This window comes from Odocoileus virginianus, chromosome 20, assembly GCF_023699985.2.
Source record: "Odocoileus virginianus isolate 20LAN1187 ecotype Illinois chromosome 20, Ovbor_1.2, whole genome shotgun sequence".
Classification (NCBI taxonomy): Eukaryota; Metazoa; Chordata; class Mammalia; order Artiodactyla; family Cervidae; genus Odocoileus; species Odocoileus virginianus.
This window is the reverse complement of record NC_069693.1, coordinates 34516125-34645041: the sequence shown is the minus strand read 5'-3', so window position 1 is coordinate 34645041 and position 128917 is coordinate 34516125. Positions and strand designations below refer to the sequence as shown.

General features: G+C 50.4%; 4 protein-coding genes and 1 long non-coding RNA gene across 19 annotated transcripts in view; 2 read left to right on the top strand and 3 right to left on the bottom strand.

The window, feature by feature from the left end:
- The window catches only part of LOC110122617 (uncharacterized), a 9477-nt gene extending 8663 nt beyond the window's left edge, over positions 1-814 (bottom strand). The window contains exon 1 of the long non-coding RNA XR_011482366.1: positions 684-814. This is a non-coding gene — a long non-coding RNA (uncharacterized lncRNA). The remainder of the gene's footprint in view (positions 1-683) is intronic.
- An 11660-nt stretch (positions 815-12474) lies between these two features.
- CNGB1 (cyclic nucleotide gated channel subunit beta 1) lies at positions 12475-84446 on the bottom strand. The gene is made up of 33 exons (XM_070451240.1): positions 84346-84446; positions 81856-82013; positions 80764-80821; positions 80385-80457; positions 79455-79575; positions 79308-79353; positions 78861-78897; positions 77257-77332; positions 76945-76984; positions 76431-76590; positions 75124-75199; positions 73905-73941; positions 67827-67995; positions 66644-66934; positions 60283-60457; positions 59590-59626; positions 50969-51131; positions 47266-47373; positions 45037-45194; positions 43797-43952; positions 42255-42463; positions 41181-41231; positions 40835-40921; positions 40360-40424; positions 39385-39507; positions 33859-34000; positions 32931-33090; positions 30444-30541; positions 30266-30349; positions 27191-27309; positions 26491-26637; positions 19165-19381; positions 12475-16035 (listed from the first exon to the last, which is right to left on the bottom strand). The coding sequence occupies exons 2-33, from the start codon at positions 82003-82005 to the stop codon at positions 15694-15696; spliced, it is 3975 nt and encodes a 1324-aa protein (XP_070307341.1). The 5' UTR covers positions 82006-82013; positions 84346-84446; the 3' UTR covers positions 12475-15693.
- A 6469-nt stretch (positions 84447-90915) lies between these two features.
- On the top strand, positions 90916-101810 carry SPMIP8 (sperm microtubule inner protein 8). 5 transcript variants are annotated; one of them, XR_011482199.1, is made up of 9 exons: positions 90923-91047; positions 91793-92051; positions 95087-95148; positions 95371-95545; positions 95957-96018; positions 96241-96305; positions 96642-96674; positions 97951-98048; positions 100129-101810. XR_011482199.1 is itself a non-coding variant. In XM_070451237.1 (8 exons), the coding sequence occupies exons 2-8, from the start codon at positions 91829-91831 to the stop codon at positions 97979-97981; spliced, it is 651 nt and encodes a 216-aa protein (XP_070307338.1). In that variant the 5' UTR covers positions 90924-91047; positions 91793-91828; the 3' UTR covers positions 97982-98102. The 5 variants fall into 5 exon arrangements, 2 of the variants coding, with proteins under 2 accessions (XP_070307338.1, XP_070307340.1); XR_011482200.1 differs by lacking the exon at positions 100129-101810 and having other exon boundaries at positions 90922-91047; positions 96511-96674; positions 97951-98102; XM_070451237.1 differs by lacking the exon at positions 100129-101810 and having other exon boundaries at positions 90924-91047; positions 97951-98102.
- Positions 101811-103502: 1692 nt separating this feature from the next.
- ZNF319 (zinc finger protein 319) lies at positions 103503-109738 on the bottom strand. 4 transcript variants are annotated; one of them, XM_070451227.1, is made up of 2 exons: positions 109318-109738; positions 103503-108572 (listed from the first exon to the last, which is right to left on the bottom strand). In XM_070451227.1, the coding sequence occupies exon 2, from the start codon at positions 107075-107077 to the stop codon at positions 105317-105319; it is 1761 nt and encodes a 586-aa protein (XP_070307328.1). In that variant the 5' UTR covers positions 107078-108572; positions 109318-109738; the 3' UTR covers positions 103503-105316. The 4 variants fall into 4 exon arrangements, with proteins under 4 accessions (XP_070307328.1, XP_070307327.1, XP_070307329.1 ...); XM_070451226.1 differs by having other exon boundaries at positions 103503-107305; XM_070451228.1 differs by lacking the exon at positions 109318-109738 and having other exon boundaries at positions 103503-105123; positions 105338-109143.
- A 49-nt stretch (positions 109739-109787) lies between these two features.
- On the top strand, positions 109788-125447 carry USB1 (U6 snRNA biogenesis phosphodiesterase 1). 8 transcript variants are annotated; one of them, XM_070451233.1, is made up of 8 exons: positions 109788-110240; positions 111737-111903; positions 114578-114761; positions 119394-119447; positions 121879-121984; positions 122745-122786; positions 123213-123296; positions 124353-125447. In XM_070451233.1, exons 2-8 carry the CDS (start codon positions 111792-111794, stop codon positions 124455-124457), a joined length of 687 nt encoding a protein of 228 aa, XP_070307334.1. In that variant the 5' UTR covers positions 109788-110240; positions 111737-111791; the 3' UTR covers positions 124458-125447. The 8 variants fall into 8 exon arrangements, with proteins under 8 accessions (XP_070307334.1, XP_070307333.1, XP_070307332.1 ...); XM_070451232.1 differs by lacking the exons at positions 109788-110240; positions 124353-125447 and adding exons at positions 110316-110514; positions 123543-123936; XM_070451231.1 differs by lacking the exons at positions 109788-110240; positions 124353-125447 and adding exons at positions 110316-110514; positions 123470-123936.
- The last annotated feature ends 3470 nt before the right edge of the window (positions 125448-128917 follow it).

Genomic DNA, 128917 nt, shown 5'->3' with positions numbered 1-128917 from the left:
TCCAGCAGCCTCTCCTGCTTCACCCATGCTTTCCTCTCTCTGGAAGCCCTTCCTTCCATTTCTCAGCCTCCATGACCTTATATATCCTCTGGCCTCTAACACTATCTCACTGAAACCTTCCCTTTACATTCCTCATGCAGCTGATGATGAATTCCTCCAAGTGATCAGACTGTATTGCTATCACCGCCATTAAAGCATATCTGATTTAGGGTGTGAGTTTTTTTTTCCCGTTTCTGTATTCCCTAGGAGAATGTGAGTTCCTAAAATCCTTATCTGATTTGTTGGTTTTTAATTATTCCCAGTGCCAGGCACTGTGCAAAGCAAAAAGTAAGCATTCAACAGCTGTTTCTTGGATGAACAAAATGAATGAATGAATGAATGGTAGCTGGTCAGTGGTACACTGCAGTTGCCAGAGTGCTTCTTCTGGAAAGCAGATCGATCATCACTCCCTGAGCTATATCCCTTCCGGGGCTCCTGCTCAGGTGATGAGGTTATAGAGGGAGCTAGTAATAAACAGGAGGAGCAGACGAGGGGGCAAGGGAGGAAGAGAGGAAAGCGGAGAGGAAAGTGGAGAGGGAGGGGAGGAGGAGAATAGGAAGAATGTGACTCTGGCAAATTACTCATTTTCACTGAGTTTCGGTTTCCTCATTTGTATAATAAAACGGAAGTGCTGGCCAGATTACCTTTGAAGGGATCTTCCAGTTATCAAGTTCCAGCCCTCTGGACTCCCGACTAGTCCAGAGTCTCTGGCAGCTATAACCCAAGTTTTCGCGCCATCTAGTGGTGAACATTGACAAAGCAGCAGTGAGGAGAAAGGCGGAGGGGCTCTTCAGGTCCGACTCTTTGTGACGCCCTAGTCGACTGTAGCCCACCAGGTTCCTTTTCCATGGAATTTTCCAGGCAAGAATACTGGAGTGGGTTGTCATTTCCTACTCCAGGAGATCTTCTCTACCCAGGGATTGAAGCCACGGCTCATGCATTGGCAGGTGGATTCTTTACCACAGAAACACCTCAAACTTAATTATTTTATGAGGCAGCAAGAAATGAGATCAAGTGAAAGTCTCTCAGTCACGTCCGGTTCTTTGTGATCCCATGGACTAGTCCATGGACTTCTCCAGGCCAGAATACTGGAGTGGGTAGCCATTCCCTTCTCCAGGGGATCTTCCCAACCCAGGGATCAAACCCAGGTCTCCCACATTGCTGGAGGGTTCTTTACCAGCTGAGCCACCAGGGAAATTCAAGAATACTGGAGTGAGTAGCCTATCCCTTCGCCAGCAGATCTTTCCGACCCAGGAATCGAACTAGGGTTTCCTGCATTGCAGGCGGGTTCTTTACCAGCTGAGCTATCAGGGAAGGGTATTAACCAGGGAATTCCATTAACCTGGTAATGGAATAATTAATTAACCTCAGAAAATATAGGAAGCAGCCAATTAGGAGGTCTGAAATGAAGACAGCAACAAAACAATTCCTGTATACTCCTGTATTCTTTTTTAAAATCAGTTTATGGCTTGCTATCCTGATTAAATCTTTACCTTGGGAGGGAACATACTTTTGAAGCACCTGTGGTGTGGAACTCTAATACCTCAATTAACCACATGCTAAATATTTAATTTAAGCTGTACTTGTTTCAAATTTCTTTTTTTACCTTCATTGGAGTGTGATAAGAAATGTTAAAAATCTAAATATTGCCAATTAACACTGTAGAAAATATTAGGGACAATTCTGAGCAAGGTAGCAGAATAGCAAACTCCAGGGTCTAAATAATGCTCATGTGTAAGTTCCAATAAAATATACTGACCTAAAATTTTTATCAACCTGGTATTTGATTTCTAAATTACTTTCTAGTTGCCACAAATAAGAATCAACCAACCAACTTGAACTAATACATAAATTTTTTTAATTGAACATATATTGAAGAATGACACTGAATTTTTGCTATAATCTGTCCCCAGAGTCATAGTCCTGAAATGACTTTCTGGGCAAAGCAAACATTTAAAAGGTATTTTATAGACACTTAAGTATAAAGGGCCGTGAGTGGGAAGGAGACAAATTGGTCCTACATTTAAACCATCTCTAAAAGGGAGATCCCACTGTAGTGTGTAATTATACTTGCAAGTAATAATAACCTATATCTGCAGAGCACATTACTTTATAAACCTGTTCTTATTCATCCTACCTTATTGTGGTCTGATAGAATCTTGCTAACTATTGATGAATACAATACATATACAGGAATTATTTTTGTGTAACCCCAGAAATGCATATAGTGTGACACTAAAACTGAACCATTGCACTGTATTGACTATATTTTCCAAACCAAAAATCAGGCTGCTTGTATTTTTTTTAACTTTTTATTTTATATTGGAGTATAGCAGGTTAACAATGCTGTGATAGATTGAGGAGGACCACAAAAGGACTCAGCCATACATACAAATGTATCCATCCTCCCCCAAGCTCCCCTCCCATCCAGGCTGCCACATAACATTGAGCAGACTTCCCTGTGCTGTACTAAGGCCGCTTGTACTGACAAGAATATATGTGCCCATGAAGATGGAGGTAAAACTGGAATTCCCAGTACGTATCACCTGCAGACTATTGCTTCCTTGAAAAATTTATAATCTAGAAGTGTTCAAAACAACAGAAGCTACAGAAGCAAAGTCGGTCAGTCTCTTTATGACTAGAATCAGAATCCAATCTTAAGTCTCAGAGACAGCTTTGAAGGAAGGTATTAATAACAACATGAAAGAATGTAGCGAGTTATGGATGATGGACTTACGAGGCAGGTCTGTGCCTGACTTCTATATTTTATCTGCCATTACATATACGCCTTAACCTGTAAGCTTAAAGATGTACCTCGCTTGTGCCTGACATAGTTACATAAAGGAGGATATGTTTTGTTTGGATAGGTTCCATTTATTTGGCAAATTCCAAGAGAGTTTTAAACATATACAGTTAAAAAACAAACTTGCCAGAAACAAAATGCTAATAATTAGCATTTTTAAATGCTAATAATGCTTAAATGCTTCCCAGGTGGCTCAGTGGTAAAGAATCCCCCTGCCAATGCAGGAGATAGGGGGTGGGGGGGTTCAATCCCTGGGGTGGGAAGAGCCCCAGGAGAAGGAAATGACAATCCACTCCAGTATTCTTGCCTGGAGAATCCCATGGACAGAGGAGCCTGGCGGGCTACAGTCCATGGAGTGGCTAAGGGTTGAACTCAACTGAGCAACTGAGCGTGCGTGCACACACAACGCTTAAATAGGTAGCCAAAACACTCGGGGAGAAGGCCCGTTAGCCCAGTGCAAAGTCATCAGCTCCATAGTCAAAGCCAGACAAGGAAAACACCTGCGATTAATTTCATGGTGATTTAAAGTATATTAGGTGATTGCAAACAATTCCCTTCCTGAATAGGGCTTCCCTGGTGACTCAGTTGGTAAAGAATCCACCTGCAATCCGGGAGACCTGGAGTCACTCCCTGGGTTGGGAAGATCCCCTGGAAGAGGGCATGGCAATCCACTCCAGTAACCTTGCCTGGAAAATCCCCATGCACAGAGGAGCCTGGCGGGCTACAGTCCATGGGGTCACAAAGAGTCGGACATTACTGAATGACTAAACACACACACACACACCCCTTCTGAATTGGCATCCACTGAAATGTAAATATTTCTCATTCTCCCCCCTCCCCATTATTTTCCATCCTGAAATTCCATTTGGAAATTGTATATCCATAGACATCACAGTCATTACCTCTTCTTCGTTGATAAGGATGCTCTGCTTAGAGGTTTTTATGTTATTTTTCCTGTAATGAATCCTCAGCAATTCAAGCCTGTCTTTTCAGCTTGCTGCATGTAAGTGTCCCTTGATTAATGGACCTGTCACCTCCGCGAGCTGATATCCAACAACAAAGCCTCAGCTGAAAAACATCATTTTCTTATCCTGGTTGCCCAAGCACTTCTGGTTTCTAAGCTTTGTGCATATAACATATGTCCCCAGTATTTCATTCTGGGTTCTGTTAATAATAAGGAAAGTTACATTCACACAGATAATTGAATTGTTTAATTCAATAGAAATAATTTCTTTTCTTCAAATTATGTTCTTCATATGATGGAGGTTTATTTGCCCCTTTCTGTTTTTTCACTATCATCAACTGAACTGCGACCTAGCCATTTAAATCAGGCAATATAAATAGGGCAATATAAACATTTTGTTTTTTGCTTGATTCCCTCTGGAGATAAAAACTTGCAAGAATAGAATTGTTTGGGCGGGGGGGAAGTAAGTCTGTAAATAAAAATATTTTGCTTTAGTAACAAAGGCATCAGTTCAGTTTAGTCAGTCATGTCCGACTCTGCGATCCCATGGACTGCAACGCACCAGGCTTTCCTGTCCTTCACCAACTCCCGGAGCTTGCTCAAACTCACCTGCATCGAGTTGGTGATGCCATCCAACCGTCTCATCCTCTGTCGTCCCCTTCTCCTACTGCCTTCAATCTTTCCCAGCATCAGGGTCTTTTCCAAGGAGTCAGTTCTTCGCATCAGGTGGCCAAAGTATTGAAGCTTCAACTTCAGCATCAGTCCTTCCAGTGAATATTTAGGACTGATTTCCTTTAGGATTGATTTGTTGGTTTGATCTCCTTGCTGTCCAAGGGACTCTCAAGAGTCTCCTCCAGCACCACAGTTGAAAAGCATCAGTTCTTCAGTGCTCAGCTTTCTTTATAGTCCAACTCTCACATCCATACTGACTACTGGAAAAACCATAGCCTTGACTAGATGGACCTTTGTCGGTAAAGTAAAACAAAGTCACAGACTCAGAAGTGAAGGCTGCATGCTTAGCCCATTTTGCTTGTGCTTTTATGTTGTCCGATTCCATTTCAGTGGAGGAATCAGAACTCTCAAAACAAGCAGAATTATGGGCTACATCAAGCTTCTAGATAGATGACATTCCTGAAAAATTACATAATTTGGGGGGTAGAATAGCTATCAAGGGGATTACCAAGACAGGTGGTCCCAAAGTTATAAACAAATGGACTACCTCAAAAAATGTATTTCATGATGTGAATGAAAAAAGGAAAGGACAAAATGCCATGCTGAAGCTCAACTGCAAGTAGGAAAATGAAAAACTTCTTTCAATGCCTGGGGCTGGAGGGAATCTATATAAAATGCAGGCCTCAAAGGAAATAAGGACCAGAGTATAGATTCATGCACATATCATTTCTGTAGCCATAAAATCCTAAAACGTTTTCTAATAATAAGAAAGGAGGACTTCCCTGGTTGTCTAGTGGTTAAGAATCTGCCTTGTAATGTAGGGGATGCAGGTTTGATCCCTGGTCAGGAAACTAAGATCCCACATGCCAGGGGGCAACTAAGCCCACAATCTACAACTAGAATCCTCCCATCTCAACAAAAGATGTGGCATTACGCAACACATTCCTCCCATGTGCTGCAACTGAGCCCAGACACAGCCAAATCAATTGATTAACTTTAAAAAAAAAAAAAAGAAAAGGAATGTAAACCTGGATCCCAGATGCTGGACACAACATCCAGTGGAAAGGAAGTAGAGGGTGGCATTCCCAGGGCTGGGAGGCACGCGAGGATAAGAAAGCTGAGATGAAGCAGGGACACCCAGGAACACACACATACCAAATCTAAGCAACAGTGAGACTAAAGGTCAAACACCCAATAAAGAACCAGTGACAACGCTGGGGGCGCAAGCATTTGAATGGCGCTGAGGTCAGCAGTTGTGTGCTAAGTATGAGTAATAAGACAACTGAATACAGTGTAAGAAAGCCCATTGACGATCCCGGAAATATGCAGCTTACTAATACACGGGATAAAAAGAGAATTAAGGAAGCTTTCAGCCGAAACCAAAGTTTGGGATGAAACAAAACATGAAAGAGACACATACATTTTCTATAACTGACCACTTCCTTATTTTGTTCTCTTTTTCCAAAAGAGTAAATTGCCTCTTCTGTTTGATGTTCTTCAGTAGTAACAAGAAATCCCTGAGTAGAACAATTCCAAATCCCCAAGTAATACATTGCTTCAGGTGGTTTGTTAGTTGTGTCATTCAACATCATATCATTTTAGCTGACAAATTAAGAGAAATACCCCCCCCCTTTTTTTTTCATATTGGCAATCTCATGCAGATATTGTTAGGGTTCTGCCATTAAAGGTGTGTGTGTGGGGGGGGTGCCCTTAGACTTCCTTCTAACCAAATCTGAGAAATGCTGATTCAACAAGCATTATTTGTTTCGGTTTCTTGTTTTCAGTGCTATTACTCATATCTGGAAGAACTACCCAAGATTGAAATGAATAATTCAAATCTGAATCATGCAAAGTTTCTAATCTCCTTTTTTAGTCTTCAAAAATTTCTTTTCCACAGTCATCATGTAGTGATCCAAAGGAGTAATATTAAAAAGGATCTACCTACATCCTCAGGTCTATCTTTTTAAGTAAATTTAGATTCTGATAGAATACAAAGTACTACTTTTAGTACAAACCTTTGTGGCTCTTACTCCTTCCTGGTCACTTTCTTTCCTGGTGAGTGCTGTTTCGTTTTTGTTTTGTTTTCAAATTTGCCCCCTCATTTAACATAGTATTGAATTGTCGTGCTGGAGAAGACTCTTGAGAGTCCCTTGGACTGTAAGGAGATCAAACCAGTCCATCCTAAAGGAAATCAACCCTGAATATTCATTGGAAGGACTGATGCTGAAGCTGAAGCTCCAATACTTCAGCCACATGATGCAAAGAGCTCACTCACTGGTTTTCTTTTCTTTCTTTCTTTCTTTCTTTTTTTTTTTTTTGAGCTCACTCATTGGAAAAGACCCTGATGCTGGGAAAAACTGAAGGCAGAAGGAGAAGGGGGTGGCAGAGGATGAGATGGTTGGATGGCATCACTGACTCAATGGACATAATTCTGAGCAAATTCCAGGAGATGGTGAAGGACAGGGGAGCCTGGTGTGCTGCAGTCCATGGGGTTGCAAAGAGTTAAACATGACTTAGCACTGAACAAAACAACATCCTCAGTCTGTTCTTTTAAGTAAATTTAGATTCTGATGGAATGCCAAGTGTTACTTTTTGGTACAAACTTTTGTGGCTCTTACTCCTTCCTGGCAACTTTCTTTCCTAATGGGGTTGTTTCCTAGTTGTTTGTTTTACAAATTTGCCTCCAAATCATTTAATATAGTATCCTCCATGGAATTCAGGTCAATCTGATTTTAAAACCTTTCACATACTTGAGGCTGATAACATGGAAGCTTTCAGTATGATAAGAATTATTCATTTGGACTGTCTGGGAACCCTTCAAGTTCTTTTTTCCCTTTCTTAAAGGAGCAAAACACTTTTGAGTTTCAGGAATCTGGAGGTGTGAAAGGTGGGCTTGACTGCCCCAGTCTACATGCACGTTTTTATAGAGACTATGGGGGATTCCCTGATGGCTCAGTGGTAAAGAACTTGCCTGCCGCTGTAGGAGATAAAAGAGATTTGGGTTCGATCTCTGGGTCAGGAAGATCCCCTGGAGGAGGGCCTGGCAGCCCACTGCAGTACTCTTGCCTGGAGAATCTCAGGGACAGAGGAGCCTGGCAGACTATAGTCCATGGGGTCATGAAGAGTCGGACACAACTGAAGTGACCTAGCACACACACACACGCGTAGGGAAATAAGTGAAGTAAAGTGAAGTCGCTCAGTAGTGTCTGACTGTTCGCGACCCTGTGGACTGTAGCCCACTAAGCTCCTCCGTCCATGGGATTCTCCAGGCAAGAATACTGGAGTGGGTTGCCATGTCCTTCTGCAGGGGATCTTCCCGACCCAGGGATCGAACCTAGGTCTCCCGTGTTGCAAGCAGACGATTTAACCTCTGAGCCACCAGAGAAGCCCAAGGGAAATAAAGCTACTCTGAATTTCTCAGGGCTCCAGGAAAAGCCCTGACTCCTGAGACTCTTCACACACCAGGCTAATTCGATCTTTAGCCATTTGTCTAGTTAATTGCCCTCCTCTGAAAGGATGATCAAGTTCTTCTTATCTCAGGGAGAGGCCAAAGAGCTCTATTTGGGCCCAGACACCAAAGTTCAGCCCCTAGGTGTCAGAAGACACCAGGGCCTTCTCCTCAGGTATTTACTTCAAAATAGAGAAGTTCCAGAACTTGGAGACTGTATTAGATGGTAAAAGCAGACACTAAGGGCTATCTAGCTCTAGGAAAGACTTTTTATATACAAAATGGTTGGAGTTAGGTTTCAAGCCCACTTAAGTTTTCCAAGGAGAGTTTCAGGAAGGGAGGGGGATAACGACCTCCTTCTTTTCTTTTAAAGCACAGAAAAATGCCTTACCTGTGGCATGTCCAACTACAAGTGTAGGACTGCCGATCCCCAGCCAGAGGGGAGGCCTGGAGTAAGTGGGAGCCAAGTACTTATTATTATTTGTTGTTGTTTTAGTCATTAAGTCATATCCAACTTTTTGTGACCCCATGGACTGTAGCTCGCCAGGCTCTTCTGTATGGGATGTTCCAGGCAAGAATATAGGAGTGGGTTGTCATTTCCTTCTCCAGGGGATCTTCCCGACCCAGGGATTGAACCGTCTTCTGCTTGGCAAGCAGATTCTTTACCACTGAGTTACCTATTTGTGCATGCATGCTAAGTCGCTTCAGTCATGTTCAACTCTGTGTGACCCTATGGACTGTAGCCCGCTAGGCTCTTCTATCCATGGGATTCTCCAGGCAAGCATACTGGAGTGGGTTGCCATTTCCTCCTCCAGGGGATCTTCCCAACCCAGAGGTCGAAGCTGCAACTCTTGTCTCCTGCAGGCGGATTCCTTATCACTAGCACCACTGGGAAGTTCCTAAACCAAAGATAAATGTATTCAAAATACGCAAGGTAGCTCTTGTCACTTGGGGAAAGCTGAAGACCACGCCAGGGAGTAACAAGAACCTGAGCAATCTTAAGTATCCATCAATGGATGAAGGGATTAAAATTTGTGCTATATACAAATTGAGGTTTTGTGGTGACCCTTCACCAAGCAAATCTATCAGCACCGTTTTCCAGCTACATTTGCTCACTTTATGTCTCTGTTACATTCTGGTAATTCTTGCAATATTTCAAACTTTTATTATTATATTTATTATGGTAATTTGTGATCAATGACTTTTGATGGTTTGCAATTGTTTTGACTTTTTAGCAATAAAGTATCTTTTAATTTAAAAAATCGTGTAATAAATATGATATATATATTCCATATAATGATGTGGAATATTATTCAACCATAAAAAAAAGGAAATCCGACCACAACACGGGTGGCCTCTGAAGGCATTATGCGAAATGAAATGTCAGACAGAAAAAGACAAATACTGTAAGATCTCACTTACACGTGAAATCTCAAAAAACAGATAAGAAAACAAACCTTGAAAGAAAGAGATCAGATTTGTAGTTACCAGAGGCAGAATTGGGTGGGGAGGGGTGTGAAATTGGAGGTAAGTGGTCAAAAAAGTACAAACATCTAGTTATAAAATAAATAGGTACTAGGGACGTAATGTACAATGCAATGACTAGGACTAACACTATTGTATGATACATAGGAAAGTTAAGACAGTAAATCTGAATTTCCTTTCCTCTTTTTTAAATTGTATCTATATGAGAAAATGCATGTTAGCTGAACTTATTGTGGTAATCATTTAAAAATATATGTAGATCTAATTATCATTCCTTACATTTATACAGTCATGTTGTCAATTATTTCTCAATAAAACTAGTTGGGGTGGGGGAAGGAATCTCAGCAATGGGAGCAAATGATTGGTGAGGTCATAGTATTGAAGTTGTGATACATCCGCTCCTGTCTTCTCTCTTTCTCCCTCCATTCCATTGCTCTTCTATCAGGATGCTTTCAACTTCTGGTAACAGAGATCACAACTTATATAACAAAGGTATGTCATGATCTCATATAACAAGTATTCTGGAGATAAGTGATTTCAGAGTTGATCTGGCAACACCAGCATGTCACAGTTAGAAACTCTGATTCTTCTTATTCTTGGACTCTTCAGCCACAAAATGTTGCATCTCCAAATAGACTCTCCCCATCAGCATTGCAAGGAAGAAAGAGGGACCGAAGCATGGGGTTCAGTTCAGTTCAGTAGTCGCTCAGTCGTGTCCGACTCTTTGGGACCCCATGGACTGCAGCACGCCAGGCTTCCCATCACCATCACCAACTCCCGGAGTTTACTCAAACTCATGTCCATCGAGTCCGTGATGCCATCCAACCATCTCATCCTCTGTCCTCCCCTTCTCCTCCTTCCTTCAATCTTTCCAAGCATCAGGGTCTTTTCAAATGAGTCAGCTCTTCTCATCAGGTGCCCAAAGTATTGGGAGTTTCAGCTTCAACATCAGTCCTTCCAATGAACATTCAGGACTGATTTCCTTTAGAATGGATCTCCTTGCAGTCCAAGGGACTCTCAAGAGTCTTCAATACCACAGTTCAAAAGGATCAATTCTTCAGCACTCAGTTTTCTTTATAGTCCAACTCCCACATCCATACATGACTACTGGAAAAACCATAGCCTTGACTAGACAGATCTTTGTTGGCAAAGTAATGTCTCTGCTTTTTAATATGTTGTCTAGGTTGGTCATAACTTTTCTTCCAAGGAGTAAGAGTCTTTTTATTTCATGGCTGCAGTCACCATCTGCATGATTTTGGAGCCCAGAAAATTAAGTCTGCCACTGTTTCCACTGTTTCTCTATCTATTTGCCATGAATTTATGGGACTGGAAGACATGATATTTGTTTTCTGGATATTGAGCTTTAAGCCAACTTTTTCACTCTCCTTTCACTTTCATCAAGAGGCTCTTTAGTTCTTCACTTTCTGCCATAAGGGCAGTGTCATCTGCATATCTGAAGTTACTGATATTTCTCCCAGCAATCTTGATTCCAGCTTGTGCCCCATCAGTCCAGCATTTCTCAAGATGTACTCTGCATATAAGTTAAATAAGCATGGTGACAATATACAGCCTTGATGTACTCCTTTTCCTATTTGGAACCAGTCTGTTGTTCCATGCCCAGTTCTAACTGTTGCTTCCTGATCTGCCTACAGATTTCTCAAGAGGTAGGTAAGGTGGTCTGCTTTTCCCATCTCTTTCAGAATTTTCTGAACTGAACTGATTGGCATTGCAAGCAAGAAAGAGGGACCAAAGCACAGGGTGGGTTTCCTTTATTAGGGCACCAACCCATCATCCTTCCCGGTATACTCATTGGTTAGGTTTGGGTCCAATGAGCACCTCCAGCCGCAGGGAGGGCTGGGAGAGTGAGTGTCTGGCATAAAGGGTCTGAAGAGCAATGATTGGCTTACACTGTGGGCTTCATCCCCTGGGGCTGGGCATGTTGCTGCCCAAAACTAAATCAGGATTCTGCTAGCAAGGAGGATGGGGCAATAGCCCCCAAGATTCAGATTCCCAGGTAAGAGTCAATGGGTCTAGTCTGGGTCATCCTGCTTGAGTCAGGAAACATGATTGAAAGGTAAGCTTTTGAAAGGGAAGCAGGAAGAAGAAGCAGGAAGCTGAGTAGAGAAGACACACAGCTCTACCTTCCTCTTCACTGGTCTTTTCAGATAGCAGGACAGCCTACATAATTTGGGGAGCCCAGTACAAATAAAAATGTGAGCCCGCTTGTTTACAAACTATTAAGGATTTAAATATGGTGACAAGCGCAGGTCCACGTGTGACTGCATGGGTCAGGTACCCATGAGGCCTGCCTTGGTGCAGCCCAGAAAGAGTGACCATCCCAAGAGAATCGGCCTTGGTTGGGCCTGTTTTCGTAAGAGATTGGGTTAAGGATATTCAGGGATGGTGGGGGAAGCTGTGGTTGGTATTGTTATAATTCACATATATCCAGGCTGTTGTACAAACTATTAGTTAAAGAGCAAAGAAAGAGGTGATCACGCCTCTTCTGCACGTGTAATAATCACAGGCAGTGGCAGAATTCAGAGAATACAGAGTTCTGAGTGGGCTTCTAATCTATTCCAACTGTGGCTGGGCAAGGGGGGGGTGGCACTTTGGCTTTATTTCTTGTGCCCATGCAGACTTGACCATGCTAGTTTATTATTTGATCGTCTCAGTGGCCCTGTGCGGTGCAATGTATTATCTCCATGAGGTTACCGGGGCTACACGGTCAAGCTGGGATTGGAAGCTAGGCAGTGTAAATCCAGAATTCATGCGTGTCAGCTCTCTGAAGTGTCAGCATTAGAACACATCTAATGAGGCTGGGGAAATTGTAAGGAGTGGGCTGTGTAAGACTGGATATAAAAGGGCTGTTTTTGAGGGACTCTAACTCCTGGGGCGGTTTCATAAGGGATATCAGTGCAGCAACAGAAATACAGGACGGATTATAGCCCCAAGGATGGCCACAGGAGATCAACTAGGGAGACTGAGCTGGAAAATAAACTTCATTTTTCTCATAAAAGTGTCTGTCATACTTGGTCAGTTTCTGAAATGAATCCACAAGCCAGGAACATTTGTCTAAATACTTTTAATTAAAATGCATTATAATAGGATAAAAGCCAGAGTGCAAACACAGTATTCATGTTTACTAAGAAAATGAATGAAAATATTCCAGGGAGCCGAATACATTTGGATAATGAAACTGCAAACAGCTTCTCGGTTTTCATTTTATTTAAAATGTTTACGTGGTTAAAAAAAATAACTTGATGTTCATTTTCTACCAAAATGCAGGAAATGTTGAAACATTTTAAATTAGTAGAGACAACACATATAAGTAAAAGTCCTGTTTCAGCTGCAGAATAATAGTATTCCTGATCTGTATCATCTATATCTTGGCAATCAGCCCATCTCATTCTATTTGGAGAATAAGGTCAGCCTCAAACTCAATTTATCTAATATCCAAAGTTTGTGAAAGTATCAAGTTTTATGAGATTTCTCAGTGAAATTAAGACACTGCTGATCTCATTTCAAAATCAATTTTCTTTCCAGGACAATTCTTGGAAACCTCAAAAATCTCTCGCTTTATATAATAAGCAGTATACACTCAAGGGATGATATCTAAAAGAATAAGTACATTTATATAACAAAGATTCCTTAGTAAGTAGAAGATCACAGTGAAGGCGTCTTTGAAACTTTTTGCCATCTACTGAAAGGCAATAAGCTGATTGATATATCTGAAATACGTGCTAAGATGGATGCATTCTCTATGCTTTGGTCATAGAATATATAGTCCAAATATGATAAAGAGGAATGGGGATGGTAAAGAAAAATTTAGCCCAAGCCTCCAGAATTCTCCAATTTAAAAAGTATTTGCCAGTGAAATGATATCTGTACAGTATTGTTAACTGCAGCATTATTTTTAATAGCATATGACTGGAAACAATGCAAACGGCCATTAATGGGAGAGAGGTTAAGTGTTACAGTGAGTGTACCTCTTCAGTCATGTCCAACTCTTTGCACGCCAGGCTCTTCAGTCCATGGAATTCTCCAGGCAAGAATACTGGAGTGGGTTGCCATGCCCTCCTCCAGGGGCATTTCCCAATGCAGGGATCAAACCTGTGTCTCCTTCTCACCTGCATTTCAGGCGGATTCTTGACTGCTGAGTCACAGAGGAAGCCCCTAAGTGTTACGGTACATCCATACAATGAGCTAGATTGCAGTCCAGAAAAAATAAGCAAGCCCTTTATGTTCTGATAGGAAACAATCTCCAAAATAAATCAAGTGAAAAATAACAGCAGATTAGTCTGTTACCCTTTGGAAGGGGGTAGGGTGGGAAGGAAGGAAATCAGAGTGAATTTACAAATTTCCTTGTGCAAGCTTAAAAATATCTCTGAAAGAATAAACAAGAAACTGATAATCATGGTTGCTTCCAGGAAGGGGACCAAGGCCGTTGGGAATCTAGGGTAGGAGGGAGAATTTTTAATAACTGTCCTTGGTACACATGTAAATATGTTATTGGCTTCCCAGGTAGCTCTAGTGGTAAAGAACCTGCCTGCCAATGCAGGAGACATAATGAGACATGGGTTCGATCCCTGGGTTGGGAAAATTCCCTGGGGGAAGGCATGGCAATCTACTCCAGTATTCTTGCCTGGGAAATCCCATGGACAGAGGAGCCTGGTGGGCTACAGTCCATGGGGTCACAGGGAGCTGGACACGACTGAAGTGACTTAGCAAATAGGTTATTACCTTTAAAAATAAAAGCTTTTTGAAAGGTCAGTTAATAACACTGCTCATCACTATATTCAACAGAATGATTACTAAGATCACATGATACAACAGGGACTAGGTGAATCTGTTTGTTACCCTGGGATTTAGCAATACTTAGGCCAGTCTGGGAATTCCCATATTGTTTACTCTTCACAGGGGAAATGAATGCTCTGCTTTCATTTGAATAGATTAAGAACACAACTTTGCCAGCCTTCAAAGGCCCCTTCTGTAGTTCACCAGGTTTCTGTAATTTTATATGAAATGGGCAGGACCTATTGGAATGCCAGGTCTTCCGTATTCATTGTTGCTGATGGGAACAAATGGCCCGATACTAGTTTTGTTTTTAATCACCCACACCCCCCAAAGAGCCATGTGGTATGCAAATATAATCCTCTCAATAAATATTCATTTGACTGAATGACTCTTTTTCTTTTTTTAATTATAAAAGCAACATGACTTGTTCTGGAGAAAGCTCAGAAATTTCAGTGGTGTTAGTCACAAGACCCTACCTTCTAGGCTTAGTGGAAATTGCTACCATTATCTCCGAGGGGTTCCCAGGTGGCGCTAGTGGTAAAGAACCTATGTGCCAATGCAGGAGACATAAGCGACTTGGGTTTGATCCCTGGGTCGGAAAGATGATCCCTGGGAGGATGGTATGATAACCCACTCCAGTATTCTTGCCTGGAGAATCCCACAGACAGAGAAACCTGGCAGGCTGTGGTCCACGGGGTCGCAAAGAGTCAGACACAACTGAAGTGACTTAGCACACATCATCATCTCTACAGCAAGGGTGTCAAAAACAAGTAACGGATTAATCCCTGATGAAGAGGATTAGCTAACTGGCCGAGTGGATGCTCAGAAACACTCAGAGCTTCTTGCCAGTAAACCATTTCCACTATATCCATTCTAAGAAAACAGCATCACTGGGCACAGTGGGATATAGTCTGAGGAAGATAAGTACTAAGTGTCCTAAGGAGCACGGTGTTCCTAATGTGACTGCCCAGCGGAGAGACAGCACCAGACCACGGTCAGATGTGCATGCAATCTCCATTCATCAAAGGAACAGCATAGCTGTCTCCCAGTTCTGCCAGAAATGTTTTCTGTTCTTGAAATGAGGGGGAAGACAAATTCCTAAGAGGAAAATCCAAACATTCAACAACACTTTTTTCTCCAACAAGGCTTCCCATGTACTGAAGCCCTACAGAAAAGTGTTTTGTTCTTAAATATAATTACAGGTGCAGAGGAGGCAGGGTTCCCTAGTGACGGTGGGAACTCACCGGGCACAGACACTATGAAGTTTGTTAATTTCAAGACCAGCGGTAGGTGCAGAAACTGATGTCAGATCAGGACCACCGGCCGAGCACTTGAGGCCACTACCGCGGACCAGCGTCTTGGCCTTTGGGAGCGGAGGGTGCGGGGTGCAGGGGGGACGAGGGGGGCGGGGCCGCGAGGTGGGGTGCCGGGTGGTGGGGAGCGCGCACCTGCGGGGGCTGGGGGCGTGGGTAGCGCACTAACTGCCGCTCACTCCTCCTTCTTCTCCTTCCTCGCCTCCTCCCCGTCTTCCTTTTCTTCTGTCTCCTCCTCCTTTTGCTCCTTCTCCTCCTGCTCCTCAGGGATCTCCACCGACGGGATCTGTTCGCTGGGATCCGGGCCCGGGCTCACCTGGATCCGCACGGAGTGCTCCTCTGGTCGCGCCGCGGCCTCCTCGTGTCCACCTGGCCTCTCCTGGGAGGCAGGTGGTGGAGAGCGCGGGGCCAGGGCCTCTGGGGCCAGGGGCTCTGGGGCCGGCGGCTCTGGAGCCGGGGGCTGTTCGGGGGCAGCTGATCCCGCCTGTCCCAGGGTGGCATCTTCCGAGCTCTTGGCCTGGAATCCAGAAAGAATGACTAGTAAGGCAGAGGGGTCTTGGAGGGGTCTCGGACACTTTCCTCATCCTCGGACCCCTGAGAGGATGATGGCACTATGCAGGTGAAATCTAACAGTTGTAACATTGGACGGCGCTGTCAGGGTTATTTGGTAGAAACATATATTGTGGGGAAGTTTAAGGATTCAGTCTGGGTAGGGTTTGGTGAAGGTCTTTGGGATATTTTAGGTGTCTGTGGAGCTGTAGGGCTGGAAGCTGGAGACAGAATGAGGGTTCAGTGGCAGGGCCCCGCACTGAACCGAGGGAGGAGAGAGAGGCTGTGACCAGGAGGGACCGCCGCCAAGGCCTCTGCAGAGCTGAGCCGGCCTGCCCTGCCCGGCTAGCCTGGATGTGTGTTTGCTGGAGTATGAGAAAAACTCTAAGCAAATAAGGTAAAGGCTGAGAAATCCCCGGTGGTCCAATGGTCAGGACTCTGCACTTCCCTTGCCAGGGCTGAGTTCAATTCCTGGTCGGGGAACTAAGATCCCACACACCAGAGGGTGCAGTCAAAAAAAAAAAAAAAAAGAGAGAGAGAGAGCCAGAGATAAATAAATATAAGGTAAAGGCTGCTGAGAGCAGGAGCAGTTGTGGCCTGCCCATTTCTCGGAGGGTCTCTCAGGTTGAGACCCCCAGGGAAGAATGGGCTGGGCGCCACTGGCATTGAGCTGAACTGAGCCCCTGCGTTTGTGGACTTGGTGGGTACGTCCAGTCTCCAGCCTGCGGGGTTCTAGGGACCCAGGTTCCTATGGGTATAATTAGGGAAGTGGGTGAAAATCCAAGCCTTTGTGGATACCCACGGCCCCTCCTGCTGTCTGACGCCATCTGGGAGTGGGATGAAGCTGGGGGGGGGGAACAGCCCTCAGAGGAGAAGGCCCGGTGGTTCTTAGGGAGTTTCACATGAGAGCAGTCAGTGTGCTTATTATGGAGACTAGTGAGCCCCTGAAGTGTATTCAAGTCAGAGGGTGCTGAAGGAAGGGAACTGGGTAAAGGTGGGTTACCCAAGAAGTTCCTGGATAGCAAAGCAGTTCTGGGACCTGCAGCTCCCCGTCTTGCTGCTTCTGCATGTTTTGGAATGTCTGTTTCACCTCACCACCCCCAAACTCTGACAACACACTTCCAGGGCAGGATGCCTCGTGGGGCCCCTCGTGGGATCTTCTTGAAGCATCCTGCTGTGAACGGAGCCAGAAGGATCATGGGAAGGTTGATCAAATGTTTCACCTTGTTGAACATGCTTTTATACAAGTATCCAAGATATCCTGCTTCATCTCTGCCACCCCGTGGGACAGCCAGGAGTAATCTGGGTCCCAGGATGTCCTGGAAGAGCTTCCTCAGGACAGAGGGTGACAGAGCCAGGGTTTGGACCTGTGTCTTTAGGCTGCTGTTTAAGAGTTCCTTGCACTCCGCCCTTCTGCCCGGGTTGTTCTAAAACTGCCTTTTATGAGCACCTGCATGCAAATTTAATGCACATCTTCAAGCTGCCTGGGTGAAGAGCTAACACTTAGAAGCAACAAATTGCTAATCCATTTCAGATAAAACCTTTCACTGTGCTGAGAACACCGTCAGAGCTCCCGCTTACTCAGCTCCACACACCAGCCAGCACCTAAGAGCCCAAGTTTTAAAACCAGCTCGACCTTGCCCTTAACAGTTAGTCACATCTCTCCTCAGTCTGAGAATTTGTCTATTTCTTCCAAGTTGTCCATTTTATTGGCATAGAGCTGCTGGTAGTAGTCTCTTACGATCCTTTGTATTTCAGAGTTGTCTGTTGTGATCTCTCCATTTTCATTTCTAATTTTGTTGATTTGGTTCTTTTCCCTTTGTTTCTTGATGAGTCTGGCTAACGGTTTGTCAATTTTATTTACCTTTTCAAAAAACCAACTTTTAGCTTTGTTGATTTTTGCTATGGTCTCTTTTGTTTCTTTTGCATTTATTTCTGCCCTAATTTTTAAGATTTCTTTCCTTCTACTAACCCTGGGGTTCTTCATTTCTTCCTTCTCTAGTTGCTTTAGGTGTAGAGTTTGGTGGATGTATCTGGAGAATGTCTTGGAACCCTAGGTGACTTGGGTGTCATTCCCTGACTCCTGCTGTCAAATGACCTCTGAACAGGTCTCCTGGACTCTGACACCAGCCTGGATTTAGACGAGTTCACCAGGCTCCTTTGAATTCTGTCATGTAGACTGCCGTCCGCTCCCCATCCCCACCACTGAGCTTCTGCTTAACCTCATCCCCCTCCCCTTTCCCAGCAGCCTTCCTAAAGGACAGTTATGAACAACCATAATTAGTGCAATCATTCTAATTGGCATTCTTGGCATTAGTCACAGAAAAAAGTCCCAGAACTAATTTTAAAATTCCCTTTAGACTTAGGGGGTGGGGACCATTGGCACCAAGCCTATCGCCTTGGTTTTTCCTTTCAAACCTTTTAACTTGTCATAGACACAAAATTAGATATGAGACCATCACTGTTGTCTGGGGAGGGACATTCCCTGCCCACACCCACTGCTCCCACCTCTGCAGCAGCACCCAAACTTCCATCTGGGGGAACACTCCTCACCCCAGCCCCTCCCCACTCTGAGTCCATGGGTGGGCACATGAGCCAGTCCTCACCAGAGAGCACCACATTGTGCTCCATACCTCGGGAATTGACATGTGACTCAATTCTGTCCAATGACTATGAACCCTGGGACTTCTTGTTGGGACTACTGGGAAAGAGGTACTTTCTCTGGCAGTTGCTCAGCCAGGAGGATGTAACCTTAGGGGCTGTCACGTTAAACCCCTGGGGCCCTGCCTGGGAATGCAGCCACCGGCCAGGGAAGCAGAGGTGACAGAATGGCAGATCTCATCCTATTGGCATCATTTGAACTTGTAGATCCAGGCTTGCCTGAACCTTTCAATGACCTGCTCCAGTAAATTCCCTGTTTTCTCAAGCTAATTTGAGCTTGCACTGTCAGTTGCATTTCTGTCACTTGCAACCAAATGAATCCAGACTGATAGAAAGAAGGAAAAATAGTCCCTACAATGGAACGCCTGGGTCCTGAGGCCTTTTCCCTGGCACGTGGTTAAAATGGCCCAGGTGTCTGGGTCTCCAACTGCATTACCTGTTCCAGCAACTGCTGCTGTCTGGCGGCCGCCTCCAGCGCGGCCAGCTCCTTGAGTCGAGCCCTGAGGAGGGCAAGCTTGCCGCCTTTTCCTCCCTTGGCACCCAACTTTCCTGCTGCGGCCAGGGCGGCATTGAAGAGCTTGGGGGTGCCCGCCCGCGGAGGGAGAATAAGCACACTCTTCTCCTTGGGCTTGTTGTTATTTCTCAGCATTCGCCTGAAAGAAAGCAGCATCCGCTAACATCACCGGCAAGCTCTGGGAGAGAACGAAGCCTCACTCATTTGGGCAGAGCCCTTTAGCTGAGCTGTGTGATGCAGGCTGGTTTGGCTGACAGTTTGAGGTCCTTTTCTGAGCCCAGCGCAGTGCTGCTTGGGACATCACATCTCACTGAATGATCAGAACAGTCATAATGATTGGGGTCTTACTGAGGCTCAGAGGGGTTGAGTGACTTTTCTGCGGTTACACAGGAAATGATGCAGGATACTTTAATATATGGAATCGGAAATAGGATGCCCAGAGGAAAAAGAGCCTGAGCTTCTGGCTACTCCTTCTTTGGCTTTATTGTCATTTTACCATCATCACCACAACCATCATCCACACGGAGGGTCTGTATGTGTCAGGCTGTATGCTCAGACCTTTACAGGCAGGAATTCTTTGGTGATCCCCGTGATCCCCTTTCCTGGTGTTCACACCTCTGTGTGACCCCCTTCCTTTGAGTGTGGTGGGACATGTGACTTGCTTTCAACCAATGGAATACAACCAGGGAGCTCAAATGTCATTTTTGTGAATGTAGGCCGCATAGGATTGTGGCCTCTGTCCTGCAAGAAGACTCCTTCCCCTGCTGGCTTTGATGAAGTAAGCAGTCATGCTGGGGGAGACCGAAACCTGAGGGTGGCCACTGGCCAGTGACTGAAGCTGCCCCCAGCCCCACGGCCACGAGGAACTGAATTCAATCAACAACTGTGGGACCTTGGAAGAAGATCCTTCCCCAGTCGAGACTTGAGATAAGACCCAACTCGGGCCCACATCTTGATGACTGTCTTGTATTGGATGCACCTAAGCTGTCCCCAGACTTCTGACCCCTAGAAACTCTGAGATAATAAATATGCGTGATTTTAAGCCACTCCATCTGTGGTAACATTACTATGCCGCAATAGATAACTGATCTGCTCTCTGTTCTTTATCAGAGTAACCCTTGCACTAATCCTCGCAGGAAGGTCCTATTATTCTCCCTCATTTCAAATGAGAATATGGAAGCCCAGAAAGGGTGAGTAATTTTCCCAAGGCCACACAGCTGGGAAGTAACAGAGTTGGAATTCAAACTCATGCCTTTGACCCCAGGACCGCAATGTCTTAATGATTACAAAGGAATGTCACGTTTATTATTTTCTTGGATGCTTACAATACTCTGTGACAATACTCTGTGGGTTAGGTGTGGGTTTGGGGACCCCACAGAGGCCTTGCTCCTGGCTGTGCCTGCAGTGTGCTGGCCAGAAGGATTATTGTACCTAAAAGAGCTGGCAAAACTGAGGCTCAGTATGAAATGAGTGACATGCCCAAGGTTGCAAGAGGTGGCAGAGACAGAACTACAACCCAGATCTCAATGCAATATACCACTCTGCTTCTCTAAATAAGGAGAGAATGTTCCATCAAAGAGAGCCCTGGCCTTTTCTAAGGAATTGTTCACGCTACTGATATGTAGTGAGTGGTTTGGCTCAAGAACAAATGAGTTTTGCCTGCAATCTAGCCGGCCTCGGCAACTAATTGGCAAATTCTTTCATCAGGGTCCCAGCAAAACTTGTTTAAAAATGAGGCCATTACTAGCTGCTTATCTAATCAGACGCAATGGATTTAAATTGTGCATATTGATATTAATTGCCCAAGACTTGCATTGTCTAGCTGGGGCTCCCCCGGGGGGACCACAAACACAATAATCATGAGGGGCCTCTTCCAGGCCTGGCGCTGTCACCTGTGTTATCTGAGTCCATAACTCACAGCACGGCGGTCCGTGGGAAGGCTCAGCGTGGTACTCAAATGACATGGAGGCAGCAGCTATGGGACCTTTGCTGACTGATAATGGCTGTCTCTGTTTTGAAACACTGAGCTGACTTCTGGGACATTTCCAGATTAAGGAAATTTATCCTCATTTTCAGCTGACATGCGTTTCACTATAATTACTGTATAATTCACCCCTGGAGAGAGCGGCATGGATGAGACCTTTTTGCCTTGTTTCTTGGAGTGGCCGAGTCAGAGAATGGAGCATCTCACATCTTTGGGGCCTTGGGTCCCCCATCTGTAAAGTGGGCAACTTGGACAGAATCCCAGGTGGGGCTCTCACCAACTCAGACATCCCCAGGCCCTGTGGTTCTCAGCCCCATCTCTCCTTGGGTGGGCAGAGCTCATCTGTGACCCCCTGCCTCTCTCCTGAAGCTTGCCTGTCCAGAGAAGCAGCCTCTGAAGATCCGTGTCACTGCCCCCTCTGGAGGGCCCACCAGCCCCTCCTCCTTCCTCTGGTTGCCTCTGGCCAGCACACTGCAGGCCCAGCCAGGAGCGAGGCCTCTGTGGGAGCCCCAAACCCACACCTAAGCCAGGTGGAGGGATGGGGTAACAGCTCTAAGTATGGCTTTTCTGAGCCATGCTCCTCTTGCAAGGGGCAGGAAGGGAAGGGGAGGGGGACCTGGGGCCCATTCTTAGACTTAAAGTCAGTTCTCATTATCCACGGTGGTTAAGCTCTGTCAAGCGTCTGCAGACACGGAATTAGTGACTACTGAGCAATGGCTTTTTGCGAAAATACAGAATTTGGTTACTGTGAGCCTCTCAACACAACATTTTCATCAACTGACCATTCTCTAACCTTGTCTTGTATGTGTGTGTGGTGTCTGTTTTAAAGACGTCTTATTTAATATTGTTGATTCATTTACAATGAACATGTGGCTCTGTGACTCAGGCCTGTACGTGAAAACACAAGGCCTCACTTTAGCACTGCACCTGGGGGCATTTTAATAGTGAACCATGAACAAAATTCACAAAAATGTGAAAAACGTGGTACGAAGTGAACCACAGAGAGACACTTATTTCCAATCTGAGCTGAAATAAGAAAGCAGAGTGTCACCTTCTTCAATTTAGCTGGAAAGTGCACTTCTAGTGGACTCAAATTTTTGCCACTGGGCACGCATCTGCGAATGTCCCTATAAGCCTTTGAGTATTGATTTGGAGGTTATGAATAAATTTTAGTAAGTAGGTGAATTGAAAATACGGAATCCATGAATAATGAGGGTTGACTCTCCCTCAGGAGAGTAGGGTGAAGCAGGCAGACTTGGCAAAATTTGAATATGCTACTTATATGTTAATTGACTTTATTTTTATTTCCTGTTTCTTTGGCGGAAGCTCAGGTAACCAGTCATCGGAAGGGCCCAGTGGCTGCTCTGTGAGCAGCCAGGTAAGATGAGTTATGGGACAGCTTCCTTCCCCAGGAGACCCCAGCGCCTTGTCTGTATTATGCTCTAAGGTTGACACTGCTTCCACTCATCTGGGAGCTGCCAAAGGGATTTTATTAAAAACTTAAGTCACCGCAAGTTACTCTGCAGTGTAAAACCCTGCATAACTCTCGTCTCCCTCAGACTAAAAACTAAAGCTATATGTGAGACTTCCCTTATAAGGCCCTACCCAATCTCACCCCTCCCACTCCTCCCATCCCATAACAACCTATGCTCATTTTGTTGCTGGTCTCTGTGAAAAACCAAGTCTGTGCCTCCTCTGAACCTTCGCACACGCTGTTCCCTCTGCTTGGCATGCTTTTCCCTGCAGGCAGCTCACTCCTTCACTCTGGGCTGGTCTCCGCTGAGGTGCCATGTCCTTAGAATGACTCTTCCTGACCAACTTATCACACATAGCTCCCTCCATCACCTCTGTCTCCTCAGGAGGCTTTATATTTCCTTATGGCCTTTACCTCCAGCTAACATATCCCACAGCCACTCATTTCTCCACTGTTGGTCTCCCCGGCTAGAACGTAAGCTTTGTTTGGTCTCTGCTGTGTCCCCAGGGCCTCAACATATCAGCTCAATAAATTATTGTGCTGTATGAATGGATACTGGTGAGTTTTTTCCCTCGATCATGATCATTCTCGGTGTAGTTTATTCATGGTGACTGAAATGGAAAATATGAATATATGTTAAAAGGTATGGGAAGAAATGCCAGATAGGTGGATTAAAAAGATATTATCCCACGGAAAATTACAGAGAGAATTTAATGGATAAAGGGGAACCATCATTATTATTAACAGATATTGAGCTCCCTTGTGTGCTGGGCCCCCTGCTGGAGACATTCACACACACTGTTTTTATTTAATTGGCTCCACAACAAAGGGATCACCCTTGTTTTCCAGTGGAGAAACTGGAGATCAGAAAGAAAAGTAGCTTTTCCGAGGTCACGCACCCAGTACTGCAGACAGACAGCATCTGAATCCCATCACTCTCCCAAGTCTGTTTTCTACCACATCAAGCTGCATCTATTGCTCAATTTAAAACCTGATCTTATGGGTTTGAAAGCAAAACAACTGCTTTTCTTACCTATTCCAGGGGATTCCCTAGCAGTCCTGTGGTTAGGATTCCAGGCTTTCACTGCCGGGGGCAGGGTTCAGTCCCTGGCTGGGAAACTAAGATCCCACAAGCTGCACAGCACAGCCAAAAAAAAAAAAAAACCTACCAATCCCCCAACAATAAAAAGTACAGATGCATGAGCTTATTCATTGTAGTACTATCTATAATTGCAAAATACTGGAACTAGCCTACATGCCCATTCATAGGAATGTTTTGCAGTTGTCAAAAGGAACAAGGAAGCTGTCTGTAGACTCCCAGAGAATGTTTTCCGTGATTTATTGTCACATGAAAAAAGTCAAGTGCAAAAGAGAATCTACCGTATGCTACCCTTTGTGTAAGACAGAAAGGGAAGTAACAAAATGGTCATGATCTTCCTATTTTTGCAAAAGAAACACAGGAATTAAAAAGCAGAAACTAATGAGATTAGGCTCCTATAGAGGGTGGGTGGCAACAAGTGGGGGTATTTGGGACTCTGAGTGCACTGTTTTGTAGACTTCTGCCATGTTAATGTTCTACATGTTCCAAACACATAAAATCAACAAAAAGTGGGGAAACACTAAAATGGAATGAAAAATGAAACATGTGAACCTAGCTGTACTTCAAATGAACAGAACAACCACAGTAAAGGCAAGAAAACAGAGAACCAAACCAAACAACTGAATACAACATGTATATCACAGGTACTCAGGCTAAAGACAAAAAGAACTACTCTCTACTTAAGGCTTTCTTCTTTCCAATAGTGCGGGATAGGAATTCTGGTACTACATTATACTGTAGGACAGAACAAATGAATAAATGTAATGAGGATAAAAGGACTCAAATTTCTCAGTGTTGAAAAAGAAATTTACAAATCTGGAAAAGGAGATTAGAATGAATTCTGTGATACTGGATCCAAACTGTTAGATGGAAATAGAGATATAGATAGACAGACAAAAAAATAGATGTTGATGTTTATGTATATGATGCGCATATATGTATATATTTGCATTTATACACACAAATGTACATGTGGGTACCTTTTCCAGCTGTAAATGTGGGTATATTTCCCAGCTCTATCCACTGTGAAGGCCTAGTAGCAACCCAGTAGCAATGAGTAAGTGAGTGAGTGAAAGTCACTCAGTCATGTCTGACTCTTTGTGACCCCATGGACTATACAGTCCATGGAATTCTCCAGGCCAGAATACTGGAGTGGGTAGTTGTTCCCTTCTCCAGGGGATCTTCCCAACCCAGGGATCATACCCAGGTCTCCTGCATTGCAGGCAGATTCTATACCAGCTGGGCCACAAGGGAAGCCCAAGAATACTGGAGTGGGTAGCCTATCCCTTCTCCAGGGGATCTTCTCAACCCAGGAATTGAACTGGGGTCTCCTGCATTGCAGGCAGACTCTTTACCAGCTGAACTACCAGGGAGTATTCAGACCTTAGTTTCTGAAAACCATTCCCTTCTAAAAGGAATCAAGCCTCCTTGGAGAAGTGACCATTTCCAGGGATGCAGCAGGGAAAGTATAAGATGAATCTAAGGCAACTTATTATGCCTGTAAGCAAAAAAGTGCTAAAATATAACAGGGACATAACAGAAGTTCACTACACCCAGCCTGCAGAGGTGTCCAGTGGCCAGTCTGGAACTGGAGCATCAAAACCATGATTGCAACAGGGTATTCATGGAATAAAGCAAATCTGTATTTTTACAAACAGATAAATGAATAAACAAATGGGAAAGAAAAGAAAGTTATTCCATATAGTAGGACACTAGTTAATAAATGTAGCAGGCATGATGGAGAAAGAAAATCACCATTTGCAACCATCATGGCAATCATTGCAAGGAACCTTCATTGGAGGCTGAAAGTAGTGAGTGAAAGCAAGATGAGGAACAGGAAATCTAAATCATCTTGACTTCTTACTCATTACTTACTAATTATTTAACCAGTGATCAGAGTAAAAATCATCAGTATAGTGAGAAAGCAGCACCGTGTGCCTCTCGATATGCTGTACTGAGAAGGACACAACATCACTTCTCAGTAATTTCTGCCTCAAACGCAGAACCTGAAGATAATGATGAGAAAATATTAACATCACGTAAACTTAAATGGAGGGGACTTCCCTGGTGGCTCAGTGGTAAAGAGTCTGCCTGCCAATGCAGGGGATATGGGTTCAATCCCTGGTCCACATGCCATTGAGCAACTAAGCCTGTGTGCCACAACTACTGAGCCAGCACTCTAGCTCACGTTCTACAACAAGAGAAGCCACTGCAATGAGAAGCCTGAGCACTGCAACTAGGGAGAAGCCCCTGCTGGCCACAACTAGAGAAAGCATGTGTGCAGCAATGAAGACCCAGCACAGCCAGACATAAATAAATATATCTTTTCAAAAAAACTTAATGGAGGGGTATTCTGCAAAATAACTGGCCTGTCCTCTTCAGAGATGTTAAGATCAATAAAGATCTTGAAGATCAATAAAGATCTGGGACGAGAGTCAAAGGAGACTAACATGGCAATGTCATGCAAAGGGGATCCAGGAATAGAAAAGAAGAAAAGAAAAGCTATAAAAGACCCTCTTGGAACAATGAACAAAATTAGACTATGGATTAGAGGTGAGATAACAGTATTGTTTCAATCTCCAATTTCCTAGTTTTTAGAAAGGTACTATGGTTATGTAAAAGAAAGTCTGAGTCCTTAAGAAAAATGCACATTAAAGTCTATATGGATTTTTTTAATTAAAAAAAATGTACCTGGCCTTCTTGCGGAGCAACTTCTGAGACTCAGGATAATGCACAAGAATTTCATTCAGGTCCTTCTTATCCAGAATGAAGAGGTTGGTAAACCCATGGGCCACCACGTTAGCTGTGCGGCGGTTCCCGCCCCCAACAGCTAGCAAGCTGGGGCAGAGACGAAAGGGAGGTCAGGACCTTCAAGGCTGTGGTTTTGATCACATCAGCATCTTCATTTTCACCCCTGCCTGGAGCACCATGATGGCCTCAGGTGGGTGAGAGCTGGGCCTGAGACAGGCTGGGACCTGGGGCTGCAATGCTTGCACCTGGACAAACGTCTCCTCCTTGACACCCTAGCCACCCCTCTGGCCCAACCCCTGAACACACCCCTACCTTGAGCCCATATAAGAAACCAGCGCACCCCCCCACCCCACCTTAGGGAGCGAGTGAGCAAGGGAAACTTTTGCTTGTTCTTTCTCCCTCTTCTGTGACCAGGGCCCCAACAAAGCCTTGCCTGAATTTCTTCTCTCACCTCCCATCAATTTCCACACCCTGGTCGGTATCAGTCCCACCTCTCTCACATGTCAGCAAGTGCCAGTACAGCCCGCACCGTGGTTTCCTCAAACCCACCAGAGGGCCCTTGAGGATGTAGTCCCCGGCCACGGGTCACACCCCCTTCCCCAGCCTTTGCCCGGGTCCCCTCGTCTCACCCCGCTCTGACCTTATTTCTCCAAACACAGATCCAGCCTTCAGCGTCACCAGCACAGATTTCCCATCCGGGCCACCCAAGACCTGCACCTGTCCCGCCTGGATGATGTACATTTCCCGGCCTATCTCCCCCTGAAACAGAGAAGGGGCGGTCCCCCTGTCATCACCAAAGGCGACCACAGAAGCAGCGGGGCTGGGACCGGATGCTGGTGGCACAACATGGGGGACCAGCCCTTCCTCTGGCTTGGCATGTGGTTCCCCTCGGGGGCCTCAGTCTCTCCATCTATGGACTGGGGAGAGTGACCACCCCCACCCTGCCAGCCTGCCTAACTGGCAGGATTATGGTAGGGACTTCATGGTATGATGGAAAGTGCTAGATAAGGAGGCCCAGGCGTAGGAGTATTTGGCAGATCCCCAACTGTGCATACCATGAGGGCCCCGAGGCATGGAAAAGCCCACACTGTTCACACAATCGGCTGATACCTGTGACTCCCCCACATCGTTTCAGATGCTTGGGAGGCATTTGCTAACCGACATGGGAATGACAGCATGAATGAGAATGGCCAGCACTTATCTATCACTTTTCTGTGCCAGGTGCAGCTCTAAGTGTTTTATGTGGCTGGGACCACTGAGTCCTTAACAGCCCTCTGCGGTAGGAACTCTGCCCAAGGTCACAGAGTTCAGCAAGGCAGAGCCGGGATTTGAACCCAGGCCGTCTGGTTCCAGAGCTCATGGTTGTTATGAGTTGAACTAAGTGCCCCTGCAAATTCATATGTTGCAGTCCTAGCACCCAGCTCCTCAGAATGTGACCTTATCTGGAAAAAGGATCATCAGAGATGTAAAGAATTAAGTGAAGATGAGGTCATGCTGGAGTTGGGGGACCCCTAACCCAACAGGACGATGTCCTTATAAAGGGGCCTTTGGGTACAAAGTCAGGCAAACAGGGAAGGTGGTGTGAAGAGACAGAGGGAGGAGACAGTCAAGCACAGGCCAAGGAGAGAAGCCTGGAGCAGATCCCTCACTCACTGTTCTCAGAGGCACCTACCCCACTGACACTTGGACCTTGGACTTCTGGCCTCCAGAATTGTGAGTCAATGCGTTTCTGTCGTTTAAGCCATTGTGTTTGTGGTACTTTGTTATGGCAGCCCTAGCAGACTGATACAATTTGGTCTTACTCCCAAATTAAACCAAAAGAATGAATGAATGACTTGCTTCAGACTACAGTCAGAAATAGCCAGTCTGCCAAGCACCTTCTAATCCCCATGCCCTCACAGGCCGGCACCCTGGCCAGCTACCTGTTGGTCATACCTGGCATGTTTAAGGATAGGCAGAGACCAAGGACAGGTAAGTGCTTCTGTTTTTGATTCATTTGACAAATGTTTCTTAGGCATCTCACACATGCATGGCCTTCTTAACAAAAAAGAATAAAGTCTTCCCATTTCAGAGTCCAATTTGACAAGGGGCTGAAATGTGAGGTGTCTAAAGCACTCACCCTCATCTCACTAAGCAGCCCAGGGGTGGCCTAGGGGGTGTGTCTCAGCGAAATTGTCACAGAACAAAATCTGTCAGCAGAGGGCGCCATTCACACATGTTCACCAAATGTTCAGCTTCCGCAGCAAATTCCCCAACAATCTGATTCACTCTTTCTCATCCAAAGTCAAGTCTACATTACCCACGAGGATACTAACTACAGCAATGGCACCAGCTCTGCCGGCCATGGTGCCAGACTCCATATGCTCATATGTTTTAATTCTCACAACCACCCCATGAGGGAGATACTATTAATATCCCTACTTTACCTATGAAAAGAGTCAGATTCAGAGAGGGCAAGCCACTTCCCCAAGGCTGCACAGCGAGGAAGTGGCTCCAGTGTCAGACAAATCACTATGGCTCCCAACCTCTCCTGGCCTCGAAGGCTGCAGCTTTGAATTCTCAGCCATTTACAGCATCCTTGTCCCTCTTCCTTCAGCTCTTTGCTTCCAATTGTACGCTGTTGTGCAGCATACAACTTGGAGTCGGGGCCCTTCTGGGGCTGGGGGTTTCTGAGTCCTACAGGGGGTTCTTGAGCAGTATTTCCACCCCCATTCACACACTAAGCCTTATGAACAGCTCTGAAATCTGGTTCCTGCTCCCCCACCCTGACCATTCAGTCACCAAGTGACCTCAGTCTCACCTTAAATCCCAAAAAATGGGAGCAGAAGGGGCCTTAGAGACTGTCTAGCCCTGGGATGCAAATCCATATGCTCCCCAGGATCAGGTGGGTGATGGAAAGGAGAGAAGTGAGCCGGTAGGGCAGCCGGGAGTGGTGGGGCATGGGGCGTCTCTTCAGAGCCATTCCCTTCTCCACTGCAGAGGACTCTTGCTATTTGGGAAAGTGGGGCTCAGTGCTGGCCAATTTTCTGTTTTCAGCCAGAAATCTGGATTTTTATGTGAAACCTTCCTTTTTTTTTTTTTTTTTTTTTTGGCTGTACTGCATAGCTGACAGGATCCTAGTTCCCTAACCAAGGATTGAACCTGGGTCACGTCAGTGGAAATACCACATGCTAACCGCTGGACCACCAGGGAATTCCAGAAACCTTCCCATTTTTTACAGGTGGGAGACTAATTCAAACTTCATTTTTAGATTAAACTGGGTGTGTGGGGAGGAAACGATCCATGAAACACTGTGGGCTGGCTCCTTGGCAAGGACCATCAGTTTGCAGCCTCTGACCTCTCCCTCCCCTTGTCCAGCCCCATTTTCCTGACAGGAAGACCAAGACCCTGGAAGCAGTTCCATGTACACAGTCAAGACCTGACCCTCTTTTGGCACCTCACTTTCCTCTTCTGTAAAGTGGGTTCCTCATCCTGGTCCCATGGTCCCATGAGGAGGGAGCCAGGCTGAGACACATCTGAGCTTGTGCCCGGAGCTCCTCCTGCCAGGCAAGCCGGGAGCCCTGGGGTCAGCTTGCCACCTGCCTCGCCTCCCAGCAATTCCACTCTGCCTGTACCTGCAAACCTCACCACCTTCCCAGGGGGGCCCCTCCAGCCCAGCTCTGATGAGCAGGGGCTGTGAATCCCAGACTGCCTTGCGGCCGCCCCAGCCACTCACCTTCTTGCACACGTAGTCATTGGGCAGGTAGACGACAGAGCGCAGCCTCTTCAGCATGTCAAAGATCATCTGCCGGTCACAGCCCTGGCCCCGAGAGGAGGGGAAGGAGCCATTTAGAGGAAGGCGTGGGCTCGGGGCCTTCCAGAGTCCTGAGGGTGGGGCACGGGGCAGGCTGTACCTGGAAGAGTGCCACTTTGCTAACGATGTCATAGTTCACATCAATGGCGAGGTCCAATCGCATCTTGTCCGGAAGTTGCACCATCAGCTCTGACTCATCTGCAAATGAGACCCTGCAAGGGTCAGAGGCATGGCCAGGCCCCTCTTTCACACAAACAGTGCCGGGTCCACACTGCACTGGCTGGGCCCCCGGATGTGCCATTCCTCTAGCACTCGGAATCACTCCAGATTGGGAGGGTGTGCTCTCTGCCTCCAGGCCTTTGCCCATGATGTTCCCTCTCCTGGGAACAACCCCCTTCGCTTTCCTGGCTAATCCCTACTCATGCTTCAGAACCCAGCCCTCATGTCACCTCCTCCAGGAAGCCTTCCCTTGACATCCTCCCACCCAGCTATTATGTTATCAGTCCCTATCCCATAGCACGTATCACACCCTTTACTGCAGTTGTTCGCTGACGGTATGTCTTCTCCACTTACATTATAAGAATGGCATTTGCAAGAACTAAAGTATGTGGAGGATGTACTATGTGCCAAGCACTGTTTTACAGAGTGCTTTACCAGGATGATTTCATTAACTTCTCCCAGCAGCCCAAGAGGTGCCCACTACTAAAACCCACCTCACAGACAAAGGAAGGACAACTCAGGAGGGCAGTGACTTGCCCACAGCCACGCAGCCTGGGGGATGGAATCAGGGCCCCACCCAGGCCCGGTGACTTCAGAACCTATCCTGTGAGAGCAGTGTGTCTGTCCACCAAGGCGTCCATGGTGCACAGTGGAGAGCCTGGCACAGAGTGACGGTTGTAACTGGAGACAGAGATGCACCCAGGACCCCAGTCCCACGCTCTGCCCACTGTACATTGGCTTAGGGCTCAAGTGCTGGGTCTGTGCAACCCTGGGCAGGTCAGAGCCCTCTCTGGTCCTTAACATGTGCCCCTGTGAAAAGGGCCAATGATATTGAAGTCACAAGGCTGTTACTGGGATGGAATGAGGCAGTGGAAGTGAACATGCCTTGGAAACTGGTTAAGTGCATTGTCCACAGACTTGCCAACAACCCCAGCTCAGGAGACTGTGGGCCTGAAGTGTGGCTTCTTTGAGACCAGACTGAACCCCATGGAGGTGAAGGGGAGCCCTTTCATTTTGCTGAGGGCCTTGGGGGACTCTTAAGGCACTGTGCCAGTGGTCCATAAGCTTTTGAGAGCCTTCCAAAATGACGCCTAGGCTCTGAAAACAAAAATGTGTGTATGTGCGCTCAATTGTACCTGACTCTTTGTGACCCCATGGACTGTAGCCCACCAGGCTCCTCTGTCCATGGGATTTTACAGGCAAGAATACTGTAAATTTAAGTGGAAAGCATACAGACAGATGCTTTCATACTAAGGCCACCTGGGAAGCACAAAAACAAAATTACTAACTCAGGTGGTGTTAGTGGTAAAGAAATTCCCCTGCCAATGCAGAAGACACAAAAGATGCAGGTTCTATCCCTGGATCAAGATCTCCTGGAGAAGGGCATGGCAACCCACTCCAGTATTTTTGCCTGGAGAATCCCATTGACAGAGGAGCCTGGAGGGCTGTAGTCCATAGGTTCACAAAGAGTCCAACAAGACTGAAGCAACTTAGCATAAAGATAAGAAGGAAACAGGGTGGGGGGGTCAATTAACATATAATTAGCATGTCACATTTCCTTAAGGATTCCATTCAGAATCCATAAGAACTTCACTATATTTGGATACAATTTATGGGTAAGATTCTCCCACTTTGCAAGAATTACTGAGCATACCTCATCACTAACAAGAAAGCTGAACCATAATGAATGAACATGTGTTGTTTTAGCCAATTTCAGAAGCAAAGCATGATAAAAAATTATAAAATACATTGTAATAAGCTATAATGGAAAAGGATCTGAAAAGAAATTTTTAAAAATTTATAAAATATATATTATATGTATGGATGTATATGTATACAAGGCTTCTCTGATGGCTCAATGGTAAAGAATCTACCTGCAATGCAGGAGACCTGGGTTCAAACCCTGGGTCAGGAAGATGCCATGGAGAAGGAAATGGTAACACATTCCAGTATTCTTGCCTGAAAAATCCCACAGATGGAGGAACCTGGCAGGCTACCGTCCATAGGGTCACAAAAGAGTCAGACACGACTTAGCGACTTCTTGTATATGGAGAGCAAGAAAGGTGAGAGAGATAGAGACAGTGTTCTTCCCTTCTTGGTTCCAACTGCACTTCCATCTTTGAATGAAGATGCATTTCAAGGTGGAGGAGGGCACTCAGAAGACAAGCCCCTCAGGTCTTCAGGGGGTCTCTTCATGGCCTAGCTTGGGCACCTCCCAAGGCCTCCCCAGGCATCTCACTTACATGTTGGGGCTGCAGCCCAGAGAGGCCCCCACACTCGGGGCCTCGGGGACAGAGGACAGGGGCTGGGCCCAGGGGGGCGGGGCCCTGGGGGTGGGGCTGGGTGGGGAGGAGGGGCGTGGCCTTACCCAGCATGCCTTGGGAGTGCCAGGTGTACTCGTACCAGGTCTTGACCCGGTTCTGCACAGACTTGGGGATCTTGTAGAAGTTCATGTACTTCACGGTGCTGTCCATGCAGCTGCGGTAGTAGGTCTGTCCCGCGGTGGCGGCCCCCACTACGTCTCTCATCTGGGGGGGTCGGGGGGTGGTGGTCAGGGAAGCCACTGGGTCAGAGTGGGGCGGGGCTTGGGGGACCTGGGTTGTGGGCACATTAATGTAACACAGGCCCCCGGGTGCACGCTTGCCGGGCTGGTAGGAAATCAGGAGAGAGGGAAACCCATGTCCACACTTAGAGGTTTCGCTGACCCAGGGTAGATGTGGAGGAGCGAGGCTGCTGGCCCTTCAGGTGGGCTTAGGTCCCTGGGGCCACAGAAGGAGGGAAGGTCTCGCTGGGCTGGGCCGATCCTGGTACCAACGTGACTTCTTAGAGGCCACTTTGACCACCCGCGGGAGGAAATGGGAAGCAGGTGCGCTGCTCCTTGGGGCAGAGCCCTCAAAGGTAACACTGAGGACCCCTGGTGGTCGCCTTATGCACTACAACAAGGTGAGCAGCACGCCAGGTCCCCGCACGTTAGAATCCACCAAGGGCTTCTCTCCAGGCCAACAGCCCAAATCCTCAGCCTCTGCAGGAAGCCACTGGGCCCAGCTCTCCAGATACCCCCAGCGGCTGACATTTCAAACGAGAAGAACCTTCAGAGAGGAAGCGGGACCTACACCTCCATCACCACCCCTTCACCCTGCAGGTCCCAGAGCTCCAGGCTCCTGACTCTCCGCCCAGTGCTCTTTCCTGGGCTTGGTCTGAAAGGAACGGGCACAGATGGTGACGTTTCTGGCAGCAGCGTGAGGGAGAGGGGCCCTGCAGGCAGGTGGGTCAGGACAGACTAGTGGCCCAGCTACCTGTCCAATCATCACGGAGAAAGCGAAGACGCCCGTGAAATAATTTAGACCCTGGAAGACAATTTCAAAGAGCGTCCTGGGGTCGGGCAGGCCGCCGATGGTGATGAGGGTCTTCACAGCCCAGTAGTAACAGCGAATGTAACTGCGGAGAGAAGAGGAAGGGGACCTCAGTCATCAGAGACTCAGCCTGTGGATCCTGGGCAATCTGGCTTGAATATATGTACATTGTACAAGAGAGAAAAAGCTTTATAGCTCATGAGTGCAAAAAAACAGGGGGGACCACTCCCAAAAAGGGGAGACCCACTCCCAAAAAAGGGGGGACCCTCTCCCAACCGCAGAGTCCTCTGCAGCGTTCAGCGCCTGTCTGCAGGTGCTGTGTGATTTGGTCCTGACTCTGCCCCGACCCTGTAGAGACATGCTGTCATCCCCATTTACAGATGTGGAAACTGAGGCTTCCAGAGATTGCCTGGAAGACTTGGCAGGAGAATAAACCAGGGTTTTCTGGCTCCTGGTGCCTGGGCTCCTTCAGTTTCCCTCCATATGTTTTCAAAGTCCACAGTCTCTGCTTTGCTCTCCCATCATGAGGTTCAAGAACAAGCTCAAAATTGGAAGATATCTCGAGGGTCACCTTTTCTGACCCTCCCCCTCTCCTGTCCACTAACCAGAGAGTGAAACTGTGGGCCACAAAGGAAAGGGAACACCCATGGTCACCAGCTGGCAAGTTCCAGGGCTGGGGCTGGAAAACAGGTGTCACCTTCTCTCTAAGCTGTCATCACTAACCCCTTGACACAGACGCATGAGCCATCAGGAAAGGAGGTGGCCGATGGGGTCCTGCTGTGTGGCACAAGGTATAAGAAATGCTTACACATAAGCATCACAAAGTAGCAAAAGTCCCTCCCTCACTATTTTTTGAGTTTTAAAGGTTTGCATGTTTATTAATAATTGCAAGTTTACATTATTTCAACAGAGCAGCCTCACTGTTCTAATTCCTAGCCATTAAGTCCTACAAAAATAAACCTAAGCTTTTATAGTAACTTAATCGATACAGAAGTAAAACCTTTATAGCTATTTAAACGGATTTAATTACCAAGATGCTTATGTTCAGACCTTCAGACCATGCCTTTCCAGGGGTCAGCAAGACTGAGGTCAGCAGGGCCTAAACTCAGGGCATTCTCAGCAGGCTTTCCTATACTTCCTGTTGTCCTACCAGGGCACAGGAACTGCCCAGAGCCTGCCCTGTCCCCAGTGTCCTGATATATCCATGCTGCCAGGGTCCCTGCTTCACCAGGAAATGGAGAACATCATCTGACTGGCCAATCATCTGGACCGAAATTGATCCCAAACTGGTCCTCCCCTGGGCTCTGTTCACCAGCTATTTATGCAGTATTATGGTTAGATCATGGGCTCTGGAGCTGACTGCCTGGGCTCAAACCCAGCCCTGCCACTTACTAACTGCATTAAGTAACCCATCTCGCCAAGCCACAGTGTCCTTTTTTGAAAGGGGCATGGCCGTAGACCATCCTTCACAGGGAAATCACGAGGATGACGTGAGGTGAAAAGAGCACCTGGCCCGTGGTGGGCCCTCAGGAAGCGTCAGCTGTCAGCACCTTCACTGTCACTGGTTCCAGCAGTGGAGAACAATAGACTGGCCTGTGACCTCACGAAGTTCAGTATCTAGTGGGTGTAGGCATGTCAATGTGCAGTGAGTACTGGGGGATGGGTGGAGAAGCAGAGGTTTTGGGGGAGTTGGGCAGTGGGGGTCTTGGCCTCTGAATAATTGTGAGGCCTAGGGCAGGGCTCTCGCTACGCCTCCCAGCCCCTCATTAACACCTGGTCCAAGAAAACATACCCGCGACAGGTCTGCCCTGTCAATCCCCCATCATACCAGTTCTGGCCACCAGGGGGCATGCTAAGCAGCCTTTCAGTTCAGTTCGGTTCAGTGGCTCAGTCGTGTCCAACTCTTTGTGACCCCATGGACTGCAGTATGCCAGGCTTCCCTATCCATCACCAACTCCCGGAGCTTGCTTAAACTCATGTCCATTGAGTCGGTGATGCCATCCAACCATCTCATCCTCTGTCCTCCCCTTCTCCTCCCACCTTCAATCTTTCCCAGCATCAGGGTCTCTTCAAATGAGTCAGTTCTTTGAATCAGGTGGCCAAAGTGTTGGAGCTTCAGCTTCAACATCAGTCCTTCCAATGAATATTGAGGACTGGTTTCCCTTAGGATTAACTGGTTTTATCTCCTTGCAGCCCAAGGGACTCTCAAGAGTCTTCTCCAACACCACAGTTCAAAAGCATCAATTATTTGATGCTCACCTCTCTATAGTCCAACTCTTACATCCATACATGACTACTGGAAAATCCATAGCTTTGACTAGACAGACCTTTGTTGGCAAAGTAATGTCTCTACTTTTTAATATGCTGTCTAGGTTGGTCATAGTTTTTCTTCCCAGGAGTAAGCGTCTTAATTTCATGGCTGTAGTCACCATCTGCAGTGATTTTGGAGCCCAAGAAAATAAAGTCTGTCACTATTTCCATTGTTTCCCCATTTATTTGCCATGAAGTGATGGAACCGGATGACATAACCTTAGTTTTTTGAATGTTGAGTTTTAAGTCAGCTTTTAAACTTTCCTCTTTCATTTTCATCAAGAGGCTCTTTAGTTCTTCTTCACTTTCTGACATAAGGGTGGTGTCATCTGCATATCTGAGGTTATTGATATTTCTCCCGGCAATCTTGATTCCAGTTTGTGCTCCTTCCAGCCCAGCATTTCTCATGATGTACTCTGCATATAAGTTAAATAAGCAGGGTGACAATATACAGCCTTGACGTACTCCTTTCTCAATTTGGAACCAGTCTGTTGTTACCTGTCTGGTTCTAACTATTGCTTCTTGACCTGCATACAGATTTCTCAGGAGGCAGGTAAGGTGGTCTGGTATTTCCATCTCTTGAAGAATTTTCCACAGTTTGTTGTGACCTACACAGTCAAAGGCTTTGGTGTAATCAATAAAGCAGAAGTTTTTCTGGAATTCTCTCACCTTTTCTGTGACCTAACAGATGTTGGCAATTTGATCTCTGGTTCCTCTGCCTTTTTTAAATCCAGCTTGAACATCTGGAAGTTCATGGTTCACGTACTGTTGAAGCCTGGCTTGGAGAATTTTGAGCATTACATTGCTAGTGTGTGAGATGAGTGCAATTGTGAGGTCGTTTGAACATTCTTTGGCCTTGCCCTTCTTTGAAATGAAAACTGACTTTTTCCAGTCCTGTGGCCACTGCTGAGTTTTCCAAATTTGCTGGCATATTGAGTGCAACACTTTCACAGCATCATCTTTTAGGGTTTGAAATAGCTCAGCTGGAATTCCATCCCCTCCACTAGCTTTGTTTGTAGTGATGCTTCCTAAGGCCCACTTGACTTTGCATTCCAGGATGTCTGGTTTTAGGTGAGTGATCACACTATCGTGGTTGTCTGGGTCATGAAGATCTTTTTTGTATAGTTCTGTGTATTCTTGCCACCTCTTCTTAATATCTTGTGCTTCTGTTAGGGCCATACCATTTCTATCCTTTATTGTGCCCATCTTTGCATGAAAGGTTCCCTTGGTATCTCTAATTTTCTTGAGAATTAAGAAAATCAAGTCCCCTCTAGGGGGACTGAATTGGGCACTGCCTGGGTGCTGGGTGCTGCTGGGCCACCAGCAGAATAAAGATGAGTGATCCACATAGCTCTGGCTTTCCCTGAAGCCCTTCCTGACTAGAGAAGCCAGCTACTCTCTTGAGTATTCCATGCCAGTAGACCTGTGGGGACCCCTGCATATTGCCCCAGACCTGGCCAACGCAAAGCAGGATGAAGAAACCAAATATATAGGAGCTTAGGTCCTTAGGCCCCCTGGACTATAGCAGGCATTCAAGAAATGCTCACTATTTTGAAAGTTATTATTATGAATGATATTGGATTTTTAAAGGAATTCTCCTTCATTAGTTGTGCTTTTGCATATCTTGGGTTTCCCTGTAGGATTTTATTTGGAAAGGGTAATGCTGCCAGGAAAGTGTGCCTCTCTACTGCACAAGAAGTCCCAGAGAGCCAGCCCTGTCTTCCCCACTCTGCCTGCCATTCCTTGCAGGCCTGCCTGAGATGGGTGCCAGGCCCTGCCCTGGGAAATGGCTTCTTAGCCAGGTGGCATATGAACCCCTCTGAGAATTTAAGGACAGTAAGGAAGCTTCTCCTTAGAAGTCAGCATGCTCCCAAAATTCAGTTCTGATTTCAAGGGGGGGTTGTTAGGTTAGGAACCTAGGTTAGGTTCCCAGTGTGCTGGCTTCCCCTTAAGAATGACCATACCTAGGAAGTGGGGTCACTGACTCCTATCCAGGCACGGGTTAGATGTGTTACACACACTAATTTATTTATTTCTCATGAGAAATCTGTGTGATCCCACCCCCATTTTATAGATGAGAAAACTGAGCCTCAGAAAGGGTAAGGGCCTTACCCAAAGTCACAGAGCAAGATTTAATGAATAGCTTCTGTTCTTCCCTTTGCACAGAAGGCCTTTGAGTCCTGCCTCTGCCCCCTTGTGAGGGAGTGAATGAATGAACGAGTGAGTGAATGAATGAATGAATGGTCTAGTCATGGTCTCTGGACCACGGCTGTGAGTGGGTTCAGCCAAGGGGAACAGGGGCAGGGTCAGTGGTGGTGTCAGGGTGTTGGGCCCTGATCCCACCCCCAACACACAGCACCCCACAGCGGATGTCAGGTTCCCCCTCCTGCCTGCTGGGCTGCCCTGGACCCTCAGACTCTCTCGGTGAGCTCCCCTCAGGCCACAGGCCCATCTCAGGTGACAGGTCACTGTGGCCGAGTACTGAGGCATTTGGCCTGAGAAGGGGACATTCTGGACCAACAGCCACTCTATAAAGAAGCCACCTTGGGACTTCCCTGCTGGTCCAGTGGTTAAAAATCTGCCTGCCAATGCAGGGGACCCGGGTTTGATCCCTGAGCCAGGAAAGCCCCACATGCTACAGAGTAACTAAGCCTGCATGCCTAGAGCCTGTGCTCCGAAACAAGAGAAGCCAGCACAATGAGAGGCCTGCTCACCGTGACTAGAAAGTAGCCCCTGACTCACCGAAACCAGAGAAAGCCCATGTGCAGCAATGAAGACCCAGCACTACCAAAAGGAAATAAACAAACCTTTTTTTTTTTTTTAAAGAAGCTACCTTGGATGCGAGCAATCACCTGTTCTTGCACCAGCTAGAAGCAAGTGTAAGGAGGAGGTCAAAGTGTTGACGAGTTGGATGGAGAGCGTTTTGCATCACTTGAGGGCACAGCCCAGGGTGAGGCGAGGCCTGCCTGAGGGGACTCGCAGCCCCTTGGGCCTGAACTCTTCTCTGCCTCTGTCACCACAGCTGACCAAGTGCCCACTATGGCCGGGCACTGATTCCTTGGGAACGAGGTGACCCGGCAACATGGCGGCAGCGGGACTCCTCTCTAGGGGTCTTGGTGCCATGAATTATTAAGACACAGGAGGAAGACTGCGGCTCACCTGTTTCCCACGCCATCATAAACCCAGTGAGTGGCGCCGAGGCCCTCATAGGCCGACGCCCAGTAATACAGACATGAGTTCAGATGTAAACTGTAGAGCAGGTAGGCTGTGGTCCTGATAACCCTGCAGAAGAAGGAAGGCACGAATGCAGCAGTTGAAAAGCTGGCAATGACATCTCAGCCCAGGGGTGGGGACTGCAGGGAACAGGCGAGTCCTCACCTTCCCCAGAACCCGCAGGGATCCCCGTGTCGGAGCCGCAAGGCCCTGCCCAGCTGCCTGGTGCGATGGGCACTTGGCCCATGGGAACCGGTGGCTATACTACGGGGCCTACTGGCTGCTCTACTGAGACTGTGCTGGCTAGGAATGGTGATGCTCCAACAGAACGTTGTCAAGCCTGGTGCCCAGAAGTAGCACAGAGCTACCTGTGCAGACAATTCTGGGGAAGTGGAGGAGCTGAGGGGGGAATGCATTGGGCGGGGGCGGGGGGGGGGGGCGCGCCAAGAAAGGACATGCATGCTGAGAAGCGCTGTCCCTGAGAAGTATCAAGAGGAGCCCTGTCCTCCAGCGTGGCCTGGTTTGTGCTGTGTTCCAAGCCAGGGCATCTGCAAGATGGCCCACTGTGTCCCTACAGCCCACCACCCATGTTTGAGTGTTTGGGGGGTCAGTTTCCTGAGCTGAAACCAAATCGAGGCCCCAGCTCCCTGGATATGCAGGGGAGCCACACACGTCAACCTGCATATGCCCTCCTCACAATTGCGGGAAACGGGTCATTCCTGGATCTTTAAAAAACAAACATCCCTTCAAAGAAGGATGAGGAAGAGGCCTGGCTTCCGGCGGGTGGTAGTGGCTAGGGGGCCTGGGAGCCGGGGGATGCTGAAAGGGGAAGGGATGGGATAGAGAATGTCTTGCTCTCTTCTTGCTGCAAATATCCTGGGACATGTGTGTGCACGTGTGTGCACATGTAGGGGGTCTCACCTGTAAACGTAGGCTTTGCTGAGGATGGATTCCAGGCGGTTGTTAAACTCAAAGAAGGCCATATACTGGGAGGAAGAGCAAGGCATCAGGGGTGGCCCGCTGCCCTCCCCTCCCCACCCACTCCCCACAGCTGCCAGGACTGAGGGTTCTTTCTGCAGCCCCTCAGTGGGAGGGGGAGCCAGGATGGATCTGAACGTGTGGCCTGACTCCTGCATCACCATTAGTTGTTGCTAGTACTAATAACCCTCACCTCACGGAATTGAGGAGTAAGCACTTGTAAAGCCTCCAGAACAATATCTAACACACAGCACAGTGAAGAAGCACTTACAGTCATAAGGAACTTCCCATCATCCCTTGCAGCCACCCTTTCCTGATGCCTCACCAGTACTGCTTAGACCAGGCATCAAGATGTTGGCACCAGTGCAGAGCACCAGAGGAGCTGGAGGCCTTGGATGGGGAAGCCCACTCTCCTTACCTTCAAACAGCGGGGCAAGCGCAGCAGGGGATTCACACCGAATTTCAAGTAGAGTAAGTCCAAGGGCAAGAGGCAGAGCATGTCCATCTGAAATGCCAGCAGGACACCACAGTGTATAAAACAGCATGTGATTCCCAGGGTTGTGGGATGGGGTGGGTGACGGGGGTCTCCACCTTCAATGGAAAGGCGAGGTCAGGATGCCCGCGGAGGGGCTAAAACTAGGGCAGCAGGTATCCCACCAGCAAGCCCCAGCCCATGCTGGCCCTGTGGGGGAAGCCACGTCACACTGGCCTCAAAACACCCAGGGCCCCCAGAGACACAGCCTCCTGAGACCCCTGGCACACACCTTAAAGCGCTGAGATTTCAGGTAATTGTTGCGCATCTCCTTTTTGTCCGTCTGGAATGAAATGGAATAATGACTGTGAAATGGCCTGAGAGCTTCCCCCTGACCCCACTGGAGCAGTGATGTAAATTCCTGCCCAACCTCCATCTTCCTATCCAAATAACAGCCCCATGGGTGCAGAGCCACTGAATGGACCAGCGGAGCTTGGTAAAAGTCTACAGATGGGGAGATCAAGCTCCTCAAGTTGGAGTGGGGGTGTGTCATCCAAGGTCACTCAGCTTGATTCCGGCTTCTTGGATGGAAAGTGGGGACGCTGACCTTACTCTCTCAGCATGTTAGCCTCACCTGGATCGTTTGCAACCTTATTCACTGCTCTGATCAGACCAGGAAAGAGGTTGCCCCAGGGAATTCTTCTTCCTGTGAATTATTTTAGAAGCTCAACCTCAACTTGTCTGTACACAGAGGAGACCAGCTCCACCCACATGGAATTTTGAAAAATGACCTACACAGGGAGATGGGGACTTTGCCACATCACAGTCAGGATTTTGGTTTCCTCCCCAGAAAGCACACCAGAACATGGACTCCCCAGCTGGTCTGAGGAGTGTACTTTTTGCAGGACCCTCCCCTGCTGCCCCAGGAAATGTCGATTGTCAGCAGTTACCTCTGCTGAGCACTCTGCATACATCACCTCCATGGAGCCTCAGCAATGGTAAGAGGTGAGAACAATTACTATTCCCATTTTACAGATGAGGAAACTGAGGCTCTGGCAGGTGACACAGTTAGTTCTCATACAGCCAAGATTTGAACCAGGTCTGCCTACTCTGGAGACCATTCTCTGGACTACTTCTTCATCTCTAATTCCATCAGGTGGTCCAGGAACCATTTTCCCCACAAACGAAGATGTGTGTAATTCAGATGTATCAAAGATGTGTGAAACAAATAACCATGCTGTTGAATAGGCACGAGTGGATGTCCTGAGATTTCCCAGTTCATTTAGCTTCTTGTCCATCCTAGCATCAGGGGCTCTGGCGGCAGCGTCTTCCCCCAGCCCCCCCAACCAACCCGGCTGTGACTCACAATGATGTCCCCGCCTCTGACAAACTGCAGGCGCATCTGGAACACGGTGATGTCCAAGAGGTAGATGAGGTCACACAGGTAATCCATCAACAGCCAGAGGTGGATGTTGCTCGGTGTCTGATAGGGGAAGGCCCAGCGCACGGGAATCAGCCAGCAGTTCCAGTTCCAGGCCAGCACCACGAAGAAGAGCCACAAGATGTACATCAGGTCTGCAGGGGTGGGGGAGGGAAGGTGCTGGAACCTCAGCCGGAGAAGGGCTCCTTGCCTCGCCGTAGCGATCGGGACGGGGCTTTCTTATTTCCACTTATCAGTCTGCACTTTCTTACCAGCTCTAAATGTGGCCCTTCTTGAGGGAGAGTGAAAGTGTTAGTCATTCAGTCATGTCCAGTTCTTTGCGACCCCATGGACTACTATAGGCTACCAGGCTCCTCTGTCCATGGGATTCTCCAGACAAGAATACTGGAGTAGGTTGCCATTCCCTTCTCCAGGGGATCTTCCCGACCCAGGGACTGAACCTGGGTCTCCTGCATTGCAGGTGGTTTCTTTACAGACTGAGCCACCAGGGAAGCCTGGTCGGAGGGGAGCATAAAAAACTATCTTTGATATAAAAATAAATCACAGCTAGGCCCTAACAAACTGAGTACTCTCAGTAGGGGATGTGAGGTCATTACTAGTTCATAGACAGCTAACAGAAAACACTTTTGATCTCACTCTGGTTGAACTTTTTCCAAAAATTTTCCAAAAATTTCCTGCCTTCCTAAATACACAGTAGTGAACAATGCATAGAAAATGGACAGATGGATACACGGACAGGTGCATGGAGGGATGGACACTGTAGGTCACGTGGGCATTTTTTATTTATTTACTTTTATGTTTTGGCCACATCTAGCAGTTTGTGGGATCTTAGTCCCCTGAACAGGGACTGAACCAGTGCCCCCTGCAGTGAATGTGCAGAGTCCTAACTACTGGACCCAAAGGGAAGTCCCCCCACCTGGGCATTTTAAAGGACCTGTGGACACCAGGCTCGGAGTCCTGCCCCTCAGTGACTTATGTGTGACCCTGGGAAAGTCCCTCCCTGGTCCCTGCTCTGTCCTCCTCAGGGAAGTCACTGGAGAAGTCAGATTTTTAAAAAAAGGAAGAAAAGGCAGGGAAACCCTTTGTAAAGTGCTGTGCACATATGAAGGCTTGTTATTCCCGAAGAATATAAAATGAGCTAAAAGGCAAGTGAGAGGCACTTTACTTGAGATGTTGGAAGCCTTTTTCTCCTCTGCTCAGAGCAGCAGATCCGGGAAAGGAGCCAGTAAGGGCAGAGTAGAAAAAAGACTTGGCCAAGAGGCAGGAGTCCTGAGTCTGCTGCTGACTAGTTGTGTCTTTAGGCCAGTTAACTCCTCTGTGCTTAGTTTCCTGGCCTGTTAAGACGGGTGCCGTATTCCTCCTACTCCAGGGACTTGTTTGTTTGGGCCCCTCCCCCCGCCCCGCCCCTGCCCTGCCCCACCCCCTCCATGATGTGGTGGTCACGCCCACTGCCCTCCCAGGACTCACTGGTCAGCGGGTCGATGCTCTGGGGAAACTGGTACTTCTTCCAGGGGCGGCGTTTGAACTTGCAGCAGAGCATCTCACAGTAGTGTTCCTCCTCTGCCTGCCCCGCTTCAGCTGGTTTCACTTCCGGGGCCGGCTCTGGGGCTTTCTTGGCTGGGGCTGTGGGATAACACTGGTGACCCTCTGACCGAGCCCCAGGGCTCAGGCCGAGGATGCAAAGACATGGCCCCCAACTGCAGACACTGGAGCTGGAGCTGAGGGGACCCTGGCAGTTCTCCACAACCAGCCACAAGGTCTGTGTGTTCTCCTGCAGCAAACCCCACAGATCCTCTTAAATAGCAGTCTGAGCACCTGCTCTGAAATGCCTACCTACTACCAATAGGGGACCATTGCTCAGGAGTTGCCTAAAATGAAGTGTTTCTGGGCAAGCTGGGTGTTTCAGTTGAGTGTCTGCTTGTGTGTCTGTGTTTGGACACCCTGGTTCTCCCTGGAGGTGGGGGGACATTAGTACCCAGAACTTCCACCCCCAGGAATCAGGAAAACATTGCCCTAGGTTTTTCAGCACAGGAATCTCAGCTCCTTCGTCTCTAAAACAAGACATTGAACGGGATCACAGCCTTCCTGTGCATCTATGGAGATGTTTGTTGGTGAACTAGAGACTGGCTCTTAAAGATTCAATATGGCTATGTTTCTAGCTTTAGGATTATGAAGTCAGGTTCTGCTAGGTTCATTGTCGATATTTTGAGTTCAAAGGCATAGCCCTCCTTTGGAAAAACCTAGAAAACCTCCCTGGCAAGACAGCGTGGTTCTTATTTTGTCCTGGCACTCTGAAAGGAGAAAACTTCCAAATAAATTTGTAACCAAGGCCTTTGAAAACTAAGACTGTGTGGTTCCAGAGTGGGTTATGGATACCAACTGAGTGTAAGACCATAACATGCATCCCAGGGTGGACCACTACCTGCCTGCCAGCAGGAAGGGGGCACAGGGTCAACCAGGGAACCTGCCCTCTGGGAGGCAGAGCTAAGTACAACTGGATCATCGGCCAGAACTCTGACCTTTCCTCCCCTGAACACAGAGCTAAACCTGTACATAAAGGATCTCAAATTCCAGAGAGTGGAGATCTGCACTTCTCTCAAGCACCCCCACCATTTTCTTGGGGCCACCCTCCCCATGAGTTCAAAGAGGGTTCCAGGGGCCCCACTGCACCCCGGGTCTGGTAGACCATCACCAGTTCTGGACTCACAGGGCTTGGGGCTCTCCTCATCGGAGGTGACATCAGGGTCGATGAGCTTCTCCTTCACCTTCTCTGTCCGCTCCTTGAAAAGCTTCACCAGCTCCTGGAGCCGGTCATTGATGATGGCACTGTTCTGGCTGGCTGTGGAGGTTGCACGGTCCTGATCACTGTGGAAACAGCACCCAGAGCTGAGCGGACTGTGTAGGGAGGGACCCCTGCGCCCCCAGGCAAGGGCAGAATCTGTATCCCACCTGGCCTGAGGGGGTCAATCCTGCCCCAGTCTCCCTCTTGACATCAAAACATCAAACCCACCCTAATATCTCCTGGGAGGAAATTCAGCCTGGGAATTGCACCGGGATACCCAGATTTTAGGAAATGTACCATGCAGGCTCTGATTCAGATGGGCAATTCTGAAAAACTTTGGATTCCACTTGTGATTTAGGGGGCAACTCTTGGAACTCAATTCAGGGCCGTTAGGCTCAGTTTGGGGTTCACATGAGATACAGGACCAATCAGAGAGGGGACAGGGGCTACTTTTTGAGGTTTAGGAAATAGCTGATTAAAAAAACCATGCAGGGAATTCCCTGTCGGTCCAGTGGTTAGGACTCTGAGTGCTCACTGCCAAGGTCATGGGTTTGATCCCTGATCAGGGAACTAAGATCCCACAAGCCATGCAGCATGGGCAAAATAATTAATTAGTTTAATTCAATGAAAATAAAAAAAACATTACAGATACATTACAAATCCTTTTAATTTACAGGAATTTAAAATGTATGAACTTGCATCAAGAGAGACAGACATAGACAGGATGAATGAGAGTCTGCCTGACAGTCGGCTCAGCGTGGGTCCAGAGCCCTGGGTGAGTTGAGATGGGAGGCCGTGTGAATCAGCCTAGCTCCATGTTCTCTGCGGAGTGGCCTGTGATCCTCTTGCTGAGCTGACGGTGACACTAGTCTTTACAGATCTACTGTTTCTTTCATACATTGAGGCACTGAAACTCAAGCCAGCTACTCCTCTTGTGTTCAGCTGAGCTGGAGACAGGCAGTGTGGGGTCGTAGTGAGAGATGGCGCCCGGGGTGGAGGAGACATGAACTGGTCACCCACCTTGGGGAGCAGTCACCACCCAGCCAGGGGCCCCGATGCCCAGGTGTGGCCATGTCAGCTTTCTTCCGTGCACAAGCCATGCGCAACTCCAGGCCTCCTCATGGAAGAGCAGCCTGGCACTCTCCCTTTCCAGTCTGACCAGGGAGATCTCGAAAGCCACAGAAAGATGGCAGAGCCACTGTTGGCTGGGTCCTTAAATGACCGCAGAGAGCAGAGTCGTGCACTGACCCTGAAATAGGCATCTGGTGACACCTCTGACATGAGACATCTTGTTCCTTAAGGAACTGAAACACTGAGGTCTATTTGCTATAGCATCTTAACCTACTGAGGGAATACCCAGGGCTCCATGCTGACCACCTTAAGAGCTTTTTTCCCAAGGGAATTTGTATTATTCTACATGATTTCTGCCTTATCTTCTGATATAAACCCTAACCCCACCCTGATCCTATTGCATAAGATGAGACTCCACTGTAACTAAAAGGAATCACTGGATGATAGGTGAGGTTTGGGATTTTTTTCCTGCTTCTTTGGCTTTTCTGAACTTTCCGCGATACTGCTAAGCATAAACTCCATAAAATTACAGGCAGAAAAAAAAAGACTGGAAGGAAAGGCCATGGTTTCCTGAGGTCACTCCAGGAGCGTGGCTGGGGAGGAGGTGAGATGCCCAGGCCAGAGCCCAGGGCTGGGGGATTCATTGTCACTAGCCTACGTAGGCCCTTTAGGAAAACATCTCCCACTGGCCCAGCCCTTGAGATGGTCATATGTCAGAGACACAGGCCCTGATGCCCTCACAGTGGCCTTTAAACATTGTTCCATGGACCAGCTGCATTGGAATCACCTGAGAAGCTTATAAACACCTGGCTTCCCCAGGTCCACCCTCTGTGGTTCAGGACACAGGAGGCCCAGAGCCCAGGCCCATTCTGCAGACCAGATTTTGACAACTGTTGGGCCAGCCAGAAGCAGCCAGGGCAGGGGACCCCGCCCCCCCTTACTGCTTAGAAACCACTGGCACAGTCTGCCTTCAGGCAGAGTGTTCTAAAAACATCCATGCTCTCCCCAGCTCACCTCCCTTTGCTTGCCCATCCCAACCCAGACTTCTGACTCCCTGAGACCCCAGAGGCGGCCCCCACTTACTCAGTGCCCTGTGGGCTGGTGGGGTCCGACCAGGCGACCACAGGGGATGCAGCTGGTGACAGCATCTTGAGCTCTTCAGCCTCATCATCTTGGGAAGGCAGCCTCTTCCTGCAAGAATACAGACATGGAAAGGGACTTCAGGGAGGCAGGAGCCACAAGCGGGGAGCCAACTTGGAGCCCTGCAGATCACCCAGAGCAAATCCTGGGTGGGAGGTGGGGGCAGAGGATGGTGCTGCCCAAGGGTCCTCGCTTGCCTGCAGGGAAACAAAAAGGGAGAAGAGGGGACACAGCCGACCTCCGGACCTTAGTCTCTGCATCCGTTCAGCGGCCTCCCATAAAAGTAACAGCACTGACTCAGTATCAGGCAAACCCAAGTGTGCTCCCCAGCCCTGCTTCTTCCCAGTGTGTGACCTTGGCAAGTCACTTAAACTCTCTGTGTTGCCTCAGCTTTCCCCTCTGTAAAATGGGACTGTGAGTGCTGTGCTTAGTTGCTTAGTCGTGTCTGCCTCTTTGTGACCCGATGGACTACTGTAATCCCCAGGCTCCTCTGTCCATGGGGATTCTCCAGCAAGAATACTTGAGTGGGTTGCCATGCCCTCCTCCGGGGATCTTCCCAACCCAGGGATCAAACCCAGGTCTCCCGCATTGCAGGTATATTCTTTACTAGCTGAGATACCAGGGAAGCCCAAAATGGGACCAAATCTAACCAGCTCAATGAGGTGCTTATCACTCAGTCAGGTCTCATTTTAAACATCCTTCTCCCTCCACCACCCAGTCTGACAGCACCGGCACCGAGCTCCCCAGTCCACCCCCACCTCTTTCTCCATCACACCACCCTTCCAGCCTCCAATAAGGTGTGAGGGCTCACATTCCATCCTGTTAACTCTCCCAGAAACTCAGCTTCCCTCCCTTAACAGATGTGTCCCTGATTGGAAAAACTGACATCCACAGGCCATGGAGTCTGCTCTCACACGTGGTATGACCTGGGAAAAGCCCCATCCCCTCCCGGAGCGCCCTCTTCCGTATCTGAAGGATGAAGACTAAATTATCCTGGGTCGCCACCATTCAGTCCAAGTCCACCAGTGCTGCATTTGGAACTACTGGTGTCTCGGCTGACGGTATCTAGATTTGAATACATGTGGTACTCCTACCATTCCCCACCACCGTGACTCAGGATTCCACCATTAGGGCTTCTAGAGGGATACAGTCAGAAGGATGTGCAGCATTTGCTTTATTCTGGAAGACTCTGGAACTACCCTGTTATCTTCTGCCAACTCAACTAAAATGGCAAAGCTCATGGGTTTGCCTCTTTTACACTCTAATTAAAAGGAGGCCTGCAGGGGCACTTCCCTGGTGGTCCAGTGGCTAAAACTCTGCACTCCCAATGCAGGGGACCTGGGTTCAATCCCTGGTCAGGGTGCTACATCCCACATGCCACAACTAAGACCTGGCATAGCCAAACAGTTATCAGGGAAAAGACCCTGACGCTGGGAAAACTGAAGGTGGAAGGAGAAGGGGACAACAGCAGATGAGATGGTTGGATGGCATCACCGACTCGATGGACATGAGTTTGAGGAAGCTCTGGGAGTTGGTGATGGACAGGGAAGTCTGGTGTGCTGCAGTGCATGGGGTCGCAAATAGTCGGACACGACTGAGCGACTGAACTGACTGATAGCCAAGTAAATAAATAAATACTGAAAAAAAGGATGCCTGCACACAAGAAGACTGGGGCAGAAATCTCACAACTCGGACTTAAATTCAGCCCTCCTGCCCTCAGCCCAGTGCCTTCTGAGGGCCTGGAGAGAGTCCAGAGAGTGGAAGTCAGTCAGAAGCTCTGTTCCCCCAGCACTGCCCAGGGCCTGGCCCTGTGCTAAGCACTTCACTTACAGGAGTTGGTTGAATTTTCACATTCTTAAGGTACAGGGAATGTTTCATCCCCATCTTCTCATGGAAAGAAGGGGGCTAGGAAGATTGAATGACTTGCTTTAAGCCTCACATCTGGTAAGTGGTGACCTGGGATTCACTCCAAACCACAGCTTTGCGCTGTGAGAAGGGCCTTGCCCACATGCCCCCCTCTACCCCTCTGTTTGGGTGGCTTCCCTGCTCCCATCAATTGCCCCATGTTCATTCCATCCCTAACCACAGACAGCCCCATCGGTCTCTCATGTCAGGTGTCAGAATTCCTTCTTGGGGGCAAGCTCAGGCTGAGGCTTCTCCAGTTTCTCACAGTCATGTTCTGCTTAGCAGCTCCCTGGAAGAGTCTTGTGTGATTACTTGTTCACACACTAGATTACTTGTCCACCGCACTAGAATATCAGCTCTATTAGGACAGGCTTCTCCCTGATGCATCTACAGCACCTAGAGCAGAGGCTGGCACATAAAGATGTTCAAAAAATGTCTGCAAATGAATGATAACCAGAGGAGCCTCAGAGACCCAGCTCATAAGCAAAAGGTAGGAGGTTGGATTCTAGCCCCATGTAACCTTAGTCCCCTCCCTGCTCCCCAGTATCCATCTCTAACCCAACCTGTACAGTTTCTCCACCCTAATAAAGGGACTAGAGGGAGGTAGACCAGATGTCTACAGCCACGGTAGTGCCTTATCTTCTGCCATCTATACTCTGTATTTGATTCAATGAATTAACCACGAGGACTGATGCGTCTGTGAGCTGTGTTCTGAGGCCAGGTGAGACTATGCCTCTCTTCTCCACATTAAAATCTAGGGACCTTCTGTTGACCACATCCAGCCATTTCTATCCCAGCAGGCGCCTGACTTCAGCTGAGAAATTCCTCAAAAGCTCATGGATGAGAGCAAGAATTAATGAAGAAAAAGGAACCATCTCTCAATCCAGCCAGAAAAGGAAAGGCACTGGTGGCTCTTCTTTAGCTTAAATAATCATTCACAAACGACAGTACTGCACCTCACAGCCTGCCTATAGCTCTATACAGGAAGGTCTCAGATAACCGGCTCAGGTTGTCCAAAACCACCTCTAACCATGCAGCAACTAAAAACTTATCTCAAGAAGCACAACAGTGTGTGCAACCCTAAGCGGGAATTTCACTTTCGAGAAGGAGCCCAGGGACAGAGGGCAGAAGACCAGAGAGATATCCACAGCACCATGGTGGACAGTATTCAACAGGCGAGGACTGTTAGGTCTGTTCTGACATGTGGCACTGGAAGATGTCAACACAGCATCACAGTGACAGCCTGGCAATATGGAAAAGGGCTCAATAAATAAGATGTGGTCTCAGATGAGATGTGACCCAATCATACCTTCAATTAAAACCACTCAGAAGCCTAGGCCCACAAATAAGGTATGGAAGAGAGGGCAGAAAAATAAAACCACAACCTAACCTAGGGTGGTGGGATGAGGGATGGTTATTGTATCTAGAGTTCTTTGGTATTTCCACTATCATTTTTAACAATAATATTAGCCCTGTCACAGCTATTACCCCCTTCAAACCATACAATCAAGGGTATTCTGGACAGGGCTTCCTCAGGGACCTCTTTCTAGAGCCTGAAACCAGGAATTAGGAGACCCGGAAAGGGGTGGGCCCCCTGGGCCCCCCTGGCCGCAGTGCTGACAGCATCTCACTGAGTGACCTTGGGCCAGTTTCTTTCCCTCTCTGGCCCCAGTGTCCTCTTCTACGAAGTGCATAGATGGCACAGTGCTACAAAACATCCAAGAGAAGCATAGAAGGCGACCTGAGGCTCCCTGTGGCCGATCCTGGGACTGCAAGGGTGTCAGATTTGGCAGGAGACGGGGGCAGCTGCACGGGAGAGGGTGGGTTCTCCTCTGCGATGAGGGGGCGACTGTCAGCATCAGCGTCTTCCACCTGCACTTCGGGGTGCTCTTCCGTGGCAGGTACTGGGGAGGGGAAGGAGGACATAGCGTCAGAGAGGAGCCAGGTCCCCAGAGCCTCGCTGTGTTCTCCGGGGAAGCCACAGAGAGTGTGCGTGGAGGAGCCTGTGGCAGCCTTGCCTCCAAACAGGGCCCAGAGGAGAGCTCCATGCAGGGGACACAACGATGCAGTGTCCAGGGCCCTCTGAGGGCCATGGCCCTGGTGGCCCCTGACCCAGGAGCCACGGTAGCAGCCGTGACATCACAGGAGCTCCCGGACACAGCCTGGAGCCCAGCCTGGTTTCCCTGGGCTGGAGAAGCAGCAAGGTCTTGGGGTGGGGGTTGGGGTGGCAGCACTGAGAAAGGGCTTGGGGAGCCTGCCCGGGGGCCGCTGAGTCCTAGGGTCTGGCCCGGGGCAGTCTGGCTCAGCTGCTTCCTCTCTGTGGGCCTCAGTTTCCCCATCCCAAGGTAGGAATGATGAGACTCTCCTAGGCCAGTCGGGGCAGCAGACATGGGGGTACAAGACCTCATTTTTTTAATCTTTTATTAAAGCACAGTTGATTTACAATGTTGTGCCAACCGCTGTTGTACAGCAAAGTGACTCAGTTATACACATGTATTCTTTCATGTTTTTTTCCATTATGGTTTATCACAGGATGTTGAATCGAGTTCCCTGTGCTATACAGCAGGACCTTGTTGTTGATCCACCCTATATATAATATTTTATATCCAATCCTACACTTCCAGTCCTTCCCTCTTCTATCTCCCTCCCCAGTGGCAACCAGAAATCTGTTCTCTACCTCTGTGAGTGTTTCTGTCTTGAGATAGGTTCATTTGCACCATATTTTAGATTCCACATATACTGATTGCATATGATATTTGTCTTTCTCTTTCTGACTTACTTCATTTGGTATGATAATCTCTAATTGCATCTATGCTGCTGCAAATGGCATGATTTCATTTTTTGTGGCTGAGTAGTATTCCAGTTATACATGTACCACATCTTTATTCATTCATCTGTCAACGGGAATTTAGCTGTTTTCATGTCTTGACTATTGTAAATAGTGCCGCTAGGAACATAGGGGTGCATGTGTCTTCTGAATTATAGCTTTGTCCAGGTATATGACCAGGAGTGGGATTTCTGGATCATATGGTAATTCTATTTTTAGCTTTCTGAGGAACCTCTGCACTGCTCTCCACAGTGGCTGTACCAACTTACATTCCTACCAACAGTGTAGGAGGGTTCCCTTTTCTCCACACCCTCTCCAATATTTGTTATTTGTAGACTTTTTCATGATGGTCATTCTGATCAGTGTGAGGTGGTACCTTCTAGTTTTGATTTGCATTTCTCTAATAATCAATGCTGTTGAGTTTTCATGGGCTTACTGGTCATCTGTATGTCTTCTTTGGAGAAATGCCTATTAATGTCTTTTGCCCATTTTTCAATTGGGCTGTTCTGTTGGTGGTTGTATGAACTGTTTGTATATTTTGGAGACTAAGCCCTTGTCCATCAACTCATTTGCAAATATTTTCTCCCATTCCATAGGCTGTCTTTTCTTTCTTTCTTCCTTTTTCATGATTTCCTCTGCTGTGCAAAAGCCTGTAAAAGTTTGATTAGACCCCATTTATTTATTTTTGTTTTTTATTTCTATTGCCTTGGAAGACGGAACCAAGAAAGCATTGGTATGATTTGTGTCAGAGAATGTTTTGCCTATGCTCTCTTCTAGGAGTTTTACATGTCATGTCTTAGGTTTAAGCCTTCAAGCCATTTTAAGTTTATTTTTGTATATGGTGTGACGGTATGTTCTAACTTCACTGATTTACATGCAGGTAACTTTCCCAGCACCACTTGCTGAAGAGACTGTCTTTTACCCATTTTATATTCTTGCCTCCTTTGTTGGAGATTAATTGGTCATAGGTATATGGGTTTATTTCTCGACTCTATTTTCACTGTTCCATAGATCCGCATGTCCATTTTTATACCCTTACAACACTGTTTTGATTTTACTGTAGCTTTGTAGTATTATCTGAAGTCTGGGAGAGTTACGCCTGTTGCTCCGTGGCTCCCATCCCTAGGCCGCCTCACAGGATTGCTTTGGCAATTCTGGGTCTTCAATAGTTCTTACAAAAATTTTTGGATTATTTGTTCTAGTTCTGTGAAAAACGTCTTGGGTATTTTGATAGGTATCATACTAAATTTGCACATTGCTTTGGATAAAATTGCCATTTTAACAATATTAATCCTTGCAATCCTCTTGGAAGGGAATGGGATATCTTTCCATTTCTTTGAATCCTCTTATTTACTTTACTAACATGTTAGTTTTCAGCATATTAGTCTTTCACCTCTTTGGTCAGGTTTATTCCTAGGTTGTTTTATTTTTTTAAATTATTTATTTGTTTTTGGTTGCACTGGGTCTTTGCTGCTGGGTGCAGGATTTACTCTAGCTGTGGCAAGCAGGAGCTACTCTCGAGTTGCAGTGCGTGGGCTTCTGATTGCAGTGGCTTCTCTTGTTTTAGAGCATGGGCTTCAGGAGTTGCAACATGCAGGCTCGGTAGTGGCAGCGCACAAGTTTAGTTGCTCCGGGGCATGCGGAATCCTCCCAAACCAGGGATCAAACCCATGTCTCCTACTTTGGCAGGCAGATTCTTAACCACTGCACCACCAGGTAAGTCCTTTTTTTTTTTTTTTTTTGGTGATATTTTAAAAGGGTTTTTTTTTTTTTAACATTCCTTTTCTGATGATGTTTCATTGTTATTATAAAGTGTTGCAACTGATTTTTTAATATTAATCTTGAATCCTTACTTTGCTAAATTCATTGATTAGATTTAGTAGTGTTTGCGTGGAGTCCTCAGGGTTTCCTATGTATAGTATCATGTCATCTGCATGTAGTGACAATTTTACCTCTTCAGGGCCTCACACTCTTGAAGGGCCTCAAATGGAGACATCTGGAAGCTTCCTACAATCAAGGGTGACAGATTTTTTTTTGTAATGTGTGTTACCCCTGTGACATTTGGTATTTCCTTATTTTTGCACCTGCCAAGAGCCCCCAGAAATAATCCCCTCAGCTCCTCTCCTGACCCAAGAGGCCTCGCATCCTGAGAATCAGATCCTCCCTGGGGAGCCTGGGTGTGCCCCTGTTTGGGGCTTCATTACTCTCCCCAGGGACTGTGGGGACAGGTCTGCCTCTAGGCAGAGCTCAGAGGATGCTAAAGGGCTGGTAGGGTGCCTCTACTCCCCAATACACCTGGGCCAAACCACGCAATAGTAGCCAGGTGCAGGTCTGGGTACCAGCAAGGCAGATGCACACCCCCAGAATGTGGAGAGGCGTGTTTTGAAACATTTGGATATGTGAGCTTTTTTTAATGGCCATATGGGAAAAGCCAGCATATTATGAAGGTTGGTGGAGGGAACACAGGCAGACCTCAAGACTCTGGAGCATTTGTTGTACTAACCCTAAGCCCTCAGGAAAAGAGGATGAGCAGGACTTTTGCTAGACTCACCAGAGATGCCCCAGGCTGTGCAAAGCAGAGGAGAACCATAGGGTGGCAGGGACCTCCCCCGGCTTCCCCCAGACCTCGGGAGAGGGAAGCTGGAAGTGGGCTGGGGGCAGCCAGGACTAAGGCAGCTTCTCAAAAACGCTCAGGGCCCCGGGTGCCTCCTGCGTGGCCCCCCGGCAGCAAAAAACACCATGGCCTCAGCATCCATGAGGCTGTCTTAGGGAGCCTGGGAGGGACCATGTGGTCCCCTCACCCCTACCTCAACCTGCCTAAGACCCTACAAACTCAGTCACTCTCAAAGGTAGGGGGACCTCCTAAACCCAATGTTTCATTTCCTGCCAGTTTGACAGAGTAGGAACTCAAAACAGAAATCATATTTGTTTATATTATACTGATTTATAGAATAAGAATCTATGATTAAGAATACAAAGAATAATATTGTATGCTTAAATTGGTTTAGAGAATAATAATATTTACTGTTAAGCACTTCCTATGTGCCTACTAGGCATTTGTTTCACTAAACTCTAAGTGCTTTATTTATATATATATATAAACCCTTTCATCATTCCCAGCCACTCTATGAGGTCATTGTTATCATTGTCCCCATCTTGTGGAGAAGGAAACTCAAGCAGAGAGGTTAAGAAACCTGCTGCAGAGCCCAGATTTGGACCCAGGCATCCTGGCTCCAGAGCTAAAACTCTCAGCCCACCCTGAGGTTGGTGACCAGCCTACATACAGACTTCTGTGCCGAGCAGAACCACTGAAATGGAAATAACCTTGTCACTGCATGCTGTCATTGCCTCGACCACAGCATCTAAAATCATCGGGTGTCAATCACAGTTGGTTCAGACCACCATCCCAATGTGTCACTGCGACTGTTTCTCAAAGCATGGGGCTCCCAGGGACCAGAGAAGGCACGCGATGATTTCAGATGGCACAGCCAAGACAAAGGATGACACAGAATGAGACCATTCCCCCCTTTCCTGTTCTCTCTGGATCCAGCGTGGGCAGAGAGGAAACCTCAGGTTAGTGCTGCTATGGCCTCAACGCCTCCCAGACGTGTCTGAGCTCCCCTCTGCAGACTCAGCTATGAGCCTGCAGCGGGCTCCCACCTCACTGGAAATTACCAACACGACCTAGTTCCCCATGTCTTTGTGGTTATTTCTATTTATGCCCTTCTATTTATGGCAGGCCGGGCTGGTTTTCCATTTGAATTATAATGTAAAGCTTCCTATTTAAATACACTGAATTGAATGAAAAAGTGAATAAGCAAATAAGTGCAGAGTTGGTACATGCTTGCATGCATGCGTGCTAAGTCACTGTAGTTGTGTCTGACGTTTTGTGATCCTATGGGCTGTAGCTTGCCAGGCTCCTCTGTCCACGGGATTCTCCAGGCAAGAATACTATAGTGGGTTGTCACGCCCTGTTCCAGCAGAGCTGATGCAGAATATACAAAAATCAAGAAGTGATGTAAGGGTGGGGGACATGGGGGGCCCTTTGGAGTGAGTAGATTTAGGGCTGGCCTGGAAGACTGGGCTTGGTGTGTCATCCCCAGGAGCTCATGTGGAGAACATCACTGGTCATGAGGTTGGTCTGCCCAAGAGCTCTGAGAGACAGCCTTGAGCCATCCCTGAGCCACCGCCACCCCCAACCTCAGGGGTTACGTGCTCTCTGCTAACCAACCAAGCCCCGGGGTCACCTGGCCAGGTGATCTTACTCCACCTCACCCCCATTCTGCGTCCACCTCAAGCCAGGAGGAGGGGAGAATAAGAATGGATCTCTTCTCATGAAATGTTCAGCTTCACCTGCCTGTGGACATTGCAGACAACCTTGCCCAGTGCCATCCAAAAACAAATGAATTAAAGGCAAAACGGGCAGGTCTGGTTTGAGTCAAGGCAGACTCAAAGTGACAGGGGTTCGCCGCGAGGCACCAATATGTCCCCCAGCTCTTTGTCAGCAGGCAGCAAATAGCAGGAGCCTGAAGGCCACTGTGGGCCACCTGTCACAAATAAATGGGTCCAGACAGGCTCTCTCTCTGCACTGGCCCCTGAGGATGCCTCTCCTCTGGGTCTGCCTGTCAACACCTGGGGGCTTCTCCTTTCCTGAAAGAGAATTTGCTGGGCAGACAGCCACAGTCCTCAGAAAGTCCAGCTCCCAGCAAACTCTCAAGGTCAGTAGATTCTGTCTGCAGTGGACCTTCACCTCATCTCCTGGTCTATTTCCCTCGGATTATTCTTCCCCCTGACCCACCTCCTTGATCCAAGCCTCTTCACTGGCCTGGAGATCTGAATGACTTGTTTAAACTAGGGTATGAGTGACTAACCCGTATAAAAACTGATGATCTGCAAAATGCCACGTTTAACCCCCCAAAAATGAATTGCTAATTGTGGAATTTTAGGCACAGAGAGAAGGGGGCTATTATGCCTTAAATCATCACAAAGCAAGATGAAGGCATTGGTCAGCAGAGGAAGAAGGGGTGGTTTTCCAGGAGCCCAAATAGCAGCCCCACACCATGACCACAACACCCATGCAGAAATCAGCCCAAGCCATGCAGAAACACACAACACAGACACCAGCATGCTGGGCGGGCAGTTTCACGCTACCTAGACGACGGATTGAGCTCCTGGTCTCCTTGACGAAGCTGGAGTTGGACAGGTTTGTCCTCCGGGAGATGAGGACAGGGATGCGGGTGATGGGAGGGCGGTAGCTGGGCACATTGGGGAGGTGCTCCACCAGGTTTGGGGGGGCAAGCCTGGGGGTCACTTGGCCAGGCGACTGGTCCTGGACTAGGTGATTCAGCTCCATGTCCCGGCCTGGCTTAGCCATAGTGCTGAGGCCAGGGGGTCTCAGGCAGAGGCAGGACCCTGGGGACTGCAATGAGGAGCAAAGAGTTGGGAGAGGCAGAGAAGGTGGGGCTCTTCCCCACCGGTGCCAACACAGACCCAGCCCAGTCCCACCTGCACTTTCAGCAGTGCACCCAGAGTCTGAAGCATCACTATCATCCCTGGAGGGCAATACCAGTCATGCGGCTGGTCCACCCACAGCTCTGAGAGACAGCCCTGAGCACCACCCAGTTCTGGCACTTTCTCTCCTTAACCAACCGTCATAGCATTTCCTACTTTAGAATCAAAGAACCTAGGACTCCTTAGGCTCTTAGGCTAACACTCAAACATTCTTAGTCCGGTAGGATTTTCCATCCTAAAGAAACCCTGGAGCTCAATTAATTTCACTTCCAACCAGAAACAATAACTTTTCCTAGGTCCCTGGTTCCCCAAATAGGCCGTATATTGGAATTGCCTAGGGAGGCCTGGCAATGCCTGATGCCCAGGCCCACCCCCAGAGGTTCTGATTTAATGGTCTGAGGTGAAGACTGACACCAGGATTTTTTTAACTCTCCCCCAAATTATTCCAATCGCAGTCATGAGAACCACGACTCAAGGCCATTGCCTCTCAAACACAAATGTGCAGAGAGATCTCCAGGGATCTTGTGATAGTGCAGTTTCTGCTTCAGCTGGTTGGTGTGGGGCCTGGGATTCTGCATTTTAAAGCAGCTCCCAGGTGACACCAAAGCTGCTGGTTTGAGAGCCACACTTTCAAGTGGCGGCAGACAGAAGGCCATGCCTCAGTGTTTCTCAAAGTGTGATTCCCAGGCCACCTGCTTCCAAATGACCTGGGGAAGGGTGTGGAACCAGCCCCATGGAGCCCTAGTTTGCACCCCCTGATCCTGGTCTTGTTCATCTTTGTGGGGTGCAGAATTAGTGGGCTTCCAGTAGATTTGGGTTAAAGTTAACAAAGGATTTTTTCAAAGACCAGGTAGGAAGCAGACTCAGGACACCTGGGGTTAAGAAACCTGGGTCCATCCCATCTCCAATGCTGGCTGCATGGGAACAGGCTCATGACCCCAGTTATGGTCTCCTCCTTCAGGGCCAGGGATGCATGGTCACCCCCACTCTGCCCAACAACCCAGTGAGGTAGGTATTGTTACTTCCCCCTCTTCTTGACTTGGAAGCCACAGTTAAGAGAGGTCACAGACTGGCTCCAGGCCACACAGAAAGGAAGAGGGGGAGCCAGGAGTGACATGAAGGTCTGTGTTCTTGCTGCCCACACAGAGCCTGTTTTCTCATCTATAAAATGGTCTGTCTGTCTCCCAGGGCATCTGGAGCACTACTAGTGCCTTGAGGATTGTGGAGGTTTGCAAGGCCTGGGTTCAGTGTCCAGCTGGCCTCACTCCCCTAGACTCTGGCCTGTCATCCCTGAAGTTCTCAGGATTGGGGGTCGGAGTAACAAATGACCAAACTTGTACCAAAGATCTCAGCAGTAAGGAAAAACTCAAAAGACACAGTCTAGGACACGCTTTTAGCAAGCTCTTGCCCCAGTTTTCATTCAGGTATGATACATATGAGCCAAACTCTCACTGGTCTGTAGCCTAGAGAGTTGTGGACCCAGTGAAGAGGCTGGCAGGAGGGATTAGCTGGGAGTAGGGTTTCCCTAGGCCTCCTGGGGTCCTGGGGTTTCCCAGGTGGTGCAGTGAGAACCCGCTGGTCAATGCAGGAGATGCAAGAGATGCGGGTTCGATCCCTGGGTCGGGAAGATTCCCCTGGAGTAGGAAATGGCAACCTGCTCCAGTATTCTTGGCTGGAGAGTCCCATGGACAGAAGAGCCTGGTGGGATACAGTCCACGGGGTTGCAGAGTCGCACAGGACTGAGTGGGCACGCGCACACCTGGAGTTCTGGTGGGGTAGGGGAGGGAGGAAGGTGGGGGGCAGGGCCTCAAGGCAATTCCCTTGGGGCCTTTGAAATACATCATCAGACTCTGATTATGTGGCCCTAAGATGCAGAAAATGGGTTTTGCCTGAGGATGGGATGAGTTAGGGAGGGGGAGGAGTTGAGAGGCAGAGGCGGAGGGCTTGCCCCTATGCCCCGGCTGCCCCCAGCCTGAAAGAAGCCCAGACATTCTTATGCAACCCCACCCCCACTGCACGCCTACCTCCTGAGCTGTCGGCCAAGGCCTCTTCTTGCAGCTCCTGCGAAAGATAAAGAGGAAACTGAAGTGGTGACCATCCAACCATCCCTGCCCTGGTCCAGCCCAGCCAGTGTTGGGGGATCTGCCCTCAAGCATCTTCATGGGCCCAAGTCTACTCCTTACCCTGCCCGCTGGTCATACCTGCAGCCCACCTTCTGGAGCAACCAGTGCACACAGGAGCCCCAGGCCCCAACACCTGGACCTGTCACATATCATGAGGGGAAATTATCGGACAACCCTCTGTGTGTGGAGACAAAGCAACGAAAGCAGCCCCCACGGCACTCTCCGCCTGGCACCACATTTCACAGCCCACAGCCATGTACAAAACTCTGGAGAGGGGTTTTTAGCCCCATTTTACAGAGGTGACCACTGAGGTCCAGGGTAGGGTCTTACCTAGGGTCACATGAGGACTGGAGTCCAGGACCACTGCTGCCCACTCACAGCCATGTCGCCAAGGCCCTTCTTGACTCCATCTGATCCCTGACACAAGCAGGGCCTTATAGCAACTACCATCCCACTCTTCTCTATTTGATGGGCATCTCATCAGCTGAACCCTCACCCCCCATAAACAAAGTGGACATGGCCCCATAACCTTCCACTGACTTTGGCCCAGGCCTCCAAGGTAGCCTGGGCACGAGGCCTGGCGCTGCTCCATACCTGGTGTGAGGTGCTCTGGTCCTGGGCTCCACCTACTTCGTCCTGCTCCTGGGCTCCGCCCACTTCACTCTGGTCCTGGGCTCCGCCCACTTCACTCTGCTCCTGGGTTTCACTTTCTTCACTCTGGTCCTCCTCACTCTGTGCCACCAGATAACTATCCAGCAGGACACTGTGACTGTGAGGGGCAGGAGGCAAGGTCTGGGGTTAGTAACGGATATTACATGTTTTCCGAGCTGTGCTGAGTGCCAGGCTCTGTGCTGGGAGCTGGGGCACAAAGATGTCTAAGGATTGGTCCTCGGCCTTGAAGCTCCCAGCACCAGGCAGGCGGCAGATACCACGTCCTGTTAACAATCTCACAGTCTGCATCATGTGCTGGAGCAAGCGGCTGTGAAGGGCACAGCCACAATTATGCTAGGAAGGAGGGCTTCCCAGAGGAGGTGGCCTGTGAGTTGGAAATAGGTGGGGAATGGTGTCCAGGAAACAGGAACAGCATGTGCAAAGAAAATGCTGGAGCACGGTGTTGAGGAAACATCCTCTGGAGCGGGGGAGACTAACAGGCACTGTATGGTGTTCAAAATCTATGCCCAGCATTTCCCCTCTTAGAGTCTCCAGGCAACCTTGAAGGTGGAGGCAGAGAAGGAAGTATGAGAAAAGTGAAGCCCAGAGAGGTCAACTGGCCTAACCAAAATCACACAGCATATTGTCCCACATCACACAAAATTCAGACACACAGCCTGATTTTTTTGCATGCCATGAGGTCGGAGCCACACTGCAACTGCTGAAGGTTTCAGGGGCCCTTGGCCCAGACAAAAGTATACATGAGTGATAGGGGGCCAGGGTGAGACTACAGGGAACAGAGGAGAATATGGCAAATCAGAGAACCCCTGCCCATCTGAATCAGCAACCCCATTTTGCTTGGAATGAGTGTCCCGTGGCCAGATCTGCTGATTTTCAGGAAAAGACTGAACTACACCTTTGAAAAATGGGATCTCCCCATCTTTAGAGGCTGATAATTCATCCCAACTAATATCTATATTAAACTGTATGATCTATATTGACATCTATATTAATATGTCAATATCTCAAAGAGCTAAACTGGGCCCTGAGATGCCTGTGTACAATCTCTGGATTAAAATGATGACTTGGGACCAAGGGCTAATGTGATTTTTGTGGTTAGAATTAGATCCGGTTTCCTAGCAGCCTCAACCCACACCATGGACCACTGTCACCGAGGGGCTCACAGAGGATGCTCTTTAGCATCTGCTGCCCAGAAAACCTGGATCCCCCATCCTCTACCCAAAGGGGCAAGTCTCAGCCTCTGAGGTGGGTAAGGAGATGGGGCCCAGTTGGTTTGGAGACAGCAGCCTGAGAGAAGGAATCAGCCAGCAATCATATTGTCACAGCAGTTCCCAAGGGCCGAGTGCCAGGCATGGGGCCAAGCTCTTGGCACATACAATGTCCCACCAAATCCTCACCCAAATGACCCTAAGAGCCCAGCTGCGATTGATCCCATTTGAGCTTAGTAATCAGAGGCTCAGAGAGGTCAGATGGCCTGGCCAAGGTCACACAGCCTGTACCAGGTGAATCTGGATAGAAGATGGGCATATCTGACCCCAGTGCCAAGTCCTTCAGACTCTACTGCTGCTCTCTGAGTGTCTGCACAGCCCCAGGTGATGTGGATGAGTGAGGTGAGTGTCTGGAGGATTAAAGCACCCAACTCATTTTCTTTCTCTTCATTGTTTACATATTTCCACTGTGAGGGGCCTAAGTTGTCACTCTGTCCTGCCCAGGAAGAAACAGACTTTCTTAATGTAAAGGGCATATTATGACTTTCACAGGGCTTGGCATATCAGCCTTCATGGGCCCCTTCCTTCATAAGTATGTTTTTAAAATTCTATTTTGTGGACTTCCCTGGTGGTTCAGTGGCTGAGACTCTGTGCTTCCAATGCGGGGGGCCCAGGTTCAAACCCTGGTCAGGGAACAAGATCCCATGTGCTGTAACTAAGACCTCCTACAGTCAAATAAATAAATACTTAAAATTCTATTTTGTGACTGAATTCATATGAAGATTAACATGTTAATACTATATTTAAAATATTCTCTTCCATCTTAAAAGTTCATTTGTTGGGTCTGCTTTTGTTTTTTTGTTTTTGGGGGTGGGCAGTGCTTTTTTTTTTTTCCATTTATTTTTATTAGTTGGATCTACTTTTGAAAGAAATTAAAATGCTCTTTGCATGCTAAGTCGCTTCAGTCGTGTCTGCACTTTCTGACCCTATGGACTGTAGCCCGCCAGGCTCCCCTGTCCTTGGGATTCTCCAGGCAAGAATACTGGAGTGGGTTGGTATGCCCTCCTCCAGGGGATCTTCCCGCCTCAAGGATCAAAGCTGTATCTCTTACATTTCCTGCACTGGCAGGCAGGCTCTTTACCACCAGCACCACTTGGGAATGTTCTTGGAGGGCTTCTAAGAGTATTACAGAAACCATGCCCTCAAGCCTAACAGAGAAGGCCCTGCCCGGAAGGGGGGGGATTGGCTGGTGCTGCAAGAAGCTGACTTGACTCTCCTTCCCTGAAACAGATGCAGTGGCCTCCTCATTTCTCAGAGCAAGGAGGCCCAGGAAATGAACTTCCCACAGTCCCAGTCAGAGACTTCCTGGGGTCTTGCTCATTCTAGAATCAGGTATGGAAAGTAAGTCCCTGGAAAGCCTCCATTTGCTTATCTGTCAAATGGGTAGGACTTGTTCAGCCTCTACCATACAGCCTGGCCTTTTTTTTTTTTTTTTGCCACACTGCATGGCATGTGGGCTCTTAGTTCCCTGACCAGGGATCAGACCCATAACCCTGCATTGGAAGCACAGAGTCCTAACCACTGGATTGCCAGAGAAGTCCCAGCCTGGCTTATTTGAGTGAGGTTAGAAGTGCCAGTGAGAAGCTAAGAGAAAAGTCAACCCCCCCCCCCCCCCCCCCCCCCCCGTGTCCAGTCATCTGGATTCTCCATCTCTAAACATAGGTAAGTTGAACCGTTCCTTGTCTGCAGTACCAGATGTCTGCTTAGGAGCCCAGCCTGACCTGGGACACAATCCCAGCTCTGCGCTCGCTGCCAGGGCACCCTGGACGTGTGGGTTGCTATCTCCGGGCCTCAGTTCTCTCATCTGTGAAATGGGATTAGCAGTAGGAGCCCTGGCAGGGAACACAAGTGCTCATCAAGTGACGGCTGTTATTAAGACTGTTCCTGTCGTAGTTATTATTAATCCCAGAGGAGGCGGCGACCTATGAATCACCTACGGAGATGGAAGAACATTTTACACAAACATCTCCAGCTATGGAGACACCAGAACAGGCCCTATGGTGGCCCTGTCAGCCTCACCAGGGGCTGTTTGGGGAGCCATGTGCCCAAAAATCTTATTGCTCCTGAGCGGGAGTATTCCCACTGCCTGCGAGGGCCCTCTCCTGACCTGCCCAGAAGCAGAAGGCCATGAACTTCTGGAAAGCTCCCAAATTCCTGGGATTTGCAAACAGAGGCTCAGACAGACTGGCTGAGGCGGGGAACGCAAAGGTCCCAGCTCTCTGAGTTAAAAGATGTGGGAAGTAGCAGCTACAGCCTCTGGCAAGAGTTTACCAGTCCACTGCTCCTCCCTCAAGTCACAAAGCAGGCCGTGTCCCCAGCTTAAGGACCTCACTGTAGACTCTTCGCCCAGCATCCCTCAACCCCAGAAGAATGAAGGAGGGGAGCCCTTAGGGAGAATCAGGCACCTACTTGGGTCTTGCTGTCTTTGCCAACAGGAACGCCCATGATGCAGGAGCTCAGCTGGGGGCAATGACATTCATCCCAAGCCCTGGGTCGGTGCGTGCCAGTGGAGAATTGGGGAGCCCCGGCCCAGCCCCGAGTCTGCAAGGCGAACTCCAGAGCCAGTGTGACCTGAGTGGTGGATGAGCCTCCAATCCTTTCTGCTTCTAATCAGATTGAGGGGACGTGCAGGGAACTCTGTAGAAACGCCCCCAGGGAGACCAGGTGGGGACCAAAAGGCTGTGGTTGCTAGGAAAAGCCGAGCTGTTGCCAGCAGAGATCAGGTCGCTAGGCGACCATCTGCCCGTTACCAGGGCCTGTGCGTCATCAGTAACCCCTATGTCTCCACAGAGCTGGCAAGAGCATCCTTCCCCAGCCGGTGACAGCCCAGCCACCTGTCCCACGCCTGACACCCTCTGGCATTGTGCCTGGGATCAGCCACTCTGTCATCACAAGACCCTTGTCCTTACTTGGGGCCCTAAGCCCCAAAGTTCCCTGAGTTTGAAGTTCTGGACAAATATGTGTGTGATCAGGTACGTGCCTGGCAGTGTTCACAGGTCACTGTATGCGTGTGCTTGTGTATCGTGTGGATCCATGCAGCTGAGTGCACCTGTGCCTGTGTTACTTGTGCGTGTCTGCAGGCTGTGTGGGGGCATAAGTGCCCTGACAACACATAAGTGTGCACATAACCCAGCACGTCTGTGTCTGTGTGCAGGTGTGCATGCACAGTGCAGATATGTGTGGACAGCCCATGTGTATTAGGCAGAGAACATATGTGTAGTTAGTACGTGTGCCTGGGTGCACTGGCTCCCTGGCCTTCAAGTGGTGTTTTAGTTCAAGAGCCATGGCATATAAAGGGATTTGTAGGCCTGTGTTTTGGGCATGAAGATTTGATGGCAGAACAGCTCAGAGCTCTGCACTATACCCAGAGGCAAGTGGAAAGAAGAGAGCAGATAGGGCGGTACTAGTGAAGACCCAGGCAGCACCCAAGGTCTTCACTTAGGGAGGGGCACTCACTGGATAGTGAGAGCATCCTGGCTCTGGGGGGCCTTAGAGGGCAGAATTAGGACCAGGTTACAGAAGCCAAAAGGAAGCACTCTTAGTTTTGGCAGAAGAAATAATTTCCTAAGTCAGAGGTATGTGTGGATGGAATGGATAGCCTTTGAGAGGTTGTGAGCTCCCCATTATTGGAGGCAAGCAAGTAGTTATGTGGCCTCCTGCTAAGGACAGAAAGATTATATGTGAACTGGGCAAGCGTGGACTGAAAGCAGATGAGACTAATCAGGCTTCTAGCTCCCAAATCCTATGTGGTCTCATGATTTAACTGTTTCCTGAATGAGACTAAAAGTGACCCTTAGTAGAGATGAGAAGGTTGGTGGACCTTTTTGATGGACCACATACTCCACACCTACTGCATCTGTTCTTAGCCGGCCCTCTGACCACTCAGCAGGGGCTATTATCTCCACTGCCAGACCTCCCATTTTACAGATGTAGAGGCAGAAGATCTATGCCCACCTGCTGCTCACCCAGGTCACTCTGGTGAGAGAAGCAAAGCTTGGGTCCCTAACACTCGCAGTGCTATATTGCCTTAGGCCATGGCCACAGGGACAGGGAGCCAGGGTGTGGGCCAAGGGGTACCAGAGAGGGCAAAACGACAGGGACAGGGAATAATGCCAGGGGGGCGAATCAAGGGGAAAGACGAAATCACCCGGTCTGATCAAGGGGAGAGATTAAATCACCCAGCCACCTCGATACTCCTCCTGCTTCAATCGCTGCACAATGCAGCTGCCAGCCTGTGTCACTCCCCTGCTCACAAACCTTCCATGGCTCCCTGTTGCTCCAAGGAAGTCAAGTTCAAGGCCTTCACAAGCTGGCACCTCTGAAGGATCATCTCCTCCCACTTCACGTTACACTGTCACTCTTCCTGGGCCACGCAGGCTGCTTGTGAGGTCGCAGTTCACTTCCACCTCCTTGAAACTCTTTCCAACTGGGCCTCCAGGTCCCACACTCTTCTCATCTCCCTCTCCTCCTCCTTGGTCCTTTCTGGTTCCTCCTGAACTCCAATCTGGCCTTTGGGTCTCTCCTTCATCCACACTCACTCCCCAGGCACCTCCTCTAGCCCCACTTTCAATTCCATCTACAAGACCGGACACCTGCCTTTATATCTCCGGTCCAGCCTCTTAACCTCGAACCCCACTCAGGCATACAGCCATCTGCGCATCACCTCCATGTACATCCATCTCTCCAACTGCCCTTCTGTCTGGCTTGCATGGCTCAGGATCCTCTCCCCAAAACCCCCTTCTTGTGGAGGTGCATTCTACATTTGTTTGCACGTATAGGGGTGGGTGGGGTGGGGGTGGTTGTTGAGTGTTGGGTATTGTGAATCCCAAGGTCATTATGAGCCCAGTGGAGGTCTCCCAGCAGCCCCCTAGCCTCTCTAATCAGCGCTCAGTGGTACAGAACACAGCACAGAACAAAGGGAGGCGCTCCCATGAGAGGCAGAAAGCATTCCCACCCCAAAAGCCACGGCAGCACTTCCCTGGGTCATCCCTAAGCCAGGCGCACTAGTGTCTTACTCCTGCTCCTCCTCTTCGTCTCCCTCCTCCTCTCCGCCTTCCACCTCCTCTTTCTCTCTGCCTTCTTCTTCCTCTTTCTCTCCACCTTCTTCCTCTTTCTCTCTGCCTTCCTCCTCTTTTTCTTTGTCTTCTTCCTCCTCTTTCTCTCTGCCTTCCTCTTCTTCCTCCTCTTTCTCTCTGCCTTCCTCTTCTTCCTCCTCTTTCTCTCTGCCTTCCTCTTCTTCCTCCTCTCCGTCTTCCTTCTCTTCCTCCTCCTCCTCTTCTTTTTCCTCTTGAATCCGAGGCAGCTCCCTGAGTTGAGGTCAGAGGCAAGAGGTGAGGTCACTTTTAGCTGCACCCCAAGTCCACTTCCTACCCCAGTTCTCAGTAGGATGTCCTATAACCCCAAGACTGCACCTGGGGAGCCCTGGCCTCTCTCTAGCAATGAAGGCTCCCTCCCTGCATGAGAGGCCTGTCCTGGCCCGCAACTGCCCTGGTGCTGACCTTAGGTCACCCCTCACCCTCCCTGGTCCTCAGTTTCCCCATCTTTGCAACACAGGTCATGGACCTGTGGACCTGAGGCCTCCTGACTTGAGCGGCTAAGACTCCATAGGGGCTGAATGGAAAAGCTTCTGTCCTTGCAGAGGGTGACCTGGCCATCACTACCATGGTTACACACTCCCTTCCTCGATGACCCTGCAACTCCATTCTGGAAATGTATCCTGCAGATACACACACATGCACATTCAGGGACATGTAACAAGAGTGCCTGTGGCAGAATTATTTAAAATAATAAAAATGGCCATCAATAGTGGACAAATTAAGTATGGCATATCCATACAATGAAATTCTATGCAGTTGTTGAAAAAAATGAGTATGATCTCCATATACTCAATGTGGAAAGATCTCAAGGTACAATGTTGAACGAATGTAATAAGGTCGATGGATGTGATATGTTATCTTTTGTGCAAAAAATGAAGGGAATCCATCATCACATATGCTCCAATAGGCCCTGGAAAGTTACAGAAGAACCTTGGCAGCTGTTGTGCCCATGGGGAGAAAGATGTGTATCTGGTGGGAGGGATAGGTAGGGGAAGGTATGCTTGGTCCCCGCTCTCTGCCCTTTTGTACCTTGGGGATTCTGTATCATATGCCTGTTATCTTCCCAGACAATGTTTTTTTCAGGGCCTTCTCTGGCTCCCACCTGGGCATCTGCTCCACCACCTCGCCCTTCTCTTCATCAGCTGGAGCTTCCTCTGAGATCCGCAAGCCAGTGCTGATGCTGCCTTCCTGGTGTTCATCCTCCTCCCAGTGAGGGTCAACCTCTTCTAGGATGAGATCCGACTCCTCTTGCTCTCCAGGGAGGATGCTGACTACAGGGGACACAGGGTATGGGGGAGAGTGGGCCTGTGCCTCTGAGTTCCAGGGACCACACAGGGAGCCTTGCTCATCACCAGCCATGCGCCAGTTCTCAGCCAAGCAGTGGAAACAGCATGCTATCACCGGGACTACTGACAATCAGGCCAGTGCTAAAGTGGTGGGCTGAAGCCCATGATAATTCACCCTGTCTTCTTCCATGAGCTCCCCCACTCTCTCTTTCCTTTTGAGACAAGGCTTCTCTGGAGGCTCGGATGGTAAAGAATCTGCCTGCAATGCAGGAGACCCAGGTTTGATCCTTGGGTCAGGAAGATCTCACCTGGAGAAGGGAAGGGCAACCCACTCCAGTATTCTTGCCTGGAGAATCTCATGGAATGAGGAGCCTGGCGGGCTACAGTCCATGGGGTCACAAAGAGTGGGACACAACCGAGCAACTGACACTCACTTTTCAATTACAGTTAGTTTTTGTTTCTCAGCAGGGTCTCCCGCTTGGAGGTCTGTACAGAAACGATGCTTCCAAACACAGCATCGCAGGTGATACCATGAGACCCATGCTCAAAGTCCACCTGCCGTATCCAGGTGCAATGGCCTGGAATGCCCCGAGGGTTACAGAGAGAGCTTGTTCACCACCTGTTCTCCAGATGCCACCCCCGCTGACAGCATACATCGTGCCCATAATCTCAGAACCCGCCTCTGGGAGTCTAGAAAGACTTTCTCTTGGCCTGGAGGCGCCACCTCCAAGGGAACTCGACTTTCTCATGGAAGTGGTCTCACTTTCAACATTTCTCTGTGGACTCTGGTCCCTGGCAAAGAAAGTGGGGCTGTGAGCGTGGCAGAAGTGGGTGCAGAGGAGGTTCATCGGGAACTTGAGCCCACCCCCAGACAGGAGAAAGGGGAGAAAGATTACCTGGTAGCAGGTGGTCCCCAAAAGCTCCAGGGATCTTGGTGGGCCTGAAGCCAGGTGTGAATTACTAATGGTGACTTTAAGTAGAAGCTGGCCTCAAGTCTTCTCCTTTGACTCTGGGAGTTATTGTTCACAGTGTAGAATAGTAACAATAGTACCAGCTACACTTATTGAGCATTTACTATGTGCCAGGCCCTGTACTAAGTGACTTACATGGATTAACTCAATTAACCCTCACATCAACCTTTTGAAGTGGGAATAACTATTATCCCCATTTTATTTTCCCTCTTTTATGTTTTATTCCCCATTTTACAGATGAGCAAACTGAGATGCAGGTTAAGGATTTCTTTTATAGGGTATTTCCCTCGCGCCAGGCTCAGGGGCAGTCTGCCTTCCCAGAGTTCTCCCTCCCCACGCCTGCCTCCTGTCTTCCAGGTATGGATGTTATCCTGCCTCACAGAGGAGGTGCCCACGTGCCCTCCAAGGAAGCATCCCACCACATCATGGGCTACAGTCCTATCTCCCCTATCCTTCTAAGCACCCTGGATTTTGACCAGGGAAGATCCTCCAACTGTGGCCCTGAATCCAGTGGTGGGACATACAGGTCACAGGTGCTTGCTGTTCTATGCTGTCACCCAGCCTTGGTGTGGGGTCTTCATCCAGACCACCCCTTGGGGGTGCAAGTTCCTGCTTGACACCCAGCGGCCACCCAGGGGACAGAATATCCCCTGACCTGTGAGCTCATGAGCCTTCACAGCAACCCTGCAGGGTAAGAACAGTCCTCTCCCTAGTTTATAGACCAGAGAGGCTGAGTGACTTGTCCAAGGCCACACAGGATGCCAGAGGCAGTGCCAGGTCCCCTGACTCATCTCCTAGGTGCTATCCTAGGTGACAAGCGTGCCCCAGAAGCACCTCCCCAGCACTGGCAGCCACTCCATGACAGGCGTTGGATGCCATCCTTGCTCACATCCTTGCTTTCCCTCTCGCTAACCCTTTCTTTTTAGGTACTAATTAGTGAGTAGGCATTTTATAAGCATTTCCTCCTTTCATCTCTGTGCCAGGCCTATCCCCATTTTATAGCCAAAGAAGAGGATGGTGCCTGAGATCACCAGTCAGAAAGGGCAGCCAGGGGGTACCGATCCTGGGGCGGGGCCCTCCTGTCCCTGGAGCTGTTTATGGGACCCTCTCTGCAGGCATCTGACTCTCAGCTCTTCCAGCTTTTCCAGGGTCCATCCAGGCGCCCAGGTCACAGATGCGGCCACGAGGCACTATGGATGCTCAAACTAACATGGAAACTGCTGCTCCATCCGGGGCTTAAACTTCACCCTGAGTGCCTCAGGGCACACCTCTTCCTGCACAGTATCCTCCCACCCTAGGGTAGTCTTCAGGGCAGCCAAATGGGATTCTAACTTCAGTAGCACCAGGTCCATAGCCCTATACAGGGAGGGAGCTGCTGCTTCTAGGACCAGCTGACAGGGAGCCAGGGGCACGGACTCTGGGCCAAGGCCTCCTCCCAGTCCCTGGTTTGCTGGCAAAGCCCTGGCCTGGCCTTAAAACCCCCATCCTCCCTGGCAGGCCTGGGTCACGACACCCGCTCCCTCTGTCTCTCACCGGCCCAGACCCGCATCTTCTAGCCCCTGAAGCACTAACTCCTCACTAACTGGGTATTTCTCAAAGTGTGGTCCTCTCCACTATACAATCATCAGAATCATCTGAGCAAGTGGGTGCTTCTTGAAAATGCAGATTATCAGGCTCCCACACTCTTTAAATTGGAAGGTCTGGGGGTGGGACATTCTTCATAGCCACCCCCAGATGTAACCTGAAGTTCAAGAACCCCTGCTTCAGTGGCCTTCTCTGCCCCTGACGTGTGCTTAGCCTCAGAGTCATCTCTGCAAAGTCACCGCCCTGCTCAACCACCTGCAACAGCTCCCCGTCACCCAGAGCCTAGTCCCCTAACATCAGGCCCGACTTTTCCAGTTTTACCTTCTGCATCAAGGGCTCTGGGCTCCAGATTAGCTGAAGTGCCCAGCCCTCTCCCCGTACACTCTCACCGCCAGGCATATGTTCACCCTGTTCCCCCTATCAGCTTGCCCTCCCCTCGCTGCCAGTCTAAGACCTCAGGGGTCTCAAAACTCAAAGGCCTGTGTAGCTGGGGAGATGAGAGTGGAGGGTACCACCTGCTCTCACGTGGCAGCTGCCACTCAGACGGTCCCCAACACACAGCGTGGGACCATGACAGCCCGATCTTCCCAGTTGTCAAGAGAAGCCAGGTTTCTCTGTGCCAAGTCACCTGATTTTTCAATGTTGACTACTAATGCCAATGTTTAAAATCCTCCTTGTCCCAAACAAAGACATCTTGTGGGTCAGCTGGGACCCAGGGCGACTGGCTCAGGACCCCTGGCTGACTCCTTCCGACAATCCCAATATGCGGGCCATATTAATTCACCCACGTCTCAAATCTAAGTACTCCCTTTAGCCTTACCCGGAGCAGTAACATCATGCAATCACAGGTTTGATGTACCACCATATGCTTTTTAATGTCAGTTAAAGCATGTGCTGTCATCCACTAGTGGTCCCCAAATTTTGGAGGGGGAGAACATGGCCAAGCCTAAGGAGATCCTCTTCTGGGAAAAACTGTGTCCCATGGGGGCACTGCGTGTGTCAGGCACCATCCTGAGAACTATGTGGGTGTCCTTTCAAAGCCATGCCCGTGGGCGTCCCTGCAGCCTCTGGTGGGAGGTCCTCCCGCTGTCCAGCCTAAACCCTACAGGCTGCCAGGCTGGCCTTCCCTTTGCTTTGGTGGAAAAGGGCAGTCTTAGTCTCTGAGAGGCAGTTCTGGGACTGGCTCCCCATCACCCTGCCTGGGATTAGGGTGGGGGGGAGCAGTAGGGGGTTCAAGGAGGGTGGGGAGTTCAATGGCCACCTCATTCCCCTCCCCAGCAGGTCTTCTCTTCAGGGCACCCTTCTTTCCTTCCATCCATCTGTCCATGTGTCCATCTGTGCTCTCCCAGGCTCCCTTCCCTTTTGTTTCAGAGGCTTCCAGCTGCCACCACCCCTGAAACAAAGGAGAAGACAGAAGAGTGGGTGGCGGGGTGGACAGGCAGAGGGAGTGAATGAGTGAAAAGGGTGGGGGGGAGATGGGAGGGGAGCTGGGGGACCGGGCAGGGGAGGGGTCGCCCTTATCTGAACAGTGTTCGCCCCAAGAAACTATATCCCAGTCCTAACCCCTGTTACCTGTGAGTGGGACCTTATTTGGAAATGAGTTTTTGTAGGTGTCACTAGTTAAAGATCTCAGGGTGAAGTGATGCTCGATTTAGAATGGGAGGGACCTAAACTCAATGACACCTCCTTATGGAAGACACGAGAGGGAGGTTTGGCGGACACAGAAAAGGCAGAGCTTGGAGGGCAGCTAGACGCCAAGGGGCATCAAGGATGGCCAGCAGCCACTGGAGCCAGGAGAGAGGTGCGGCACAGTGCCCACCTCCGAGCCCCAGGGCCGACCCTACCAACACTTCGATTTTAGACTTCCAGCCTCCTGAACTGAGAGAGAATCTATTTCTGCCATTTGAGGGTATCCATTTCTGGCCTTTGTTATGGCAGCCCCAGGAAACTGACACACCCTGGTTTCATTCATGACCCACATGCTCCAGGCACACAGCGAGGTCCTGCCTGCAGCTGGCTTTCAGAGGAGCAGGGAGCAGGATTGGGGTGGGGGGTCCACCCTCAGATCTCTCAGTGGCCCCTGGGGGTGGAGGCGGTAGGTCTCTGTTCCAGGGAAGGGTTTCCGGTCCTCTAACCTTGGCCAGGCTGAGCAGCTGATGCTGGGCCCAAGGGACTCTAGTCACTGCTCCATGACAACTGCTCTGTGACCCTGGGCACATCCCTGCCCTTCTGCACACCCCAATAGCCCTGGCGGCCCTGCTCTGCACCCTTTAGGGTGGACGTGAGCTCGAGAGTGAGTGAAGCCTGCTCTGAGCCTCCCCTTCACGACACAACCACGATTATACAAACCCCATCGCCTCCCGTGCCTGAGCGCCAGAGTCAGCCAGCCTGTGCCTGCCGCCCTGTGTCGGAGTGATCCTGTGTGCTAAGTCGCTTTAGTCGTGTCCAACTCTGTGTGACCCACGGACTGTAGCCCGCCAGCTCCTCTGTCCATGGGATCCTCCAGGCAAGAACACTGGAGTGGGTCATAAAGGCCACCATAGTGGGGCTGGGGCAGGCAGCTCTGGGACACCCAGGGCCCACATTCCAAGGGCCTGTGTCCAGGGTAAAAGAGGGCGACTGCCCTGGGCCTGAACTCTGCTCCACTCACCTCCAACTCTCATCACAGGCCTGGCACAGAGCAGCCCTCTGTGAACATTTATGAACGAATGAATGGACGAATGAATGGATGTGTGGGTGCCCCATATGACACATGCCTTTCCAGAGGCCATGACATGAAGGAAGAGCAGATTTTGGATCTCAGCTCTCCCCTCCTGGCCCCAGTCCTCCTACAGGGCTGAGATAAAAGCAATACATACTCCCCACAGGCAAGGGGATGCCCTCCCAGCTCAAGGTGTCCGGTACACCCAGAGAAAGCCCATCTCTCTCGTTTCACCCCATAACCAGAGACTCTGCTGAGCCAAACCCACTAGCCCAGGGGACCATGGGACACTCTCTCCAGGGCGTCGTCGCAGGAAGGGAGGCTCATCTGACTTGATCTCAGAATTATTTTTTCTGGATAGAAGCTGGCAGGCAGGCCAGGTTCCTGCCTATGTGCCCATCCCCTCGGCTCCCTGGTCCCCAGAAGGGGGTTCTCCAACCACCATCTGATTCTGGGCCAGGCTCTGGCTACCTGGCCAGGCTGACCTGAAGTGTGGCCTGCAGAGCGTGGGCTCTCCCAAATCCAGGTCTGGAGACTGGTTGCCCCAGCCATCCCCATGTCCTTGCCTGTCCCACGCACACTCAGACCAAACAAGCCCCAGAGAGATGCACACAAGGACCCACTAAGATGTCACTTACTGGTCTGCACGTCACATGTCACTGGGGCGTCAGACTCCTGTATGGGGAGAAACGGGGAAACACTTTCTGTGGGCTCCTCACCGGCCTTCCTGCTTCAGTCAGCCCTCCTGGCACACAGGGCTAAGAGGGCCTCCTCACAGCGCCCAGGACACTCCCTCCCCCTTGGAGTGGCCTGCTGCGCTAGCCATTCCCCTGCCAGGCTCACCGCTTGCCTGGTCCCACCTTAGCTCCCTTGCCCAGGTGGGCACCGGCCTTGGTTGCCCTCTCTCTGGTTCTCTATGCATGAAAACCCTCTCCCATCCTCCCCTGAGGGCTCTCTCAAGGCTCTATCTGCATGCAGGCCTCTCCCCGCCAGCCCATCCTCAGAGACCCCCACTCAGTCAGTGCATCTTCACCCACTCATCATTCCTGCTGCTGGACACCCCCTTCCCTCCTCTTGGGGCGCTCCAAAGCTGTTTCTTCCTCTGCTGCCCACAGAAGGTGTGTGAACATGGAGCCTGAGGGGTCAGCCAGCAGGGAAGCAGTCCTGAAGCTTCCTGTCCACCTTCCACTACAGGGGGACTACCACCCAGGCCTTCCATTCCAGGTGCTTCTATGAAAATGTCCAATTGTGTCCAAGGGAGAAACGCCAGGTGGCAGGTTCTTGTAGAGGGAAAGGCAGGGTGCCGTTCTCCCCTCTCCAACCCATGTGAGAGCTCTGGGTCATCAGAAATGCACATGGGGCCTGCTGGCTTCCCACGAGCCCCACGTCTTCCTAGAACATTCTGGGCCTCTCATCTCTGGGCCTTTGCGCATACTGACCTTCTGCCTAAAGGGCCCTTCCTACACCACCTCCTTCACTTTCACCCACCTTCTCCTTACTCCTCCTTCAGGTTTCAGCTTGCAGGCCACCTCTACTAGTAAGTCCTCCGTGATGCTCCTGGGAGGCTCCTCCTCTGCACCCCACATCCCCTCTGCTCTCCCCATGGAACCACCTCCCCACTGACTGTGACCACCAGGCAGGCGGTCACCGTGCTCACAGTGACCAGAGTGTGTGTGTGTGTGGAATAGACACAAGCCATGCAGACAGGCAGGCTGGGGGGGGGGCTGAGTTCCGGTTGCAGGCTCCTTTCTTCCATCTGTGCCCTCCCCCACCAGGGACCATCTCACCCTTGTCTGAGCTCCCAGGACCCTCCCACCACCACTACCCAGGATCCCTACTCCCCCAGACAGCACCCACCTGCTCCCTACCCTTCCCACGGATCACTGGCTGTGGCAGGGCCATCTCCAGCCTGTGTAAGATCCAGGCCATCAACCTGCAAGAGGGAGAAAGAGAAGGGGCCATGTCCAGGGAGGAGAACTCACAGGAAGACTGAGGCCAGAGTCAGACCCCTTCCCAAGGCAGGTAGCAACCTGCCAGAAGATGGACCAGAACCCAAGTGCCCAGCCCTGAACACCACTGCCCCATCCCTGGCCTCCCCAGGTGAGCCTTTGGTGATTGTTCAGACCCCAGCAAGTAACTCAGTCCCCCACTACCCTCCATCCCATCTCTAAGATTCATTTCCAGCCCCTCACACACTGCCAGGGTGGGAGCACTTAGCAGTACCTATCTTGATTTTATTTTTTTGGCCACATGGCATCAGGGATCTTAATTTCCCAACCAGAGATTGAACCCGTGTCCCCTGCATTGGAAGAGCGGAGTCTTAACTACTGGACCACCAGGGAAGCAGCTATCCTGATTTTAAATGTGTCTATCCTTGGAGCTAACAACTCCATTTCCTCTGATTCATTTGCACATGAACGCGATGATGCCTGTATAAGTATATTAACTGTCGCAAGAGTGGAAACCCACCTAAATGTCCACCGAATGGTTAAATAAAAGCTGGTACATGGGTATAATGAAGTAGTATGCAGCCGCTGAAAGAGTGGAACTGACCTTTATGTGTAAAAACCACCTCTAAGATACATCTTTAGGTTAAAAAAAAAAGTGAGATGAACTGCAATCTACTGCTAGAATCTAGCATATCTAGAGTTTGCTGCTGCCGGGTATGTATGTTTGAAGGAGAAATGTTCTCCGAGCTCGTCTGCATCTTGGAATTGTGCAGAAGCAGGAGAAGCTGCCTGAGAAGGCAATGGCACCCCACTCCAGTACTCTTGCCTGGAAAATCCCGTGGACGGAGGAGCCTGGTAGGCTGCAGCCCATGGGGTCGCAAAGAGTCCAACGTGACTGAGCGACTTCACTTTCACTTTTCACTTTTATGCATTGGAGAAGGAAATGGCAACCCACTACAGTGTTCTTGCCTGGAGAATCCCAGGGATGGGGTCACACAGAGTTCGGACTGAAGTGACTTAGCAATAGCAGGAGAAGCTGCTGATGTGATTGCCCAGGGAGGGGGCGCTGCAAACCCGTTGGAATTTTCTCCCAGGTGCATGTGTTACTTTTCTAATTTAAAAGACTCTTTTTGGGGGGAGGGGGGGTGAGGTACTGGGCTGGGGCCAGGCATTGAGCCTGCTGCCTGTAGGAGCAGAGGTGTTTGAGGGGCTCACCTGGCAGAGTCCTGTGGGGGCGGCACGGAGGAGGCTTGAATACTGGGCTGGGGCTCTGGGGTCGGTTCTTCCTCAGGCTCTGGGGGGCCAGGAGCAGGCAGGGAGGGGCTCTCCTGGGCCTGCGGCACGGGCTTGATCTCCAGGTCGGGTCCTGGGGGCTCTAAGTAACGGGGGGGGGGGGATAAGGAGGACATGGTGGGGCTCCATGCAACCCCTAAGGGCATGGGATCCAGATTCGAAGTGCCAGTGTGACTGAGTGGGGAGCCCTTTGGGACCACCCTAACTGGCCCCGTCCTCAGACAGACATGGAGCTGAGGTGCAGGGACTTGTCCGGGCCTTCACGAGGCTGTCCCTGGCTTCCCAGCCTGGACTGGGGAAGGGGTTTCAGGGTTCCCACAACAGCCAGTTCCCTGCAAGCTGAACCCCTTCCCGAGCATCCTTGGAGCCCCATTTGTACCCGCAGCCCAGTCTGTGACCATCCCAGGCAGCCCCTCCCCAGGTTCCTTCCCCGTACCTGGACCCAAGGCAGCATCTGTAGGCTCATCGCTCCAGCCCTGGGTCAAAACAGGAAATGACGTCACGGAGGAAGAGGCACAGTGCGCTCAGGCCCGGGCCAGCCCCGCCCACCCTTCCCCCCCACCCTTCCCCCCCACCCTTCCCCCCCACCCTTCCCCCCCACCCCTCGGCCCTCTTGCCGCCCCTCCTCTCCACTAAGGACCCTCCCGGGAGGGACCCTCCATGGGTCCCAGGGGTGAGGACCACTTGCTGGAGTAGGTAGGCCCTTCCTGGGTAGTCAGCTGCCTACTCTCCCTTTTCTTCAACTCACCTCAGAGATTTTCGGGGGCTGAGGCAGCATTTTCTCCAGATTCTGCTCGAACCACCGGAGCAGCCAGGGCCCGGGCCTGCACAGGGGCCTGTGGTCAGCTGAGCAAACTCAAGAGATGAGCCCTTCCCCGGCTCCCATTCCGCACAGTGGGGACCTGGGACTGCATACTCTTAAAGGGCTTCCAGTGGTACGGGGACTTCCGCCAACCTGAAATTCTGACCCAAGGCTGGACAAGGCTCTGGAACCACAGGCCCAGCCTTGGCCTCCTGGACAGCAGGTGACAGTTGGGGCTGCTTGCGGACCTGAATGCAGCATTGGGGTGGGGGGTGCTCCCTGAGACTGGCACAGAGAAGTCTGGCTTCAGGGTATATGAACAGTGTGGTCACACAGGGCCCCATACCTAGAAAGGCTCATGTTTGGTTTAATGCTGTATTGTCACCATCTTAATCCTGCATTTTCATTTTGCAGTGGGCCCCACCATTTACATAGCTAGCTCTGGGATAAACACTGGGTCCCCAGATCTATCTAGCTTCCAGGCAGCCCCACTGTCTTCAGGGAAGCTCCATGCTCCCAGGGGAACCTATCTCCCAGGTGTGGCCCAAAAGAAAGCTGGCAAGTCCTCTGGGTGCCTTCATCCTCAGTGGCTTTACTGGTCTCACGTCTCCAGAGTAACCCTGGGGACCCATGACCTAGGCAGCCTCCAGGGGACAAAAGAAATAGAGAGCAAGTGGGAGCAATGAATGAATAAATGAATGGTATGTGTGATTGTATATTCATTCATTCATCTCTTCTGTGCTGAGTCGCCTTTGTACGGCAGGCACTGTGCTGGTCACTAGGGGTTTGGCAGTGACCTAGACAAACACGCCCGAGTTCAAGGACCCGACAGTCTAACAAGGCACAGGCAGGCGGAGCTCAGTGAGGCCCCTCCCAGGAGAGGGACATGGGCTCCCCCATTTGCCACAGTCACCACCCAGCCTGCCACCCCCTCAGTCAGTTCTGAGAAGGCAGAGCAAGTGGAGCGAGAGTGTCAGTCGCTCAGTCGTGTCCGACTCTTGGTGACCCCATGGACTGTAGCCCACCACGCTCCTCTGTCCATGGGATTCTCCAGGCAAGAATACTGGAGTGGGCTGTCTTCTCCTTCTCCAGGGGATCTTCCTGACCCAGGGACCGAACCCAGGTCTGCATTGCAGGCAAATTCTTTACTGTCTGAGCCGCCAGGGCAGCACCCTGAGAAGTCAGAAGCTGTGGCCAGCTGTGAGGCCAGCTGGGCACCCTAGCGTCCCCCATGGTGGCCCAGACCCTGCCTCTGGACACCCACCTCCATGTGGCACCCACCTACACAAGGCCCACCCCAAGCAGCTCACCCATGCCTTCTCCCCGTCCTCAGAAAGTGGCCCCTATCCAAGGATCTCCCAGTAATGAACACAAAAAACTATGAGCAGCACAGGGCCCATTATTCCCATTTTGTGGATGAGAAAAGTGAGGTCTAGAAGAGCCAAGAGGCATGTCCAAGGTCACACATAGAGGTAGTGGTAGACCCTGGGCTCTGGGCATGCTGAGCCCACCACACACACTACAGATCGGGCTCGGGGACAAGGACTCACCCAGGGTCTTCGGCCCTGGGGGGTTCACTGTGTTCATCTGCAAAAGAAAAGAAGCCTGTGAGCAGCAAGAGGCCTGCCCAGAGCCCCTGGTCAACCCAACTCAAACCCAGGTTTGAACCAGGCCTGAGACAGATGAGCTCTGGCCCCATGGACTCTTCCCCCAGAGCTGGGCCCAACCCAGCTGCCCCTAAGTGCTCAGTTGCTCAGTCATGTCTGATTCTTTGTGATTCCATGGACTGTAGCCTGCCAGGCTCCTCAGTCCATGAAATTCTCCAGGCAAGAATACTGGAGTGGGTTACCATTTCCTTCTTCAGGGGATCTTCCCAACCCAGGGATTGAACCTGCATTTCCTGCATTGGCAGGCGGACTCCTTACCACTGAGCCACTAGGAAGTCCTAGCAGCCTCTAAACCCACCACTAAAATGCCATCCGGCCTCCTGTCCTTACCTGAGTCCCCAGTGTCGCACTGCCCAAGGATCTGTGCTCCTGCCTGCTGAGACAGACAGACAGACGTGGGCAGAGGATACAGGTGCGCTGGCCTCCCTCCCACCCTTTCCCCACCTGACCCACCTCAGCTCCCAACCCCAGTAATACCTGATCTGGACTCTCCAAGCCCGCAGCAGTGTTCTGGGCTGGCCTGCTGCTGCGGACGGGCTGCGGGACAACCTTCTCCACGCCCTTCCTGAGCCAGGTCAGCACCCAGCCTCTGGGACCGCTGAGGGACAGAGAGACCGGCCTGCCCTCAACGTCCCCAGCCCCTCCCTGGTCAGCATGGCAGTCCACAGCATCCTAAAGAACTCGGTTTGAGCCCCAAGCCTCTATCTCCCACTGTGACTCTTCAGACACATCAACTCCCTCCTAGAGCCTCGTGTCCCTCTCTGGAAAATGGGGAACGCCAATGCTTGCCGAGGTCAGGCCTGCCCCATGCCATTCGAAGCCCACCCCACTGAGACACTCAGTAAGACATCAGCCAGGTATCCTTGTGCCCAGTTAGCCTAGCTCCAGGGGGCCCCTCCTGCACTTCGCTCATGTCTTGTGTTCTGGAAGGGTTGAGGGTTTCCTGTGGAGTGTTTCCTTGTGACAGAGGCTTGTCAGCCTAAACAGAATCACAGACTCACCGTCTGAGGCCAACCCCGCCACAGACATGCTCACTGGGGCAACCACCCAGGGTCTAAAATGTGACCTTTTGGGGAGATTTCATGGGAAATTCTGGATTTCTGTCTTCATGGGGAAAATCAGAAGCTCTGGCCACACCAAACCTGCATTTCACCTGAGCACTGAGAAATCTCTGGTCCCCAGCCTCCTTTTCTCTTGGTCATACGGTCGATTTGGCCCAGGAGACCCCCCCTCCTCTGCCTGAGGCTCCCCTCAGCCAATTCCTAAGGTCACCTGGGCCTTTGCTTGGGAATGACTGCAGACCAGAGAGCAGTGGCCATCCCCGCCCCCTCAGTGGGAGGGCCCCCAAGCCCCCTCCCTAGCTTGGGTCGGGGCTGGCCCTGAGGAGAGGGGAGGGTGCTGCAGTACCTGTTAGCTTCGGGAGCCACAGAGACCTGGGCCTGGAGGGATGTGGGCGGAGTGAGAGCAGTCTCCTGGGTTCCTGGAAAGAGTCCCTCTGACTTTAGGACTGGACCCTCTCAGAGACCCGTTTCTACCCTGCTGGGGAGGTCAAGTCAGAGGCAGAGGAGAAGGGAGAACCCTGAGGGAGTTGGAAGCCTGCAGTTCCAGCTCAACTCAGCTAAAAAGTCCCCAGGAGTCTGCCCTTAGCTTCCCTCAGCCTCAGTTTCTTCATCTGTGAAATGGGTCTGCCAGCCTCATGGGCTACTGTAGGGCTCTAAGTGGAGGATACAGCCCTTCTCCCTCTCCTCCTTCCCCCCACCCACCAGCCAGGGCTTCTAGCACTCACCTTGAGAGCCCAGAGTAGCTGCAGCCACTTCCTTCTCCACACAGGGCTCCTCCGGTGGCTGGAGGGTTCAAACAGGGCCATGTGAGTCCCCAGTGATGCCAGCCCTGGTACAGGCAGAGCCAGCCCTCGACCCACCCATGACCAAGCCCCTACAAGACCAAACAGGTCTGTTCTCACAGTGGTCTCTGAAATCCTAGGGCCTCACCTCCCACCTGGGAGACAAAGTGTCTCCCAGAAAGCTGCCCCACTCAAGTATACACACACTTATATTTGCATATAGACCCAGACACAGATATCTGTTTGTACACACGTACATGTATATGCCCAGTCACATAAACACACACACACACATATATAGGTGTATACAAATATACTTGTGGTTTTGCACTGACACACAAATATGCACTCATGAACACATTATTTCAGGTCTATTAACACACAAAGACACACACAGATGTGCATACATGCACAGGTGCACAAAATATGTGTATAAATCTAGAGCTGTCCCGAGCGTGGACCAGGAACCAATGGCAGTCTGCAAACTGTTACTGGTCCACAATGTTTAAGAGGTTTGCAGCAGAGTGTATATCAACACACTGCTTCCTTTAAGGAGAAAGTCGTACTGCAAAACAATACCAGCTGAACTAAGCAGTGTGCTTAATTCATAGTAGATTTATCTCTAGCAAGCTCCTGGTCTCCTCCTGGACTGGCAACAAACAGTTCAGGGCCTGGCTACTTTGATTAGTTCTGTTTTAGACTCTAGAGGTTAGAAAACAATGGTCAGTGGGCCAAATCCAGCCTGGTGCTAGCTTTTGCAAATAAAGTTTTATTGGAACACAGACACCATGTTCATTCATTTACATGTTGTCCATGGCTGTTCTCACACTACAGTGGCAGAGTTGAGTAATTAACAGTGATAGTGTGACCTACAAAGCTTAAAATGTTTACTCTCTGGCTGTTTACAGAACCAGGAGACTCCGGACACCCACGTTTCCTTTTGGCCCCAACTTTCCCTGTTGTGGAAGCTGAGTGGGGGCAACTGACCCACGAGCCGCGAGGCCAGCGTGCCCCTCCTGGCTCTTCAGTTCTTACCAGGGACACTTCCTCTAGCTCAGCCTCCTCGGGGGCTGTTTCGGGCTTCGGCTCCAACTCTGGCCCTGGTTCTGCCCCCTCCTCCTCTCGCTTGGTCTTCTGAGGTGTCCCGGGGGGCTGAGGCAGCACCCTCTGGACCCAGCCCAACATCCTGACACCTGTAGGGGACAAAAGTCCTTAGGTAGCCCCCGAGTGCTCACGGTTGCCCCCACCTTTCATGGGCTGCTTTTGTGAGTTACCTGTTTCCCTTTTCTTTCACCATCTTTAAAAAATATTTTTGCAATTATCCGTCCAGGTATTTTCCTTATAGAAACATTCAAGCCCACAAACATATGTGTGTAAAGAGGTGGGTCATGATAGTGTTAGAGGAAAAGATGAAAAAATCCACATATCCACCCGTGTGTTGTTTATTCACTTAAGTCATATCTGACTCTTTTGTGAGCCCATGAACTGTAACCCACCAGGCTCCTCTGTCCCCAGGATTTCCCAGGAAAGAATACTGGAGTGGGTAGCCATGTCCTTCTCCAGGTCATCTTCCCAACCCAGGGATTGAACCCGTGTCTCCTGCATCTCAGGCAGATTCTTTAAAGCTGAGCCACCAGGAAAGTCTGTAGGAGACTGGTTATTGGGAAGTACCTAATTGTTCATCTGTAAGCAGAGCGCAGGCTAAATAAATATCCAATGATGGTGTATTATGGAGCCATTGATTTTAAGTAGATCTATTTGAACTAACATGGAAAGACCTACATGCACCAGACTCCAGTCATGAGCAAATTGAGTAAATGCTCTATACCTCAGTTTGCTTGTCTTGAAAATGAGGATGTTAATAGTAGCTATCTTGTGGAGATAATTGTGAGGATAAAACAAACTGATGAGAAGAGTGACTGGCACATGATGAGAGCTTAATAAATGTTGGCTGTGACTATTATTGGATGTCAAGCAAAAATGCTAATTTTAGTTTATCATGTTCAGCATAACCCCATTATAAATTTTTTTTACAAATTTTTTAAAATACATGATGAACAGCATATGAATGGAAAATAACTTTTTTGCTTAATATATTATAAAAATTAACGCGTTTTCGTGATTTAGAAGTTTTTAAGATAAAATCACAGGCTCCCCTTTTCATGGTTTACTGTGATAGCTACCTTATGTGGGTTCAGATTCTGGCTTCACGAATCTTTAGGGAATGGGCAGCCCTTACCTTATGATCATACCCCTGCAGGACGGCCTGGCGCAGCGAGTATCACACAGATCAATATATGCAAACTGCCAGCCCTTATAGGGCGTTTTTGAGGCTGTGCTGGCATGATATGTCCTCCTTCCCCTGGCCATGGGCAGCCAAGGTATTAGTAAAGTGCTTCTCTGTCCCTACACTGCCAGGGACCCGGGTCTAGGGCTGCAAAGGGCAATCACAGGCCCAGGATCCCTGCCCCACAGCCCAGCTCCACACGGCCTGCCCTTCTGCTCACAGCGCCAACTTCTGTCTCCACTCTGGCATCAGCAGCCCAACTCCTTCTAAGTGAATCTGTGATTTGGGACACAGCTCTTAGTGAGGGGGTCAGATCCCCGGCTCAGCTGCCCACAATGTGAACCTGGGGCAGACACGACATCTCTGGTCTTCCCTTTCCTTGTTGGGTGTGGGGGTGTGGACACTGATTTCCAAAGTGGGCAGAGCCTCACATGGTATGTTTAGGATGGCAGATTTCACCACCCCAATCAAGCACAGGCAGCTCCAAAAGCCACGATCACTTCATCCTTGTTCTCACCTCCGCCTCCTCCTCAGCCTCAGGAAAATAAGCATTTTTTCATCACCGCTTTATAGCTAAGGAAATGGAGGCACAGAGAAGTCAGGAGACCTGCCCCAAATAACACAGCCGGTAAGTGACCCGGCTGAGCTTACGCTTAGTCTGGCCTGACTCCAAGTGTCCTGCATCTACCTGGAAGTGCTGACATTTGCCCAGGGTTGGCTGCTTCTGCACTCCAGTCCTACGAGCCATTTCCCAGCAGGCAACAATTCTGGCTTGTGTTTCTGAACCTTTTGGAAATGACTAGGGGAGCCTTCCCCACTCCAGTTTTCCTTCTTTTCCCAGCCATTTCCTTCTTGATAGAAACACGTGCAGGTCCCTCCCGTCTTTTTGCCCTGTTGCTGCTGATTCCTCATTGATGAGGGAGGCATAGGCAGGAAGGGGGCCTGGGAGTGGTACTCAGAGCAACAATGGTACCTGGACCACCAGCCTTTCACAATCTTCCAGGGAGGCTGGGGGGAATGCAGATTCTTAGGCCCCTCTAAACACTCTGCAGGACCTGGAATCCGTATTTCACAAGCTGCCTTGGAAATTCACTAAGGTTTGAGACTCACAGGGAAAAACAGAAGCCTCAGGTTTCCAGCCTTGCCAGATTCTCCATGTCTAAACGCCTTGCTGGGAGAAGAGCATGGAAGGGGTCCCATCAGGGGTCCCACAGAGCCACCACCTCACCCTAAATTACCTGCTCGGATGCCGTCCACCAGCCAGGACTTGCCTTCTTCCTGCTTCTCTCGGCTGGCCTCTCAGACACAGCGGGGATTAATTGGCAGCAGCAGGGCCGTGTGCAAAGGATTAGGAGATGCTAGAGAGGGTGGGGAGGTGGTGGTGGAAGAGAGGCGATCGATGCCAAGGGAGCTGTCAGCAACCCCCCAGGGGCCAGCAGGGATCTGGGCCTCAGGGAAGGAGCCCCACGCAACCCTGGTTGGGGCTTTGTGATTCCCCACAGACCTCGACCAACCCATCTAGTGATGGTGGGAGAATAACTGCTTACAGCCCCCAGGGAATCCTGGGAGACTCCTCAAGGTGACAGGGGCTCATCAACTCTCAGTCAGCAGTGGCAGTAGGCACATCCCAGCTCTCCAGTTCCAAAGCAGGGACTCAAGCAGAGTCTTTCTGTGCCAGGATCTTCTGCAGCTTGGGCAGGGTCTCAGCACCCCCTGCCTTGGGATCCACTAGAATGGCTATAGTCCCAGGGCTGGGCCTTTAGGGAGGTTCCAAGGACTGATGACTGACTGAATTCAAGCTGGCCTCCTGAACTGAAGTCAGACCCTAGAGGGGAGATGGTGATCTCAGGGGAGAAGGGGAAAGGGACGGAGACCCAGTGCAAAGGGGTTCAGTGAGGTGACAGGACCTGGGTGGGGGGCAAGGCAGTGGGCTGTTTAGCAAAAGGCAGGGGACTTAAAAAGCAGAGACATCACTTTGCTGACAAAGGTCTGTAGAGTCAAAGCTATGGTTTTTCCTGTAGTCATGTATGGATGTGAGAGTTGGACCATAAAGAAGGCTGAACACTGAAAAACTGATGCTTTCAAATTGTGCTGGAGAAGACTCTTGAGAAGCCCTTGTACTGCAAGGAGGTCAAACCAGTCAATCCTAAAGAATCAACCCTGAATATTCATTGGAAGGAATGATACTGAAGCTGAAGCTCCAATACTTTGGCCACCTGATGGGAAGAGCTCACTCATTGGAAAGACCCTGATGCTGGGAAAGATTGAAGGCAAGAGGAGAAGAGGGTGAAAGAAGATGAAATGGTTGGATGGCATCACCGACTCAATGGACATGAGTTTGAGCAAGCTCCAGGAGATAATGGAAGACAGAGGAGCCTGGCGTACTGCAGTCCACAGACTCGCAGATAATCAGACATGACTTAGAGACTGAACAGCAGGGGACTTGACTTGATCATCTACAACGTTTCTCAACCTTGCCTATGTGCCAGGCAGCGTGCCAGCCTCAGCACACTGAGAAAGACAGAAATTGGACCTGCCCTCACAGAGCTTCTATGCCAATGGAGGATTCAGAAATAAAAAAGATTAACGATGAGTTTGAAAGTATTACAGATATGCTAAGCGCCATGAAAGAAACACACAGAGCAGAAACATGGATGAGGTGATAAAGATCTGGGGGTGGGCATAAGTGCCTCTATGCAGAGGCAAATATTTGAGCTGAGATGTAAGATTTAAGTGAATGATGTTCCAGGCAGAGGACACTGGAAGGGTAAATAAAGGTCTTGAGGCTGAAATGAGCTTGGATGTACCTGAGGGACAAAGTGGGACTGGGGGCTTAGTGGGGACAGGGGAGAGTGATGGGAGATGAGCTCCAGAACAGATCAGGTAGGGCTTGTAAGCCACAATCAGAAGCTTGGGTTTTAGCTGATGGCCCATGGAAGCCCATGATGGTTCAGTTTAGAACTGGGGCTACAATCAAAAACTGGGGCAAAGAACTAAACAGACATTTCTCCAAGGAAGACATACAGATGGCTAAAAAACACATGAAAAGATGCTCAACATCACTCATTATCAGAGAAATGCAAATCAAAAGCACAATGAGGTACCATTACACGCCAGTCAGGATGGCTGCTATCCAAAAGTCTACAAGCAATAAATGCTGGAGAGGGTGTGGAGAAAAGGGAACCCTCTTACACTGTTGGTGGGAATGCAAACTAGTACAGCCGCTATGGAAAACAGTGTGGAGATTTCTTTAAAAACTGGAAATAGAACTGCCATATGACCCAGCAATCCCACTTCTGGGCATACACACTGAGGAAACCAGAGCTGAAAGAGACACGTGCACCCCAATGTTCATCGCAGCACTGTTTATCATAGCCAGGACATGGAAGCAACCTAGATGCCCATCAGTAGATGAATGGATAAGGAAGCTGTGGTACATATACACCATGGAATATTACTCAGCCATTAAAAAGAATTCATTTGAATCAGTTCTAATGAGATGGATGAAACTGGAGCCCATTATACAGAGTGAAGTAAGCCAGAAAGATAAAGACCATTACAGTATACTAACATATATATGGAATTTAGAAAGATGGTATATATGGAATTTAGAAAGATGGTAACAATAACCCTATATGCAAAACAGAAAAAGAGACACAGATGTATAGAACAGACTTTTGGACTCTGTGGGAGAAGGCGAGAGTGGGATGTTTCGAGAGAACAGCATCGAAACATGTATATTATCTAGGGTGAAACAGATCACCATCCCAGGTTGGATGCATGAGACAAGTGCTCGGGCCTGGTGCACTGGGAAGACCCAGAGGGATGGGGTGGAGAGGGAGGTGGGAGGGGGGACCGGGATGGGGAATACATGTAAATCCATGGCTAATTCATGTCAATGTATGACAAAAACCACTACAATATTGTGAAGTAATTAGCCTCCAACTAATAAAAATAAATGAAAAAAAAAAATAGAACTGGGGCTGGACACAATCTTTGAGGCTGCTATCTGGTGGGCAGGTGTGGAAGCAAGAAACTAGTCGGGAGGTAGTGGAGGAGCAAGCCACTTTGTGACTGGATGACCCATGGGCTCTCCTTCTTATGCTAAAACTCGGATATGCGATTCACCCGCAAGGCAACTGGTATCAGAGAATGTTCTTTCTGTCAGCACGGTTGGACACCAATGGCAGAGCTTAAGGTGGTCCCTGTCATGCTTTGTCAATATGCCCAGCTGCTGGGGATCAGTGCTCCTCCCAGGTATTTCCAGCCAGACACCTGCTAGGAAGGGCCAGCTCTTGTGCTCTGCCTGGGGGCCCAAGTGATGACCTGTATCATCGGTGACACCTGCCCTCACCTCTGGCTCAACAGAGGCCAGGGCAGAGACAATGAGTCTTGGACTAGGGTGGCAGGGGAGAGCAAAGGGGAGGGGAAGGAAGAGGGAGGTATTGAGAGTATTCAGCTTGGGAAGAGTTTTGGGGGAAAGTCATGAGCTCTACTTGGTGACGACGTCTGAGAGACATCTGAGTGGAAATGTGCAGTGGGTAGCAAGAGGTGTGTGTGTGTTGGGGTGGTAGGGGTGGGCGGTGGGTTGGAGTTTAGGAAAGCCGGATGCCTGGAGATAGAAATTTTGGAGGCATCAGTTCACCTTATAAATGACGGTTAAAGCTGCAGGACTGATTGAATCCAATGTAAAGAAGAGAAGGACCAAAGATGATGACTGGCATGGTGTGATTTGGGGAGAAGGAAGAGGGTCTGGGAAGGAAATTGATGGAGCCACCAGGGAGGGAGGGGGAGGACCAAGAAGTGGAGTGTGCTGCAGCCAAGACAGGTGAGTGTGCTGGGAAGATGAATGGTCTCCTGGGACCACCATGTGAGCCAAGGCTGAGCTGTGCCCCCAGGCTTCGCAACCCGGAGCAGGATGCCTGGGCAGTGGGCAGAGTCAGGTGGGCCTGGCTGCAGAGTAGTGGGGCTCAGCCACACCCCCATTGGATGACTCTCCGATACTTATACACAGAAAAAAGCCAGACTCAAAAGATCCCAATGGTTTGTGTATACAAAGCTCAAAAAAGAGCATTATCAGCCTGTTTTGTCTGTATGGCTGCAAACATAGGTAGTGAAACTACAAAGAGAAGCGGAGGGGGTCTTCCCTGGTAGTCCAGTGGTTAAGACTTCACCTTCCAATGCAGGGGGTGTGGGTTCTATCCATGGTGGGGGAACTAAGAATCCACATGCCTAGGGGCCAAAAAACATAAAACAGAAGCAATATTGTAACAAATTCAATAAAGACTTTAAAAATGGCCCACATTGAAAAAATCTTAGGAATGAAAAAAAGAAAAGCAGTGGTTATACTGCTCAGCCAGCAGACTGGTTACCTCTTTTAGGAGGTGGGATTGGAAAAGGGGCTGTGGAAGCTCCTAGCAGCTGGCAGTGCTCTGAAGTGTTTTCTTTAGCTGACATCAATTTTTAATACAACATTATTGTAGTATAATTTGTATGCCATAAAATTCACCCATTTTAAGTATACAGCTCAATAACTTTTAGTAAATTAACTGGACAATGCCACATCTACTTTCAAAAACAGATCTACTTCAGAACATTTCCATCACCCCCAATAAGATACTTCATGCTCATTAGTCACTCCCCATTCCCACACCCAGGCCCAGGCAACTAGTCTTGTCTCTAAAGATGTTCGTTTTCTAAACATTAAATACAGATGGATTGTATGATATGTGGAGTGTTTTTGTATCTGGTTTCTTTCATTTAATATAATGTTTTGATGGTCATTCACATTGTGGCATGTATCCATAATTCTTATCTTTTTCATTCCCAAGAGTAGTCCATGGCTATATCTATATTCCATAGATATACCACAGTCTATTTATCTATCCATTAATCAACTTGTTTCCATATTTTGGCTATTATAATTAACACTGCTATAAATATCTGCATGCAAGCCTTTGTGTGGACATATATTTTCATTTCTCCTGGGAAAATTCTTAGGGGTAGAATTTCAGGGTCATATGGTAAATTTAAGTCTTCCCAGGTGGTGCTAATGGTAAAGAACCCGCCTGATAATACAGGAGATGCAAGAGACAAAGGGTTTGATCCCTGGGTCGGGAAGATCCCCTGGAGAAGGAAATGGCAACACACTCCAGTATTCTTGCCGGGAGAATCCCATGGGTGGAGGAAACTGGAGGGCTACAGTCCAGTGTCACAAAGAGTCAGACATGACTGAAGCGACTTAGCACACACACACACTCATGGTGAATTTATGTTTCATGTTTTAAGAGATTGCTGCACTGTATTGCCAAGTAGTACCCCTGTCTTGACCTGACTGGTGGTTACAAGGAGTCTCACTTTTTCAGCTGTGTCCGATTCTCTGTGACCCGGTGGACTGTAGCCCCCCCCAGGCTCCTCATTCCATGGGATTTCCCAGGCAAGAATACTGGAGTGGGTTGCCATTTTCTTCTCCGGGGGATCTTCCCGACCCAGGGAGCAAACCTGGGTTTCCCACGTTTCAGGCAGACGCTTTACCCTCTGAGCCACCAGGGAAGTCCAGTAATTATGAGTTATATTACATATTTAAGCACTTTTTCAATTTTGTTATTTTTTAAGATTTTTTTTGATGTGGACCAGTTTTAAAGTCTTTATTGAATTTATTAGAGTACTGTTTCTTTTTTTTTTTATGTTTTGTTTTTTGTCTGGGAGGCATGCAGTATCTTAGCTCCCCAACCAGGGACTAAAACCACACCCCTAGCATTGGAAGCACGGAGTCTTAATGACTGGACCATCAGGGAAGTCCCTGGATTTTGTTATAATTTTAACTTTAAAAGAGTGAAAATTTTTCAGTGAGGTGGTGAATGAAGTCAACCCTAGGAAATTTTTCTCTAAGGGATGGGACTTGGAGATGCTGCTTGGGGGCTGGATGGAACACTACACTAGAGGAGGAGGAGCTAAGGAGCCAAATCCTGCAGGAATCCCACAGCAGGGGTCCCATGGTCCATTAGGCTCAGCAAGTGGACAGGTGTATGCAAAGCACATGCCAAGATATGCAAATAAGCTAGTATCTCCACAGGGTTTCCTCATGAGGGTGGAAGGACTTCCCCCCTCCAGTGGTTTTGTTTTTTTTTTTTTTTTGACTGCACAGGGCCACAGCAGTGAAAGCGCTGAGTTGTAACCACTGGACTGCCAGGGATCTCCCTCAGTGGTTCTGAACACTTCAGGGTGCTTGGCTTAGGCCCTCGTGACCTTGTTTTGACAAGATGGGAGGGAAGCGGCAGGCCTACAGGGGTCTGGCCATGGAGTATCACCTGCTAATCCCTGTTGTGCTGAGGCCACCAATCTCACTGATCCCCTTATGCTGACCCTGGATCCTGGCAACCACTAATCTCCACCTCTGGAGCCTCAAGGACTGACAGACAGGGTAGTGCCCTCTTCCCTGAGGTCTGCGAGGAGAGAAACACCCTGCCAGTTCAGATACCCCTCTTGACAGGTCCCAGGACCCTTGCCTAACAGAGATGGGAACTTTGAGGCCCAGAGAGAGACAGTAACTAGTCTAAGGCCACACAGTCTGCCCTGGCCAGCCCTACCATGATTAGCCCCAGGAAACCCCAGCTCCTTGTCTGATTTTCTCAACATTCCCATCCTGTGTGAGCCCCAGAGACAGCAACCTTCAGGAAGGCCAAACAAGGGGGCCAGTGCAAGGACCCAAGGGGGCAGCAGGCTCTTCTCGGAGCCTGTGGTTGCCAGGGTTGCCAAGGAGCCGGTGCCCTCACAATGAGCCTGCAATGGGCATTGTCTCTCCAGAATGTCTCTCCTTTATTCTCCTGTCTCATAAGGCACTGGGGCCTGGCCGATCTCTCTACCTCTCTTCCCCATTGAGCGGGCAAAGGAGGAGAAAATCTCTATAAGCCTGTGCACCTGGGGCTGGTGGCCTGCAGGTGAGGTACTGCAGAGGTGGATGGGGGGCAAGGGGTCCGCCCTCCCCCTCCTCTCACTGCTCCCATTCCCTGTCCCTCCCTTCGAAAGCCCAGCGCCTGGGGCAGCTTCCCCATCCAGTCGTCATGCCCTCTCCCCACTAAAGGTCCTCTCTCCTCCTACCCACCTCCCTGTTGCCCGCCTCCATCTCTCACCACCCACTAGAGTCAGAAAGGAAGCAACTGGACTCAATAAATTCTCACTGAAGTTTAAACTACTCAAAGGCTCTGGGAATATCTGCTTTTTAAAAGGGAGCACTGGAGAACCAGCCATATTTCTTTCTAGTTCATATCCATTATGTTTCTCCCCTTATTTAAAACGTCCCCATGTCTCCCTGTAGAATGCTGAGTAAATGCCAGGTACCTGAGCTAATGCCAGAAATCCATAATTAATTACCCAGAGGCAGGCGGAGCCCACTTCTGAACCCACTTGCTGCTGTTGCTTCCTGCTCATTATTGCAGAATAGACACAAATGGCTTCTCTTTAGACAATTCCCTGAAAGCCCCAGCCCCAGTCTCCCCACACACACCCCCTCCTGTACAGACCTCTGCCAGAGCCCTTAGCACATGCTCTGTGAGTGTGTGTATATCCGTGTGTGTGTGTGTGTTCTGAGTGTCCCTGATCCCACCACAGCTCCTGGCTCACAGTAGGTGCTCAATACCTGTTGGATGACAAGTCAGCACTGGCCAAGGTTGTGTTCCCACACAGAAGGGTGTCTGCTGCGGGTGTCTCCGCCACCCAGCCATGGCCCGCATCATTGACCTGGTGCCCTGGGAGGATGGCTCCACCCACGTGTACACGTCCCCGGCCATCCTACTGCCCATGCCCCGGAGGCGCAACCAGCTGGCCGGCGTGAAGCAGCAGCTCTACCACCCAGCCCTGCCCAGTCTGCGCCGCATGGACATGGACTCTGTCAAGGCCTGCCTTTCCGACGAGCACTGCCAGTCCACCACCTACTGCCGCAAAGGTTGGGCCACCTGGTTGCTGTTGGTGGTCCCTCAGAGCCTTAGGGGAAGGCGCGGATGGTTTGGAGGAGAGAGATCTCAGAGGGAGAAGGCAGGAGTAGCCAATGAAAGGGTTAGGGGGACTAGTCCCAGCTCTGCTCCTCCTTTCCTGAGAATCCTCCGGGTCTGAGCCTCTGCTTCCCTATCAGTAAAATGGGAATGCTAACAGGGTGGCCTCTCAGGGCTATTGGGAGATTGTTGTTGTTCAGTCGATAAGTCAGGAATGACTCTTTACAACCCCATGGGGGTCCTCCACTACCTCCTGGAGTTTGTTCAAATTTTTGTTCATTGAGTTGGTGATGCTATCTAACCATCTCATCATCGGCTACCCCTTCTCCTTTGCCTTCAGTCTTTCCCAGCATCAGGATGTTTTCCAATGAGTGATGTCTTCATATCAGGTGGCCAAAGTATTGGAGCTTCAACTTCAGCATCAGTCCTTCCAATGAATATTCAGTACTGATTTCCTTTAGGATCAACTGGTTTGAGATTAACTTTGTGAGATTAAAGTGATATAAGGCATGAGAAGCCGTTAGAGTAGTGCCTGGCACATACTATGTGCTCAACAGTAATGTTATTGCTATTATTCATGGAGACAGAACTGCAGAGGTCAGCAGTGCAGGAAGAGGAAGAATAATAACAGCAGTAATAATTTCTGCCCAGTCATCTCTCTCTTTGAAAAAGAAAGAGAAAGATACCTGTCATGAAAGAGAGGGGAACATGGAAGCCTCTGGGGTTAAGGACTACCCAGGGCTAAGGAAGAACTCTTCACTGGCTGAGACGCTTGGGCATTGAGGTAGGGGTGCCATGCAGATGCCCACATGCAGGCATTTCAACACATTTATTCATTGCCCGCTTTGTACTTGAGTCTGTACTTGAGTGTGTACTTTGGACAAAGGCCTTCTAGCTAGAGGGAGCAGCACATACAGAGGCCTGGAGGGGAAAAGCTGCTCAAGGTGTTGGTGAACTTGAGGGATTTGGTTGGGCCCAAGGACAAAGTACGTGGGGGCAGCAGGAGCTGTGGCTGGTGGTGGGGACGCAGCTCAGGGAGGGCCCTGTCATTGAGCTCAGCAATCTGGACTTTCTTGGGAGGTAGATAAGAACCCCTGAAGACTTTAAGCAGGAAAGAGGTCTGAGCACTGGGGTGTCAGGGAGTGGGTGACCGAGAGGGACAAGAAGTGGATAATGGGGGAGAGGTTAGTGGTTAGGACACTGGGAGGGACCACAGCCTTCAAGAGGGAGTGACAGTGTCTTGGCCATGGGGGAGGGATTTGGAAGGTATTTAGGAGATAAAGGAGTAGGACTTGGCCAGTGTGAGTAGAGGGGCAAGAGTGGGGAGTCCAGGGTGACACCCAGGTTCAGGCTGGGTGGAGTGAGCCTGTCAGAGATGATAGGGGGATCTCCAGAGGTCCCACAGAGACCCCTGCAGGGCCAAGAGGGAAAACACAGATATGGAAAGTGGGTAAGGAAGCACTGGGGGGTGGGGTGAAAGTGAGAAGGAGCCCCCTCACCCGCCCCTATATAAAGGGGGGCAGCTATAGGGTCCCCCTTGAATGCTGTGTGGGAAGGGTCAGCACAGTTCTACCAATCTCCTAGCTCCCAGGAGAAGCCAGGAATCTAGATTTATAGGGAGAGCTCTTGATTTAGATATGCATTTTATTGCAAGTAAGTTTTAATCAAAGCAATGGAGCCACAGGTTCAAAATGTTGTAACAATGCACTTTTAAAAAATTCTTGCTCTTCCTCATTCCACTCATTCTCACTTATGGGTAACCACTCTGAGTTCCTGATGTATCCTTTCATTCTTTACTATGGCAAATACAAATCTGTTCTTTTCCTCTCCAACTTTTTTTAATTACAAATATATTCAAACATAGAGGAAAGTTGAAAGACTAATATTTTGAACATTTATTACCTTCTACCTGCTTCAATTAATGTTTTGCCATATTTATTTTCACTCTCTCTCTCTCTCTCCCTCTCTCTCTCTCACACACACACACACACACACACTCACACACACTTTAGCAATCAGTTTCCAGTGATAAAAACAACTTCCTACATGACTCCCTACTATTATCACATTTAGGAAAGTTAAAGATAATTCCCTAACATCCAATATTCAGTCCATATTAAAATGTCCCCAATTATCCCCAAAGATGTCTTTCATAACTGTTAAAAAATTTTTGGAACCAGGATTTGATCTAGGATTGTGCCTTGTAATTGGTTATCATGTCTCTTGGGCCTTAGTCTAAAACCAATCTATCCACTTTCCATTTTTCCCTCATCATATTGACTTCTTAAGAAATCCAAAACAGTTGTGTTGTAGGCAAGTCTTACATTGTGAATTTGAGTAGTTCTTTCCTTATAGTGTTGTTTACCTTGATAGTCTAGTTTCTGTAAACCAGGAATTAGGTGTAGAGGCTTGATTGTAAAAGCTTTCACAAGTTTTGAATGCCATATTCACCATGAGGGCTCGGCAGGGGGCACCTAACATCAAATAGCACTATTAGTGATGCTGTTTGATGACCTGGTTAGGTGATGACCTAAATGTATATTCTTGTTTGCCTCCAATCGTCTCAATTTTAGTCTTTAAAGACAAAGGTAGCACATGGCATATACTCTTCTGTACCTTGGAAGTTCTTGAATCAAGAACTTTATTTTTAATCAAGGCATAGTGAGGATCCATCATGGTTTATTTAGCCAGTCCATTAATGACAGACACTTGGGTTTTTTCCAGTCATTTTCTATTACAATACAAACAACGCTGAAATGAGTAAACTTCATACCCACGTCATTTCCCAGTTGTGCAAAATATAAAATAGGATAAATTCCCAGAAGTAGGAGTATAGGGTCAAAAGATATGCTTATTTATAGTTCTGATAGATAATGCCAATTTCTCTCCATAGATGCAAATTAATTTATTATCCCCTCTGGCAATGTATGGCAATGACCCTGTTTCTGATAACTGCACTAACTCCTCTCCCTTTCTCTCTCTCGTTCAGATGACTTTGATAATGCCTACTTCACACTTCTCGGTGTTCCCAACAAACCCCTGCAGTGCTTGGTGAGCGTCCTTTGTCCCTGGTTGGCCCTGGAGAGAGGACCTGAATGTCCTTTGTGCACCCAGCACCAAGCACCTCCGGTGCCGATCTCCATTCCGCTCACTTCCTCAGCTACCTCTTTGGGACCCTACCCCGCCCTTCCCATCTCTTTCAGGGGCTTCGGGAGCCCCCTGGGTCAGATGGTTCGAGTGCACCCCGCTCCCTGACTTCCTTCCTCCTGGCAGGACATCACGGAGACCGGCCAGAGGCTCCGAAACAGGTACCACGAGGGAAAGCTGGCTCCCATCGCACCGGGCATCAACAGGGTCGACTGGCCCTGCTTTACGCGCGCCATCGAGGACTGGTCCCGATTCGTGTCCTCCGCGGGAGAGTTCAAGCTGCCCTGCGCGAGCAAGAAGGGTCAGTCTAACCGCGCGGAGGATGCCCTAGGGCGGGAGAGACAACTGAGCCCCTGGGTCCATAGAGCTGGGACCCCGGGCGCTGACCAAGGAAGAGTTAGGGGGCTTCCGGGGTGGAATCTGACAAAGACAGGGGAACCGGAGAAACCGCAGCACTCAGAGGGTGCTGCGCGCGGACTGGTTGAGGCGCTCGGAGGCGGGGCTTATATGGGGAGAGGGGCGGGGCCAGGTCCGAGCAGTGGGAACCAATGGGGTGGAGGTGGAGGGCAGGCGGAACAAAGTCCGGAGGTGGGACTGGTTCCTCCAGCAGGCGTGGGGCGTGGCTTGGCCTAGGGGCGGGGATCAGGTAAGATCCAGGGTGCCGGCTTGCTCAGGGCGGGTGTGGAGCCGGAGACCAGCTGTCTTTTCGCAGTTGAGAGCTTCAGCGGCTATGCGGTGCGGTACTTGAAGCCGGAGGTGACCCAGAACTGGCGGGTAGGAAGGGCTGCTCGCCGACCGGTCCCTGGGCACGCCGGGGTGGAGGAGGAGCTGCTAACACGGGGGTCAGGGAGTGGGAGAAGAGACCCGGACCTGGGGTCTCCGAGAGCCCGGAAGGCCAAGATCTCCGGCAGTCAGCGCTGTGTGGGGCGTTGGCGAGGGGCAAGGCCCGTGTCCCCCCTCTTCAGTAGACACCCCCGTCCCTCTGGCCCTCCCCAGTTCTGTCTTAACCAGAATCCCAGCCTGGACCGCTATGGACAGAAGCCCCTGCCTTTCGACTCCTTGTAAGTTACCCCCCACAGACCCCGGGGGACCCCATACCTGAGAAGGAGGCTGGGGTCTTGGCAGCTTTCACTAGCACATACCAAGTGGCCCTTGAAAATGTGAGGCCTCGAAAGCATCGATTGGCTCCAAAACACCATAAGAAAATTGCCATTTCAAAATGAGTAAATGTTTAATTCCTACCAAACGGAGCATCCTGTCCTCCAGTGCCTTTCAGAGTGGAGGCGTTGGGTGCGGTGAAGGTGCAGTGTAATCCTGGTGGGATAGCACCTCCCGACGTGGCGGTTCCCAGAGAGGGTCACTCTTCTCCGCCTCGGCCTCACCCTCCTCTATTTCAGGAATGCTTTCCGACGTTTCGGCTCCAACTACAGGTAAGGCCCCAACTGCAGGAGGCGGGGAATGACCCCGCCCCGACCCCGCCCCATCTGGCCGCGCCTCCGGTGGGATCGAGCTCGGCGCCCTCAGCGCTCAGACTATGCTAAGATCCCTCCCCACTCGCAGAGCCTCATGAGGGAGGTGCCCGGGTATTGGTAGCCTCCTGGGTGATGTCCGGAGGGTTCGACGGGCTTCCCCCTGGAGAGATCCTCTCCAGGCAAAAGTGCAGCCTATTGGGAGGTGGAGGGAGCAGTCACTGTTGTTCAGTCCTCAGTCGTGTCCGACTCTGCGACGACCCCATAGACTGCAGCACGCCAGGTTTCCCTGTCCTTCACCATCTGCCGGAGTTTGCTGAAACTCACGTCCACTCGATTTGACCCAGTCAGGACAAAAGACAAAGATGGGGAGTAGGGGGGTGGGGGTTTACCTGGACAAAGAGCAGGGACAGAAAGAGTTAAGAGATGTATAAGAAATATCATGAAAAGAGCCAAGAATCTGCCTTCCAGGAGGCAGGCAAGGTGGTAAGGACTGGGACTAGTGTTCCCAATAGGAGGATGCAAGATACTCAAGCACCTTCATAACTTGGCTGTCGCCCACCTCTCCAGTCCCATTCCCTACACTTCAGCAGTACCAGACTCCTGGGGGCAACCCAAATCACCCACACAACCGAGCACTCCACATCTTTGCTTGTGCTGTTTCAGTGCCTAGATTATCCTTCCATCTCTGCTTGGAAAACTCCTCCTTACTCTTTAAAGCCCAACCCAGATGTTCCATCCTTCTTGACGTCTTCTCTGACCTTCTGCTCCTCCCCTCCAAATCAAACCACCCCCCTCCAGAGCGTCACCTCATGTGCATCCCTCTCTGTTTTGGAGCATGCAGACTATTGCATTATAATTCCATATTGATGAAAGTTTGCCTTCTCTCATCTACCCTTGCACATACAAGGGAATGCTATCTGTTTTTATCCTACTATATAATGCCTGCCTGAGTAGGTTCACTAAATGATTGAAAAATGAATCAGACTCACAGGAGATAAGGATGAGGCAAATTGGAAGTGGGGCCTGAAAATCAAAGGGACCAGCCAACAATATATGAAAGGAAATCAGGAGCCAGGGAAGGTTCTTGAGCCATAAGAGACAGGATAGAAGCTGTGTTTTCAGAACCTTGAAGGCAGGGAGGTGGGTTTTGTGGGGAATACCTAGAGAAGGACAACCTGATTTTTTCCCCAGGACACTCTAGAGGCCCCCATCTCACCCCTGTTTCTTTCCACAGTCGTGTCAACTATCTGACCCCCTGGCGTTAATCTGTGAAAAGGAGGCTGACACCCAGGCTGCCTAACTGTGCCACTCACGTTCCCCAGCAGGACAAGGGTATATGGAGGCCATACCCATCTCCCTAAGTAGAAATAAACCTTATACTCCACAGGGAGGCACTCAACCTCTGTGTGTGTGTGTGTGTGTGTGTGTGTGTGGCAAAGGCTAGGGGAGGATCAGAACCTCAGGATGATGATATTTTACCCTAACCTGCCTTCTGCCAGCTCCTGGAGGACTGATGGGGTCTAGGAAAGATGTATCTTGTCACCCCAAGTGAGAGTCAGGGTCTAAGCCTCAAGCCCCAGCTGGGAATGAGGTGCAAACACAGGCTGGGAATTAGGTTCTATCTGTGCCCCTGTCCACTGCTTATAGGCCTGCAGGCAAGCCCCTTCCACCTCAGACTCTGAATTTGAGTCAAAAAGAGAAATGAGAGGGTGCAAAAGGGACTTAAGACCCCTCTCTCAAAAGCCCTTGCCATACCAATATAGGCTGAGGGGCTTCCCTGGGCCTGGGTCCCCTTGAAGAAGTGGAATCAGGCCTTGGAGGTTTGGCCGAGGGCCCCGATTCATGGTGAAGCAGCACAGTGTAGAAGTAAGGTGAGGTGCCTGAGGCCACTCAGAGAAGGTTTCCTCTGCCCAGAGCATTGCCAATGAATATACCGCAGAAACAAAAAGTTATCTGCTTTGTCCACAAAGCTTCAGGACTAGTTCTGATTGCCTACCAACCTACAGAAAGGAGGTCTGATGCCCTGCACACAGCCATGGGTTTTCCTGGGCCAAGTCCAGAATAACCCTGCTCAAAGGGTGTGTCAAAGAAGAGTGTCTCAGCGTGGCTGGGGTTAGAGCAGCCAGCCTCAGCACTTAGCTCCAGGATCTTCCAAACACCATCCCACCTGTGGCCAGTCTGCAATGACAGACCCAAATCAGGGTCAGTAGCCACCAAGCTCACGAGGTATTTGAACAGGACTTCTTACACTATGATCTGGGACTTCAGGGATCCACGAACCTTCCAAAGTCATGTGCAAAGCCATGGGTCCACTCACGTGCTTTTTCCATGAAAAATCTCCTTGTTTTCACTTGATTCTCAGGAGAGTCAGTGCCCACAGAGGTTAGGAAACCCTGACTCACATCCTCCTCATCACCTGCAGGTTTAAAAATCCCCGGAGATGAAGAGAGGCCACTGAGCCTGAGCCATTGTCTCTGTGCCCTCAAGTCCCCTCAGTCCCCGGGGCTCTTTGCTCCTCATAGAGAGATTACTTTAGAAATTCTCCCTGTGGCCATTGCCTTGGGGACAAGCTTCCATGGCCTCACCTCTAGGCCTTCCTGGCCTGACCCCAAGCCACAACCCAGGCCCTGGGCCTCAACACACTACCCCAGCCCAAACCCCATCACCAGTCTCCTTGCTGTTCCAAACACTCAGGCTCCTGCCTGCCTCCTGACCCTTGGTCAAAGCCTTCCTCCCACATGAAATGCTTTTGCCATCTCTTCCTACCCAAATCTCATCCTTTCTTCCAGGCAGTCCTCTTCCCAGTCTTCCCTTCCTCCCCAGTTCTTCCCCAAGATTATGAGGACAGGAATCGTAGCTTCTGGCCCACAGTAGGCTCTTGGGAAATACTGTATTTGCTGGCCCCTCTCATCTGTCCAGTAGGATCTGGGACTTAGGAAGGGGGCCTTGGGCCTCCAAGAACCAACATAAAACCTGGATGAAATGAAACAACTCCTACAAAGTAATAGTTGTGTTTATTACAGAGTAACATACAAGACACATACTCTCACCCTGGGCCTGGCAATAGGGAGGATTGGGGATGGAGGAAGGGTCCTGGCTGAGGGAGGGTGGTGGGAGGGTTGGGGAAGACTCTTGCACGTAGTATTTTGTACTGTATTCCAGCAGCTTTGACATTTTGACCCTATCTTTTGATATACATGAAAACCTCAAAACTCTCTCATCCCAAGTCCTACCTTCATGCCCAGTTGCACCAGCTTGGGGTCTGGCAAACAGCAGGTGCTCGGTGCTGCTTACAGATGAACAAAGGCAGGAATGCAGACCCAGAATGGGGATGGACATGCACGAAGAGTGAAGAGGGAGATCCCACAAGCCCTGGCCCACCCCCACCCCTCCCCTCGACCTCCTTTTCAAGGCCCTGTGAGGACGACTGGACATTCCTGCCAGAATCTTTGTAGATCTACGAAAATCAACAGCAGCCAAGGCTTTTCCTAGAGGCATAACCATCAAGGAACAAAGAATGCAGCGGCTTGAGGATGGGATGCGGAGCTTATCACAGGCAAGTCTGGCCCAGGCAGGGAGGCCCTGGGCAACTCTCCAAGGTCTGAGCAGTTTGTGGTCCTCGTCTGGGGCCTGCTCTGGAGAAGGGATGAAGTTGGAGGCTGGAAGGTCAGGTGAAGGCTCTCTATGGAGCTGCCTCTGCACAGATGGGAAGATGCAGAACGGTGGCTCCAATCCCTCAAGGAGTTGAGAGCACGCCACGCCCCCCACCCCCACTGCTGGTGAAGAGCTCTCCTGCTCCCCTGGCCAGCCTGGGTGCCAGCACCAGTCCCGGCCATTGCTCCCAGCTTCCTGGCCAGCAAAGAGTAGGTTGGAACCAGCAAGCCGGGCTCCAGTGGCTGGAGGTGGAGGCCTGTGAGGTTCAGAGCCTAGGACAGTCCCGCCCCAGTGCCTCTCCCCGACCTGGCCCACCTGGCCCGCCCCCACAATTCCAGGCCTCTCTCATCACAAACTGTCTGGCTTTGGGAAGCCTCTGGACTTCTCAAGGGTCAGCACAAAGCAGATCTTCAGGTCTGCCCGGCCCGTCTCATGGAGATGGTATGAGGCTCCAACCAACAGGTAGATAGGAAAGTGATGGGGGGGCGGGGGCGGTAAAGACAACCCTGACACTCGGATAGGAGAGCGGGGCTGGCTCCCTTCTGCCTTGGACGTCCCAGTCCTCTGCTTTCCTGAGTGACTGAAACATGTTCAACACTCCACGTGGGTCATTTCACAGGACCCTCATCCTAAGCCCAGAAGAGAACGTTATTGGCTCCATTTCACAGATGAGGAAAATAAGGCCCAGAAAGATTCAAAAACCTTCCCAAAGCTTTGGTGCTTATGCGCGGCAGAGGCAGGACTCCAGCCAGGCCTGACTGTGGTGCTCTTAACCACGAGAGCACAGCAGGGCCGCCACGGTTCATGGGCACAGGCTCCACTCCAGGACAGCGGGCTCCTCTCCCACTGCCCCGCTGTGGGGCTGAGCCCAGAGCCGGCCACACAAAGTCAGCAAGATGGTGGGCTCCCTGGGAGAGTTGTCTCTGGTGATCCAGCCTACCATGGCAATGACTTTGAGGACCCAAGAGAATATACACCCACCCAAGCCATGCAGGAGGTATTATTAACTCCAAAATGTGAAACTTATGTTAGTGTTTCTCTCTTTTTTTTTTGGCTGAGCTATAAAGCATGCAGGATCCTCGACCAGAGATCAAACGCACGACCCCTGCAGCCAGTGGAAGCGCAACAAACTACTGGACTGCCAGGAAGTCCCTATGTTAGCCTCTCCCTCTTAGTCCTCTGGCTCTCATCCAGATGTCACCCCTCACCTCAAGGGACCACCCTCTCCCTATGCTGTCAGTGGTTGGGGCAGAGAAAATGATAAGCCAGAGACTAGATAAGATAGTGCCTGGGACTTCCCTGGTGGTCCAGTGGCTGAGACTCTGCACTCCCAGTGCAGGGGTTCCGGAGTTCAATCGCTGGCCAGGGAACTACATGCCATATGCCACAACTAAGATCCAGCAAAGTCAAATAAAACAAATAAATATCTTTTTTAAGAAAGAGGAAGACAGTGCTAGTTTGTACCCCTAGCCATAATGTTGGCCATTCGCCCATGAAAATTCCATGCTCTAAGGATGGAGTTTTGGAACACAGGAAACTGTGGAGTTCCTGGGTAGGTAGGTGAGAGAGGTTATCTGTGTGTGGTCAGGTACAGTGAAAGGCAGCTGCTTAAGCCAGTTTATGCTGTTTCTGTCACTTACAACCAAGAGAGCAGAATGAGGCAGGTGGGGAGCAGCAGACTGGAGGCCCGGAGAGGCAGGGAGGAGAAAGGGGGCCACAGGTTGATCCCGTCACCTTCCCAGATTCAGGTCTCTTAGGAGCCTCAGAGATCAGAGTCAACACCTCTGCTTCAGATGGAACTGAGATCCCGAGAGAAGCAGAACCTGCCTGGGACCACCTGCTATCAGAGGTCTAAGACCTGAACCCCCAGGCCAGGGCTCCATTTACTGCCCTGGGTTTGGCCCAGGTTGGAGTCCAGAGGCTGAGGGCCAGGTGGGAGCCCCACTGCTTTGTGAGAGATGGAGTTGGGAAAAAGTCATTACAGCCTCTATGTGAGATCTGCCAGGGCTGCTCCTGCCCCTGGCATACGCGAATCACCGTCTGTCCAGGAAGGGCAACCTGAAGCTATAAAGCACCCAAACACATGCCAGTGCTTCCTAGGAGTTCCTGCAAGGTGGGTGGGCTTTGCTTAAGGTCACTCAGCTAGAAAGGAAGCCAAGATTCAAGCCTGGCAGACACACAAGGGGCCCTGGGCATCATTGCTGAGAGGCAATGAGAGGAAGGAACCACCCAACTTCTCAAGGGCAGGTCCCCCATGGCCACACACGGAGAGAAGCATGGTGTCCTGGTCACATCTGGGGTCCTCCAGCCTCCCCACTAAGCCTTCTGCAGCATTTTGAGTCCCCTGCAGCGAGGGCAACTTATGGTCCTCTTTCTATCTTCACCTCCACCCCACCTTCAGGGCAGGGATCCCTGCTGACCACACTCCACTAGCTCTCAGACTCCAGGCAGAAGTAGTTGCTTCTCCCTTCCTCTCCCCACCTCCACCCTTGCCTGTGAGAAGCAGAAGGAGCCCGGGTTGCAGTTGGCTCCCTGGGGGACAGGGAAGGGGGCAGAGAGGGTTCAGGTAGGCTGAGGAGGTGGCTGGGTTGGACATGCAAAGGGATCAGCCTGTGACAGAGTGAGTGGAAATGAGGCCAGAACAGGCCATCCTTGGGGGCGGGGCCCACAGGCTGCTCCAGGAAGGCCCTGGCTTTCCACTGGAGCCAAGGAAGCTCTCCTGCTTACCAGGCTCAGGCCCCAGCTTCTGACCATCCATGACCTGCTGGTCCCTCAGTCCAGCTCCCTCTACAGCAGCTGCAGCAAAACCCCAAAGAGGTCAAGAGGTTGCAGCCTGAGGGTTCCAAGCGTCCTGTGGTTGGCACCGTCAGCATCGTCACAGTTTCTCCCCTGGGGAAGCTCCATATGCAACCCCACTTAACTCTCACAAGAACCAAACAAGGGTTAACCTCCCAATTTTATAGACGAGGCAACTGAGAGCTTGCCCAAAGTCACATGACCAGAGTGTTCCAGACTCTGGATTGGAACCCAGCCTTGGATCCCAGTCCCCAGCCTGGCCCCCCCAGCCTGCACACCACCCCCTCCCCACAGCCCAACATCCCTCTGTGGAAGAATGACCAGAAGAAGCTGTGCTTTGGTCTGTGAAGGTCAATGTCTTTACTTCTAAAGCATACATTGGACTCACTATATATTAACATCAAAAGGCGCTATCTAAAATGGAGTTGTTCTTTTTAAAAACTCAAATCCTCACATTTTTAGATAAGATCCAAAATGACATGAAATTAAACTATACAATGTTATGAACAGTATAACAACTGCTTTCAGAAAGCAAAATGAAAGAAAAGAAAAAGAAAATGAGCACTTGGGACTGTTGTCAGCCTGGGTTCCATGTCTTTTGAGGCATTGTGACTAAAGCCAGCACCGAGGGGAAGGACTGCCCCTCTCTGCAGGCACCGGAAGGGAAACCAGAAGGAGGAGGTGGACGTGGGCTTCTCAGATTTCTGAAGGTGACAGTGGGACAAGGCGGGTCTCCCTGCTCCTCTGGGATTTGGGGGTGGGCACTGATTAAAGTCTCCTTTTAAGACCCACAACCTGGGAGGGGGGTAGGGAGAGGGCAGGGGCAGAGCTGGGTTCAGAAGAATCATTTTGACAGTAAAGATCTTCTGGCCTTCTTGAGAAGAGCCCCAGCCATCAAGTGGTAACAGCTGACTCCATCCACCTGCTGGTTTCCTTAACAACCCTCTTCCCCTGCCCACTCCCTAACCGGGACACCCAAGGCTCCATGAGCCCTGTGGGTAGCGGAGACCTAGGGGGACCCTAAAAGGACCTGAGGGAGAACACTCTGGTCTTGGAAATAGCTGGATGCTGTCCAGAGCATCTTGGCGGCACAAGACCCCTGGAGTACAGGCCAGCAGCCAGGCCGATGGGGGAGGGGGCCCCGGGGCTGGGAGGGTGCTGTGGGGTCAGAGGCATGCCCACGATCCCTCCACCTCCCCTGCCCCGGGTACCCAGGCATGGTCTTGGCCCTGAAGCAGGGCTGGGGTAAGCTGATTAGGGCCACGCCCTTGAGGCTTTGGTTCACAGGATTTGATTCGAGTGAGCAAGTGACACTTGTTCCCATCCACTGGGAAGATGAAGGGCTTGGCCCTTCCACCTCCCGGGCACCAGGGGGGGGTCTAACAATCCCCTTTTTTCACATCAGCAGTTCTGTCTGGCTGAGGGCACATTCCCCACCTGCGCTTGGAACTCTGCCGCAAAGGTGGGAGGGGCGCTTCCAAAACGCTGGGATGAGCCCTCGTTGCAAAGGCTGCCTTTCCTCCTTTCCCCAGGGACAGCGCTGTCCCCGGCTGAGCGCGTCAAGGAAGAACTTCTCTGCCTCCCCCTTCCGGCTGGGCCAATCGCTCTCCAAGCAGACCCGGCCCACAGCTGTGCAGCACTGCTGTGTGTCTGCCTGTCAGAACCCTGGAGGGTGCGCTGCCCCTAGCTGAAGTGGACAGAGGGGCCTGAGGCTCACAGGTTGCCTTCCTGGAGTTAGCCTTCCCCCTCAAACAGCAACCTGAAGGGGGCCACCCTGCGCCCAGGCCCTCCCGTGACCCTCCTCTTTCCTAACCTATCTGCTTTCTCTAGGGAGGCTGAAAGGTCTGGGAAGGTTGGGCTAGCACCACCCCCTCCTTGGGGTGGAGAGAGGCCAGTTCGACTTCCAGCCTGGTTCCATTGAGAAAAGGGAGGCTGAGGTCTCTCAAGAGAGCGAATCCTGTAAGGGGAAAGAGGTTTGCAGGATCAAGACCAGCCACGGCCATCTGCCCCCCACCCCCACCTCCTCCAGGCCGGTACCAGGGGTGCCAGGCACCCACACCCTCCACCTGCCCGGGTGCCCTTTCATCCTCACGCCCAGGGCCAGGTCCGGGGATGGGCGCGAGGGGCCGGGCCGGGGCCGCAGCTGGGGCTCAGGGCAGGCAGGCGGCTACCTGGTAGGCGCCCTCGGCCGCGGCGGCCGCGGCACTGTGCTGCGCGCTGTGCTCCTGTAGCAGGGCCACGTCCAGGAAGCGCTCGCCGCACCACACGCACTTGAACTGCTGCTCGCGGGCGTGCACGCCCTGGTGCTTGTTGAGGTGCTCGCGCTGCTTGAAGGCCTTGTCGCAGTTGGGACACTTGTAGGGCTTCTCGCCCGTGTGCACCCTCCGGTGCCGCTGCAGGTCGGAGGCGTACTTGAAGCGCTTGTCGCAGTCCGGGCACTTAAGCGGCTTCTCGCGGGCCGGGTCGCAGCGGTGCTGCACGAACTCGGAGGACGAGAAGAAGCGGCGCTCGCACAGCGTGCAGCGCAGGGGCTTCTCGGCCGCCGAGCAGTGGGCCAGCTGGTGCTTCTGCAGGGCCGAGGCCCGCTTGTAGGCCTTGTGGCACACCGGACACTTGAAGGGCCGTTCGGCCGCACCCGGCAGGCACTTGTGCCGCAGCAACTCGGCCGACTGGTCGAAGCCCTTCTGGCACACGGGGCACTTGAAGAGGGTCTCGAGGGTGTGCACGTGCTGGTGGTAGAGCAGGTGGCTGGGCTGCCCGAAGCCCTTCTCACACAGGCCACACTTGAAGGGCTCCTCGGCCTTGTGCGTGCGCCGGTGCCGCATGAGCGCGTACTGCTGCTTGAAGCCCATGGGGCACAGGTCGCACTTGAAGGGCCGCTCGGCGCTGTGCGTGCGCTCGTGCTGCCGCAGGTCCGACGGCCGCTTGAAGGCCTTCTGGCACTCGCCGCAGCGGAAGGGCCGCTCCCCGCTGGGCGTGCATGGGTGCTGCAGCAGCTCCGACGACTCCTTGAAGTGCAGCTCGCACACGTTGCAGCGGAACAGGTGGTGCTCGCCCGAATGCGCGTACATGTGGCGCACGAGGTGCGAGCGGTGCTTGAAGGTCTTCTCGCACACCGCGCACTTGTACGGCCGCTCCGAGCTGTGCGTGCGCTTGTGGTGCACCAGGTGCGAAGACTGGCTGAAGCTCTTGTCGCACAGCGTGCACTTGTAGGGCTTCTCGCCCGTGTGGATGCGCTCGTGCCGCGAGAGCTCCGACAGGTGCTTGAAGGGCTTCTGGCAGATGGGGCAGCTGTAGGGCTTGTCGGCCGACTCCGCTGGGGCCACGGCGGGCGGAGGCGGGGGTGCCGGGGGCAGGGAGGGGGCGGCGGTGGCCTCGGGCTCGGCCGCCTCAGCGGGCTTGTAGGTCTTCTCGCAGATGGAACACTTCACAAGGCCCCCGGTGCTGCTGTGGGCACTGTGGTGCTGCGCCAGCGATGTGAGCAGCGAGAAGCCCATCTTGCAGACACCGCAGACGAAAGGTTTCTGCTCGGCCTGCACGCACTGGTGCTCCAGCAGGTCGGTAGCCTGGTGGAAGATTTTAAGACACTGCGTGCACTGGAACGAGCGGTCATGGCCCGCCAGACACTGGTGCTCATGGGGGCTGGACAGGTGCGCCAGGTCGTGACCGCACACGCCACACTTGGGGCCCGGCTCCCCCGCGGCCTGCAAGGGCACGTGCTGCGGGGGCTGCAGGCCCGGCTCAGGCTGCAGGAGGATGCCATAGACCGCGCAGCCCAGGGGGTTCTCAGCCGTGCCTGGAGGCAGCGTGTGCTCCGCCAGGGCCGGTGGGGGTTCAGCATGGTGCTGCGGCTGTGGGGGCTGAGGCTGCTGCGGCTGCGTCTGCGGCGGCTGCTGCCAGCTCTCTGACATGCTTGGGAAGATGAAACAGGGTTTGGAGAGTAATGGCTTCAGTTTCCCTGCTTAAGGTGACCCACACCAGAGAGAGAAGCTGCCCAGGATCAGGGATGGACGAGGACCTCGGACAAGGCACGGAGTGGGACTGGTCAGGCAGTCCAAGTCATTCACCAAGACAGACTACAAGGCTGTGCCTACAGGACGGGGGTCTTCGGGCAGGGTGCCAGGAGTGGCAGGGAGGCTCTGCAGAGAAGAAAGAAATCGTGAGCTTGAGGCAGGGACACACAGCTGTTCCGGGGGCCTCTCCCTGATCTGCCTGCACTTGCCACATTGACATAAAACACATCAGGGAAGTGAAGGGGGCTCCGGACAGGGAGATCTTCACTTGCTGGCAGCGCAAGTCCTCCAGTAAAGGGGATGGTGGCTGTCTCCAGGCCCACCCATCCTCAGTTCCCCATCTCTTAGCCAGGCATCCCAGTCTCCCAGCTTACTGCCAACCCGCTTCCATTAGCTGTCTCACAAGTGAGTCTGGGGTGATCTGCCCACAATACAAAGAAATCACAAGTTCTGTTCATGCTCCCAGGAAAGAAGGAGGGGAAGACTGACCGGTGAGGGCCTTGGTGCACAAAACAAGAATTTTAGTAACATAACCTTTTTTTATGTGTGTGCAAAACACTTCTTATTTGGAAGCCTAATACAGAAGATAGATAAAAGCAGAGAGGCTCTGGTTGAGGTCTCCCTGTAGACCTGCCAGCTCCTCTCCTGTCGCTGCCCTGAATTTCAACCCAAGACACAACTGCTCATAAGAACAGACTGTAGATCTAAAAGGCCAGACCTCCCAGATCTGAAGGCCCCTCAGTCAATCAATATTTAAAACCCTGCATGGAATGGAGGCCCATCTCAGAAAACTCCTGTGAGGGGCTGACCCATACCTCTCTCAATTGTCCCCAGGTCCTCCCCCCTGACTGTGTGCCTGTTCTCTCTTCACACAATAAGAGGAATGGTTTTGCAGGGACCTGAGCCAATGCCTGATGAGGACGAGACCCACAGACCCACACAGCCTTGATGGGTACTCGGCAGAAGTTCCCCAGGCTAGTCATCTCCCAGAGCACCAAAAAAGAAAAAAAGCCTTAAATCCTCTTAATATGATAGTGTCAAGGCCTGCCGGAAATGTAAGCAATTTTGAGTTTGCCTCTGCAATGTGGGATGTAGCATGCTAACCATCCCTGTCACCTTTCCGGAGACAACGCTGTTCCCTTGCTCCAAGTCTGTAACACTTTGGATAATCCATAGAAGGTAAAGACCACCCAGCCCAGGCAAATCTCTAACTCACCACTTTGTGGCAGCATAAGGTAATGACAGCGAGAGGGAGGAACTTTTAGAATCAGATGCAACCCGCTTTCAGGTTCCCAGCTCCTCTGCTTCTAACATTGAAAAGTTTGTAAGTTTTCTCCGGATGAAAAGAGAAGGAAGGGGATGCCTTCACAAGCCAGCCTGGCCTCTAACTGTTCTGCCAAAGAAACATAAGAGTCAGACTAAAAACTGTCAGCCTCAGCATCTTTCCGGGAAGGAAAGAAGTGAAGAAGCCGCTGCTCTGAGTGGAGGCAGCAGGTTGCATGAGCCAGCAGGTACCAAAGCCTCCCCAGGAAAGAGGGAAGCAGGACTACTCTGAGCCAGGTCTAGGTCAGGCTGCGCCAACCCAACTGTTGTTTTTTTTTTTTTTTCCCTGGCATGAATGGCTGCCAGACCCAGGGTCCCCAGTCCCGGGCCCCCAGGTCCGCTGCCCATTCCGGCCCCCCCTCCAGGAAGGCGCGGTCAGGAGGCCTCTCTGATCACCCGGCAAAGAGGATGAGAGACTAGGGTTAGGGAGGCAAGGGGAGGCCCCCACCTGCGCCCCACCCCAGCCCTTCCTCTTCCTTGGGAAACCAAATGAAAGCCGATCACCTCCCCGCCGGCACTGCCCGCCGGCCCAGCTGGGCTGCCTCCTGTCAGCCCTCGCCGGGAGCCAGGACGCTGCGGCCCCGGAGCCGGACCCGCGGGCGAGTGGGCCCGAGAAAGGCCCCAGGGCTGCAGGCCGGGCCCGGGAGGTAGCTGCGTGTCGAGGTTGGCCTGGGCCGCCCAAGAGCTCAGGAGGCCGCCGGGTCGGGCGGGAGGTGGGGTTGGGGGGGGGGGGGGACTGCCGGGCCGGCTGGGGAAGGGGTGCGGCGGGCGCGGGAGTGGCCCCCAGACGCGGCCCCGGGCGCCCCGCCGCTCACCTGCTCCGGGCCGCCCGCGGGGTCAGGCGCGGGGCGAGTGGCGACTGGCTGCTCTCTCAGCCGCCCCTTTATTCCGACTCCATCCGCGGCAGCGCGGCCTACGCGCGCTGCCAATCCCCGGCCTTGCGTAGCGGCGGCTGCCGGCCCGGGGGCGGGGAACGGGCTAGCGGCGGCCGGAACCGAGGAAGCGACGTGCGCGGCCGGGATAGCGGGGCCGGGGCGGAGGAGCGCTGGGAGGGCGGGCGGACGGAACGATGGCCTTGCAGAGACCGGCGGACAGGCGGGCGGCGCGGGGGCCAGGGAGGCGGGGCCGGGGGAGGAGCGGCAGCCCGGGCGGCGGCGGCTGCGGGAGGAGCGGGAGGCACGGAGCGAGGCCGCCCCCTGCCGGGGACCCCGCGGCCGGGCCGGGTCGGACAGCCGGACGCGCTGGGTGGCTCTCCGGTCGCTCGGCCGGCACGTCTCTGCTGACCTAGGAAGGGCGCTCTGCTTCGAACCACCCTACTCGGCCTTACGGGAGCGAGCTCCCAGGGTCCGGCCCACGGCCCGACCCCTGAGCCTGAGAGGAGAGCCCTCCTAGACCCTCTGATCTTCTGGAACGGACCCCGCCTGTGACTGTTCAGCTCGCTCTTAGGGGAGGAGGGCCCCCAGAGCTCGGACTTTGGGCGGGGCTTGAGGAAGGGGCCCCGGGACCTCTGACCCCCGTCCGGACGGCTAGGGCAAGGATCTCCGCTGGGTCTAACGCTCTGACCTCTGACCCAGGGACCATCGGCTGCCGGGAGGTCCCGAGCTGCTGCAGACTGAGCAGCGAACAGAGAGGTCAGGACCCAGAACGATCTCTGAAATGGGCACACGGAGGATGGCCGTGACAGGAGGCTCCGAGGGAGCGGTCACAGCGAGGCCAGCAGGCATGCAGCGTGGTCTGGGTGGGTACAATCTTTGCTCCCTTCCTGCCGGGCCCCGCCCCCGCACCCCGCCCCGAGGCGGTGCTAATTTGTGCCCCGCCCCCGGGAGAGCACTTCCGGCACAGAGGAATTCCGGGTGCGGTGAGATTGCTTGCCGACCCTCTGTGCGGTCGTGAAGGTGGGTGGGGGGGTGCCTCATGAGTGCGGTGCTCCTCGTGGGCTACAGCAGCAGCGGCTCGGAGGATGAGGCCGAGGCCGGGGCCCGGGTTCGGCCGGGGGCTGAAGGCCGCAGTCGGTGAGGAGCGATGAAGTCTTTCTGGGGAAGGGTGATTGGGGAGGGTCCGGGGCTGCTCGCGAGGGAATGAAAAGGGGCACGGGGTGGGGGGGGGGGGGGGGGGAGGATCCAGATCGAGCCCCGGTGTGCCCCTACCTGGCTGGGTCAAGGTTAGGAGGCAGGAAACGGGGTGGGTTTGGGCCCAGCCTCGGGCGCCGGCCCACTCTGTCTCCTGGCACGCACCACTGTACCACCGTAGGTCTGTTTCCCCATTTGGAAAGTGTTTTCTTTAATCTAATAAATATTCATGGAGTACTCTCTCCGCGCCAAGCTGGGAACTGGGTACTCAGCAGTGAGCAAAGTAGGAAGTCTCCTACTTTGTGGAGGAGCTTCGGTTCTTAATTGCCAGGCCTGGTACCTGCTGAGTGCTTTTCATGTAGCATGTTGGTTCATCTCACTTTATGGATGAGGAAACGGAGGTCCACAGAGAGCATATGACTTGCCTAAGACCACAGAGCTAGGAAGTGTCAGTCTGGCTCAGGCCTGTCCAGCTAGGCCTCCACATGTTGCCACCTGCTCCTTTGTTTCCCATGGGGACCACGTTCCTTCCAAAGTCTGCTTCCAGGAGCGTTGTTCTCTCAGTCGTGTCCGATGCTTTGCAACCCCATGGACTGCACCCCAAGCAGCACCCCAGGCTTCCTTGTCCTTCACTATCTCCCCAAGCTTGCTCAAACTCATGTCCATTGAGTTGGTGATGCCATCCAACCAATTCATCCCCTTCTCCTCCCACCCTTATTCTTTCCCAGCATCAGGGTCTTTTCCAGTGAATCAGCTCTTCACATCAGGTGGCCATAGTATTGGAACTTTAGCTTCAGCACTAGACCTTCCAATGAATATTCAGTTGATTTCCTTTAGGATTGATGGTTTGATCTTGCAGTCCAGGGGACTTTCAAGAGTCTTCTCCAGCACCACAGTTTGAAAGCATCAATTCTTCGGCACTCAGCCTTCTTTAATGTCCAACTCTCACATCTGTACATGACTACTGGAAAAAACGTAACTTTGTTGGGAGACACGAATGAAAGAGTATTGGCGAAAGAGCTTGTCGTTATCTAGAAGCTGTGCATAGTACCTGGTGAGAAATAGACATGCAGAGTTACCCTGTACGTGGGGTTACAACTTTCCTCATGCGTACAGACATAGGCAATGTAGGAAGCTAACGGGCTTATTTTCTTTCCTCTTGCAGGCGCCAGAGCCCCCTTCCCAGCCAGAGGTTGCCAGTACCCGACAGTGTGCTGCACATGTTCCCTGGCACTGAGGAGGGGCCTATGGATGATAGTGCAAAACATGGGGGCCGGGTGCGCACATTTCCCCACGAGCGTGGCAACTGGGCCACCCATGTCTACGTACCTTGTAAGTAATGCCTGAGAGACATGTGGCTGACACCGACAGGTGCCTCTTATGGGAGGAGGCTGGCCCCAACCAGGAGGAAGCCAGAGACCTCAACCTCTGACTCAACAGAGAGAGGACAAGTTTCAAGAACTAGGGAATTTTTCTGTTACACTTGATTTTAGTTTTGAATTCATTGCCTGAAATACTTTTTTTTATTAACCCTGTGTATACTGTTCTCCCTGCTTGTGGGGATGTGACCAAGGGAGGGTCTAGGACAGAGTGTCAGGGCCATCGCACAGTGCAACTGTAGCTGGTCCTTTGTTTCTAAGAGGGCTATAGGTGTACTGGCTTCAAGTCCCACCCCACCCTAGCCCTAAAGAGTGAGTGGCAGGCATCAAAAGCCCAGGCTTCAGAATCTGACCTCCCTCCATTACCCACTACTCTGGGTGCCCCTTAGTTAAGTTGTTGGAGTTCTCAGACCCCCAGTTTCCTCATCTCTAAAATGGGGATGGTAGTAATACCTATATGGGGACAGTAAAATACCTCTAGGACTTCTGTGATGATTAAATGAGATAATCAGTGTCAAGTTCTTAGCACAATACACAGAGCACGTGGTGACTCTTACTACTTTGTGTTAGATCAGGTAAACTCTTAGAACCTCCATTTTCCCATCCACAGAATGGGAATGATTCTCTATATTCCCTATTCCACAGGAAGTGAAGTGAAGTCGCTCAGTCATGTCTGACTCTTTGCAACCCTGTGGACTGTAGCCTACCAGGCTCCTCCATCCATGGGATTTTCCAAACCCACTAGAGTGGGTTGCCATTTCCTTCTGCAGGGGATCTCCCCAACCCAGGGATCAAACCCAGGTCTCTAGCATTGGAGGCAGACGCTTTACCGTCTGAGCCACTGGGGACGTCCTAAAGTGAAAGTTGCTCAGTTGTGGCACTTTCATTCCACAGGGCATCTGGGCAAATTGAGTAACTCATCAGATGTGAGCAGATTATTAACCATGGAGCTCTAGTCATATATTTGGCTTAAAAAACAGATCTGTGAACATACAGTGCTGTCCTTCTTGTGTTCTTCGTCTTTATAAACAATTAGGAACATTCTACATGTCTGTCAGGAGATTCTAGATGTCTAATAAATGTCTGATTAAAGAAACGCACTGTTTCTAATCTAAGGATGGGTTACTGTGGAGCCGTAATCATGAGCTTGCCTTCTGTAATGAGAGGAAGGCTGTCCAACATGTAGTGTTATATGGAGAAAGCTCGGGGAAGAGCTGCATGCCCTCATCTTTTTTAAAAAATAAAATATATACATTGGCACAGCACTGAGAAAAGCTAGGGAAATAAGCATCATGTTTGACAGTCTTTGCCTCTAGAGTAGTGGTCTTGAAAGTGGGGTCTGTACCCTGAGGGAGAGATCAAGGTGACCTCTTAGAAAGAAAAGCATTAAGACTTTTTAATGTATTTCTCTTTATCTCAACTTTTTAAGTTTCTGTTCTGCAGAGTGTCCATTTTATAACATAATTTTGCAGTGGAACGCATGCTTGTAATTTATTAATAAATGCACATTTACTGTAGGTATGTGTGCAAGCTTGTTTGATTAATGGCACGTGTGATCACAGTGGCTTGGATACCCCTGCTTTAGATGTGGACTTAAAGGACCCCTGCTTTCTCTGTCACATATTTCTCTTTTTACTCAAATTCTTTTCAAAAAGCATATGTATGTATATGTATCAGTTCAGTTCAGTTCAGTTGCTCAGTCATGTCCACCTTTTTGCGACCCCATGAACTGCAGCATGCCAGACCTCCCTGTCCATCGCCAACTCCTGGAGCTTACTCAAACTCACGTCCATTGAGTCCATGATGCCATCCAACCATCTCATCCTCTTTTGTCCCTTTCTCCTCCTGCCTTCAATCTCTGCCAGCATCAGGGTCTTTTCAAATGAGTGAGTTCTTTGCATCAGGTGGCCCAAGTATTGGAGTTTCAGCTTCAACATCAGTCCTTCCAATGAATATTCAGGGTTCATTTCCTTTAGGATGGATTGGTTGGATCTCCTTGCAGTCCAAGGGACTCTCAAGAGTCTTCTCCAACACCGTAGTTTAAAAGCATCAGTTCTTCGGCACTCAGCTTTCTTTATAGTCCAACTCTCACATCCATACATAACTACTGGAAAAACCATAGCTTTAACTAGACAGACCTTTGTTGGCAAAGTAATTTCTCTGCTTTTTAATATGCTGTCTAGGTTGGTCATAACTTTTCTTCCAAGGAGCAAGCTATATGTGTATTCTATAACCATAAATACATATTAAAATATGATTAGAATACATAGACATTGGCTGGGCTTGCCAGGTGACTGAGTGGTAAAGAATCCACCTGCCAGTATACAAGACACAGGTTTGATCCCTGGGTCAGGAAGATCCCCTGGAGAAGGAAATGTCAACCTGCTCCAGTATTCTTGCCTGGAAAATCCCATGGACAGAGGACCCTGGTGGGCTACAGTCCATGGGGTCAAAAAGAGTCAGACGTGGCTTAGCGACTAAACAACAACAAGATGTAGGCTGCTCTCAAAGTAACTTTCTCTTAAAACCTAGAGTTTAGGTTTAAAATCTAGCCTTTCTCTGCTCCTGGCCATCATGTGGCCATCCTGCTAAGAGAATGGCCCACCCTCTCCACTCTTCCCCTCCAGATGAAGCCAGGGAGGAGTTCCTGGACCTGCTTGACGCACTGCTGTGCCACGCGCAGACATATGTCCCCCGGCTAGTGAGGATGGAAGCCTTCCACCTCAGCCTGTCCCAGAGCGTGGTTCTGCGCCACCACTGGATCCTCCCCTTCGTGCAGTCTCTGAAAGACCGAGTGGCCTCCTTCCAGAGGTGAGTGTCCCATGCTTCTGTCTGCTTCCCCTCCAAGGCTCCTCTTCCCCTCCCAAGTTCCCATGGGGAGGGACCTGTGGGATGGTGTTACCCCAGCAAGCAGGCCAGACCTAGAGGTTAGCTCACTGAGTATCTCCCAGAGCTATGCGCTGTTCACGTCATCCCATGTGACTTTGATGTATGAAACAGAACCCGTAAGATGTATATAGGTAAGAAGAGACTTATTACAGGTATTGGCTTATGCAGTTATGGAGGTCAAGAAGTCCACTATCTGCCATCTGCAAAGAGAGAACCAGGAGAGCTGGTCATGTAATTCAGTTTGACTCCAAAGTCCTAAAAAATCAGGGGACTGGTGATGTAAGTCCTGATACGAGCCTGAAGGCCTGAAAACCAGGAGTGCCGATGTCAGAGGGTGGGAGAAGATGGATGTCTCAACTCATGCAGGGAAGGGGAGTTTGTCCTCCCCTTTTCCTCTTCCAAGGGATCTTCCCAACCCAGGGATCAAACCCATGTCTCCTGCATTGGCAGGTGGATTCTTTTACCACTGAGCCACCTAGGAAGCCCATAACTTGAATGCCAATTAACAACACTTAAATACTAAACTAAAGTCATTACATCTTATATTATGTGATAAGGGAGTAAGAGAAGAAAACAAAGATGTTTGCTTAATATACGTACAGGCAAATCTTGCTTTATTATGTTTCACCAATACAGCATTTTTTAACAAACCGAAGGTTTGTGGCAACCCTGCATTGAGCAAGTCTGTCAGCATCATGTTCCAACATTTGCTCTTATGTCTGTCATATTTTGGTAATTCTTGCAATATTTCAAACTTTCTCATTATCCTTGTATTTGTTATAGTGATATTTGACATTACTATTGTAATTGTTTCGGGGTGCCAGGAGCCACACCCATGTAAGAGGGCAGACAACTGATAAATGTGAATATTCTGACTGCTCCACCAACCAGCCATCCCCCACATCTCTGTCCCTCTCCTTGGGCCTCCCTATTTCCTGAGATACAACAGTGTTGAAATTAATAACCCTACGCTAGCCTCTTAAGTGTTCAAGTGAAAGGAAGGGTCACACGTCTCTTACTTTAAATCAAAAGCCAAAAATGATTAAGCCTAGTGAGGAAGGCATGTCAAAAGTGGAAGGAGACTGGAAGCTAGGCCTCTTGTCCCTGTTTGCCAAGTGGTGACTGCAAAGGGAAAGTTCTTGAAGGAAATCAAAAGTGCTCCTCCAGCAAATGCAGGAATGATAAAGCAAAAGAGCCTGGAGAAAGTGTTAGTGGTCTGGACAGATGATGAAACCGGCCACGGCATTCCGTTCAGCCAAAGCCTGATTCAGAGCAAGGCCTTAACTCTTCAATTCTGTGAAGACTAAGAGAAGGGAGGAAGCTGCAGAAAAGTTTGAAGCTGGCAGAGGTTGGTTCATGAGGTTTAAGGTAAAAAGCCATCTCCATAATATGAAAGTGTAAGATGAAGCCGCAAGTGCTGATGTAATGCTGCCGCAAATTACCCAGAAGATCTAGCTAAGATCATTAATGAAGGTGGCCACACCAAGCAACAGATTTTTCAGTGTAGATGAAACAGCCTTCTATTGGAAGAAGATGCCAACTAGGATTTTCATAGCCTGAAAGGGAGTGTCAGTGCTTAGCTTCACAGCTTCGTAGAACAGGCTGACTCTCTCTTTAGGGGCTAATACTGCTGGTGATTTTAAGTTTAATCCAATGCTCATTGCTATTTCAAAAATCCTAGGGCCCTTAAGAATTATGCTAAAGCTACTCTGCTGATGTTCTATTAATGTAACAACAAAGCCTGGATGACAGCACATCTGTTGACAACCTGGTTTACTGAATGTTTCAAGCCCACTGTTGAGACACCCAGCTCAGAAAAAAGATTCCTATCAAAATATTACTGCTCAGTGACAATGCACCTGGAGACCCAAGAGCTCTGATGGAGATGGACAGATGAGGTCAGTGTCATTTCTATGTTGCTAACATAACATCCATTCTGCAGTCCGTGGATCAAGGGGGTAAATTTCAACCCTTAAGTTTTATTTAAGAAATGGGTTTCATTTAGGTTATAGCTGCCATGGATAATGATTCCACTGATGGATCTGGGCAAAGTCAATTGAAAACCTCTGGAAAGGATTCACCATTCTAGATGCCATTAAGAACATTTGTGATTCATGGGAAGAGGTCAAAACACCAACATACACAGGAGTTTGGAAGAAGTTGATTCCAGCCCTCGTGGGTGACTTTGAAGGATGCAAGACTTCTTCAGTGGAGGAAGTAACTGCAAATGTGATGGAAGAAGGAAGAGAGCTAGAATTAGAAGTGGAGCCTCACAATGGGAGTGAGTTGCTGCCGTCTCATGATAAAACTTTAATGGCTAAGGAGTTGCTTCTTATGGATGAGCAGAGAACGTGGTTTCTTGAGATGGAATCTACTCCTGATGAAGATGCCATGAAGATTGTTGAAATGACAACAAAGGATTTAGAATATTACATAAACTTAGTTGATAAAGCCGTGGCAGGGTTTGAGAGGATTGATTCCAATTTTGAAAGAAGCTCTCCTGTGGGTAAAATGCCACTAAACAGCATTGCATTGCATGCTCCAGAGTAATTGTTCATGGAAGGAAAAGAAGGTTGATGGAGCAAACTTCATCATTTGCCTTATTGTCTTATTCTAAGAAATTGCCATCACCACCCCAGTCTTCAGCGACCACCACCTTGACCAGTCAGCAACCATCTACACTGAGGCAAGACCCTCCACCAGCAAAGAGATTATGACTCACTGAAAGCTCAAATGATGGTTAGCAGGTTTTAGTAATAACGTATTTTAAAAATAAAGTATGTAGATTGTTTCTTTAGATATAATGCCTTTGCATGCTAAGTTGACTGCAGTGTAGTATAAACATTACTTTTATATGCACTGAGAAGCCAAAAAATTGTGACTCACTTTATTGCAGTATTCACTTTATTGCCATGTTCTAGATCCAAACTCACAGTGTCCCTGAGATGTCCTGTATTTATACTCACAGATGTATTCATAAAATAAGGAAATTCTCATGATGATTACAGTCCTCATTTCTGTAACTGGTCACATGATCGCAGCTGATTTTTACAGCTACCTTCCACTTCCTACCTTTCTATTCCCTTTGTCTTTGGCAAGCACCTCAGGTGGTTATGGTTCTTTACCTGGGGTAGTGACCTAAACCTTTATTCCTGAAGGGTCTGGGTGATTACTAGTCCTGCCTGGGTTGGTTGGTGTAATTTTCCACTGGCCTGAAGTCAGTAGGCATGGTTAATACTAAAAGATCTAACAGATCTCCTGTATCCCAGACATCCTCTGCCTTATTTCCATCATGGAGTCCTAGTCCAATTTCCCCTTGGTAGTCAGGATCAAGGACCCCAGCCAACATTGGAACTCTTTGTTGATTCAAAGGTGCAGGAGCCCAAGGTGGCAGGTCTTTTTTTTTTTTTTAATATATTTGGCTGTACCGTGTCTTAGTTGCAGCATGTGGGATTAGTTCCCCAACCAGGGATCAGACCCTGGCCCCCTGCATTGGGAGTGTGAAGTCTTAGCCACCGGACCACCAGGGTGGCAAGTCTCAACTTCCAGTTCAATGAAAGCACTATGTCTCCTGTGGGAAGCATTCCTCCCTCTGGAACCAAGACCTCTGGGCTACCAGAGCATGAAGTTGTGGGAACAGAAAGTAAACATTTTGCTGATGGATCACTCATATTAGTGGTTCCACTCCCATTTCCACCCCTTGATTCCTGGCCCCGTGAATCCTGGCTACGGGAGAATCAGCACCATATGTGTCTGCTGATTCAGAGCAGATAACAGATAGCGTGGGTTCTGTTAGAGAATAAAGTAAATGAAAAGTGTTAGTCACTCAGTTGTGGTCGAGTCTTTGCGACCCCACGGACTGTAGCCCGCTAGGCTCCTCTGTCCATGGAATTTTCCAGGCAAGAATATTGGAGTGGGTTGCCATTCCTTTCTCCAGGGGATCTTCCCGACCCAGCAGTCAAAGCTGGGTCTTGTGCATTGCAGGCAGATTTTTTTACCACCTGAGCAACCAGGGAAGCCCAAGAATACTGAAGTGGGTAGCCTATCCCTTCTCCAGGAGATCATCCCGACCCAGGAATCTAACCCAGGTTTCCCGCATTGCAAGCAGCTTCTTTACCATATGAGCTATGTGGGAAGCCCCCTGTTGTTGCTTAGCCAGGGTCAGAGTTGTCTTTTTTTTTTAACCTGCAAGGAAAAAATTGGCCCTTAAGTCATCTATTAACACCAACCTGATGATGTCTTTCTCAGTTCCCATCAGTAAAGCTGAGATAGTCTCAAATTACTTATCAAAAATCAACTGCTCTTAATAAAGCAAAATTTTTGCTAGCATCTGAAGAAAGCTATGGGTTACCTGAATTCGGCAATTATTTAAGGTCTTGCCCAGCTCTTGTCTTTTAGGGTTGAGTTTACCACCTGTATAATGGCGTGACAGTACTACATGTGAAATGAGTTAACTATAGTTTCAAAGTGATATTTTTTTAATATAAACTGTTTTCTCTAAACATTTTTTTCTTAGCATTTTTCCTGAAATGTGGTTCTTCTTCTGAATTTCAGATTCTGCTTTACCGCTGACAGGGTAAAGATTTACACCAATCAAGAGAAAACCAGGTGGGTCTCCCTGCTCTGCCCCAAGTTGTTGCCAGAAAAGGATTCTTTGCAGTAAAGACTTGAGGGGGCCTTTTCTGTCTCATTTTTGGGTTTGTTTGTGTTTTAACCAGCTCTATGACTACCGAGGCAGTTGTCCCCAAATCTGAACCTTTCATTAAGAAAAATAACTCTGGGAGCCTGAGAGGAGGAGCAGAGGTAGAGAATAACATCTTGGTTTAGTGGGAAAAGCCTGAGACTCAAAAAAAACCCTGGGTGCCAGCCCAGCTCTGTCTCCAATTTAACATTGAGCTCATACCTTCAACCTCTGTGACCTGTCATTTCCAAGCTGTCACAGGCGTGCCCTGACACATCTATCAGTGGGCAGTTGTGAGGCTCAAATGAACTGAATGAGTTTTATAAAAAGCATTCAGGGATGAGATGAACAAAAGAAATTGTTATTAACAAGGCTTCAAAGCACACCTCCTTGTCAGATCCACTCACTGAGTTGCCTTCTGCTCTCAGCACCTCTGAGAGGACGGCTCATTCCTTCATTCTGCAAAATTGGTTCAGCACGTCCTGGTGCCAAGGACTTGCTGTGCACCGCAGATGAGCAATGAAAAGGTCAGCAGTCCTTGCTCTTTGGGGTCTCACGTTCTGCAGGGGGAGATAACCAATGAACAAGGAAATGAGACTGTTAGAAACTACTGTGTGATGTGAGTGTGGATCATGCAGCCAAGGACAGCGCTAGGGTGCTGGCATTTGCCAGTGATCTAAGGATGAGAAAGTAATGAGCCTTGGGAAACGCTGCTGAGCCTCCAAGCAGAGGACACAGCCGAGGAGGTGGTCTGAGGAGGAAGGAGCCTGTCTTGTTTGAGGAGGCCAATGAAGCGGAACCCAGGGAGCAAGTGGGAGAGTGGGAGGAGATGAGTCAGGCCGGGTTAGTTCCTGCCGGGTCTTCAAGGTCAAGGTCAGGAGTTTGCAGGGTCACGGAAGCCACTGGAGGAATCTGCACAGAGACGTGATCCAACTTATGTTTGTAAATGTCAGCCTGGCCCAATTGTGTCTGTGGCTCCCGTGTGGAGACAAGATGTAAAGGAGATTGGATGCAGAGAGAGAGAGAAGAGACAGGTGTCACCGTCCAGGTGAGGCGCCAAGGGTGTTATGACTCAGGGTGATGGCAGTGCAAGGGCCAAGAAGCAGACGCATTCCTGATACACCACAGGTAGAATCAGCCAGCATCCGCAGTGAGTCCGACCTGTGCACAGTAAGGGGAAGAACCAAAGTTGATGCCTTGACTTGGGGTTTGAACAGCCGGGTAAATAAATGGTCCCACATCCCAAGGTGGGAAACACCGGTGGGAGGGAAATCAGTTTTTCTTTGTTCCCAGTAGATGTTACCACTGACGATACCCCCGGATCCCCGTGGGTGGAAGAGGTACATACACAGTCAGGCAGACAGGAGAGGTGCCAGCCGGAGATGGAAATGTGGGAGCCAGCGGGCTGTGTGGCGCTGAAACCAGGGTCAGGGTGGGGACCAGGGCCACACAGAGCAGATCCGAGGAAGAGGGCTGGGCTCGGCGAGCCCTGACCATTTAGAGGCTGGGAAGAAGAGAGGGTGGCAGAGGAGGCTGAACCGGAGGCCAGAGACAGGGTCGCACCAGGACCGTGTAGTGGGTGGTCTCTTGGAGCCGAGAGGAAAGAAATGGGTTTCAGGGAGAGAGGAACCAGCCGTGTGAGACCCTGCTGAGAGGCCAAGGTGAGGCCGGAGAAGTGTCCACCAAGTGCAGTAACCCGGAGGTGGGTGGCAGCTTTGATGGGAGCTGGCTGAAGACGGCGGGGCAGGAGAGACGGGAGGCGGGAGAGACAGGGGAGGGAGACAGAGGATCTGAACATCACATCTGACTGAGGGTGGAATGGGGACTGGCCGAAAACTCAGGTTCAAAGGAGGGGTTTTAAGGATGAGAGCACTCAGAATTCCCTGGCGGTCCAGTGGTTAAGACTCTGAACTTCCATTGCAGGAGGCACAGGTTTGATCTCCAGTGGGGGGAACTAAGATCATGCTGTGCTGCGGGGCCAAAAATAAATAAGAGAATAAAGACGAGAGCGTGCTACTGGGAGGGAGTCAGTGCCAGAGAGGGAAGCCCTGGAGAAAGGGACCCACCTGGGAGCGATGATGGTGAGCCTGGGCACAGAAGCGTTGGGTCTGTAGACTTGGCAACAGCAGATGAAGATGGTCCTACAGGGGATCTTAGACCCCAGGGAAAGAGGGGAGGTGTGCGGTTAGAGCTAGGAGAGGATGGGAGAGCCAGCTCAGAGAGCAGGGCAGTGAACCGGGCTCATGACCCAGACCTCCCGGCTTCCTTCTGTCGCGTCCTCTGCCCTCGTCATGGCTGGTTTACATCCTCAGCGGCCATGTCTCACACCCGTGTTGCCTCCACTGCTGTCTCCCCCAGGACCTTTGTTGGGCTGGAGGTCACCTCAGGGCATGCCCACTTCCTGGACCTGGTTGCAGAGGTAGACAGGGTCATGGAGGAGTTTGACCTCAGCACTTTCTACCAGGTAATCAAGGGGTGTCTTTTTTCCTCTCCACCAACCCATCTCTAATGGGAATAAAACCAGCCTTGAAGAAGCGCTTGCAGAGCCCTGCAGAACTTTCCCAGGGGAAGCGGCCATTCAGCTGGCCTCAGAGGACCCACACCCCTGGGGAGCTGAGGGTCTGATGCGGGGTCAGATACTGCCCAGCCAAAGTCCAGCATTTCTTACAAATCTTCTGTTATCTCTTCAGTATGCTCGACGAGATCTATGCCTTCGATTCTGATGTATCCATGCTTATCTTTGTATTTTTTAAGAAGTAGCTTTCCCTAGTATTTTTTAGTCACATCGACACTCCAGGTGGAGTCGAAGCTTCACATCCCTTCCTGTGTCTTGCCTTGTGCCCTCCAGGGGAACTTGAACCTGCCCAAGTCAAATATTATGGCTTTAAAGGGCCGGTGGTTTTGCTTGATATATTCTTTTAAAATCATGCTGTGATATAGAAGTATGAATTTGAATGGAGCTAATTTACAGTTTTATCATAACTTTAGATATTTCGGGTTTTGTTCACCTTAAAAAGTATGTCATCTATTGAAATGTTTTACATCAGAAAACATTAAATCTGGGACATGGGTTCTCTTCCATGTCCTAGATGTAAGGATTCAATGTGATGACATGTAAAGGAGAGCCTCTGAGAACAGGACTGTCTTAGCTCAGGCTGCCATAGCCAGATACCAGAGACTGGATGACTTAAACAACAGATCTTTATTTTCTCACAATTCTGCAGCCTAGAAGCCTGAAGCCAAGGTGCCATCATGGTCAGTTTCTGGTGAGGCCTCCCTTCTTGGCTTGTCGATGGCCATCTTCCCATTGTGTCCTCACTCGATGGAAAGACAGAGGGAGCAGCCATCTGCCACCTCTTACGTGGGCACTAACCCCCTCACGAGGGCTCCACCTTCATGACCTCAGCTAAACCCAGTTATCTCCCAAGGGCCCCTTCTCCAAATACCATCACCTTGGGGGTTAAGATATGAATTGGGATGGGGGAGGGGGACACACAATTCAGTCCATAGCAAGGACCAGCCGAGGGCTATTGTATCTATCCGTGGAGGCACTTGGGATCAACACCAAGGATCTAGTCTCCGTGGATCACAAGGATCCAGCAGGGATACCGGGACAACTCTTGTCATGGAGCTCTTATGATTTCTGCCACGGCATCCAGGTGACCGCTTGCCTCCCTGCTGTCCCTCTGCAGGACCCCTCCTTCCACATCAGCCTGGCCTGGTGCGTGGGTGACGCGTGTCTACAGATGGAAGGGCCATGCCTGCAGGAACTACAGGTGAATTCCTGGTGTGAGAGCCGGGCAGGTGCTGAACCCCAGAAGTGATGCTGTGGAAGGTGGGGGGTGGGACGGGGGCTGACAAGCCCTGAGGGTTAGGCCCCCAAACCTGAATCCCTGGGAGATTAACTGGCCTGGCTGGAGAGACCCACATCTCACCCTGCTCCTCTCAGCGCAGTCTCAGACCAGCGGCAGAACACCACCTGGGAGCTTATTAGCGACACTCACTCTCTCACCCCAACCCAGACCTAAAGAGTCAGAAGTTAACAAGATGTCTGGGGATTTGTGTGCACATTAAAACTGGAGAGGCCTGCCCAAGAACACTGATCTGAGAGGATGCTGCCGACCTCCCCTCAAGTCGCAACGCCTCGCTCAGAGGTCAAAGGCTCGGGTGCTCACAGGGGCCTGGCAGGGGTTGGAAATGAGCGAAACGTGCCCGGTATCCAGAACGTCCACCCTCACAGCCTTTCTCATCTTGTGATAAGCAGGGGGTGACTTCCATGTTCCCGTCAGTGCCCTCAGAGGAGTTGATCCTCACCTCTCAGAAAGGCGATGGTGGGGAGTTGCCGTGCAGGAATGCGGACCTTGTGGTGCAAGCACTTGTTTTTCAAGAGAAGCCAGAAACCTGGATTTTTTTTTTTTATGTGTAATCCCCCTGTTTTCAAATGTTGGCCACCAGTATGTATTTTTTAAGAAAATATTGTTTGAGCCAAATGAAACACATGCAGGCAGAAGACAGCCCCTGGGCCACTATCAGTTAGCCACGTCTGCTCTTGGCCTGATCACGCTGGAGGTGGCAAGGAGCTCTGGGCTCCGGCTCCAGCAGACCCAGGTCCCAAGCCTGGTTTTATTGGATTCTGTGATCCAAGACTCTGAGCATCCATTTCCTCGTCTGCCAAGGTGGGATGATAGCACTGGCCTCACAGGATAGCAGAGCTGATTAGACAAGGTGGCCTAACCTCTGAAGGATTTCGGTAGGCTGGCTTTCTTAGCAGTGCCATCTGGGTCCCTGACTCCCCTTAACGCGACTGTCCTCTCCTGGCTCCCGCTTTTAAGGGAATCGTGGATGAGTTTGAAGACTCTGAGATGCTGCTGCGTGCATATGCCGAGCAGATCCGCTGCAAGTCTGGGAACAAATTCTTCTCGATGCCTTTGAAGTGAGCACCAGAGGTCCTCATTGTCCTGGGCCCCTCTGCAGCCAGAGATGGAAGAACCCACTCAGATCGCTGGGGATGCTGCCAGCCCTCCACTGGGGGGCCTGGCCGGAGGAGGCGCAGCTGCTCCAGGTGCTCTCCGGGAGCTGGTTCTCTTTTGGCCCCTTTGGGTTGCAGGTCGGGTACTGCTGCATTGTGGTCTTTCCCAGAAATCACCAGTAGAGGGCAGCCTGGGCTTCCTAGTTCTAGGTCTGTGGTGGTTATGCAAAAAAGCAAAACAAAACAAAAAATAGGGGTCACCTGGTGAGCCCACCCATACTCAGCCAGAACCCCCATGGTAGTCCCGCCAACAAACGGCCCCTCCCCCACACCCCCTTGGGCTGTCTGCATTTGGATGCCACTGGCCCCCAGACGAGGGCTTTTCAAAGCCATCATGCTCTGTCTCATCTCTGCTCAGGCCTGACAAAGGGTGTTTCCGCAGGCCTGTCATGCGCCCTGCTTGAAGCAGTGTCGCTTTTATTTATTTATTTTTAGTCTCACCCCCTCCTATGCCAGTGGAGGCCATCTCAGGGCCAAGGCCCAGGGTGCTAATTTGTGGTTTAGCATCAGTTTTCTCCATTCCTTCCTCCCACTCACCCCCAGCCAGGTGCTTGGGGAGACTTGAGCAGATGTTTCATCTTGGCCTGACTGATGGCTTTAAGCCAGGCCTCCAACGCTCTGACCTCTGGCTTCCCATCAGCTTCCCAAAGAAGCCGAGGCGCCTTCCCCAGGCAGAGCTCTCTTTCTGCCGCCTCCGGCTGCCTGCTGCGGCCGGCGGGCGTTCCGGGGGCACTCGGAGGAAGGGCCAGGGCTTGCACAGGGGTTTCTGTTTTCCTTGAGCCCTCACCAGAGCCAAGGGCCAGTCCTCTCTCCAGCTGCCACCTGGGTTTCTAGTGATGGTGGAAGAAACACTTTTAGTTTATGTTCAGCAAATAAAACTTAGGGTTTTTATTTTGGACTTTGTTTTGGACTGCTTCTGTTCAACCAGGTGCAAAGATGACTTTCCTCTACCCCCATCTTCTCTAGCCTGCTTCATGGTGGGGATGTACCCTTGGGAGTCTCCATTATGACCTCTTGAGGTGGCCATGAGAGGCCTTGACGATGCGTCAGTACAGGGGGTGGGCACCTGGCCTGCCAGGCCTGCTCGCCAGAGGGGGGCACGCACGGTACCTGGACCAAGGCATAAGCACAGACATCGAGACACGATCCTGCTGTGACACTTTCATGACATTTTCGGAGTCCTTTCTAGGACCCTCCCATATGTTCCTCCCAGGAACCCCCCCCTGGAGATTAAACCAGGTAGGAGTGATTATTCTGCTTTTCCAGAAAAGCAGGTTCCATGAATTGCCTGGGGTCACGTGAGAAGTCAGACAAGGCCCTAACCTCAGTGCTGGCCTTTGCAACCTGCCAGGCCCGCTCTCCCTGCTCCAGCCCAGAGCACCCCTTTCCACTGGGAAGGATGTGGGGAGAAGAGGGCCTGTGGCTCTGGTTCCCACTCTCCTTCCTGAACCTCCTCCCGGCCTCTTCTGAGGCCTGCTCCCAAATCACCACCCTGGAGAGACCCAGGAAATCACATTCTGTGCCTTCTTCCCCAAGCCCTCTGCATGGAGCTGCTGATTCAACCGGGATTGGCCAGTCAGGTGTGCTGGCTTTTGAGGTCACACAGGCTGGAGAGGGAGATGCAGGCCAGCCTTCCTGGCAGCCAGCTGTGCAGCCAGCGCTTACTGACACCTGCTCCGTGCCAGCCCCTGACCTGGGCAGCTGAGTGAATCAGCCTCCTCCAACCCTCTGAATGCTCATGAGGGGGTGGGGCCGACAAGATGCAGAGAATACCCATTCCCATCTGGGAGATGCAAGCAAAACCACCCAATTTCCTGCAGGTTCCAATTTCTGGATAGAGACCAGCATCTTACAAGGTGGGTGTTGAGGGTATGGACCACCTGATCATCCTCATCAGGGCCCTGGAGCCTCCATCTCAGGCACTCCTTCTTCCTGGGAGGGTGCCCCTCACCCCCCATGTCCTGTAGCATCACCATTAACAAACCCAGGAGGACTGACTGACGGGCAGGTCCCCTGGGGGAGGAAGTGGCGCAAGGATGGAATTAGAGTGCGGCATCTTTGAGAGACGGGCCAAGATCAATAACCGGCTCTTCGAGGGAGAATGGAGGTGGTGATGGAGGAAGCAGGAGATTCACCGAGGGGGGAGGGGCGGCGGGCAGCAGGGCTTGGCAGACACCCAGACCCTGAGTGCGCCGCTGGAGAGGCTGCGATCACCGGCGCCGCGCTGACAGTGCAGAAGCAGCTGGGGCTCTTCCATAAGAGGAGATGTGTTCAGAAGACGGGAGGAGAGACCAGAGCCAGCTGGGGTCCACCCCTCGGCAGGCTGGCTCGGAATAAAGACACGCTCTCGAGGGGGGTTTTATCACACCAGGGAGGGTGCAAAATCAACACATCTGGCCTCGGTGTCCTTAGATGTTCCCCACAGGGTAGGGAAATCATCTCCCGGCCCATTTGGCCCCCTTCCACCTGGCACTCTCCGTTCTCTCCACACACCTCTCCGGACCACCCCAGCTTTGTTTCCAAGGAAGAGGGAAATTACCCCAGCTTGTTTTGTTTATTCCCGGTCTCGGTACCAGGAGCCCCGAGGGGCCCGCAGCAGGCCGGCCAGGGGTTGGGGGCAAGGGGCTCCAGGCCTGCCTCCAACCCACCCTGCCTTTCCTTTACTGAACGAGGGATCTTGGCCTCTACCTGAGCCAGAACCTGCCTTTTACAAATAAGGAGGTTGACCCCAAAAGGGGAGATCACCTGCTCAAGATGGCCCAATAAATAAACAAAAAGTTTAAAAAAGGTTGCCCAGTAAGTAAATTTGTGCTGGGCCGGAACCCCTGGCCTGGCTTTGGATCCAGAGCTATTTGTATAACTTCTCACACCCCAGCAGGGTCTCAGAATGAAACTGTGCTGTGAAATGAGGTGTCTGGGATTTAATTCAAAAAGACTCCAGGACGAAAAGGAGGGGAGGGTTAGGGGCTAGATGAAAAGATTGAGGCAGGATGTGGGTGGTGTTTCAAAGCTGGGTGACTGAGAATAGATAGATGTATATATATATAACTGAGTCACTTTGCTATACACCTGAAATTAACGTGACACTGTTAATCAACTATACTCCAATTAAAAAGAAAAAAACTGGGTGACTGAAAGGTCGGAGTTCACAGGGCTTAGTCCCACTGATCCCCTCAGGCCTTGGGGTCTGGCCAGAGCCACAGAACTGCAGACCCCTGTGATGGGTGCAGGTACAAACCTACCTTGGAGCCCTGAGGTAGCAGTAGGGGCCGAAACCAGTCACTAGCGAGAAAATAGTGACCAGCCCTGTCTGACCATGTAGCAGACAGCACTGCTTACAGTTCCTGGGCTCCCGTCCTTACTAGGTACCCCCTAAAAGCAAGCCTTTTTTTTTTTTTTTTTCAGTTTTCCAGTTGTGAATAAATATTATGAAAGATTGCAGTGCAATCAGTTAAATGGAGACAACCCTATTGTCCATTTCTGATGACTACACTACATTTCCCAGAAGGAAATTTCAAAGTGAAAACCTTAGAAATCCACTTCCCAAATGAGGGACCCCACACAAAAGTTCGTGGAAATGGATGAAATTGTCCCCTTTTGTCCAAACCTCGACTTCTTTTCCCTCCGGATGCTCTGTTCAACACCAGGTAATGTCCACCATCGGGGCTGACCAAGATTCTGTGCTTGACCAAACTTCAGTCACGTTCTCCTGAACCCTCTCCCTAACAAGGAACAGAGGCTGAGTTAGAAGCCCATGTTTCTCTGAAAGTGGAAAGGCACCATGTTTGAGAACATAGGCTTCTTGGGACTTCCCTGGGGATCCGGTGGCTGAAACTCCCCATTTCCAATGCTGGGGTCCTGGGTTACATCCCTGGTTAGGGAACTAGATCCCACGTGCCACACCTAAGAATGAAGATGGAAGATCTTGACTGCCACAACTAAGACCGGAGCAGCCAAATTAATTAATTTTTTTAAAAAAGCATTAGTTTAAAAAAAATAGACATGGGGGCTTGTTGATTGAAACTGTCTTCATATTCCTATGGACCACACGCTTCTACGGCCCTAGTACTATCTGTTTTCACTGATGATACCTTACCCAAAACTCTAGAGCTAACACAGCCCCTCTTGGGGTTCCTGGAATCTGTTCAAATTAGTCTACCTAAGGGGAAGCCCTAGGGCAAAACAGAACTCAAATTCCTGATGCACGATGGTCCACTTTTTTCACTTGCTATGAAGAAGCCAAAAAGCAGCTAAATGATTCAAACTATTAAAGTTCTTCAACGATATTTTTGGAAAATATTTTCGGATCCAGTAAACCCCATAGACCTCTTCACAGTGCCCTAGTCCCCCCTCCCAGCTCTGACATTT

What these genes read in the sequence shown, in the direction of transcription:
- CNGB1 (XM_070451240.1), bottom strand. Translation starts at nt 82,005, where the DNA reads ATGTTGGGCTGGGTCCAGAGGGTGCTGCCTCAGCCCCCCGGGACACCT. An exon ending in AGATGCTGCCTTGGGTCCAG is followed by an intron (nt 76,591 to 76,944) that starts GTACGGGGAAGG and finishes CCCGTTACTTAG; the next exon opens with AGCCCCCAGGACCCGACCTG. An exon ending in GACGAAGAGGAGGAGCAGGA is followed by an intron (nt 60,458 to 66,643) that starts GTAAGACACTAG and finishes TGCCCCTCACAG; the next exon opens with TCACAGTGTCCTGCTGGATA.
- ZNF319 (XM_070451227.1), bottom strand. Translation starts at nt 107,077, where the DNA reads ATGTCAGAGAGCTGGCAGCAGCCGCCGCAGACGCAGCCGCAGCAGCCT.
- SPMIP8 (XM_070451237.1), top strand. Translation starts at nt 91,829, where the DNA reads ATGGCCCGCATCATTGACCTGGTGCCCTGGGAGGATGGCTCCACCCAC. An exon ending in ACAAACCCCTGCAGTGCTTG is followed by an intron (nt 95,149 to 95,370) that starts GTGAGCGTCCTT and finishes TCCTCCTGGCAG; the next exon opens with GACATCACGGAGACCGGCCA. An exon ending in GCCCTGCGCGAGCAAGAAGG is followed by an intron (nt 95,546 to 95,956) that starts GTCAGTCTAACC and finishes GTCTTTTCGCAG; the next exon opens with TTGAGAGCTTCAGCGGCTAT.
- USB1 (XM_070451230.1), top strand. Translation starts at nt 110,417, where the DNA reads ATGAGTGCGGTGCTCCTCGTGGGCTACAGCAGCAGCGGCTCGGAGGAT. An exon ending in CACCCATGTCTACGTACCTT is followed by an intron (nt 111,904 to 114,577) that starts GTAAGTAATGCC and finishes CTTCCCCTCCAG; the next exon opens with ATGAAGCCAGGGAGGAGTTC. An exon ending in ACCAATCAAGAGAAAACCAG is followed by an intron (nt 119,448 to 121,878) that starts GTGGGTCTCCCT and finishes TGTCTCCCCCAG; the next exon opens with GACCTTTGTTGGGCTGGAGG.